Consider the following 121,896-nt stretch of genomic DNA (forward strand, 5'->3'; position numbering starts at 1 on the left):
TTTTTCACCAGTATGTTGTTAGCTGCGGGTTTTTCATATATAGCCCTTATTATGTTGAGGTATGTTCCTGCTAAACCCACTTTATTAAGAGTTTTTATCATGAATGGATGTTGTATTTTTTAAGTGCTTTCTCTGTCTATTCAGATGATTATTATTTTTTTTAAAGATTTTATTTATTTATTCGACAGAGATAGAGACAGCCAGCGAGACAGGGAACACAAGCAGGGGGAGTGGGAGAGGAAGAAGCAGGTTCATAGCAGAAGAGCCTGATGTGGGGCTCGATCCCATAACACCGGGATCACGCCCAGATGCTTAACCGCTGTGCCACCCAGGTGCCCCTATTCAAATGATTATTTTATCCTTCATTTTGCTAATGTTGTGTATCACATTTTTCTGCAAATATTGAATCATTGTTGCATCCAAAGAATAAAGCCCACTTGATAAGTGGTGAATAACCCTTTTAATATATTGTTGAATGTGGCTTGCTAATATTTTGTTGAGAATGTTTGCATCTATGTTCATAAGGGATATTGGCCTATAGTTCTTTTTTTGGTTGTGTCTTTGTCTGTTTTTGATTATCAGGGTAATGCTAGCCTCATGGAGTGTATTCAGAAGCTTTCTTCCTCTTCCTCTTCCTCCTCCTCCTCCTCTTTTTTTTTAGAATAGTTTAAGGAGATTAGGTATTAAATCGTCAAATATTTCATAGAATTCAGCTGTGACACCATCTGGTCCTGGACTTTTGTTTATTGTGAGTTTTCAGACTACTAATTCAATTTTGTTACTACTAATTGGCCTGTTCCAATTTTCTATTTCTTTCTGATTCAGTTTCGGAAGATTGTGTGTTTCTAGAAATTTATCTATTTCTTGTAGGTTGTTCAATTTGTTGGCATATCATTTTTCTTAGTAGTTCTTAAAACCCTTTGTATTTCTGTGGTATCTGCTGTCACCTCTCTTTTGTTTCAGATTTTATTATTTGGATTCTTTCCCCACTTTTGTTTTCTTGATGAGTCTGGCTAAAGGTGTATTGATTTTACCTTTTCAAAGAACCAGATCTTAGTTTCATTGATCTTTTGTGGGTTTTTAAAAATCTTTATTTCTGCCCTGATCTTTAATTCCTTCCTTCTACTAACCTTTGGGTTTGTTTTTTTTTCTAGCCTCTTTAGGTGTAAGGTTAGATTTTTTGACATTTTTCTTGTTTCTTGAGGTAGGCCTGTACCACTACAAATTTCCCTTTTATTTTTTTAGACTTATTTATTTAGAGAGACACAGAAAGAAAGAGAGAGCAAGGGAAGGAGCAGAGATAGAGAATTCTCAAGTAGACTCCCTGCTGAGCATGGAGCCTGACTTGGGGCTCAATCCCAGGACCCCAAGATCATGACCTGAACTGAAATCAAGAGCTGGACGCTCAACTGATTGAGCCACACAGATGCCCATAAATTTCCCCTTTAAAATTGCTTTTGTGGTGTCCCAAAGATTTTGGCCATTGTGTTTTCATTTTCATTTGTCTCCATGTATTTTTTAATTTCCCCTTTGATTTCTTCATTGACCAACTGGTTGTTTAGTAACATGTTTTTTAGACTCCACTGTTTATATTTTTTTGTTTTTTTCTCATGATTGATTTCTAGTTTCAATCCATTTTGGTCAGAAAAAATGAATATGATTTCAACCTTTTCAAATTTATTAAGACTTGTTTTGTGGCCTAACATGTGATCTATCCTAGAGAATGTTGCATATGCACTTGGAAAAAACATGTATTTTTGGTTTTGTAGGGAATGTTCTGTACATATCTGTTAAATGCATATGGTCTAATGTTTCATTCACAGATATTATTTCCTTTTGATTTTTGGGTTTTTTTTTTTAAGATTTTTATTTATTTATTTGACAGAGAGAGAGAGACAGCAAGAGAGGGAACACAAGCAGGGGGAGTGGGAGAAGGAGAAGCTGGCTTCCTGCTGAGCAGAGAGCGCGATGCGGGGCTCGATCCCAGGACCCTGGGATCATGACCTGAGCTGAAGGCAGATGCTTAAGGACTGATCCACCCAGGCGCCCCCCTTTTGATTTTCTGACTGGATGATCTATCCATTGATTTAAGTGAGGTGTTAAATTCTCAGTTTCTCCATTTATGTATTAATATTTGCTTTATTTATTTAGGTGCTCCAATGTTGGGTGCATAGATACTCACAATGGTTGTATCCTCTTGTTGGATTGATCCTTTATCATTATATAATGTCCGTCATGGTCCCTCATTACAGTCGTTGTTTTAAAGTTCATTTTTTTTTAATGTAAGACTTGCTACATTGGGTGTGGGGTTTTTTTTCTTACATTTGCATGGAATTTTTTTCAGCCCTTTACTTTCAGTCTGTATGTGTCTTTAGATCTGAAGTGAGTCTCTTAAAGGCAGCATATGGATGGGTCTTGTTTTATCAATCCATTCAACCACTCTATGTCTTTTATTTAATTAATTAATTAATTTATTTATTTATTTATTTATTATCTGTTAGTGACCATACAGTACATCATTAGGTTTTTTTTTTTAAAGATTTTATTTATTTATTTGACAGAGACAGAGACAGCCACAAAGAGAGGGAACACAAGCAGGGGGAGTGGGAGAGGAAGAAGTAGGCTCCCAGCAGAGCAAGGAGCCTGATGCAGGCTCAATCCCAGGACTTTGGGATCACACCCTGAGCCGAAGGTAGATGCTTAATGACTGAGCCACCCAGGCGCCTCGCATCATTAGTTTTTGATGTAGTGTTCCATGATTCATTGTTTTCATATAACACCCAGTGCTCCATGCAATACATGCCCTCCTTAATGCCCATCACCACGCTAGCCCATTCTCCCCAACCCCCTCCCCTCTAAAACCCTCAGATTGTTTCTCGGAGTCCACAGTCTCTCGTGGTTCATTTCCCACTCTGTTTACCCCCCTTCATTCTTCCCTTCCTTCTCCTACCGATCTCCTTGCTATTCCTTATGTTCCACAAATTAGTGAAACCAGATGATAATTGTCTTTCTCTGCTTGACTTATTTCACTTAGCATAATCTCCTCCAGTCCCATCCATGTTGATGCAAATATTGTGTAATCTTTCTCTCTGATGGCTGAGTAATGTTCCATTGTATATATGGACCACATCTTCTTTATCCATTCATCTGTTGAAGGGCATCTCAGCTTCTTCCACAATTTAGCTATTGTGGACAATGCTACTATGAACATTGGGGTGTATATGGCCCTTCTTTTCACTACATCTGTATCTTCGGGGTAAATACCCAGTAGTGCAATTGCTGGGTAATAGGGTAGCTCTATTTTTAACTTTTTGAGGGACTTCCACACTGTTTTCCAAGTGGCTGTACCAACTTGCATTCCCACCAACAGTGTAAGAGGGTTCCCCTTTCTCCACATCCTCTCCAACATTTGTTGTTTCTTGCCTTGTCAATTTTTGCCATTCTAACTGGTGTAAGGTGGTATCTCAAGGTGGTTTTGATTTGAATTTCCCTGATGGCTAATGATGTTGAACATTTTTTCATGTGTCTGTTAGCCATTTGTATGTCTTCATTGGAAAGGTGTTCATATCTTCTCATTTTTTGATTTGATTATTTCTTTCTTGGGTATTGAGCTTGAGAAGTTCTTTATAGATCTTGGATACCAGCCTTTTATCTGTAGTGTCATTTGCAAACATCTTCTCCCATTTCGTGGATTGCCTCTTTGTTGATTGTTTCCTTTGCTGTGCAGAAGATTTTTTATCTTGATGAAGTACCAAAAGTTCATTTTTGCTTTGGTTTCCCTTGCCTTTGGAGATGTGTTGTGAAATAAGTTGCTGTGCCAATGTCGAAGAGGTTACAGCCTATGTTCTCCTCTAGGATTTTGATGAATTCCTGTCTCACATCAAGGTCTTTCATCCATTTGGAGTTTATCTTTGTGTATGGTGTGAGAGAGTGGTCAAGTTTCATTCTTCTGTATATAGCTGTCCAATTTCCCCAGCACCATTTATTGAAGAGACTGTCTTTTTTCTACTGGATGTTTTTTCCTGCTTTGTCAAAGATTAGTTGCCCATAGAGTCGAGGGTCCATTTCTGGAATCTGTATTCTATTCCATTGGTCTATGTGTCTGTTGTTGTGCCAGTACCATGCTGCCTTGGTGATCACAGCATTGTAGTATAGCTTGAAATCTGGCAATGTGATGCCCCAGCTTTGTTTTTCTTTTTCAACATTTCCTTGGCAATTTGGGGTCTTTTCTGGTTCCACACAAATTTTAGGATTGTTTGTTCAAGCACTTTGAAAAATGTCATTGGTATTTTGAACAGGATGGCATTGAAAGTGTAGATTGCTCTGGGTAGCATAAGCATTTTAACTATGTTTATTCTTCTGACCCATGAGTATGGAATGTTTTTCCATCTTTTTCTGTCTTCTTCAATGTCTTTCATCAGTGTTCTGTAGTTTCTAGAGTATAGATCCTTTACCTCTCTGGTTAGGTTTATTCTGAGATATCTTATGGTTTTTGGTGCTATTGTAAAAGGAATTGATTCCCTAATTTCTCTTTCTTCAGTCTCACTGTTAGTGTATAGAAATGCAACTGATTTCTGAGCATTGATTTTTGTATCCTGCCACATTACTGAATTGTTGTATGAGTTCTAGTAGTTTGGGGTGGAGTCTTTTGGGTTGTCCATATAAATTATCATGTCATCTGCAAAGAGTTTGAATTCTTCTTTGCCAGTTTGAATACCTTTTATTCTTTTTTGTTGCCTGATTGCTGTTGCAAGGACTTCTAGTACTATGTTGAACAATAATGGCGAGAGTGGGCATCCTTGTGTTCCTGATCTTAAGGGAAAGGCTTCCAGCTTTTCCCCATTGAGAATGATATTTGCTGTAGGCTTTTCATAGATGGTTTTTATGAGATTGAGGAATGTACCCTTTATCCCTACACTCTGAAGGGTTTTAATCAGGAAAGGATGCTGTATTTTGTCAAATGCTTTTTTTGCATCAATTGAGAGGATCATATGGTTCTTGTCTCTTCTCTTATTAATGTGATCTATCACACTGATCAATTGGTGAATGTTGAGCCTCCCTTGCATCCCAGGGATGAATCACATTTGGTCATGATGAATAATCCTTTTAATGTACTGTTGGATCCTATTAGCTAGGATCTTGTTGAAAATTTTGGCATCCAAGTTCATCAGGAATATTGGTCTGTAATTCTCCTTTTTGATGGGGTCTTTGCCTGGTTTTGGGATCAAGGTAATACTGGTCTCATAGAATGAGTTTGGTAGTTTTCCTTCTGTTTCTATTTTTTGAAACAGCTTCAGGAGAATAGGTATTATTTCTTCTTTGAGTGTTTGGTAGAATTCCCCAGGGAATCCATCAGGCCCTGAACTTTGTTTTTTGGGAGATTTTTGATCACTACTTCAATCTCTTCATGGTTAATTGGTCTATTTAGATAATCAATTTCTTCCTGTTTTGGTCTTGGTAGTTTATAGGTTTCCAGGAAGGCATCCATTTCTTCCAGGTTGCTTAATTTATTGGCACAGAGTTGTTGATAATAGTTTCTAATGATTGTTTCTATTTCCTTGGTCTTAGTAGTGATCTCTCCCCTTTCATTCATAATTTTATTAATTTGGGTCCTTTCTCTATTCTTTTTAATAAGTCTGGCCAGTGGCTTATTGATCTTATTAATTCTTTCAAAGAACTGGCTTCTAGTTTTGTTGATCTGCTCTACTGTATTTCTGGTTTCTAATTCATTGATCTCTGCTCTATTCTTAAGCAGTTGTCTTTTCGTGCATGGCTTAGGCCAGTTCTTCTGTTCCATCTCCAGCTTTTTAAGGTGTGAGTATAAGGACTGCATCTAGATTTTTCTATTCTTCTGAGTGAGGCTTGGATGGCTATGTATTTCCCCCTTAGGACCGCCTTTGCAGTGTCCCATAGGTTTTGAACTGATGTGTTTTCGTTCTCATTGGTTTCCATAAATTGCTTAAGTTCTTCTTTAATTTCCTGGTTTACCCAATCATTCTTAAGCAGGATGGTTCTTAGTTTCCAAGTGTTTGAGTTTCTTCCAAATTTTTTCTTCTGATTGAGTTCCAGTTTCAAAGTGTTGTGGTCTGAGAATATACAGGGAATAATCCCAGTCTTTTGGTATCGGTTGAGACCTGTTTTGTGATGCAGTATATGCTCTATTCTGGAGAAAGTTCCATGTGCATTCAAAAAGAATGAGTATTCTGTTGTTTCAGGATATAGTGTTCTGTATATATCTATGAGGTCCATCTGGTCCAGTATGTCACTCAAAGCTCTTGTTTCTTTGTTGATTTTCTGCTTAGATGATCTGTCTATTGCTGAGAGTGGAGTGTTGAGGTTCCCTACTATTAACGTATTATTATCTATATGTCTCTTTATTCTGAATAAGAGTTGGCTTATGTAATTGCCTGCTCCCCTGTTTGGGGCATAAATATTTATAATTGTTAGATCCTCTTGTTGGATACAACCTCTAAGAATAATATAGTTCCTTCTGTATCTCGAACTATAGTCTTTAGCTTAAAATCTAATTTGTCTGATATGAGAATTGCTACCCCAGCTTTCTTTTGAGGTCGATTGACATGAAAAATGAGTCTCCATCCCTTCACTTTCAGTCTGGATGTATCTTTAGGTTCAAAATGAGTCTCTTGTAGACAGCATATGGATGGGTCATGTCTTTTTATCCAATCTGCAACCCTGTGGTGTTTTATGGGAGCATTTAGGCCATTCACATTGAGAGTGATTGTTGAGAGATATGATTTTAATGTTGTCATGTTGCCTGTGAAGTCCTTGTTTCTATAGATTGTCTCTGTAAATTTCTGTTCTGTATCACTCTTGGGGTCTTTTTACTTTTATAGAACCCCCCCTTAATATTTCTTGCAGGGCTGTCTTGGTGGTCACATATTCTTTCAGTTTCTGCCGGTCTTAGAAGCTCCTTGTCTCCCCATCCATCTGAATGACAGCCTTGCTGGATAAAGTATCCTTGGCTGCATGTTCTTCTCACTTAGTGCTCTGAATATGTCTTGCCAGCCTTTTCCGGCTTGCCAGGTCTCTGTAGACAGGTCTGATGTTATTTTGATGTTCCTCCCTCTGTACGTGAGGAATCTCTGCCCCCTTGCCACTTTCAAGATTGTTTCCCTGGATCTAAGATTTGCAAATTGTACTATTCTATGTCGTGGTGTTGGTCTGTTCTCATTGGTCTTGGGAGGGGTTCACTCTGCCTCTTGGACACAAATGCTTGTTTCCTTCACCAGATTAGGGAAGTTCTCAGCTACAACTTGTTCTAATATCTCTTCTAGACCTCTCTCTTTCTCCACCCCCTCGGGGATGCTGATGATTCTGACATTGGAACATTTCATTGAGTCAGTAATATCCTGTAGCTTTTTTTCATGAAGATGGAGGTTTTTTTCCCCACTTTTCACTCTTTCCTTCTTTTCTATTATCTCATCCTCTAACTCACTAATTCGTTTTTCTGCCTCATTTACGCTGGCAATCAGAGCATCCAGTGTAGACTGCATTTGATTCATAGAATTCTTAATTTCCACCAGATTCATTCTCATTTCAGCCCTTAGAGAATCTATATTTTCGTTAACATTTTTCTCAAGCCTATATGTCATCTTGACAATTGTTACTCTGAAATCCATTTCTGACAATTTGGTTATATCCGTATCCATTAGTTCCATGGCAGAGGCCACAGTCTCTGTTTCTTTCCTTTGTTGGGGGTTCCTCCTCCTGTCATTCTGATGAGGTGTGGTTGCGGGGATGTACAGAGTCCAAATTATTGACCAGGACCCAAGCAAGATGCACCTATTTTATAGGGACCTTAGGGACGTGGGCTGCTTGTTTTTTCAGCCTGCCTTCTGGGGGAGGGGCCGGCCACACTGATACTCAGGCAACCCTGTTTGGGTAGAGTTGCCCCATCCCCTGCGAGGGGAGATGGGGATTGGCACAATGTGAACCAGTATTTCCAGGCTTTTGTTCTCTGGCGGCTTTCCCTGGCAGTTTTCTGTGACTCTTCTGAGAGAGCAGCAGTGGCCGTATCCCAGCTTCTGTCTCAGAACAGAGAGATCGCAGTCTGCTCTCCACTGACCTCTCTTGGCCACTTTAACTCTGTTTCTGTTGGTGCTGCTAAAAACCCTGCAGTGTTCTGGGATGTGCGCCCCACAGCTGGTGTCCCAGCCTTCACTTCCAGGGCCAGCACGTCTCTGTCCTTTGTGCTTCTAACACCGCCAGCCACCCCGGTTCTCATGCCAGCGCTCCCGAGCTCCCTGTCTCAGTGTGGTTCGTGTGCGCTCCGGAGCGCTGGTTTTCAGTCTGGTTGCAGGCGGGCTCCCGAGCTCTCGGTTTCAGTCTAGTTCAGTCTAGTTCGAGTGTGCGCTCCGGAGGTCCAGTTGTCAGTCTGGATGTGCACAATCCCGAGCTCCCAGTTTCAGTCTAGTTCAAGTGTGCACTCCAGAGTTCTGGTTTTCAGTCTGGTTGCACGCGCACTCCCGAGCTCCCAGTTTTAGTGTGGTTCCAGTGAGCGCTCCGGAGCTCTGGTTTTCAGTCTGGTTGCATGCGCGTTCCCCAGCTCACAGTCTCAGTCTGCTCTCTCACGGGTGCTGGTCCACGAGTCTGGCCAGCTCCCTAGTGCAGGTGGCTACCACTTCCCGGTGCCTGAGTGCGTAGGCTCCCTCCCCCTTCTGTTTATCTTCCAATATCTGTGCGCGGATTCACGGCCCCCACTTCGTGCCTCAATACTCAGCGCTGGAGATGTTCATTTGTAGAGATCCAGATGTATCTTCCTGTGTCTCAGGTGGCTTCCGTGGGTGTTCAGGATGGTCTGGTAGATATCCAGCTCAACTCAGGAGACCAGCTGAAATAGGGTCCCCTCCGCCATCTTTCCCTGCCTCCCCCACTCTATGTCTTTTAAGTGGACCATTTAGACCACTTACAGTTCAAGTAGTTATTGATGGGTATGTACTTATTGCCATTTTGTTCATTGTTTTCTGGTCTTTTTTTTTTTTTTTTGTAGTTTTGCTATGTTTCTTTCTCCTCTTGCTCTCTTATGATTGGTGACTTTCTATAGTGTTACACGTTTACTTCTTTATTCTTTGTATGTACATGATGTTTTGGGTTTGTGGTTCACATGTAACATCCTAAGTATATAGCATTCTATATTAAGTTGATGGTAACTTAAGTTTGAATGCATTCTAAAAGAACATTTTTATTCCCTTTTCCACATTTTATGTATATGTTGTCCCACTTTACATCTTTTTATTTATAATTTTCTTCTAATTATGGCCTTTTATTTTCCACTTAAAGAAGTACCTTTAACATTTCTTGAGGGCAGTTTAGTGGTGACGAATGTTTTAAATTTTTGTTTGTATCAGAAATTCTCTCTCCTTTAATTTTGAAGGATAACCTTGCCAGGAAGAGTATTCTTGGTTGTAGGTTTTCTTTTGTCTCAGGCCTGGATTATTCTGGGGTGCTTTTTGCCTGTGCCACCTTGGTGAGAAGGCTAAAGCTGTAGTGAGTGCAGACCAAGGGTGTCCTGGCATATGCCATGCTGGGGCCATCTTAGTGGGATGCCTGGAGCTGGTGTGGGCTAGGTGCCTGGGTATCACTGAGGCAGTAGGCTGGCCAGCATGCCCAGAACCCTGCTCCTTCCCATGCTATCATGGTGGCAGAAGAATGTTAACCATGGTGCTCATAAGCCTTGTGACCTGAAGAGTTCCATCAGCTCCCCTGCCATTTGGCAGTATTCTAAGGCTACCTCCTTTCTATTCTAATCGATTCTTCAAGCCATGGCTTTTCCCTGTGCCCCAGAGCATCTGGGGCTGGTATGGACTAGGCGCCCAGGGCTCACTGAGGTGGCTGGCCAGGTATGGTGCCCAGAACCCTCTCTCCCTCTACACTCTCAAGGTGTATGGTAAACAAACTGTGGTGCACACAGCCCCTCCAACCTGAATAGAGCTCCAGCAGATCTGCTATTTGGAAGTGTTTTAGGGCTGGATCTCTTATAGCCTAGTTGCTCTTTTAAACCACTCTTTTTCTGTGCTGCAAGGCATTCAGGGCTGGTGTGGGCCTTGGGGCCCGGGGCTTTCTGAAGTGGCAGGTCAGCAATGGTGCCAGAACCCTGTTCCCATCTGTGCTGTCAAGAAGGAAGGAGAATGCAGACCATCGTACTCACCAGCCAAAGCAACCCTGAGAAAGTTCCAGAAGCTCCCCAGTCATTTGGCAGGGTGTAGGACCAGTTCCTTTATATCCTAGGTGGTCTTTTAAACCATTGCTTTTTTTTCCTTGCCCCATAGCAAAAAAATCTGCTTAAGGTCCCTTAATACCATTCCTCCCCACCATGGTTTGCAACACGGAGGAAGGGGGATTCTCTTCATTATCACGTCTCCATCTCTTTTGCTATTCTCTATGTGGTCTTATCTTTCACTGTACAGAAGCTATTCGGTCACCCCTCAGTTCTTCAGGGGGAATTGCTCTATAAATAGGTGTAGATTTGGTGTACCCATGGAGGAGGTGGGCTCAGGGCCTCCCTATGTCACCATCTTGAACCAGAATTCCAGAAGTTTTCAATTTACTTTGCCCAGATCCATCAGAAGAATCACTAACCACAATAGCTATACATTATGAAATGTATTACTTAATAAGACTTAAAAATCTGAATTACCCCCTTGATCCATAGGCTGCAGAATGGATGTTCTGTCCATAGGCATGAAGACAACATTCATCTCATTGTCCATCTCCACCTGAGCTCTTGGGTGACCAGGTACATTGTCAATGAGCAGTAACGTTTTGAAAGGAATCTTCTTTCCTGGGCAATAGGTCTCAACAGTGGGCTTAAATAGTCAGAAAACCATGTTGTAAACGTTTGCTTCATCAGGCTTCGTTGTTTTTCTAGAGCATAGGCAGGGTAGGTCTAGCATCATTCTTAAGGGCCCGAGAATTTTCCGAATCGTAAACGAGCCTTGGCTTCAACCTAGCAGCTGTGTTAGCCCCTAACAAGAGGTTCAGCCTATGCTTTGAAGCTTTGAAGCCAGGCACTGACTTCTCTGTAGCTATGAAAGTCCTCGATGGCATCTTCTTCCAATTGAAGGCTGTTTCATCTACATCGAAAATCTGTTATTTCCTGCAGCCACCTTCATGAACTCTCTCAGCTCAATCTTCTGAAGAACTCGCTGCAGCTTCTCCATCAGCCCTTGCTGCTTCACTTTGCACTTTTCTGTAATGGAGGAGGCTTCTTTCCTTAAAGCACATGAACCGACCTCTGCCAGCTTCAAACTTTCCTTCTGTAGCCTCCTCACCTCTCTCAGCCTTCATGGAATCGAAGAGAGTCAGAGCCTTGCTCTGGATGAGGCTTAAGGGAAAGTTATGGCTGGTTTGATTTCTCCAGACCATTAAAACTATCTCCATATCAGCAATAAGACTTCTGCTTTCTTATCATCCATGTGTTCACGAGAATAGCACTTTTCATTTCCTTCAAAAACTTGTCCTTTGCATTCACAAGTTGGCTGTTTGGTGCAAAAGGCCTACCTTTCAGCCTATCTTGGCTTTCAACATGCCTTCCTCACTGAGCTTAATCATTTCTAGCTTTTGATTTACAGTGATAGATGTGTAATTATTCCTTTCACTTGAACCCTTGGAGGCCATGGTCAGGTTATGAATGGGTCTAGTTTCAGTGCTGTTGTGTCTCAGGGAACAGGGAGGCCTGAGGAGAGGGAGAGAGATGGGGAACAGCTGGTTGGAGGAGCAGTCAGAACACACACATTTCTCAGCTAAGCTCCCTGTCTTCTGTGGGCGTGCTTCATGGCACCCTAAAACAGTTCTGATAGTAACATCACAGATCACCAGGACAAATGTAAATTAAAACGTTTGAAATATTGTGAGAATTACCAAAATGTGACAGATATAAGAAGTAAGCAATGGTGTTGGAAAAATGGTGCCAATGAACTTGCTTGACATCTGGTTGCCATGAACCTTCAATTTGTAAAAAATGCAGTATTGGCAAAGCACAAGGAAGTGAAATGCATAAAAGGAAATATGCCTGCACTGAATAAAGCCTCATGATAAGAAAAATGTGCCTAAGGGCCCAGCACTGTCTGATGTATAACATCTATCAGCCCAGATTCCAAAGGCTTAACTTTGATTCCATTCTGCAATGAACAGGTGATCCTTGGCAGACAGACACTAGAGGGACAAATGGTCCATCTTTGCCCAGGACTGAAGGGTCTGCAGAGTCACTAGCATGACAGGATGGTTGGTCACCCTACTCATCACCACTCCTCTTGTTACCAAAAGTCGTCTCTCAGAAATGATGTTTAAATACAGTGAAACCTGAATATAAATCATATTGCAAGTTCAAAGATCTCACTGTAACATGGATTACTCGATATACTTTGTGCCCCTGGTGATATATACTATTTTTATTAGTGTGCATTTTTCTTGGTCTTGAGCCTCAAAATGTCGTGTTGGAAGAAGACTCAGACAGATTTAAAGCACCTATGTCCTCTTCCCCATAGCATCCCTCATGGACCAGAGAGGTAGGATTGCCTCAAGGTTACCTGGTTAAATTGGGGTGAGCCTCAAACACTGGCCAAAATGTACTACTTTTCATTATCTCACACAAGGCCTAGAGTTCAGGTTCTGGGATTCTCCCCCAGCACCCTATAACTCTTCAACGGACAAGCACATCACTTCACATTTCATTGTCCTAAAGGAAGCAGCAGCAGGATACCTCTTGGAAATGCCAACTGCCAACAGCTCTCTTGGGACTGCTGTGAATTTTAATTTCTGCTCCTTCACTAACTTAGTGACGGGGGGGGGGGGGGGGGGCAATTAACAAATATCCCTCTGATTCTCCATTTCCTCATCTGTTAAAGGGGGTTTAAGCCTACCTGCAAAGTTGGGAATGAAGATAGGAAATCGAATCAAAACTGTCCAAGTGCCTGACACAGAGGACAAACTGAACATGTTAGAAATGCTCAAATTTGAAACAAGTAAAACCTTAAGTTTGTACATATTTGTTAAAACAAAGAAACATACAAATATACACGTGCTTCAGAATGCCGAGTCCGCCCACATGGAAACAAAAAACCTGTTCGGAAATATTTGCTTTATATAGAAACACAGTATTCATTCTGTATGAAACCAATTTTGACCATCTGATTTGAACAAATTCTCTCCTCCCAAGGCACTTATTTGAGGGCACACCATTGTAACATAGAACTATCAGCATCATTATTATTTTGCATATTTAATACCATGTTTCTTTCTCCCACATAGAATTATCACCCAATAGAAGTCCCTGAAAGGAACCACAGCACATTCATAACAAAGACAGAAAATGGTCTTCAATGTCTGCTTTCCAATATGATGATTCAACTAAAACAGTCGGATTTCATCAGCTGCAAAATCAGAAAAGTGAAAATCAGCCCCTGTGTGCATCATAGCCATGATCATTCACACCTCTACGAAAAAGGGGAGCAAAGAGAAAGATATCTGTTGCTTCTTACCAGGCTTCTATATAACTAACTTTAAGTTACTTTAAAAAAAAAAAAAATCACTTATTTAAAAGACATTCTGCTGCCTCTGATGATGCAAACATTTGGGTGTTTTCTCAGGGCCATCCCTGGGCAAGGCAGACGGCGCATGTGAAACGGAAAACAGTAGCCCTTCCTAGACTCCTGGGGTACGTGCACAGGAGACTTTCGGATTTCCAATCTTGGCTCAGTTCAAAGAAAAAAGGGAAGAGTCCTATCCCTGGGGGAAAGAAAAATGCAGCCTACTTCAGGGCATGCCTTTCAGTCCATTCAAGTGTTCACGGCAAGTCCTCCTGGCTCCTCCTTGCAGGATCCCTCTCCTCCATAGACTTCTGTGCAGTCCCTGTGGTCAAAGGGTCTGGGGCTTCCCAAGGAACAACTGTGTCTGCGTATGTTCTGGAAGACAAGCTCTGTCAGCAACCACCTTCGGCCTTCTGGAGCAGATGCCCGGGTTCCAGTGGCTGGAGATCGTGCCCGAAAAGCAAAGACCCAGCAGCCCAGCATGGACGGTCTCTGCAACACTGACGCCGTCTCCACGTAACTCCACACCACTCAAATGTCCTCAGAAATATTAAATCAACTGGACGTGGCTGACTTACTCATATAAAAGGCTTTATAAAATACTCCCTGCTCTTAAAAAAAAAATGCATGTAAACATCACTTCTAAGTCCCTGGCGAACCCTTGAGCCTTTGATCTCCTCTTTCTGACATCTTGCAGTTTTACTTGCTGGGCTTCCTTGGAGGTATCAGTCTTTTTGTTTCTTATTAACGGAGTTCAGAGTCTGAGGCTGCCTCTGAATATGAGCGTGTGGTTTGATTGGCAGAAAGAGTATTATCAGGAGACTTATGATGTGTAAATAAAAATACATGGACCTAGAATAAAACATACACAAAAATTAATTGCACACAAGGATACAAATGGGAAATGTCACACGGATGTGATTCCATCAGTTGCAGTCTGGCAAGTGACTTGCTTCAATCTACCCCATGGAAAACTCCAGTAGGTGAGCAGGCCAGGGATGGACCAAAACCACAGGACTGAGTAGCGCAAACCCATCAGCCCATCTGCTGATAGACCCATAGTGCTGTCCCACTGCCGTAAGCAGACTAAGAACATTAATCCCATGACAGCCAGAATCCCCTAATATTCAAAATACGAGGACACACGGGAAAATGCAAACCCTACATTCTGTTCCCCAGACACAAATGCAACTTCTACTTGAGCCGACGTACTCAAGTGTAAGGGGTTCTTCTCGTGTGTGTTAGGAGCCAGACGAATCCAGATTTTCAAAACCTACTCCATAACTCTGAAAATAGCTTTCATCCAGACTAATAAGAAACAAGTATTGCTTTTAAGTGTGTGGACTTTTATTGCACAAGCGTGGTGTTCAGCACGCCGAGCACAGTGTAGACAAATACCGGGCATATCTGTAAATGCAGGTAATTAGAAACAGCTCACATTTGTACAGTTCTAGAGCCTTTTGGAAAGGCTGAACTTAGACCTTCTCCAATGCTCTTTGATGATCAAAGGAAAAATAATGTTAAAAGGAGGGGGGAAACCCCACAATGGATTCATGTATCATACCTCAGCTTCTGGGATCACAAGTTCAGACACAAAAGAATCCGATAATTCACATAGCCCCTAAACTTGCCCCGAAAATGTCTACATAGTCAAGACTTCTAACAGAAGCTAACACATCTTCACTCACTTATTCTTTCAATAAGCATTTACTCTTTCAGATGTACAAAGCATTAAACTGGGATCTACAAGAAGGCACAGCCCCCATCTCTCTCTTCGGCGGAATGGGAAACAAGACAAGTAGAGGAGGGAAGGGTCAGTAGTCCTCTCCCCCCCGCCCACCCACCGAGCTGAAGGACACGTTCCAAAACCCCCAAGTGCATATCTCAAACTGTGGATAGTACTGAACCCTCTATATGTTTTTCCCTATAGGCACCTACCTATGGTACAGTTTCTGAATTAGGCACAGGGAGAGATTAACAATAATAATGAAATAGAACAATTATAACCATATACTGTAATAAGTTATGAGAATGTGGGCTCTTCTCTCTCAAAATCCAGGACAACAGTCCTGTACTCACCCTTCTCGTGATGATGGGAGATAATTAAATTAGTAGCGTGCGGCTACTCCTGACCTTCTGACCTATATACATCAAAAGGAGGGTCATCTGCTTCCAGAGAGCCACTGACTATGCATAACTGAAACCATGGAAGGTGAAACTGGGGATAAGGGGGCTCCTATAATTGAGCCAGCCCCAGGTAAGTGAGCAACTCAATTAGTGTCTAAACCAGAACACGGAGAATGAAAAAGTTCTACAGACAGACGCACTGGCTCAACAGGTGTAAGCTAGAGTTCTCCACAGGCACCCTAGCGCACCTATGTACTTTGTTCTTGCATCCTGCCACAACCCTTCCTATGCGGCCAGATCGATACTGGAACAATTAGATTAAAGCCAAGTATTTTGGGAGTCAAGGGAAAAATATTTCATTCCCTTTGCAAAGTTTAGAAACTTATTCTGACATGGCATATTTTTCTAAAATTTTAAGAAATATTTCATCTTTTTACTATGGCAAAACTCAACATTTATTGAGCACACTAGGGCTGAACTAGGTACCCCAGAGGCACGGATGAATAAGGCATAGCCCCCACTCTCAAGGACTTTGTTATCTGCAAAAATGTCTGTACGAATTCTAACATCCTCACACACTGAATTTAAGAAGGGGTCATCTACTTAACGTATATGGATTTGCTTTTCAAAATGAGTTCACAGAAAGGTTCTGCTATGAACTAAATATGATGGTATTTGGAGAAGTAGAGGTAATCTGGTCAGGGTGGGGTCCCCATGATGGGATTAGTGCCTTTATAAGAAGATAAACAGAAACCAGAGCCAGAGCTGTCCCTCTCTCTCTCTCTCTCTGCCAGGTGAGGGCACAGAGAGAAGGCCAGGAAGAGCGCTTTCAGCAGAAACCGAATCTGCAGGCACCTTGATCTTGGACTTCCCAGACTCCACAACTGTGAGAAAGGTGTGTTGTTGAACTCACTCAGTCTGTACTTAGTCCTAGCACCCCGAGCTAAGACAGGTTCTTTCATAACACATTTACGTGTTCCCTTGAGACTCATTTACAGCTTAAAGATTAGGTAGGAATTTAAAGCTATGAAGGCACGATAGATTGAAAACTGACTCACTTAAAAATCACGTCTGAAATGTAAATGTTGAGCAGTGAAGGACAGGCTGGGAAGGGGATTTGCATACACCTGCCATTCACTGTGGGTTTAGAATTAGTCCCAGGTGGGGAACAGATGTAGAAGGCAACCAGACCCTCCTCCACTAAAAGATAATTCAATTTTCATTTCTTTCATCAGGTTCAGTGATTCTCTTAGGAGAGGCTGAAAACACTTCTTGAGACGCCGAAAACACTTCTTGAGACGCCAACTAGGATCGCTGCTGGCCACATGTGGCTATTAAAAGGAGGTGAAATTGAAAATTCAGTTCCTCAGTCACACTAGCCCCATTTCCAATACTCCGTGGCCACATGCGCTGTGGCTGACACGTCAGCTGGCATTTCTGTCACTGCAGACACTTCGAGGGGACAGGGCTGATCTGGGTAGGGAATGACTGTGTGTGAGAAGAAACGGAAATCTACTTAGGTAACGATTTGATTCTTCCCCTGGAGCCCCTGCGTGTAGGAATCAGCATACTTTAGTCGGTTAAATGCGTGTCATCTCAAACAAATCCTTATTTAGCGTGACCCTCGGCCAGTTACATTCTTCCCAAGTAGCTTCTCCTGAAGAAATGTTCTTTCTACTGTTCTGGCTGTAAAGGGAACTTTGGGTCTGAAACTCTAGTCCAGCTGAGTTTTGTTCAATTCCCCTGAGCTTCCTCCAGGGATAAACAAGGATAGTGATACCTGCTTCTCTCTCTCTCAGCTCACTGCTGTGTACCAGAGTCGATGTTCTGCCAACACTCTTGGTACTTGGGGCTTCGGGACACAGCTCTCCTCTTAGCACAGGGAGCCTTTTCTATGCTGTTTCCTGTGTCTGGAGCATGGTGCAGAGTGCTCCACCCCACCCGCCTTCCTCCCCTCCTGTCTCACACTACGCCTGTTTCACGCCCTCTGCAGCCCCCAGGTCTTAGCTCAAATGCCACTTTCACCCAAAAGCCGCCCTGGATGTCCAGGCTGAGTCAGATCTTTGTACCATTCACTCAGAGAACGCTCTCAGTGTGTATTTACCAATTTGCCCATTAATGCCTATCTCCATCAGGCTAGCCCCTCCGTGGGACTGGGACTGATTCCTATATTTTTCTCGCCACTTTATCCCCAGCTTCTAGAACGGTGCCCAGCAAACAAAAGGTATTAAATGGTTTTGAGTTGAATGCAGCCATTTCTGCTATCACGTGAAAAAAAAAAAAAAAAATCTCCCATTCAGCAGTACCATGCACTTAAAATACTGGGTCAGACAACTCAAAACCCGTGAGACCCTGTAACCAGAGCACTAAGAAAAACAGCACCTAAGCCGGGCAGATCGCTCGATGTTAAAAATGTAGAAGACCAGAGAGGGCAAATATTGGCCAGAGGGCACAGAGACGAGGGGAAGGAAGATGGAGCTGTGTGCAAGGCACGGGAGGGGGGGGACTGCCTTCAAGGTGGGCATGGAGGAGGAAAACCGGCTGAGAGCCGGGGCAGAGCAGGTGTGTGGGGGGGAAGGGGGCAGGGTACCTCTCAGAACAGGGGGCTCAGTGAAGGGACCCGCAATGTCAATGTTCTTGCTCTAGGGCTGAAGGGGCTCGTGCCCCCCCCCTTCTGTAGCAGCTTCACTGAGAGCTCTTGTGCTGAAGATTAGAATTCTTTCCCACTATTCCAGCATCCCTTGTCTAGAAACATCTGTATATAAACCAGCTCAACTTCCACGTTATACGGACATAACTTCTAGGACCTAATTGGTGGTACAGAAACAGACTTCACTAGTATTATATATTTCCTTCACCTTCTTTTCCTATAACCTGGGGTGGGGGGGTGTCTCTCTACTTCCAGGCCTTGCTATCTGTATAGTGAGTAGTAAAAGCTGCTTTGATCATTGCTGACCAGTGCAACAACTACCAGGATCTCCCCACTGATGAACAGGGTATCCTTGCACTGTATGCACTGGAGCCTAGCTACGATTTCAGAATAACCTATAAAAGCCCGTGCAAGCATTCCATACTACAAGTCAGTGTTTTACCAAGTACAGACAATATGCCAGGCACTGGGCTCAGCTCTGCACATTTACATCATTTCAATCCTAAAACGGTGCTTTGTGATAGTTTAGTCTATTCTTAACCTCACGTAGAGGTGAGAAAAGCCAGGTAAGACAGGGTCATCCCTTGCCACAGGTCACACAACCCGTTGCCAACAGAAAAACACTACATCAACCTGAGTGAAACAATAAAAGTAAGCAATAGGTTTACAGTTCCACAGGACCACCGGGGGCTGAAGATAAAGGCCTGACGCCCTTTCCTTCAAGGCCTCTTGTGTCTGGTCTGAGCCATCTCATCCCTCCACCCCTGCAGCTCACACCATAAATCCTCCATGTGCCCATCAGCGCTGCCCACGTCTGTCCTGTTCTCAGGATGTCCCCCGAGACTCCAACATAGCCTGACCCTGGGAAAAAGAGGCAAGGGCAGCACATTCACCCTCTAGAGTTTATAATCAGATCTAGCCCTTCAAAATTCATGGTCCTAGCATCCCTTCAGTATGGTAGGAATATCTGAAAGGCTTCCCGCCAACTTCATTCGGATATCTTGCTATGTGTTTGCTGGGATCCCTGGGATAACCCTTTCCTCCCAGAGCTGTCTATGGACATTTTCATTTCGAAGCTGTATTTAGACATTCTTAATTCGGAGTGATCGAGTCACCCACTCCCAGGTCAAACACAGAGAAAACACGAGTGTACGAAACGGCAGTTGAGAACAATGGAAACTCACTTGTAGAGGCTGATGGTTGGCTCAACTGCCAACATAACAAAGGGTGCGACGGTGTAAGAGACGGACAGCTGAGTGACTGCCCAGGTGACCACATCGTACACAGCTTTGAGGGCTCTTGAGGAAAGGAAGTAACGCCTGCAGTTGCTCCGCACCTGCAAGCCAAGGAAGGCATCAGTTTGTGCAGGAAGGCCGTATACTTCAGCAACAGAGGCGATCAAAAGTACCCTTATGGTTTTCACTATCAAAATATATATTTACATCCACTGTAGACAATTGTTCAAAGAACTAAGCAAAAATATTTTTTTGACCTCTCCTTAGAGAAAAGCAGTTTATTAACTTGGCACGTATCCTTCCAAGCCTTTCTCTATTTGTACATATCTGTATTTGTATTTTCATTGATTGGTGGCACAGATTGATTTTCTAGCCTGTTTTTTCATTTAGTAACGTATCAAAAATCTTATTCCAGGTCAGTAAATAATAATCTGACATAATTATGGAAAAGTTAGTCTTGGGAGGTTTTTTTGGTAGGCCTTTTGACATATGGGACTAGATTTGCCTCCGGAAAGACACCTCATTCCCTGATCCAAGAACCAAAGGCCCAGCTAAAACAATGGCTGGCTTAGAGGTAGGTTAGCCCCAAAGCAGGAAAGGCTTCCTGAGGCTGCCTTGGTAGGTTAAAAACTCCTTCTTGGACAACACCACCAATGAAATTGGAAGGATTATTAGAAACTTTTATCAACAGCTTTATGCCAATAAATTAAGCAATCTGGAAGAGATGGAGGCCTTCCTGGAAACCTATAAACTACCAAGACTGAAACAGGAAGAAATTGATTTCTTAAACAGGCCAATTAATTATGAAGAGATTGAAACAGTGATAAAAAACCTTCCAAAAAACAAAACACCAGGACCGGATGGTTTTCCAGGGAATTCTACCAAACATTCAAAGAAAAAATAATACCTATTCTCCTAAAGCTATTTCAAAAAATAGAAACAGAAGGAAAGCTACCAAACTCATTCTATGAGGCCAATATTACCTTGATCCCCAAACCAAAGACCCCCATCAAAAAGGAGAATTACAGACCGATTTCCCTAATGAATGTGGACGCCAAAATCCTCAACAAGATCCTTGCTAATAGAATCCAGCAGTACATTAAAAGGATTATCCATCATGACCAAGTGGGATTCATCCCTGGGATGCAAGGGTGGTTCAACATTCGCAAATCTATCAGTGTCATAGATTTTATCCAGAAGGAAAAAGCCAAAAATCATATGATTCTCTTGATAGATACAGAAAAAGCATTTGACAAAATAAAGCATCCTTTCCTGATTAAAACCCTTCAGAGTGTAGGAATAAAGGGTACATTCCCCAATCTCATAAAAACCATCTATGAAAAGCCTACAGCAAATATTCTCAATGGGGAAAAGCTGGAAGCCTTTCCCTTAAGATCAGGAACACGACAAGGATGCCCACTCTCGCCATTATTATTCAACATAGTACTAGAAGTCTTGCAACAGCAATCAGACAAAAAAAAAGGGATAAAAGTTATCCAAATCGGCAAAGAAGAAGTCAAAACGTCTCTCTTCGCAGATGACATGATACTCTATATGGAAAACCCAAAAGAATCCACTCCCAAACTATTAGAAGTTATAGAGCAATTCAGTAATGTGGCGGGATACAAAATCAATGCTCAGAAATCAGTTGCATTTCTATACACGAACAATGAGACCGAAGAAAGAGAAATTAGGAAATCCATCCCATTTACAATAGCACCAAAAACCATACGTTACCTTGGAATTAACTTAACCAGAGACGTAAAGGATCTATATTCTAGAAACTATAAATCACTCTTGAAAGACACTGAAGAAGACACAAAAAGATGGAAAAATATTCCATGCTCATGGATCGGAAGAATTAACATAGTTAAAATGTCCATGCTACCCAGAGCAATCTACACTTTCAATGCCATCCGATCAAAATACCAATGACATTTTTCAAAGAACTGGAACAAATAGTCCTTAAATTTGTATGGAAACAGAAAAGGCCCCGAATCGCCAAGGAACTGTTGAAAAGGAAAAACAAAGCTGGGGGCATCACAATGCCAGATTTCGAGCTGTACTACAAAGCTGTGATCACAAAGACAGCATGGTACTGGCACAAAAACAGACACATAGACCAATGGAACAGAATAGAGAACCCAGAAATGGACCCTCGGCTCTTTGGGCAACTAATCTTTGATAAAGCAGGAAAAAACATCTGGTGGAAAAAAGACAGACAGTCTCTTCAATAAATGGCGTGGGGAAAATTGGACAGCTACATGCAAAAGAATGAAACTTGACCACTCTCTCACACCATACACAAAGATAAACTCCAAATGGATGAAAGACCTCGATGTGAGACAGGAATCCATCAAAATCCTAGAGGAGAACATAGGCAGCAACCTCTACGACATCAGCCACAGCAACCTTTTTCATGACACATCTCCAAAGGCAAGAGAAACAAAAGATAAAATGAACTTGTGGGACTTCATCAAGATAAAAAGCTTCTGCACAGTCAAAAAAACTAAGAGGCAGCCCACAGAATGGAAGAATATATTTGCAAATGATACTACAGATAAAAGACTGGTATCCAAGATCTACAAAGAACTTCTCAAACTCAATACGCGAGAAACAAACAAATCATAAAATGGGCAGAAGATATGAACACTTTTCCAATGATGACATACAAATGGCTAACAGACACATGAAAAAATGTTCAAAATCATTAGCCATCAGGGAAATTCAAATCAAAACCACACTAAGATACCACCTTACGCCAGTTAGAATGGCAAAAATGGACAAGGCAAGAAACAACAATTGCTGGAGAGGATGTGGAGAAAGGGGATCCCTCCTACATTGTTGGTGGGAATGCAAGTTGGTACAGCCACTCTGGAAAACAGTGTGGAGGTCCCTTAAAAAGTTAAAAATTGAGCTCCCCTATGACCCAGCCATTGCACTACTGGGTATTTACCCCAAAGATACAGATGTAGTGAAGAGAAGGGCCATATGCACCCCAATGTTCACAGCAGCATTGTCCACAATAGCTAAATTGTGGAAGGAGCCGAGATGCCCTTCAACAGATGACTGGATTAAGAACTTGTGGTCCATATATACAATGGAATATTACTCAGCTATCAGAAAGAACGAATTCTCAACATTTGCTGCAACATGGACGGCACTGGAGGAGATAATGCTAAGTGAAATAAGTCAAGCAGAGAAAGACAACTATCATATGATTTCTCTCATCTATGGAACATAAGAACTAGGAAGATCGGTAGGAGAAGAAAGGGATAAAGAAAGGGGGGGGTAATCAGAAGGGGGAATGAAGCATGAGAGACTATGGACTCTGAGAAACAAACTGAGAGCTTCAGAGGGGCGGGGGTGGGGGAATGGGATAGGCCGGTGATGGGTAGTAAGGAGGGCACGTATTGCACGGTGCACTGGGTGTTATACGCAACTAATGAATCATCGAGCCTTACATCGAAAACCGGGGATATACTGTATGGTGACTAACATAATATAAAAAGACATTAAAAAAAAAACAAAACCAACTCCTCCTTGGCCCCGCGTTCAAGATAGAGCCTGAGCTCCATCCCTTCGGGACGCATGAGCGGTATCAGCGCATAAGACACTTCATTACTGAGTTCATTCTCCTGGGAATCCTGTTCTATCAACCCTTTCTACCCCCTACCTACCTCATTTGTGAAAAATATTTCCAGGCCATCTGAAAAGGAAATCAGTGCTTTTATACCAACTGAGATCACAGAGCTAAAGACATCTTCAGGAAGAATACTCTGGATATATTAATAAACAAAATTCTGGTCCTTGTTTTAGTTTGTCCTGGCCATCTGCTCTTTACTTTTATAATCTAAGTAGGTAGATAAATGGGAGAAGAGAAAATGTGTTCTTTGCTACCCGTGTACAATATATACTTTATGACTCATGCTGATGAGTGTACTTTTAAAATAATCAATTATCATTCTTGTTCACACATCTATTCTAGCAAGCATTCACCTAAGTAAAACAGGAGTTCTGTGGGGAAGGGACTCCTGTTCACTGTCGTATCCCAGTGCCCAGAACCCAAACTGGCACATAGGTGGGCTCCTGAAATATTCATAGAGTACATGAATTCAAGAATGAGTGAACAGCTCTGTTGGAGCTCCTAAATTCACATCCAAACTTCGGTTTGACACATGTCATTAAAAATTCCTGGCACTAGGGGCGCCTGGGTGGCTCAGTCGTTAAGCATTTGCCTTGGGATCGAGCCCCACATTGGGCTCCTCCGCTGGGAGCCTGCTTCTTCCTCTCCCACTCCCCCTGCTTGTGTTCCCTCTCTCACTGGTTGTCAAAATAAAATCTTAAAAAAAAAAAAAAAAATTCCTGGCACCTGAATAAGGAAAGCCACAAAACACTATTTGACAATCAGCACACTGAGCTGCAATTAACATCAATGCTTGTCTCATTCTTTAAGGACAAGCATATTTTTTATGTCTTTATCACCCTGCTCTACAACCAGCAGATGATAGGAACACTCTAGGACAAATTGAAGCCTACCCCAAAAACCCAGAGAACTGAATTTATAAAATTCACGAAGAATTTCACGTAAAGTAATTTACTGGATCAGGCATGACAGCATGAAAAGTTAGAGCAATCTCTAACAACACAGTTCCTACTGGCTGCAGAGACTGATTTCTAAGCTTAGGATAATGAACTGAGAAGTGATGATGAGAATAAGGAAAATGAAGCCTACAGAGCCTCAATTACTAATCTTCATCTGTAATTGCTAGACTTTCTGTTTAATGATTAAAAATGTTTTCACCTCTATAAAGATGGGGCCCCTGGGTGGCTCAGTCAAGCATCCAACTCTTGGTTTCGGCTCCGGTCATGATCTCAGGGTTGTGGGATCAAGCCCCATGTGGGGCTCCGTGCTCAGCACAGAGTCTGTTTGTCCTTCTCCCTCTGCCCCTCCCCCTGACTCACACACTCGTGCTCTCTCCTCTAAATAAATCTTTAAAAATTTTTTTTTCATCTGTTAAGGTATTAAACATTCATTATTGCTAAAATTCCTTTTTGCAAACACCGTCTATAAATAACATGAAAATAGTTCATCATTTTATGGCCAAAAATTCCTATACATCGAAGTATTTCTCTAATGGCAAACATAGAGGCATCAGATTATTAAGGAAAAGCTCCTACAACCAAAAGAAGCTTACCGTTCTGGCTGCTACTGTGACGAGGATTCCAGTTAAGAAGGTAAAATAGTATCCAGGATAGACACCATGCCACAAGGCAGACAAGACGAAGGTTAGCACCGTGGGGTACCATGGAACCCGTTCATAGCATACTCTATGAAGACAGGAAGATACGAGTCGCAGGTCAGACATACTAGAAACGTTTACCTACACTTCCATCTTCAGACCACGCAAAAATCACCTGATCAGTCCACTGTCTGTCAGGGATTTCAGTGCCATCCCAGCTGCCTGAACTCCATGTCCTGAATGCTATCAGACAGGCAATTCACAGTCCAATCATTTGGGGAGTGGAATATGAAGTTTTAACCTCACGAACAAAATGATCTAGAAACATCATACTATGTCTACTAAAGTCCAAGTGGTCACTCTACGCAGTAAGAGCTCCTGCCTTGTGAAGCTTACTCCACCAATACCCTGATCTACTGGGAATACATACGGGTAAGTGCCACTAGCACGATGAATGTTAAAATCAGGAGAGCATCTTTAGACACAGATATCCTCATGTAGTCAAAGTTAATTCATCTTTCCAGCCTAGCCCCTATGCCACCTAGCTAGCTGCAGACCCTTTCATCTCTCTTGGCAATGACTCCAGCACAAAATCAGTGTGTCGGCTACATGACTTTTCAGCTCTTACAGTGTCCGTTGGATTATAATCCATGAATTTGCTTTAAAAAGTGATAGTGTGAGGATTTAGAACTTGTCTGCAAATACCTTGGAGATCTTTGACTCTTGGTTGTTTATTAAAACAAATTCAATCCACAAAGCACCAATGGCACTTATGTGGTTTACTAAACAAGAGGACCCAAATAAAAAAATAGGAATTCAAATAGTTAACACCTCTCCAGCTGTGTATGGGTTGTTAAAAGTAACCGATTTGAACCCAAACTAAGGATTATGGCTCCCTTTTCATATAAAGAAAGAGAATGCATTTGGAGAGAGAAACATAGGACTGGGACACCACTTGCAATGTTTCTTTGACATGGGGTAGTTTGCCCAGGTATTTGTTTCTTACCCTCTGTATCTTTTTGTACAAATAAGATATTTCATCTTTTAAATGATGCTTTAATATTTTTTTTCATTTATTATGTGCTCACATTGTTCAGTCATCTTAGAACATAAACTCCTACTGGAGACAGTAGGACTCTTGGTACATTGGGATTACCCAATTTACAGAAAGAGAGTTTTATGCTAAAATTATTGAAAAAATACGGGGCGCCTGGGTGGCTCAGTTGGTTAAGCATCTGCCTTCAGCTCAGGTCATGATCCCAGGGTCCTGGGATGGAGTCCCGCATTGGGCTCCCAGCTCAGCAGGGAGCCCGCTTCTCCCTCTCCCTCTTTACTACTCATCCTGTTTGTACTCTCTTGCTCTCTGTCAAATAAGTAAAATCTTTAAAAATAAAAAATAAAAATTGACAAAATTAATAGCAATAATAGGTGCAAATTTTCCAAAATTGCGTGTTCAGATCAACTTCCGGACAACAGTGCATGAGCTTACCTTGGACGTGTTACTATACATGGTCTCTTACCCCCATGTTGTGACCCGTGAAAAACACTGTGGATCAAAAACAGAATCTCCAGCCTGATAGTTTCAGACTCTCCCTGCACTCATATGATAGGAACAGTCACTAGCTAGAGTTTGTTGCTTCAAGGATAGCATATTGTTAGTTCCGTATTACGTCAACTTTCCAATTTTGGAATGTGTAGGGAAACAAAAGGACGGAGAAGCAGGAACAAAGAACACAAAGTTAAAAAGCATAAATATCTGGGGTACTAAAAAGCTTTTAATACGAGGGATAAATGGAGATCGTCAGCGATTCGATGCTGACATTGACCCTCCTTGACGTCTGAGCAAGGTACCCTCCTCTAGGGAAGCGGCAGCACAACACAGAGCCTGGCTGTTGGGGCTCTTCTCTAATCCTCATTAGCTGTGTGACTTCGGGCAAGCGACGTAACCTCTCTGTGTTTCACTTTCCTCATCTGTAAAATGGGGCTAACTACCAACCACTCATGGGATTGCTATGCAAACTGAAACGAGAGGCTGATGCCCAGGAACGGCACTATGAAGTGCTCCACTGTGACCTTCTCACATCACTACTTTCTACTTTTCCATTTCCAGGGCATAGATGTTACTACAAAACAAAAGTGTCGGGTGACAGCATGACGGGCAGCGCGGCCGCTCGTCTGGTGACTCCCATCTAAACATATCCCAGTGCCATGAGGAATGAGGTCATTTGTATTTTTCTTACCGCTTTAGCCAAGTAGCTGTCTGAATATTCCAGTTTTCTAAGTACATTTTGAAACTTGTGGCAGTCTAGAAGGAAGAAAATAACACCTATCATTAGCTTTAAAAATACCCCAAGTAATGGAAAGTCGTCCCCAGAATTTCCCTGGTGGCAGATGAAATGTGCTATTTCAATAGAGACTCCTCCATCGAGAGTAGATCAGCTGTTCCGTCCTACGCAGGAAAATTTTCTGGTATTTATAAGATTTACTTTGCACCAAAACTTGGCTTGCAAAGTCTTCATTTCCCTCAAAATTTATTTTCAAATTATAGGAAAGGAATGTCTTGTAGGTTTTTCTTCCACTCCGGTTAAAAAAAAAAATTTTTTTTTTCAGTCATCTGAGTTTTAAAACTAAATACTCTAAAAGGGGCTTTGCCACCGGAAAAGTTTAATCATGTCAATTTAGGGCCTTTCTGAGGACAGCCTAAATTTGTCCTCGTTCACTATGTGGCCGTCTATAAACTAGGTCAGTCTTGTGAAGTTATTCTACAAATAGCGGCTCAAGTTCAAATGCTTCCAGTTGTATTTAGAACAGTGAGAGATTTCATGCGTGAAGGGGTCTCAATACCAAAAAGAAAACAAACATCACCCAACTGGTAATGATACGGGTACCAAAGAAGAGAGATTCTAAAATAAGCCATCACTTGAATTTTCTCATTAAATAAAAAAAATTTAAAAATTTTTTTAAAAAAGATCTGATCAAAGGCCAGTAGTAGAAAGCATAAAGCAAATATTCAAGAACCAGAATTCCTAATTGTAGAGGGGCCACTTTTTTCTAGTTCAACGCTAAGAAAATCTTACACCACACACTGGCCTAACATAGTATGTTTGGAGGGAAGGAGAGAGATGGATGGATGGATGGATGGATGGATGGATGGATGGATGGACTGATGGGTAGATAGGGAGATGGAGAGATATCGTATGATGACTTTTTATTTCAAAACCCTGAGGGGTGTTATTTAGGTCTTCTCTGGCTCTTAAAATGTTATATGCACAGCTTCAATGTACCTTAACTAAATCAGACTTCCTTGGTTTTCTTTAGCTATTTGCTCTCAACTCTACTGAACATGCAAAATCCCTCCTTCTGGTTTTCTTTAATAATAAAGATATAACTTAATAGCCTAGCCCTTTACCCTGACCACATACCCACAGTGAAAGGACTGTGTCTTGTATCCTGGTGGGCTGTAAAGGACATGTATCCACAGCACTCCCAGGCAGCCAGCAGTGATCCGAGATTTTTGAGGAAGAGAAGAATTTTAGTGGGAAAAGGGAGCAAAGTCCTAACACATTTGGACTCTCTTGGATCGTCATCTGTATAGAAAGGAGAAGCTTGTAGATTATCTACACGGCTTTTCCAAAAATGAGAAAGGTCGTTCTGGAGGCTGCAACTTGGTTTAAGCCATTTAAGATGAAGAGAAGCCTCTGGCATCGGGAAGGTGGAGAAAGAATATTCATGTCTCCTCCTGGCCGAATGCCCACCTAACGGGAAGCAGGTGGTCAGTCTCCACCTCCCTGGTTTCTTGCTCTAAATGCATATCCCCTTCCACCCAGACTCTCCAATGGCACCCTGCCTGCCCTGTGGTGGGCAGGAAACCACAACCAACAGCACATCTGAGTCACCTGGCTACAGAATCGGCCCTTGTCTAAGTGAGAACCTTGCCCTCACTTCCTCCCAGCAGCAAGGAGGGAAGGGTCAAACACTGGGCCTTCCACTCCGCTCTGAGGGCTCACAATGCCAGGAAAACCAAGAATGATGGGTCCCAAAGAGCCCACCTCTGAAGATGAGGACATCTTGAGAGCCACGGTCCAAACACAAAGCCAGTGAAAGACAAAAACCACACGGATTCTAGTGGCCTAAAAGCTATGTGCCGTGACTGTTCTTCGTAAAAGCAAATGAATTAGAAATGTTTCAAAAGGAACAGCAGAGAATGCTTGCAATATTAAAAACCTAAATACAGGAGCTTCCCGTCTGTATTCTTGACTGAAGAAAGCAGAACATGAAACAGGAGAAAATGACATTTGTACTTTCTAGTTGAGAGAACAGGAATGTAAACAACAGAAAGATTTTCCTGGCTCTCTTTCAGATTTCTGCATGTCATTCCGTGAACCATTACAACTGTCAAGAAAGTAGGTATCTTTAAAAAAACAGGAAAAATCCTAAGACACAGAATGTCCCGGAGGCCGCTGGATCTGGCATTCCCCGATCGCTTTGCCTTGGACCCTCTGAGGAAGAGCTTCCGGGGATACCACACTCAAAGCAAACCACTTGCTTTATTCTCCGTGGGAGCTTGATTGAAAAGCATAATAGACTCACCTCAATTTTCCAGATGTTTAGGTTAGAAAGCAGATCCCAACAGAAATTTCCATTCTTATCCACTCCGCTGAAGCCAAAGCCAGCTGCGTTGTTCACTGCATCAGCTATGGTTTTTAAAACAACACATTAGGATGTGGAACAAAAGTCACATTGCTGCTTTAAAAGATATTAAACGTCTGTCTAGCTTTAAGATTGAGAGATAGGCAGTAGTTTCTCCGTGGAAAAGAAACCAAAACAATTGACCTGGTACCGTTATAAATCACAGAAATCTTTTGGGCTCTTTGGTGGCCTTCATTTTTATTCATTCATTTTTATTCGTTCGTTAGCATTTAGTGAGCAGCTGCTAAATAAAAGGGACCAGGTGCTCCTAAAATGCAAAATGAAAATAAAAGAAAAATGAACCAGCACCGAGCAATAGGATTTAGTGACCAACTTGATGGAAGACGGGAGAAAGGCAAGAAGGTAAACATAACATCTAAGCTCAGAAGCAGAGACCAGAAGAAACAGGGGAGCCAGGAGACTTGGACAGGTCCAAGAGCTGTCATTAAAGATGGCATGGCATGAACGGATAGCATTAAGTCAGGACAAGAACCAGCTCTGAAGCAGAAATTGGAGCTCATTCTGGACATATTAAGCATGACATGCCAGTAGGTATCAGCCAGGGCTGCCAAGATACGGTTAGAAAAGTCTAGAGCACAAGACAAAGAGCAGAGCTAGAGATGTGAATTTGGGGCCAGCCACCACGGAGACCACACATGGACCCAATTACCAAAGTATCCTACCCATGAAGTCAGTTTGGGATAGCTCCCGCTTCCAACTTTATTCCACTTCACGGAACGATAAGAAAATGTCCCCCTGCAGTGACTATAACATTTCTAATTCCTTAATTATGTGATGTTATAATCAAATAGAGACCTGATGAAATCAATATACTTTTATGATGACCAGAAGGCTGTCTCTTTTCACTTAGTTCAAGTTAATTCCGTTAGAATATTTTCTTTAAAAAAAAACAAAAACTTTAACATCCTAAAAAAACAAATAATCCAATTAAAAAATGGGCAGAAGACATGAACAGATAATTTCTCCAAAGAAGACACCCAGATGGCCAACAGACACATGAGAAGATGTTCAATATCAGTCATCATCAGGAAAATGCAAATCAAAACTGCAATGAAATATCACCTCACACCTGACAGAATGGCTAAAAACACACAAGAAAGAAGTGTTGGTGGGGATGTGGAGAAAAAGGAGGCCTCTTGCACTGTTGGTAGGAATACAAACTGGGGCAGCCACTGTGGAAAACAGTATGGAGGTTCCTCAAAAAATTAAAAATAAAACTACCCTGTGATCCAGTAATCACACTACTGGGTATTTGCCCCCAAAATACAAAAATACTAAAAGCTACATGCACCCCTATGTTTATAGCAGCATTACAATAGCCAAACTATGGAAACAGCCCAAGTGTCCACCGATAGATGAATGGATAAAGAAGATGTGGCATGCATATACACAATAGAAATTACCCAGCCATAAGAACAATGAAATCGTGCCATTTGCAATAACATGGATGGATCTAGAGGGTTATAATGCTAAGCAAAATAAGTCAGTCAGAAAGAAACACCATATGATCTCACTCCTATGTGGAATTTAAGAAGACAAAGGAAAAACGAGACAAACCAAGAAACAAACTCTGAACTGCAGAGAACAAACTGATGGTTCGCAGAAGGGAGGTGGGTGGGGGATGGGGAACTAGGTGATGGGGATTAAGGTGTGCACTTGTCATGAGCACCGGGTGACGTACGGACGTGTTGAATTACTGCATTGCATACCTAAACCAATAAAACTGTATGCTAACTATACTGGAATTAAGTAAAAAGTAAACCAAAGCACAGCACTTAGACTTAAGGTCTTAGATCTGGGGAGATCTTCAAGAAATCTTTCTTGAGGCTCTAGTCATTCTTCTCCATAGAAGTTCAGGTCCAGCTCCAGAGCGACTTCTGAAGGGTTACTCTCAAGAAAAACAACCTGTTCTGTGTTTGTCCCCTTTCCTTTTGGCATAGCTGGTGATTTAACACTGCTTATCTTATGCTTGGCCTCACTGGGACATGATCTGGCTTCTTTTTAGAAGGAAGGATGAGAAGTACTGAGAGCCGCTAAGTCATTCTCCCAAGCCGACTGGATGGAAACTCAGTGGAAAACGAAAGGAACAACTAAGCAGAGGTGTGCCCATTAAGAAATGAAGTTTTTTAAAAATATTTTTTATTATATTAAGTTAGTCACCATACAGTACATCCCTAGTTTTTGATGTAAAGTTCCATGATTCATTACTTGCATATAACACCCAGTGCACCATGCAATACGTGCCCTCCTTACTACCCATCACCGGCCTATCCCATTCCCCCCCACCCAAAGCCCTCAGTTTGTTTCCCAGAGTCCACAGTCTCTCGTGGTTCATTCCCCCTTCTGTTTACCCCCTCTTTCTTCTTCCCTTTCTTCTCCTACTGATCTTCCTACTTCTTATGTTCCATAAATGAGTGAAACCATACAGATAAAAGACTGGTATCCAAGATCTACAAAGAACTTCTCAAACTCAATATACAAGAAATAAATCATAAAATGGGCAGAAGATATGAACAGACACTTTTCTAAAGAAATGAAGTTTTAAATGTGTGGGAAGAAACTGTGAATGACAAGATAAGCTGAAGCAGGAGAAGAGGAGCTCTTTGGGGTCTGTGTTGGAAACGAAAACCAGGGCTGGCCAGACAGTATGGGACCAGCAGCCCTTCAACTCCTTCTCTTACCTCCAGCCTTGTCTAAAACCCAGAACAACTTCTCTTCTGGGTGCCTACGATCTTTCCAGGACTTTATAAAGCACTCTATAAGCATTCTCCTTCGGCGCGCCCAGCAGTGTGAAGATGCTGGGTGAGGGTGGGCTCTAGGGGCAGAGCCCCCTGCTTCTGGGTCTCCACTGAGCAACATACTGAACATATGGCCTCGAGAGAGTTGACTAACGTCTAGAAACCCATTCCCTTGAGAAGAAAATGGATATTAGAGTGGTACCTATCTTAAAGCCACGTTGAAAGAATTAAACAAGGCATGAGTGGAGCTCATAGTGCAGTGCCTAGCCCAAGTCAGCACTCAAGAAATGTCAGCTGCTGTTCCCCCCGACCCACTTGCCAAAGCTTAGTGAGGCTAACATTCGGATCACTCAGGTGGTAAACAGTGCCAGGCTCTGAATGCTAGAAAGGATTCTGATCCCACCACCTGAGGGGCTAGGAATCTCTGAAAGACCAAAGAAAGTCCAGAACAGTGGCTCTCAGGTGTTGGGCCGAGAGGCTAGGGAGTGTGCCTGCTTCCCCCTCGTTCATTCCACCACCACTTATCGGTGACGTGGTTTTGTCTCTGAGCAGTTAGGGGTTCTGAGTTCACCAGCCCCAAACTGGGTTCACTCGTAGGGTCTATTGTACTATGACAGATAAAGTAACTTGGACACCCATTATTTGGGAGGTTGTGATCCTTGGAACACAGCCTGGGCTGAAGTTGAGTCTCACTAATTAGTACTAATTAGTCAGGGAAAAACAACCAGAATTGTACACTAAGTCCAAGGAAAATTGCTTTAATTATCTCAATATAAACAGTAACGAGAGCGAGGCTAACACGGTGCAGCTCAGCCGAGATTCATGAAGAGGCCAGCTTTAAGGATTAAATTCATAATCACGTATAATTAGTGCATCAATTATATGTAAATGATGTTTAAGGAGCTGGATAAAACAATTATTCGGCTACGCAGTTTAAATATTCCCTGTTAGACTAGTCATTGCTTCTTTATTCATAAATAATACAAAGGTTAATTTCAGACCAGCCCGTGCAATCTAAACAGTAACAAAGTTCAAACTGAGGCCATACGAATTAATGAAGTAGTTCTCGGAAGCTACCCCCCCCCACCAAAAAAGAAAAAAAAAAAAAAAAAGGAAGGGGGGTATAGAAAAGAGCCAAGCCCACAGAGAAAGCTACCCACAGAAAAGGATACTCCCAGTATCTGGGGCACTCCCAAAAGCGCAGAATGATGCCAGACGCCCCCTGTTGCCTGGAACCCAGTCCCCACCACTCCCCCCACCCCCCAGCACAACCCACCTCTCATTAGACTTTCCCTAGGAGGCCACACAGGGCCTTGCCTTCCTCCTAATGCAGGAGCTGATTTAGTCCAGAAGCCAGCCCTTAAGCCCTAGGATACAGAATATGGGAGCGGGAAAGGTAGGGAGAGAGGAGAGAAAAGGAACGGTAAATGAAGACGTAGAAAGTAGCAAGGGGAGTGAGCTGTTATCTCTTCTTTCTCTCTCTCTCTCATTCTCTCATTCGCAAACACACACACTCAGGTTAGAGCAAAGTGGAAACATTAAGTATTTCACGTAGGAAAATAGGCCAGGTGCTCCAAGCAGGGTTCCAACCACAGTACGTGTCATGCCTACCTACTGAAGAAATTACCATTCTTAAGTCATAAAGCAAGTGCAGAAAGAGGAATAAGGCTTTTGAAGCCTTCCAAAACCACCGGTCTATATTCATCATCCCCTCTCGATTGCTGGCACTGGGACAGCTCTCCACGTTACTGCCTGGTCGGTATGCCCATCTCTGTGCCTGCAGACCGTTAACAATCCTGACGGCAGAGAAGACGGCTCACTCACCTTCGCTTTCCTCCTGGCACAGAACCTGGTACTCGACAGAAACTCCCTGAACTGAACCAAAGGGGACAAACAAAACTCCCCACACTACAAATGTTTTAAAAGCCCTCAGTTCGATCTTTCCGGCCAGGTGTCACGTAAATACCACACTGGACTGAACTTCTCCCCGAACATTTCCACCTTTAAAAATAATTTAGACCAGGACTTGGGGAGAGAGAGAAATGAGGAGTTATTATTATTTTTTAATGGGTACAGCATTCCTGTTTGGGGTGATGGGAAAATTCCCTGCTGGAGATGGAGAGTGGTGACGGCTGCCCAACGCCGTGAATGAGCTTCATGCCACTAAGTTGTACACTAGAAATGGTTAAAACAATAAATTCTATGTTCTATTTTACTACAATAAAAAATAAAAAAATAATTTAGTAGCTACCAGCTTTAATTTGGGGATAAAAACTTGGAGCATGAGATGAGAGAAAAGGAACTCAATTAAGGGCTACGTCTTCACTCGCGGAACACGGACTAAGCACTAGGCACTGAATTTAATCATCTGTTTGACTTAATAAACCAAATCAGGGCTCCCTGACATCAAGCCCCAGGTCACCTTCAGCTAAGCACTTAAATTTCCATTCCTGAGCTGCGTGCCTTATCAAAATCCCTTATCATTCCCGGTAAGTAAATAGGAGGGCTTACTGCTCACTCCAGCACGGCTTTAAACTTTTCCATTCTAAAAGTGTTTGCAAGGAAAGAGAAAAGCAAATCAAGTTGAACTTTCTACCTTAAAAAAAAAAAAGTCACTTGAAATCAGTTTCTAAGGCATCAAGCTTAACCGACAATTTTTTTTAAACCCACAATTTCTTAAAGAAAAAGCGTGACCTAAATCAGCATGTGTGTTGGTAAATTTCTTCAAGCACGCCCCCTGTTATGCACAACCCAGAAAAATGACAAGACAGCCAGATCATTCTGGAATTTTCCCCTAACTTTCCACTATACTACTGGGCAGCTCTGATTGGTGAAGGAAGCTTCCAAGTTTGGACATCTGTTAATATCATTGAGTTGAAGTGACGAAAGAAAAGGGTTGCTTTTCTCTTATCACGAATAATTGAGTTTATGGATGGCGGGACGTAGGAGTGCTTTGCTGGAGAGTACACAATGATACTCGTTCAGCTGCCTCCGTCATGCATGGAATTTTTTTGATTAGGTGATCCAAAATGCTGTTCTGGGTAGGCCATCCAAGGAGTCTCACTTTCCCTCATTCACTCAGGGCCCTTCCATCAAACATACCTAATGTCCAGGCAAAGTAATACTTGGGCTTCGAGGCTTGCATGACAACATACAAGTAGGAGAGTCGAGTCAGAAAGTTTGCTTTATGAACAAACCAGTCATCGACCAGGCAGGTGACGGGGAAGGACTTCGTGAGCGTCAAAAACAGGAGGAGAGACACCAAGGTCATGCACAACTTGTGTATCACAGCTCTCTGAAAATGTGGGGGGGGGAAAATCAGTGTAACCACGCAAGACTCCGGTATGAGGAAAACATTCCAGGGAATGTCATTCAACATCAACACAACTATAGTTCCCGACTTCATAAAAACAGGCCACGTTCGGGGGCGCCCAGGTGACTCAGTCGGTTAAGCATCCACCTCTCGATGTTGGCTCAGGTCGTGATCTCGTGGGTCGTGAGATCGAGCCAAGTTTCAGGCTCTGCATTCAGCACCAAGATGGCTTAAGATTCTCTCCCTCCCCCTCTGCCCCTCCCCCCACTCATGCTTGCTCTCTCTCGTACACACTCTCTCTCAGATAAATAAGTCTTTAAGAAAAAAAAGGGGGGCATTTTGTTTTTGTTAAGATGGGGATAGCAATAGCACCTCCTCACAGCGGCTTGAGGTTCAGGTGAATGTATTTGCAAGGTACCAAGAACAGCATCGGGCTCCCAGTCAAGTGCTCACCATGCCTGGCCGCGACTGTGACAACACACTGAGGAAGCACCAGCCTGGGAGTAGCAGCCGCCCCCCACCGATGTGTCTTTAGCCAAAATACCACCTGACCACTTCGCTTTCTCTGTGCACGAAAATGCAAGGGTCTCCCAGGAGAGTGAGATTAAGATGCTGTGATCATATTCTCTAAATAAGAGCATGTGAAACACAAAAGCACCCTGGCAGATTCTGCCAAGAGACACCTGTGATTCCTTCGATGTCTCATGGCCATGGTGACCTCACTCCCACACTGTTTCAACAACGCAGGAAGAGCTGAGACAGTTTGACACCATGACCTGTTGAAGACCCAACTGTGTCAAAACCATCTGAAAATTCACGCTTAGTAAGTCACTTAAATTTTCAAATAATTAACTTTGCTTAGATTTTAGCATTTATAAAATATCTCAATTAGCCTCATTTTCTCCTTTTTCCAATTTTCCCTATTCCTTCAACCAATTGCAAACTCCCCTGATATTGGACCTGAAGAAATTTAGCATATTTGTGTAAGTTTGATACATTATCCTAATATTGACTAATTTGAAATTCACAAAATTCAGGTTAAAATTAAAACGATTTCCAAAAAACCATCTTAAACTCTTGAAGTCGATAAAACCGATCTCTAAGCATGCCAACCTAAAACTGGTTTCCCGCACAAGAAGCAGGCTCCGCAATAAAAAACAATCACATTTATTCTGGTTTCCACTCCCTCCCCATCCCCCTTTCATGACATTATCCTTTGGCTGGATATGAATTTCTATTCATAAAGACAAAAAAAGCACTCATAAATCCGAATGTGTTAACTAGCACAGTGCTGAGTGCGCTGTAGGCATTAAATATTGGCTATTGGCTGCTTGACTATTGGATCGATGGCTTTAATATTTCCAGCCAGTGAGCTCCGCTGTGAGGCACACGGGGGTGAAGGGGAGTTACTGGCCAAGCTTTCTGGTAAACTGTTTGGCTTTTTAATTAGAACAATTACTAGTGAGAGTCAGCCCTGGCAACAGAGCTCTATTTTTCTGGAGCTCTGGGTAAATACTTGGCACTAAACACTTACAGTGGGAGAAGGCTCTGGCAGGCTGTGGAAACCTCTCTGTTTCCAGTTCACTTCCAGCAACTTCGTGGGTATGTGTCTCCCCTCAATGAAGGCTATATAATCCTTGAAATTGTTGCAAGGGCCAGCTATGACACTCATGAAGTTGAGAAGGTAGCTTAAGTATTCCAAAAAAGTGGGTTTTACTCTGTGAAAATAACATGAAAAAAAGGTGAAAAGCCTTCAGTCTTGGGATTTTTCTTTTAGATCCGCAGAGAAGCCAATCGTAAACACAGGCGTTGTCGTTGTAGATGATGAAGCACGACGTGATCTTTCTCTGTTCTGGTTCTCTCAACATCCACCTGAGCTAGAAACCTTGCGGAAAGGACAAGTTAAGAGAGGTGGGTTAATAGAGAAGCCGCGGCGCTCCGTCGCGCCCTCTGCTGGCCGACGGCGGCTATAGACACGGAGGGCGAGGAGGTTCAGAGTCATTCTGAGGCTGGGACATGTTCTTTCTCAGCAACCTTAGTTGCCTGCAAGAGAAAATGAAGGTAATAAACATGAGGCAGGGTGGGAACCTGACCTAATGTGAGTTGATTGAGATGCTGTGAAATGGGAAAACTCCCTCCCAACTGCCAAAATAAACACAAAACAAATGATGGGTGGAACCAGTTTCCACTGGAAGAGGACACACGAAACCAGCACTCTAGCAGTCTCCTGTCTGCTCTGGCATCCAGGCGTGAGGTCCCAACCACAGACAAAAGCAGTGGCAGGGAAAAATTCTATAGAGACCAGTTCTAGGTAGTGTTTGAATGGCATGTAAAGGGGCAGAATAGTATGGTGGGGAAAGGCTCCCTAAAATGCCACGGCTAACCAGTCACTGGAATTACGCCCTACATATACACCCCCATAGTACAGAGCAAAGAATCTGATTCGTTAGTCTTTTGCAGTGAGTCTCCATTGCTTCTGAGTCCTGATCCCTTAATGTGAAAACGAGGCACTCAATCTCCGTACCACTCAGGACCCTCTCTCTCTTCCTTACCCCGACTACCCCCTGAAAGTCCCCTATTGGAACCCTCCACTGTGGCTGCCCGTCCTTCTCCTATGTGCTACCGCACAAGGCACCTGCATTCCCTATCGGTGTTATTCTCCTCCCTTGCAGCCTCCCTTCCTCTCCAACACCCACACCAGCCACATTCTGCCTTCAGCCCGCTTCCTGCTTCCTGCCTCCTACTCCCCAGCCTACCGTCCTCTCTCTAGCCCTGCTTCCTACCCGTTTTCATAGCGGCATTTAATCATACTGATGTGCACTGATAATAGTTTCCTGAGGACCCTCAGACACATGCCCACTAAAAATAACTCTGTAATAGACATAACAAGGGCAGTGAAGGAGAATCTTGCAAAACTAACAAAATTCCAGACCCATGTACTCTCTGGCCCAGCAATCCCGCTCTGGGAATCCATCCCCCTGCTATACTCAAATGTATTTAAAATGACCTAGGAACAGGGTTTGTATAAGCCAAAGATTGGCAGACAACCCAAGTATCCATCAATAGATCTATTCATAAACAATAATACATCCATATAGTGGAAAAATGAGGAAAATGTCTAGACGCTGATATACAAAAGGCTGAGGATATATTGTTAAACTTACTTTACAGCAAGTCGATGTTGTTCAGCAGAGAGGTCTTCAGCTCTTCGACCTAATCCTATAAAAAAGAGAAAATGTACAAATAAGATGTTTGAAGTAAAGTAGAAAATTCTAAAAGAGGCTTACAAAAGTCATTTGGAAAAATATGATTTATTCCACATTTCATTTATTTCATAAATCATAAAATCATTTTTTTAAATGCTCTGGATTAAGGAGCTACCGACAAGTGCACATGTGAGAAGGAAGTTCTCTGCAGGTTCTCGTGAAGAGGGGAGAGAGCAGGGGTGACTCCTATTTAAACTGCACGGGTATGACATGGATCCCAGAGAACTTCCCACATCGCCGCTCCTACCAAAGTGCACGTGTCTTCATTGCTACACGAGAGAGAGAAGCCCACCTTTGCAGCCTGCACCTGCTCAAAGACCTCCCTCGTTACGCTGGCTGCAGGCACCTGCTACCAGCTGAGAGCATGCGTGTGGAATGGGGAAAGGAACAGGGGACTTTCCTCTTCCCAAAATAAACAGGAAATGTAATCCTGAACACAGGGAAAATACAAAAGACGTATCAGGTGATTCTTCTTCTTTTAAAATTCATCCATGCCAGGGAAAAAAAAGAAAACAAAAAAAAACCAACCCAACCAAATCGCCTTTGTACTTCTCATAAAATTTATTGTTAACTTATAGCCGAAGAAACTGAAGTGTCGTCTAATAAGCTATAGACATGGGACTACAAAGCTGGATACCCAGCTAAGACCCAGATGATGGTCACCAATCATAAAGGCAATTCAGAAATATGCATAAAGGAAGACAGTGTTTCTGGAATTTGTTCCTACTACACATGAGAAATAAAGAAATGGCAAATACACATCTGTCTGCACATAAGGGTTGTTCCAGAAAATCAGGTAAGCTGAGAATGCTTTACAAAGTAAATTCAGGCAAAACCCTGTTAAAAAAAAAAAAAAAAGGAAAAAAAAAGGCAGTGTTGTTTTTTGTTGTTGTCTTAAAATCACACTCACTTTTTCCTACAATGTCAACAATACATCTCTGGCAATCCTAGAAATTAAATTGATTTTAGCTATCGGTTTATGTGCTAATGTTAGTCTATTATCACCTCTACCAACTAGACTTTTAGGTACAAAAACATTTAGCAACTCCCCCCAGTTTGCCCTGGACTTTCTCAGTTAGGGCCCTAAAAGTCTCATGTCGTGGGAAACTACTCAGTTCTGGACAAACCAGGACAGTTGGTCACCCTAGAAAGACTCCATCCTTGGTGTAAAATTACCCAGTTCTCTACAGAATGACTAAATTGCCAACTATGAACCAGGAATACCCAAGGTCAAGATGAAATTAAATCAGTTCCCAAGCTTTAAAGAAAGTAAGACTAGCCAACAGAGACTGTAAATCGTCTTGACCTGTTTGCACATAAAGAAGCTTTCAACAGTCCAAATGCGTTTGCCAGACCGGTACAAATCTGCAGAGCATACTTTTACTAATTGCACATGACACCTCTTACGCCCATATTGAAATCTTCCACCCGGCTGAAAGCGCCGTCCTCCTTTCCCTGGAACCAGGTTTTAATCGTGTCAATCACACTTTCTGGTCATTTTCAGGAAGGGCATGAGTGAAGAAAATGTTCAGTTTTATACAAATACAAGATTCTTCCTTCTTCCAAGGAGAAGGGTCAGGCTAATCTCATTAGATAATTTTCCAAGCCAAACAAAACAAAAACACTAAACAAAACAAAGCTAGCATTAAAAATAAAATGGTTGACCAGCCAATACTATTTTTTTTTTTTACCGTGTGAGCATCTCAGCTTCTCAGATTAAATCAAAGAAAAAGGACGCCATTTCTTCTCAACAGATTTGGAAATGAAGGGCAGAGAGCGCCATAAATTTAAAACATTATAAAGGTAAACAGAAAACCAACTGTTCTCGGTGTGAATACTTCAGCAAATTTTGACTATGGATTCAGCAGGGAAGTAGTAAATAGTAGCTGGGAAAGTAAAGAGCTTTGATTAAAGAAGCTTGCAAATCTTTGACAAGTCATAGAAGATCTGCCCACACTTGGCTAAGCTCTGGACAATGGGTATAGTCTAAACGAAGAGCCCTGAACGTCAGGCTCACTCTCAGAACCAAAAGGAGAGTCGTTTTTCTCACTCTCAGAACCAAAAGGAGAGTTGTTTTTCTCACCATCATGAATTTGGAATGCCAAGGTCGTGATCTTCTGTGTGACAATCATCAGAGGCCTAAAAGGAAGATAGAAGAGAATCGATTGGCAGAAGGACAACTAGAAGAAACATTTATTCTAGTTCCCTGCAGTGGTGGTTCATCTCGAAGGCTATTCAATAAAATGCAAAAAAAAAAAAAAAAAACACCAAAAAAAAAATCCCCAAAACTCAAAATTCCCTTCCAAATCACTTTAAATAAGTAGATATAACAACACTGAATGAGATCACACCAGAAAGCCCCTCTTGCACTGTTACTCAAAGTTCCTGGGCCAGCACCATCAGCAACCTCAGGGGCTCGTTAAAAATGCAGACTCTCACACACTCCATTCCAGAACCAGAAAAGGAGGACCTGCATTTTAACAAGATCTCTAGGGAAACTCAGATACACATTCAAGTCTGAGCAGCCCCAGTTTGGGGGACACCTAATTCAGTGCCCCAGTTCCACCTGGATGAGACACATATTCTGGCTTCTTCATCCTAAAATGTTCTAACGCGTGTTGTTCTAGTGAAGGTTATTTTTCCATGCACACATAGGAAGAGATACTTTTGTAAAACGCAGCCACCTGTCCATAAACCACTTAGTGACAAAAAAATAAGACCAATCCTAATTTGAAAAAAGACATCAAATAAAAACTTGCCTAAGAGATGGCACCCATGCCGACAAGGATGGCAAGATAGTTTGACAGAGGCAAGAATGGCTTTTTTAAAATGGTGATGGCACAACTAGATAGCCACATAAAAAGAATACAAAAGTAATTAAAAATGCATCAAAGACCTAAATGTAAGAGCGAAAACTGAAAAACTCTTAGAAGAAAACACAGGCATAAATCTTCATGACCTTAGATTTGCTGATGGTTTCTTAAATGTAACACCAAAAGCACAGGTAACAAAAGAAAAATGTGGATTGAATGGATATCATTAAAACTTAAAATTCTGTGCTTCAAATGACACACACCATCAAGAAAGTGAAAAGACATTTCACAGAATGTGTGAATATATGTACAAATCATATATCTGATAAGGGACTTGGTACTAGAATATATAAAGAACTCTTACAATTCAATAAAAATAAGACAATAACCCAATTTAAAAATGGCCAAAGGATCTGAATGGAAGTTTTTGCTGAAAAAGATATACAAATGGTAAATAAGCAGATGAAAAGATACTCAACAATAATCAGCCATCAGAGAAATGCAAACCAAATCATATACCACTTCACAAGGATGACTAGAATCGAAAAAGGTAATAAGTGTTGGTCAGGAGGTGGAGAACTGGAACCCTCATACATTGCTGGTGGGAACATTAAAAGGTCCAGCCACTTTTAGAATGTCCGGCAGTTTCTTAAAAGGTTAAATACAGAGTGACTATATAACCAAGCAATTCTACTCCTAAGTATATACCCTTGAGAAATAAAAATATATCTACACAAAAATGTGTAGACAGCTGTTCAAAGCAGTATTATTCATAATAGCCCAAAAAGAAATAACCCAAATGCCCGCCAACTGATAAATGAATAAATGAAATGTGGTATGTCTATACAATAGAATATTATTCAGCAATAAACCCGTGATACAATATGGATGGACCTAGAAACCATTACGCTAAGTGAAAGAAGCCAGACACAAAAGTCCTATATTGTACAATTCCATTTATATGAAGTAGCAGAATAGACAAATCTATAGAGAAAGGAAGTAGATTACTGGCTGCCTAGGGCGGGCACAATTGGGAGGAAGTCAGGACTGATGGCTAATGCATACAGATTTCTTGGGGGCGGTGATGAAAATGTTGTATGATTAATTATGCTGATGGCAGCACCTGTAAATCCACTCTGTGAATATGCCCAAAACCACTACATTGTGTTCTCTAAACAGGTGAATTATATCTCAACAAAGCTGCAATTTTTATAAATGGCACCTATTTTCCAATCATCCACCCCCATTTAGTACCCTTAAGAGCTCCGTTCTTGCCCAACCAGACAAGATAAAACCCGACTGCTCTACCCTAACGTCCTTCAATCCTTAGTCTAGCCTGGTTTTCTGATCCACATTGTTGAGCTTTCCTACGATATTTGCTGTCTCTGACCCCCATGGATTGATGACTCATTTACACAGATGGCTAGGATAGCACCCCTGGGGTGATCCTGGGATGCCACACTCCCCATGAGCTCAGGCCAAGTGTGTGGGAGGATGGGATGGGACACAGACCATTTTAGGCCAAGTCTGATATGTGACAACTGCACTCTGCCTCTTGTGAGTCCCTTTTCCTCAATTCCTCCCCTTCTCGTTCCCATTTTCCATCTCTGTAAAATAATAAGCATGTGGGGCACCTCGGTGGCTCAGTCTATCAAGCGTCCCATTTTTGGTTTCAGCTCAGCTCATGATCTCAGGTTGTGGGATCAAGCCCAGGCAGGAGCTCCACACAAAGCGTGGAGTCTGCTTGAGTTTCTCTCCCTCCCACCTGCCCTTCCCCCTACTCATGCGCATACTCTCTTTCAAATAAACAAAATCTTAAAAAATAAAATAAATAACCATGTAACATTTTAAACTATCGATATAAACTAATAAACTATTTTAAAGTACCAATATATACCCTTAGAAATCTAAACACTTATGCCCAACTTTGTATCTTATTGGCAAAAGCCCAATGGCCACTTTTTGAAACAAGATTCCTAATATCACACAGGAGGCTAGCAGAAGAGAAAGGGGGTCTGACTGCAGATGCATGGGACTGCCATACTCCACCAGGACTGGGGAGAAGTAGGTGTAGCAAAATAGGGAGCCAGCCAGGTGGTCATTTGAGCACAGCCAGACATGATCATAGCTAATACTGATTATGACTATGCTCTTTTAAATTGGAAAAAAAAATAATAATAATAACCACTCTTCCAGAGCACTGAGGCTTGGGCCTTAGAATAAGAGCTACATTGAAGCTTTCTACAACAATGGGGTCCTACAGACCAACATAATTTTGCATCTCACCTTCCTGATAGTGAACAAGACTTTGGACCCAGAATGTAGAACAGATGCCAAGCGCCATTGTTTTTTTGTTTTGTAGTGTTTTGTTTTGTTTTTTTGAAAGGGGCTCACTCTAAGTGTCACATTCAAGGTAGTTTCCAAACATGACTTTCAAAGCGCAACAGTTTCTTTCCAAAGCCTTTTTATCTTTTTTTTTTTTCCTCTGCAAGATGCGAAGTCCTAGGAATCAGTAACAGGACTTACACCCCCAGCTTTCCTTACACAAAATCCAGTACAACATTTTTTAAAATTTGAGACACACATCCTGGTGTCTATGCAATTTGCAAAGCAAGTAAGTTCCTACTTTCCACTTAATTCATAGCTTCATTTTTTAAAGTGTCTAAAAAACAGATATATCAAAAAAGAAAAATGTTACAGAATTAGCCTACCTTTCTGTCTCTATAGAAATATAACACTTGTTTTCCTCTATCTGGCATTACATTTAATGTATTCCATAATAAGGTTCATGTTCAATAACGCATTAAGTAGTCTTATATATGCAATGGCCATGAGCAGAAGTCACTCCAACCTATGGGCTTTTGGGGGCATCAATGATTAGCCACAGCTGCTGCCGATTCTATCTCAAGCTGCTCCAGCCTATGACAGAGCGTGGCAGGTAACGAGGCGGGTCCCTGCAAAGGAGGCATGGTACTCCTCCCCAGGGCAAGTTTTGCTAGAGGACTTCTCACTGAATTTGTCAAAATTGTTTTGGACCTGCACTGCGGTCTTCCTTCCTTCCTTTCTTCCCTCTCTCATCTCAGGGGTCAGACATGCATTTGAATGTGATGGCTATTCCAGCCTCCCCAGTTCCCTTCACAGGCATTTCACATGACAAATCTCTTACTTCTGTTCCCATCTTAGCATCTGCTCCTCAGAGAACCTGGACTAACACAATACATAATATTGAATTTCTAGTCAATAGTTATTCAATATGAAGTCTGCACTATCGGGTCTACGTAAAAACTTATATTGTTGTCATTATTTTGGGAGGAAAATGTCCCTTCCGGAGAGGAAAAAAAGCTGTGGACCAAATATAATTACTTGTCATCTGGAATACATTCAACAATATATTGCTTCTGTTTTAAACATCTCAAGAAGTTTCAAGCAACTTAAACAACTCATACATGTGGTCGTGGGTTTATTAAACACAATGCACTAATAACTGGTGAAAAAGCAGATCTAAAATCTGCAAACTAGAACTAGAACCTGTTCCCCAGGAGGAAATGGAGTTAGCATCCTCCTACCTACTCACTTCTCTAGGGGTGTAAGAAGGGGTGCCAGATGCTCTTGCTCAGGAGACTTCCTCTCTCAACATTTTTTCATTGATCAATTGACTTACACGTAGGAGTAGATCAGACGCCAAATTTAGAATGCCCAAGTTGTGAGATTTGAGAGTCAAATCCAAAGAGCTACTGACTTAAAAGATGAAACTCAAATACCATCCATGTTGTATTTCAGTCAAAACCTAAAATCATCCAAGATGAGTCTGATGGTTTATGATTAGAATTCATGCTAACTTGTGCAAAGCTGCAAACCCCAGCACACACGAGCACATGCTACGAGTGCAGGAAGGACACAAAAAGGCTCCTTGGTGTAGCCAAAGAACTTCTTCAGAACAATGAGGCCTTAACACTTGAGTTGTCTCAGACTTTGCACCCCCGAGAAGCAGGCCTTGTCCATGCCTTGTGCACACTCACTAGTAGTAGGTGCTGCACTTGAATCGATGGGAACCATCTCATCAATCTGAAGTCAAGGTCTGAGCCCAGCATGGTTGAGGTAGGGCCATTTCTCTTGTCTTACAACATTTTCTCATGATTTAAAAAAAAAAAAAAAAAAAAAAAAAGATAATCAGGTCACCTTCTAGGGAAGATGGTGAAGGAGGATCCTAAGCTCACTTTGTCCCATAGATGCGGCAAGAAAATAACCACACACAAGTGAATAATCCAAAAAATGACATGGAGATCGGCAGAACAGACTTGCCACAGCTAAACACAGAGAAGAAGCCACATTGAAAAGAGTAGGAAGGGTGGAGACATGGTTGGGAACCAAACCGACTCATCAGACTGTCTGTAGGAGGGAGGGACACTACAAGCATGGACAGGAGCAGACCTCACACCAGGCACCCCAAGCACTGGGGACTCGCACTGGGAAAACGAACCCCCATCATATTTGGCTTTGAAAACCACAAGGGCTTAACTTTGCCAGTTCTTACAACCAGCAGGGCTTAACACCTAGAACCTTAAAAATCAGCAGGCTCAGCTCTCAGACAGGTGGAGGGTGATAGGAAACTGAGTCCCGGACCCTAAAGAGACAGCATAACAAACAGCCCTGCTGAGATACAGCATAGAAGTAGCAGTTTGAAAAAACCTGCAATATCCTGTGGCATACAGAAGGAGATTTATCTACAAATCTCAGAATGTGTGCTTGAGTGGCAGAGAATCTTTAGGAATCTTCTCCAAAAAGAAAAAGTGCCATTTCTCTCTCCTGCACCCCTGCCTAAAGAAGACACCTGAGGAAACAGCTCAAACACTCCCCCAACTAGCTTGCTAATACTGTACAACCCCCACTCTCCTGCCCCATCCAATCTGCCCTTCGCAGGAGTCCATTCAGAACAGCACCATAAGCTGGCATTGTGCAAGCAGCTGCAACAGAGACCAGCACCACTCCAGATGGCTCGGGCCTTGGGACTGCGGCCCCAGCAGTGGACTGGGGCAGACATCTGGTCTGACTAAAGGCCCCACCCACCAACTGTCAGGGAACAAAACAGGAAGAGTTCCCTTCAGCTCAATGTGACCACAGCTCTGGAAAATGCCTGGTCTGAACCAACTCAAGCCCAAGGCAGCCCAACTGGCCCATTAGCAACACAGAGACCAAATCCTGCCCACAACAGGCAGAGAGAGCCACTGCAGACAACTGGGCTGAAAGCAAACACAGCTCAGCCACAATGGCAGGGTACACTCAACACACATATGAAACAACCAGGAAGCACCAGGTCCGGGTGAACAGGGGACATTGCACTACAGGGCACTACAAGACCTCTTCTTGATAAGGCCACTACTATCAAGAGCAGAAGACATAGCTGACTTTCCTAACACAGAGAAACAGAGAGTTAGACAAAGTGAGAAGACAGAGGGCTATGTTCCAAATGAAAGAACAAGACAAAATCAGAGCAAGAGACCTACATGAAACAGAGATAAGTAATATGCCTGAGAGATCATTTGAAGTAATGGTCATAATGATAATCACTAGACTTAAGAGTGGAGGATCTCAGCGAGACATTCAAGAAAGAGACAGAAAACATAAAAATGAACCAATCAGAGATAAAGAACTCAATAACTAAAATTAAAAATATAGAGGAGGCAATAAATAGTAGACTAGAGGAAGCAGACGAATGGATCAGAAACTGGGAGGACAGAGGAAAGCAGTCAAGCTGAACAGGAGAAAGAAAAAAGAATAAAAAAATGAAAGATTAAGGGAACTCAGTGATACCATAAATGCAACAACATTTACATTACAGGAGTCCCAGAAGAAGAGAAAAGGGGGCAGAAAATTTATTTCAAGAAATAGTAAAACTTCCCTAATCTGGGAAAGGAAACAGAAATCCAAATCCAGGAGGCACAGAGGGCACCCCCTCCCCACACCAAATTCAACACAAGGAAGTCCACACCCAGACACAAGCAATTAAAATGGCAAAATGTAGTGATAAAGAGAAAATTTTTAAAACAGCAAGAAAAAAGAAAATGGTTACATACAAAGAAAACCCCATAAGGCTCTCAGCTGATTTTTCAGCAGAATCTTTGTAGGCCAAATGGGAAAAGTATGATATTTTCAAGTGCTGAAAGGAAAAAATCAGCAGCCAAAAATACTCTATCCAGCAAGGCTATCATTTAGAATAGAAGGAGAGATTAAGAATTTCCCAGATAAGATCGACAAAATTGATAAACCTTTATCCAGACTCCTCAAAAAAAAAAAACAAAAAAACTCAAAATCAGAAATGAAAGGGGAAAAAGAACCAACACCACAGAAATACAAAGGTCTGTAAGAGAATATATAAGGAAAATTATATGCCCACAAAATGGACAACTTAGAAGAAATGGATAAATTCCTGGAAGCATATAACCTCCCAAAAATGAATCAGAAGAAATAGAAAATTTGAACATACCAATGACCAGCAATGAAATTGAATCTAAAGTCCAGGACCAAACAGCTTCACAGATGAATTCTACCAAACATTTAAAAAAGTGTTAATACCTATTCTTCTCAAATAATCCAAAAAAACAGAGGAGAAAGGAAAACTTCTAAATTTATTCTATGAGACCTGCATTACCATGATACCAAAATCAGATAAAGACATTACAAAAAACAAACAAACAAAGCCCCAGAGAATTGTAGGCCAGTATCTGATGAACAGATGCAAAATCCTCAACAAAACATAAGCAAACCAAATCTAACAATATATTTAAAAAATCATTCACCACAATCAAATGGCATTTATTCCCAGAATGCAAGAATAGTTCAATATCCACAAATCCATCAGTGTGATACCTCATATCAGTAAGAGGTGATACCTCATATCAGTAAGAGAAAGGATAAAAACCATGTGATCATTTCATGATGCAGAAAAAATATTTCACAAATTACAATATCCATTCATGATAAAAACTCTCAACAAAATAGGTCAAGAGGGAATATACCCCAACATAATAAAGGCCATATATATATGTATGTATGTATGTGTGTATATATTTATGTATGTATATGTATACATACACACACATACAAAACCACAGCTAACATCATATTCCATGGTGAAAACAGAGCTCTTCCCCTAAGATCAGGAACAAGACAAAAATGTATACTCTCACCACTTTTATCCAACATATTACTAAAGATCCTAGCCACAGAAATCAGACAAGAAAAAGGCATAAATGGCAATCAAAGTGGTAATGAAGTAAAACTTTCACATTTGCAGATCACATGATACCATATATAGAAAACTTTTTGAACTGATAAGCGAATTCAGTAAGATCGCAGGACACAAAATCAATGTATAGAAGTTCATTGTATTTCTATACACTGATAATGAAGTAGCAAAAAGAGAAATTAAGAAAATAATCCCATTTACAATTGCATCGAAAAGAATAAAATACCTAGAAAGAAACCTAACCAAGGAGGTGAAAGACATGTGCTCTGTAAACTATAAAACACTGATGAAAGAAATTGAAAGTGACAGAAACAAATGGAAAAATATTCCATGCTCATGTATGGGAAAAACAAATATTGTTAAAATGTCTATACTATCCAATGTAATCTATAGGTCTAATGCAATCCCTATCGAAATACCAACAGTTTTCACAAAACTAGAACAAATAATCCTAAAATTTGTGTGGAACCACAAAAGACTTCAAATAGCCAAAGAAATCTTGAAAAAGAAAAACAAAGCTGAAGGTATCACAATTCCAGACTTCAAATTAAATTACAAAGCTGCAGTAATCAATACAGTATGGTACTGCCACAAAAATAGACACCTATTTCAATAGAACACAAAGTAGCCCAGAAGCAAACCCATGATTATGGTCAATTAATCTTTGACAAAAGAGGAAAGAATATGCAATGGGAAAAAAGACTCTTCAGCAAATGGTCTTGGGAAAACTGGAAAGCTACATCCAAAAGAATGAAACTGGACCACTTCCTCACATCAGATACAAAAATAAACTCAAAATAGATTAAAAACCTAAATGTGAGACCTGAAACCATCAAAATCCTAGAAGAGAACATGGAGAAAATGTCTCTTACATCAGCCATAGCAACATTTTCCTCGATAGGTCTCCTGAGGCAAGAGAAACAAAAGTAAAAATAAAACTATTGGGACTACATCAAAGTAAAAATCTTCTGCCCAGTGAAGGAAATAATCCACAAAACTGAAAGGCAACCTACAGAATGGGAGAAAATATTTGCAAATGACATATCTCATAAAGGGTTAGTATCCAAAATAAATAAAGAACTGATACAACTCAACACCCAAAAAACAAATAATGCAATTAAAAGATGGGCAAAAGACATGAACAGGCATTTCTCCAAAGAGGACATGCAGATGCCCAACAGACACATGAAAAGGGGCTCAACATCACTCATCATCAGGGAAATGCAAATCAAAACTATAATGATATCACCTGTCCGAATGGCTAAAATACAAAATACAAAAAACAAGTGTTGGCGACAATGTGGGAAAAAAGGAACCCTCTTGCGCTGTTGATGGGAATGCAAACAGGTGCAGCCACCCTGGAAAATGGTGTGGAGGTTCCTCAAATTGTTAGAAATAGAATTACCGTATGAACCAGTGATTCCACGACTGGGTATTCAGCAAAGAAATACAAAAATACAAATTTGAAGGGATACATGCACCTCTATGTTTACTGCAGAATTATTTACAATAGCCAAAATACGAAAGCAGCCCAAGTGGCCACTGATAGATAAACGGAAAAAGAAGATGTGGTATATTATTCAGCTATAAAAGAGAATGAAATCTTGACATTTGCAACAACATGGATGGATCTAGAGAGTATAATGCTAAGTGAAATAAGTCAGAGAAAGACACCATATAATTTCACACATTGTTTGGAATTTAAGAAACAAATGAACAAAAAAAAGAGAGACAAACAAAAAACAGACTCTTAAGTATAGAGAACAAACTGATGGTTACCAGAAGGAGGAAGGGGGAGGGGGAGGGACAAAATAGGTAATGGGGATGAAGGAGGGCACTTGCTGTGGCGAGCACCAGGTGATGTAGGGAAGTGTTGAATCACTATATTGTACACTTGAAACTAATATGACATTCTATGTTAATTATGCTTGAATTTTAAAAATAAGTCAATAAAAGAAAAAATTATACATTGTATATATTATATATCGTATATTACATATACAGTATATAACATACATATATATTATATATATTGTATATAGTTTATAATAGTTTATAATAGTTTAGATTCTATATAAGTTTATAGTTTATAATATGTTTATAAAAATGTTTATAATAACTTTTGTATATATACAATGTATATATGTGTATATATATAAAATTACATATACATATAAAATTATTTATATATACACACGCACACACACACACACACACAAAACCATTTTTTTTTCCTGAGCCTAATGCTAGTATTCGAATTTGAATAAAGAAATATAGGGGAAAATAAATAAGGAAAAATAGGCAAATGGAGATGTGATTAGGGTAGAAAGAAAGAAAAATGCCACACTGCCCAACACACACACACACACACACACACACAGAAAATCAATGCCTCTTGACAGACGCTGGGCAATTTACCAGAAGTAGTACCCATTCTATTTCTCATATCAACTCCTAACAAAAAATAGCCTGTCTTTAAAACAAAATTAAGCAAAAACTCAATTTTGAATATTCCAATACAACCTCCCTAGTTCACCTTACCCTCTGGACCTACAGTGGTTACACTCTCTGTCCTGGTAAAACTGGGATGGAGCAATGATATAATGCAGTCCTCAGAGGTTGAAGTGAGATCACACAGCTGGCTGGCCAGCATCCAGCCAGATCTGGCATTCAGGGATCTTCTTTTCCCCAACAGGTAATTTTAGATCCAAAAAGCTATATTTTGTATTTTTAATACTTCTTTATAACGAAAGTCCCCTTATAATGCTAATACATTAGGAAAATAAAGAGTCAGGCAATTATAAGTTTGACAGGGTGGGAGAACAGGACTATAACAAACTTGCAATCAGCAGCAACATCGGCTGGGACCGCCCTCTTGCACAACAACCGGGGGCACGAAATTCAACATGAACAGTGCAAGTAGTAGCCTCAGCCGGTACCTTCTCACCTCCCTATTGCTTCTGCCTTACTAGTACCCCTGCTCCCTAGATTACTGAAGAAGGAGGTGATGATATTACAACTTTAGTGGAATGCTCCCACTATCAACTGTGCCAGCATCAGGGAGGAAAATAGGACTCCAGGATTCACAGCAAACAAAATACATCCTCCCCCCATGAAGCTCCCTAGGACTACAACTGAAAGTAGAGGGAACTCCTCTCAACTCATTTCAAAGTTCACCTAGTATCTGCTGGGAACCATCCAGCGGTCAATCAGAGGAGAATTGCCTTTTACCCTTCCCACTAATCTTTTCAAAGCTGTCATGTCCATACTTTGGCATTCAACAATAACAACAAAATCACTAGTTCTCCATTTTAATACGAACCCATCAAATCTACTCAGTAGGACTTAAACTCATGTCCTCGGAATTATATTCCAAGTGACTGTGTTAGTTATCAAAAAGCTGGCGGAAGCCTGAAGAAGAAACATGAAATAAGCAAATCCTGAAATCTCCCTGCAAATATCACTTCTCTGCCCCTATTATCGAACCCAATGATTCACACCTACTGGGTTGGTCACGTGGAGGGTCAGGATGTCATAAACCAACAGAGGAAAACACATTTCCATGGACAGGCAAATGATCACCTCCCCCAGCAAGGGGTGCAGCCAATGATATTTCCATTATGCCCCAATAAGGTAACAGGGAACACAGAGGATTATTGTTCACCATAATATGCACTTGTAATATACTTGCAAATATATTTCAATAATATCTAGAATTTTTCATTATAATCATATAAAAAACCAATTATTAAAATCACCAATAAAGATCCCCCAACACTGTCTTAGCATTTTGATTAGCTCTTTCCAGCCTCTCCTACGCATGTCCACGTTCATAAAAAATGGGAGTCTTAAGTCGTGTATTAGCTTTGCAGTTTTGATTTTCCATTCTATTGTAAGCATTTTCCAGTGTCATTAAACATTCTTTGAAGACATCATTTTCAGTGGACACACATTAGTACCACAATTTAATCATTCACCTCTTTTGGACCATTTAGGATGCTTCCAGTTTTCCAGTACTCTTGACAACAGTTGAACACACGTATGAATAAATTTGATTTCCTTAAGGTAATTCAATTCCTAGGAATTTATCCTATCATAGAATAGGATTTTTTAAAGTTTTTTGAGAGAGAGTGTGAGTGCAAAGCAGGGGGAGGGACAAAGGGAGAGAGAATCTCAAGCAGACTCCCTGCCGAGCACAGAGTCCGAAGCAGGGCTTGATCCCATGACCCTGAGATTATGACCTGAGTTGAAATCGAGAATTGGATGCTTAACCAACTGAGCCACCCAGAAGCCCCTAGAATATGATTTATTTAAAAGAAAAAATTCTGGCTTGAAATTTTACAGCTAAGTTGCCTTCCAGAAGGGTCGTACCGATTTATACTCCCTCTATCAGCGTGGAAGAGTTTCTCACTTCAGACTGTTTTCGAAAACACACAAGCAACTCAAATTGCCAACATGATAGGGAGCAATTATCGGCCTGAATCTGGCCTAGCCTGCAATGAGGAAATAAATGTTCTTCTTGCTGCTTCCCTCAGAAAACTCCATTTGTACCCTTCTGTGAGAAAAAAAGAACCCATTCACCACCACAAACTTAAAAGGAATCAAGTACCAGCTTTATTACAAGCAATTGTTGAGTTTCCCCGAGGAGAACCGTAAATGTTCTGCTATTTTTAATAGCCCGCATTCACTGAGAAAACACAAAGGACATCCGCCACTGCATGTATTAATATAAACTGTATTAGCAGAAATAATAAAACTGTATCTTGTGTGTTACCCTCACTATTAATGCTGGTCTAGCCCATGAAAACTTGATTACTTTCAGAATGATAAATAAAATTTTAAGCCCTAGAATGATCTAAAGCACGAGTTTATGGGTTTCCCCAAATTAAAAACATATATATGTTGTTGGACACAAACAGCGATCCCATCTCATCCCATTCAATTCCTGTCTGGGCTCTTATTCCAAAAATGTAATAAAGTATGCTAAGCACTTAGCCTTGGATGCACGCTCCAGAGAGAACAGCTCTCTCCTCAGGCTGCTCTGAAACACCAGAATTCAGGGCGCTTGGGTGGCTCAGTCGGTGAAGTGTCTGCCTTCAGGTCATGATCCTGGAGTCCTGGGATCGGGTCCTGCGTCGGGCTCCCTGTTCAGCAGAGAGCCTGCTTCTCCCTCTGAAACATGACTTTATTCCTCCACAAAATAAGATTTTAAAACTGAAATGGCCGCGTGGAACGAATTCCATTCTGAAGGGGAACTGGTGGTTGCTTGCACGCTCATCGTTAAAATAGATGTTCGTCAAGAATCTCTAACTGACAATTTGAGATTTAAAGCATCTTGTCTATTTCAGGTTGGTATGGACCTCTCCATTTGTTTCTCCAAGAAGATGGATTTACGTCAGTGAGGCATTTATGCATGTATGATGGGAGGGAAAAAATAATGCTGCTTAAGAATGTTCTATAATTAAAAAAAAAAAAAGATATGCCTAAGAACCAAATAGTACGGGCACTGAGAACTAAGTCTCACATGACCTACAGGTAATAGACAAACCTTTTTTGTATCTTTTCCCACAGTGTATTTTCCAGTTCAAACATTCTATGTGGGTTTTCTTTTTTAAGGTTTATTTAGAGAGAGAAAGCTGTGAGCTTTCAAGCAGACTCCAAGCTGAGCAGAGAGCCCTATGCAGGGTTCAATCTCACGACCCTGAGATCATGACCTGAGTGGAGATCAAGAGCAAAACGCTTGGGTTAAGCGTCTGCCTTCGGCTCAGGGCGTGATCCTGGCGTTATGGGATCAAACCCCACATCAGGCTCCTCCGCTATGAGCCTGCCTCTTCCTCTCCCACTCCCCCTACTTGTGTTCCCTCTCTCACTAGCTGTCTCTATCTCTGTCGAATAAATAAATAAAATCTTAAAAAAAAAAAAAAAAAAAAAGCAAAACGCTTAACCAACTGAGCCACCCAGGTGCCCCCAAGCTTTCTATGGTTGTGTGTGTAAAGTCAGAAACTTCTTAATACAAGGAGATCTAAAAAACGCCCAAGCACAGACATCACTTGAGGAAATACGTCCGACCCTGTTGTTGGAAGTCAGGCTGGCAGTGATAGATGTCCATTGTCCCCTGCCATCCAAGTCACCAGATCCACATTTCACAGGCACACTGCTGTTTTCCAAGAATGCCCTTTATTTTTTTCTACTGGTAACTTCCACCAGTTCTGGTTATACTAAAAATGCATTAATGATCATTCAAGAGTTTACATGTTATGGAAAGAACTGACGGAGAAGGGGGTGTGACAAGAAGGGGCAGAACTGGGGACACTGGAGGCATTCTTACCCTGCGTGATCAGGAGCAGGGGACAGCTGTTAGCCCATCAAAAGGTATGCAGTCATAAAACACTATGTATTGCTGTCCCAGCACCGCCATAACTGAGTCCCACAAACTGGGTGGCTTAAAACCAGAAACTTATCATCTCACTGTTTTCTGGAGGCCAGAAGTCTGAAATCAAGGCATTGGCAGACTTGGTTGGCTCCTTCTGGAGCCTGGGAAATAACTTGCTCCGTGCTCCCCTCTAGCTTCTGGTGGCTTCTGGCAATCCTTGGAGTTCCCTGGCCTGTGGCTACTTCACCCTTACCTCTGCCTATGTCTTCACACGGCCTTCTTCCCTGTATGGGACCCCGGCATCTGTGACTCTCATGGCCTCCTCAGAAGGACGCCACCAGCCATAATGAATGCAGAGCCCACCCTAATCTAGTATGTCCTCATCTTAACCAGTTACCTTACGAAGATCCTATTTCCAAAGAAGAACATGTTCTGAGGTCGAGTTTGGGGGGACATGAATCAATCTGGTATACCGTGACACGCTCACAGGTGAACTTCCCATACAAACTTGGCAGTTGGTAACGGTAAGTGCATTCCACAGCCTTCGCTCACCCTTGCCTCCTGTAACCCGCCTGGCGGGTTCAGGGGGTTCTCAGCCAGCATCTGCTGACTGATGCATGAATGAACCTATTGATTCAGCACCAAAGCCCTTCTTTGCAGCAGGGATCTACTGAGTGATAGCCTCTCTCTTCCATAAGCCCTGCCTGCCACCTCCAGGGTCATTTTCTCTGACGTGGACTAAGGAGGTAAAAGAAAAGTCAAGATGCCCACACTGCAGAGCGACCCGAGTGCAGAACCCTGCCCGGCTCTAGTGCGCCCCCTACCTCTCCAGCCTCCCACCCACTTCACATTCATCACCCATTACCTGTAACACACTGAACTTGCTTTGGTCTCTTTCCAAAAAACTCGACTGAGATTTAGAGAAACCACGGTCTCTCCTTTCACGTCCATATAGAATCAGTTTCTATGCAAGTACAAACTGGGATAGGCACGTTTGGGAATAAAACGCACGGGACATTAGACAAGCACACAGGTCAGTTGGTGAGAGCAGAAGCACCTCTGTCCCCTGACTCCACACCCTGTGGCCCCCGGGATCCCGGGAATAGGATCTACAGGGGGTGGGGGATAGGCGGCACCAGCCAATGAGAGCCATCTGAGAGCCCTCCCCCTAGGCAGGGCCCAAAATGTGGTGATCAGCAGGAGGAAGGGGACAGGGGAGGGATAGGGTGGCAATCAGGGAAAACTCTGTAAAGCAGTGATTTTTGAGCCGGGTGGTAGAAAGGGAAGGAAGAGATTCCCACCCAGACAAGGGTAAAAAAGCAGACGAATGAGCAAGGCATAGGCACAGGGACGTGAGCTAACCCAGCATGTGCGCGGACCAGAAGCTTTTCTGCAAAGCTGCCATACTCAGTGCATGGTGGAAGTAGACTGCAGAAGAATCCAGTCCAGAGCATCACCTGCTTTGATATTTCAGAACCTCTTTCTGGGTGGTACAGACAGCACAGACCAGACAAGGGGCGGGGTGGAAGGACAGACAACCAAACACGTGGTGGTCCCAAGTGGTGGCAGTGGATGCGCAGAGCAGTGGATGGAGCCTAGTGACAATCAGGCTGCCGACCCCATTGGAGCTGATGACACAGGGACGTGGGAGGTAAGGCAGCGGGAGGCAGGTTTCTGGGAGCCCCACAAGCACCTGTCACAATCCCGTGCTCTTTCTTATAGAGCTGTTCCCTCTGCCTGGACACCCTTCCTCCTACCCCGCACCTGGCCCTGAGCCTAGCATACTGGGGCCCCAAAAACTCTTGCAGAAACCAATGAATGAATATGTGTTTTGTGCCCCAAAAAGGAAAAGATAATATAGATGAGAAACTGGTAGTTATCTACTTTGGGCTGAAGTCCAAACTCTTTGTTTCGTTTCCCAACCCAATAGGGCTGGAGGGGCTCTTTGACTGTGGCTGCTGGAAGCATTGAAAACAGAACTGACGAATTAACTATAGGATGTCACTCATTCATTTACTGAACACCTGATAAGTGCCAGGAACTCTAAGGGGGGGGGGGTACAGCTTTGGGGTGACACAAAAAGTGAAGTTTGTGGATTAAACCCCAGGGAGAGTTATGATCCCCACTGTTTAAAAATTACTTTTAATGCTCTAACTTCCTGGCTCTACTGTTATCTTTGTTGCTCCCGTATTTTCCCACATACATCATTAGGAAGGAAAACATTTTGTGAATTTATTTTAGAAAAGCTGAGCAACTGTGCTCCACAACTTATGGGGAGGAGAACGCAGAAAGGAGACGAGTCAATGAGAAACGTAAAACCCAAAAGCTTGAGGGTAGGAAGAACGGACGCATGAAGGAGCAAACCAGAGACACAGAAACTTGAGGACAACAGTCTTTGTGCCTCAAAGCAACACCTCTGCCTTCCTAAGCCTCTTCGTGGGGGGACCGTTGAGTCATGCACCTGGCAAAGGTCACAGAAATAAGCCGTGAGTTGCAACCCCTTTATTTCATTACCTGTTCTCCAGTAACTCACGGAATCGAGTGCAAGCCAACCCGAGGGGGGAAGGCGGGCTCTCCCTAACCTCAGACTCTTGCGGAGAACAGACCCAAGCTCCTAGAGAAGTAACAAGGCTACTCTACAACGTGTGAGGAGGAATCACTCTGCATTAGTGTCCATTCCTCAAGATTCATAAAAAGCTCTTCCCAAACAAACATCAACAGAGTACAAAATTGTCAGTGCTCTGCCCACAGTCTTGGCCAGGTGACCATCAGGAGACCAGTGGCCCACTAGGTTAAGGCCATGGTGACAGACAAAATTTTTACAACTAGTATGGAGACGCTTGCCATGATGGGTATTACCTACTAATTGCCAGAAGTCTAGGGAATCTGGGGGAGGGGCCGGGGCAGCCAGGGGCCACCCAAGGGGGTCTGCTTCTCCACTAATATGGTAGAATTTCTCTAGTATTAAAAATTATTATGAGATAAACACCAACTCTGTATTAAGAGCCTTAGAATAGGGGTTGGGAAGCTTTTTCTGCAAAGAGCAAGACAGTAAAGATTTAGGCTGTGAGGGTCCTACGTCGCAACCACACACCTTAGCACTGTAGTATAAGAGAAGCCAGAGATAAGACGTCAATGAGTCAGGGCACCTGGTCGTGACCCGGTGTAACTCTGCAAAAACAGGTGGCAGGACGGACATAGCGCACGCACCCTAGCCTGCAACCCCTACCTGACAACACGGCAGAGCTAATCCAACCTTCAGCCCCAACCGCAGGGTAGCGCGGTCTTCCCCACGGATTCAACCAACCACCAGGGAGCCTCCCGTGCAGACTGCAAGAGACTGAGTCAAAGTCTGCAGTCAAACACCCCCGCCCAAATGAAGGTACTCACCCAGAGAAATCTGTAGTGAGGATTCCATAGTGGAAGATGTATATTCGGCTGACGTGGCATATCGTAAGGTATCCCATTGCTACAAAGAAGGAGTATCTGAAACCAGAAACAGGATCAGAGGATTACGCGGGGCAGCAACACAGTCCATTTTCTCCTCTTCCTCTCCCTCACTCCCCACACGCAATCCATCCCAAAGTCCTCTCTGCTCCACCGCAAACCCAGTCCCTGTGCTCCCCTCCTCTGAGCATTCATTTTCTGGAACCCTTCATCTTTTGTCACCAGGACAGTACAACAGGGTCACCCCAGGAGCTTTACGAACTGCAGACACCTGGGCCTCACCCCGATATTTGGGCTTCGTTGGAACAGGGTACACCCAGCAGGTGGAATTCCAGCGCGCAGCTGGAGCCGGGAGCCCCTGACCTGGAAGGTCTTGCCCTCGGATTCTCCTCTTCACAAACCATCGCGCTTACACCAGATCTTTGTAAGATACGGACCAGCGTTACACTGCCGACCACTCCCTCCCTCGAACACTTTGTTCTCTTGGCTTCTGTTCTTCTTGTTTGCTTCCCGCCTCTCTGGTTAATTCTTCCACGGCTCTTACCCAGCTTCTCTTTCTCCGCTTACTCCTTAGGTGTTAGTGTTCCCAGCGCTCTGCTTGGAACCCTTCCTGCCCAAGCCTGAGGCTTCAGTTACCATACTCAGGATCATTCCATAGCTCCTTACGGAGACTGGCCCTGACCACATGGTATAAACCGGCAACACACACACACACACACGCACGCACACGCATGCCATTCAGAACACTCATCAATTTGTAATTACACATATGTGACATTAAAAAACAAAAATTCAACTGAGTAAATTTGGAAGATCTCATTATCTTCATTAAGTAATTGGCACTTAATTGGATGTGGCAGCAGCACACCATCTAGAAAGTAGAGGGGAGCTCCACGGAGTGGGACAAAATGGAAGGTTCTTACAGGCAGAAGGGTGGAATAAGGACGTGACTAGGAAAAGAGAAGGAGGGATGGTTTCCGGCAAGGCCACTTTCCCTTAGAGGGAAGCGTCTTAAAATGCAGATGACCTCATCTTCCCTTTGAGGGATGGAGAGGGCCCACGTGACAGATCCTCCTTGGTGCTGCCCAGAAAATTCCTGGGTGACTGGGGAAGACTTACATTTCTGGGGGAGGTTGAAAACTGCAGTGAGGTTAGGTATTAAGCCCCAGTCTGGTGAGTCCACGTGTTTCATTCACAAGAGCAGACGACCGCGTGCTACGTGAACCAACAACTAAATCAGTGTGACCTGGCTTAAAAGCTCCCAATGGGTCCCACTGTCCAGTCACATCACAACTCCCAAACGTGACATGCGATGTGCTTCACGCACTGAGCTCTACCTTTCCCTTCTGGACTCCTCTCCAGCCACACTCCATGTGCACCTTATGTTCAAACTACACCAGCTACTCACTCTCCACAAACAGTCTCCGTTTCAGGCCAAAGGTCTTCCACATGCCCCTTCCCTTGCCTGCAACCCCCTTCCCCATCCTCTAGGCTACCTGCGAACTGCCTAATTACCAGGTAAGGCTCAGCTCCCAGTCAGTCCCCGGCTCAGGCTCACCCCACCCATCCCATCCCTCCTCCAGCACAATTCATTGCTCCACTGCCAGTATTTCTCCAGCCCTGCATGCCGACATCCATAATCACAATGCTGAAAGTACACGCGTGTGTCTGTTACGCCAACTCCCTGTCACCTTGAGCGTCCCACCCTTGACCATAGAAGGGGTTCGTATACTGTTAGTTGAAATGAACTGAAAGGAGTACATCCAACATTTTAAATGGCTCAGGAGCCCCTCAAAACAGACACGAATGCAGAAGCTATAGCATTTAAACATGGGTCATAAAACAGGGAAGTATTTTCTCATATTAAATTATACTGAGCTTCACAAATGCACATTGAAATAACTCATGATGACTAGCACGACCTACGGAATGGTGAAGTAGAAATAATAAAAACTCATTTGGTAGCGAGGGAGAAGCAGACAGTGGGTGTGAAAGAGTTCTGTAAACTCGAAAGCACTACATGTTTTTATGTTCTCTTTACTGTTCTTTACAAACAAAGATGTTAGGACACAGCACACACTTTCCCAGCCTCAGGTTCATCCTTAACCCTTTCCAAAACAGGAAGATGGCAAACAAAGTGAGTGACTAAGAGAAAGGAGCTCTCTGAAGTGCAGAGCAGAAGCAGAATGGAGTCAGTGAGGCCCTTCTGCCTCCAGCCTCTCTTTCTTTCTCTAGCCAGCTCACGAGGGCCAAGGCAAAAGCACAGAGCAGATTCAAAAGACAAATTCTCCCAGGGCCCTTTTGAATGCAACCATGCCTGCTTCCTCTTTCTCCTCAACAGGAGTTAGATCCATACCTTCCCCTGCCCCTCCACCCAGAGAGAAAAGCAAGTTCAACTCACTTGTGATAGTAAGAGCTACTTATCAAGGATGGTGTCAAGTACTGTGTCCCAATGCAACAGGACAATGTATTCATGCTCTAGACAAACCTGAAAAATCTAAGGAACCCAGGAATGGCAGAGTACATATTCTGGAGAGAGACCAACATGATTTCAAATCCCAGCAAGGGCAAAACTCATGTGAGAAGTCCAGAGTAGTTATTTTAGGAAGGAGGGGTGTGAGAGAGATTGGGGCAGAGTGATGACAATACTCCCCTACTGATCTAGGCAGTGGTAACATGGATGTATTCAATTTGTGCAAATTCATTGATCTGTATACGTATTTACTTCTCTGAGCTTTCATTTCCTCACCTTGGTGGGGCAGGGGGTGGGGGGGATATCTGGATCCCATAGAATTGTCCTAGAAAGAATATATTTGCAATAATAATATGAAATATTAAATATATTAAATGATACACTCAATAAGACTTTATATGTTAAAAGCAATGAAAACTATTTAAAAGAGCTTGGCTTAGCACTGGGCACAAAGCAGGAATCCCCACAATTGGTCACTGCATTGTCCCATCCTGACACGAGGCTGTCAGTCTGAGGAGATAAAAACTGCATTCTGTTCCAGGTGGTTCAGACGTAATAAATGAACACCTACGATTTCTGTGCAATATAGTGGCTCGGGAAGGAAAGAGAGCACGTGCCCCAAGCATTCTCCAGACAAAGACAACGATGTGTCCAGAAACGGGTTAACTCCCCATTGCAGCAAAGACTGACCCTCCCCTCCGCTTCCCAGCCAAGTGACAGAACTCAAAACTGGCTCAGCCAGGGGAAGAAAACAATTCACAATGAATCATAAAATCCTGATGCTGAAGAAAACTTCAATCCCACCTTTTATGGGTGGGAAATCTGATGTCCAGAGAAGCTGTGTCAACTGTCTGCAGTCACACTGCTAGAAAGAGCCAGATTTCCAGTCTGATGTTCTTACTCTGCATCAATAGGAAGTAACTTCCCTCCATCAGGAACCACGAACCACTCCCTACTTCTGCAATCTTGGCAACCACACAAGCAAAGAAAGAGGGGAAGAACTTGTTCTGGCGTCCGTTCTGGTCTTATGACACGGCCCTCTGCTACCACAATATTATGGTGGAACAGTCATAGCCTGTCTGTAAACCGCTCAGCTTGGCCAAGCCTGGAGTGTTCCATTCCTGGCCAGAGACGAGCACTCGGCCCGGCATGGAACGAGCATGCATGGAGTTTCTTGACCTTCTGAAACATGGTCCACACCCCATCGGCATCACACAAGTGTGGCAAGAGCTGACAAGTCACAATTTGTAAGGTCGTTAAAAATGTGCTACAGAGACGTAACAACATCAATTGTTGAATTGCTTCGAAACTCAAGTTTGGGAAAAGCCAGACATTTTCACCTCTACACACACACACACACACACACACACACACACACACACACACACTAAAAACAGCATTCTGCTATAATATGAAGCATTCCCAAAACCCGTTCTTAGAAATATGGATTTCCTCTTTCCCTTATGAAGGAGTGACACAATCCCTCTCAAGGAAGGCATTCAGAAGAGAGAGGATCACAAGTCAATTTTTCAAAGTTCATCTGGACACAGAGTTGGGTGAAAATAAAATTTAGAATCATGCAAAAATATTTTCCCTTGAAAACCAGACATTTATTGCAAGTAATTTACAAGATTATACACCAGAAAGTTAAATTTCAATGATTTTCAGAAGGAAAACTATGTGCTACTCGTCTTATTAATCAAAGAGCCTTCTGAAATTGAAAGAAGGCCATCTGCTTTTTCAGAAAAGCCATCACAAAAGAAGTCATCACAGAGCACATGTCTTTTCAAAGGTGTTCAGTCATTCATTCCATAAATATTTACTGACCCTTTACTTGTGCCCGGTATTGTTCTAGGCTCTGAGGACACAACAGTGAACTTTGTTTTCATAGAGCTTACATTCCAGCACTACCGAACGGCAGAATTATTACTGAGGTTTCACACAGACTCCGGGAAACACAGACGATGCTAAACAGATAACCCAGGTGTCCCAATCGATGATCCCAGCATGCTGCCTTCAAGGCAGAATTAAGTGACTTCTGTAACTCTTAAATCAAAATATCACAGTAAGAATACTTCCTCTGTTAACCTTTGATAATACATATTTGAAGTGCATGAAGTTTCGACATAGGTACACACCCAGAAAACCACAGCCAAAATCAAGGAAACAGACACATCCATCACCCTCTCTGCCCCCTCCCCCCAGGCTTCTTCCTGCCTCTCTGATCCCTTCCCCATCTCTGGGGACTGTCCCAGCCCACGTAACCTCCGATCTGATCTCTGCAACTACAGATTAGTTTGCATTGCCCAGAACACAATTTCTGTGGGGTCCTCCATCCCGCCTATTTATTCAGAGGATATATCCACGTGCCTGTGTGTTATCAGTCAGTCCCTCCTTTCTATTGTGGAGTAGTATCCGGCTGTGGTTTCCAGTTTGGAGGCTACCAAAGCTGCTTCTACTCCGACACCTTTGCAAAGCGTCCTCTGAATACTCCCAGCATTTAGGGGCCCCCGCCTCTCCTTCTGATACCCCAGAGGACTTAGGATATGCTACCTGTGGCCGGCCAAATGGGGAAGGTACCCCTTTACCCTGAACACATTTCAGAGGTCACGAAAAACCTCACGTGGCCTGGTTTGCTCCCAGAACCTTACCTGTGAATACTGGATACGCTTGCGGTGACCATGATTCCGTAGCTAATAAACACCAGCACAAAAAGGTGTACGGAGTACCTTTAAGACATCACGGAGAGAAGGAGGAGCACTGAATGCATTTCAAATTAACAGGCCAACTGGACGCCCATGCTGCTGCTCCACCCCCGCCCCCGCCCCCGCCGACAAGCAGGTGAGCTGTGAAATCGTGTTTCTAGAAGAGAAAATAAATCAAGTGTTTTTGCTCTGTGTAATTAAGGTACTGGATCTTGAAATGGCAGCAGGAAGTCGTTCCATAAATGGAATACTTATGCTTTCGCATACATACAACCAAGAGTCCAGAAACCTTCTTTCTTTAGAACTTTTTGTTTTTGTTTTTAATTTTAAAGCACCAGGACCCAAACTGACCTTCCCCAGACACCACGACTTTCACCTGGGAGCTGATTCAAAATACTCATCATCCTTTCTCACGTTTTTATTGGAGGAGGAAGAGCAGTATTCTAGTATCCCGAATAAATTCACAAATTTCCTTAGGCTGTACTTCTAGAAAGGATGGTTCCTAAAACTGCCCCCCTCCCCCAGAGAAGAGCCACTCCCAGGGTCACTGGCCAGCTTACCAAGTAGAGGAGAGTGCCATCTATAGACTCTCCCTGTTGAGGAATGATTCGCATTTCCTCAAACCAGCACTAAAGCTATTGTTCTACTCCAGGCACAGGACTAACACCAGTTACCTCTAGCAGTAATGCAAGAAAGACACCAATATCTACAACAGGGAGGAAAGGTTCCTTACTGAAACCTTACAGCACTCTATTTACAGCACCCAGAAGCACCATTTGTAGAAAAATTCAGCAACTGAGTTCTAACGGGTAGTTGATTGGTTCTAGGTTCTTTCAGCAAATGGACATTCCTGGAACATTCCCATTATTCTACGATAGGAGTAAATACATTTCTTTCCTCGGTGCCTGGGAAATGCCAAGAATACGGCCACAAGACACCCGAATTACAAAAGATTAGAATTTCTGAGGCTCATACTCACCAGCCAAAACAAAAGATGACGAAATAGATGCCGAAAATGGTGACAAACGCATGCCGGACATCGGGACTGGTTTTACCAGGACTCATATAGATGCGGAACCAGAACGCAGCAAACAGAGCAAAGAGCTGGCACGCCACGAAATTCACCTGTGCGGGGGGAGAAGCGAGAGAGAGACTCAAAACCTTTACCCTTTTACCCGTGTGCAAATTCTCTCTACTCTCTCCAGATTTCCACACCAAGGTGCCTCTGAGACGTGGACTTGGATTGTTTCCTCAGCAGAGTGTTCGTGTGGAAAAAGGTTCGGGAGACTGAAAATTTACCATGCCCTCGGCTGGTGGAAGAAGCGAGGAAAGTCTCCCATCCTTTAATGCTAGCCAAGGTGGCGTTCCCACCCACCCACGGAGGGCTTTTTAATGTACAAGGGCCTCAGTGACTGTGGGGTCAGTTTGCCGGGTTTCTTTTGTCCACGCCCACGCGCCGCCCCCTCCACGCCCAACGTTATCCTAAGATAAAGCACCTGTTCCCAGAGTCACAAATGCACCAAATCCATGAAGCTTCCTTCACTGAACACGTAAGAAACTAAGTGCTTCTCTCCAAAGTCATCATCAGCTGTTTTGACTCTAATTTTGCTCATTTTAAATTAACACCAAATTAACACGAGCGTTGCTCGAGCTCAAGGGGTGGCGGTAAAAATCCACACGTGAAAAGAAACAGCCCCGCCTTCAACTTGCAAGCCTACCCTGCCCTCTTATGCAAAACGGGCAACAAATTGCCTTAGAAAAATCTCATTTGTCTCTCAAAAATATTGGACCTGAAAGAAAATATAAAAGATTTCCCTGATGCCCATGGGAAAGATCAGGAGATTTAACCCCAAACCAAAATATATCAAGTGAGGTAACCATTAACGACAACTGGGAAAGCGATTCAAACTTCGCAGAGTATTTGGAGTGAAAACTTCACTTTTAGAAGACACTTAATGGAAGAGGGGTGGAGGATATAAATATCTGAATAGAGCCTCAAATTCAGCCTCCACAGTTTTTCACACTACAGAAAACCGTAGCTGTTACTGACATTCGTTAGGGCTGCCTCTGAGGTGGGGCTGGAGGCGGCAGCCTCCGCCCACCTGAGCTCACTTTGTTTTCCCAGTAAAAACCAAGACGACTTCGGACCCGGATGATTCACAGAAATACTTTCAGAGAATTTTTTGTTTCATTTTTTATTTATTTTATTATTATTATTATTATTATTATTATTATTATTATTATTATTATTATTACTACTACTACTACTACTACTATCATTATTTTGAGTAGGCTCCATGCAGGGCCAGAACTCACGACCCTGAGTTTAAGACCTGAGCCGAAATCAAGCGTTGGCTGCTTAACCGACTGAGCCACTCAGGCTCCCTTTTTGTTTTGTTTTTAAAAGTTGGCCGTGCTGAGTTTCCCCCTCTATTAGATTATTCGTGTTCCCCGGTCTCTCCAAAAACTTAGTCCCACTACTGCCCACCATCATTTCCTACCCTGAAAGACAGAGAGGAGGGGAATTGTAATCCTAGACTACATCATGGGGGTCATACCTTTATTTTTTAATTTAAATTCAATTAGCCAACATATAGCTCATTATTAGTTTCAGATGTAGAGTTCAATAATTCATCAGGTGCATATAACACCCAGTGCTCATCAGATCATATGCCCTCCTTAATGCTGTCACCCAGTTACCCCATCTCCCCACCCACCTCCCCACGGTCATACCTTTTTATGTAGCCTAAATACACCATCACCAACTCTCTCTCTCTCTCTCTCTCTCTCACACACACACACACACACACAAGGGAGAGAAAAATAACCATTTTAGCACGGTTCAAAACATTAAGGAACTGGCAAGTAGAAAGTCAAAGTTATGGGAGTGCCTGGGTGGCTCAGATGGTGAAGTGTCTCCCTTCGGCTCAGGTCATTATCTCTGGGTCCTGGGATCGAGTCCCGTGTCAGACTCCCTGCTCAGCTTGGTGGCTGTCACTCAGCTGCCCAGACTTCCTCAGCTGAGCTTCTCTTAAAGAAGGTGGGTCCCAGGACACCTGGGTGGCTCAGTTAGTTAAATGCCTGCCTTCAGCTCGGGTCATGATCCCAGGGTCCCAGGATCGAGTCACATCGGGGCTCCTTGCTCAGCAGGGAGCCTGCTTCTCCCTCTGCCCTTCTCTCTGCTTGTGCTGTCTCTCTGATAAATAAATAAATAAAATCTTAAAAAAAAAAAAAAAAAAAAAAGAAGGTGGGTCCTTGCAACCCTCCAAGAAAGAATAAGGCTCACCATACAAACACTCCATCTGATCTTGTCACCCCAGTGATCAATAAAGAGGAAAGAAAGGCTCACTAGGTCACTGACAGAATCTGCCATTTTTCTGCCATCATAATCTGAATGCCCTCCTTCTGACCCTCAGGGGTCAGCTGGGTGACCTTAGGCAATTCATTGATTAATTTTGCAAACATTTACTGGTTAACATTGTATGCCAGATACTGGGGACAGCAGGCAAGACACTGTCGCTACAAGCAAGTCAAGAATAGAAGACTTACGTGCTCCAGGTTTCAATATTTTGGGGGGAGGGAGGGACCAAATGTGTGATTTGGGAGACTTGATCTCCTGATGTCTCTTCTGGCTCTAATGGCCTCTGATTCTAACCTAATCCAAATCCTTTCCCTTAACTGTTAGTAGTTAAAGCCTAAATGCAAGACTTTGATAGGGACTGAAAGCTTCCTCCCACACACAGACACAACCCACTCCCCTGTCCTCTTGCCGGGAGTGAGTCATGGATGGCTATCTGTTCCCTGGCAAACTGTTCCAAGGCAAAAGTGGAAACACAGCAGCGCCGCTTAGTTCTACAGGAGGCTTCTAACAGAATTGCTTTCAACTACCAGATGTACATCTTAAAAGGCACAAGCTGAACCACTGTGAGACACCACTTCGCACCCATGAGAATGGCTATTACTTAAAAAAAACAAAATAATAAGCGTTGGCAAGGATGAGGAGAAATTAGAACCCTTGTGCATTGCTGGTAGGAGTGTAGGATGGCGCAGCCACTGTGGAAAACAATATGGCGGTTCTTCCAAAAATGAAAAATACAATTATATATGATCCAGCAATCCCATTTCTGAGTATTTGCCCAAAAGAACTGAAAGCCAGGTCTGTCTGGAAGGAATATTTCTTCATCCCTGTTTGTAGCAGCACTATTCACAACAGCCAGAAGGTGGAATCAACCCAAGTATCTTATCAACAGATGAATGGGTAAACAAAATGTGGTCTACGTACACAATGGAATATTAGCCTTAAAATGGGGGAAATTCTGACCTGTGTTACAACATGGATGAACTTTAAGGGCATTATGCTAAGTGAGTAAGTCAGTCACAAAAGGACAAACATTGTATGATTCCACTTAAAGGAGGTACCTAGGATACAGTAAATTCATTGAGACTGAGAGCAGAATGGTGATTCATAGTAGACTGAGGGATGGAGGGAATGGGGTTATTATTAACAGATACAGAGTTTCAGTTTTGCAAGATTAAAAGAGTTCTGGAGGTGGGTGGTAGTGGTGATTGTGTAACAATGTGAATGTCCTTAATGCCACTGAACTGTACTATAGGCTTAAAAATGGTTAAAATGGAAAATTTTGCATTTAACTATTTTACCACAATTTTTTTAAAAATACGGGCTGAAGCAGACACCAATTTCTTTGCATTTGCTACGTCATATCAACTCTAGTAGCTGGTATGAACTATGACCATCTCTGTGGCCAACAGTGGCAGGCTGCCATGACAATTCATGTAGGAACAGAACGAGATCTTTGCTTCTTTCCTCTATATAGGACCAATAAAATGGAAGACACTGTTTCTCAGAAATATAAGTCACAATGGGTTTGATTTGATGTACAGGATCTGTTTCCAAATAATGCTGAAAGGATGGGGAGAGTGGAGTGAGTATAAATCAGTGGTTCTTGACGAGGGATGACTTGCCCTCCCAGGCAATGTTTTTGGTGGTTAGAATCAGGAGAGGTGGTAGGGGAAGGCTCCTGGCATCTAGTGGGTAGCGGCTGGGACTACCTCTAAACATTCTAAAAGACACAGGACAGCCCCCACAACAAAGAATTTTCCGGCCCAACATGTCAGGGGAGCCGGAGTTAACAAATCATGGATCACGGTATAGATGAAACAAGATTGGCAATGAGCTGAAACCCGAGTGCTGAGCACACGAACATTCATCCTACTAATCTCTCCACTTCTGTGTATGTTTGAGCCTTTCCAAAATAAACAGGTTTTAAAAATTACACAACTCTGGAAAGCAAATCACTGGCCTGAGATGATACAGATACTAAACTCTGGGGACTCCTAGCAGTTGAAACTAGGAAGGTCTCTTTATCCAAATTGGAGAAACACCTAAGTGAGTGAGGATACACACACACACACACACACACACACACACACACACACACACACAGAAACAAACCAAAACAATAAAGGGATCATGTCATCTTACATAGTAAAAAAAAAAAAAAAAAAAACACCTTTTATGAAATGATCCAACTTCCATAAGAGTGTCAAATGATAACAATTACGAGAGAAGATCTACCTTCAATAATCATCACATGAAGAAGAGCACTGGGTGTTATATACAACTGACAAATTACTGAACACCGCATCTGAAATTACTGATGTACTATTTCTTGGCTAACTGAATTCAAATTAAATCATCATCATCATCATCATCATCATCATCATCACATGAAGTACTTGTGACCGCCCATCCTAGACCAGCAACAGATCCAGTGGTTACAAGAGTCAACTCAGAGCCAAATACCTGGCAAGACCAGGATCTACCACTCACTGGCTGAAAAGCTACGAGAATTTGCTGCATTTTGACTCTTAGTCCATGTGACGGGGGTAATAACAGGGGTGCCACTTCACAGGGTTGTTGGAACTAAAGACTATATTAAGATTACTTAAAACAGTGCCTGCAAGGATAAGCACCTGCTATTAATATTATTCTATACCCACTACATTAACACACAAATTATGCATACAATAACTCAATACACAGTCACTTCTGTTGAGCTATTATGAACTGGCTTCCTCAGTCTCTTCCCTGCTGCCCTTTCCCACCCAACGTTCAGGCAGCTGCCAGAATTTTCCACGTGTCCTTTCTTCTGCAGGCAGAGACAATGCAGCTCATGACAAAGAGTCAATGTCAGGGTTTTCCAGCTCCCAAGTAGGGTTTCATAAACCTAAAGTAGAGAGAAATCTGAAAAAGTCAAAGCAGCCTCTACGAGTTTAGGAAAGGAGTCTGGAGGAAAGATGCGGGTATCTCTGTAGGAGATTGGTCGCCTGGCTTCTCGGAATGCAGCCCTGGGAGATGGCCAGCACTGTTTCCAAGAGGCTCAGAGTGTGATGAAGTACATGGACCAGAGGCATCACTCCGGCCCCTCTGCCAGGCTCTGAGGATAGCAGAGAGGCCAGCAGGGAGCTGGAAGGCCGGGGGCGTTCTTGCAGTTGCACGGAGGAGAACAGTAGCATGAACCTGCTATCGGGAGCTGCAGGGTAGAGCCAACAAGCAGCGCAAGAAGCCAACGCCCAAAACCAAAAGGAGAGGCTCCGCTTGAGCAGGGACCAGCAGGGCATCAAGGCACAGGGACCCGAGGCCCTCACCAAGGCTACAAATGTCTGTAGACCCCTCAGGGCTTAGCTTATTCCTAGCGGGAGAGGTAGACAAACCTTGAACATAACCCGCCTTAAACAGCAAGGGAGCTGCCTATAACTGGCAAACTTAGCTTGACGGCTAAATTAAGTTTAGCCGGGAAGAAGTGAACCGTTACATTTCTTGCATCTCTATCCGTGGCTATAAATTTTCAACCCACTGTCATCACCCCAATCAGAAATGTGCACAAAATTTTACACACAAAAAAAATTTACCTCAGTATTATCTCTACTAGCAAGAAGAAGGGACCTAAAAGTTCAACAACTGGTAAAGACATTGGTTAACACATGAAACAACTCAAGGATGCGCCTCGCGTTATAATCGTTTTTGAAAGTACTGTGGTAGAATTTGTTAGGAGCTGTACTTTCAACCAGTTCCTGGAAATCGATTCATTGGATGACAAGAAGCAAAATGCTAAGAAGTTGTGAAGGTTATTATTTATAAGACAAAATGAACTAAGATCTACCTTTCAAACACAGGACAAGAAGGATGGTAATTAATGGTAAAGCCATGCAGTATAACAGTATCAGACACGGGCATTATAAAGCACCTGTAATAAAATGAAAAGCGTTTGTTGTAACTAATTAAAAAACACAGAATATAAAATTGTATGTATGCTTACAGCTGGGTTTAAAAAAAAACAATAGTGGCATTAGGAAAAAGGCAAACATAACATGCAAAATGGAATCGAGGGCTGTTTTGCAGGGTGACAGGAATCCAAGACACTTTTTTGTAAAATTTCTTTTTTACAATTTATAGTTGTCAACTCCATGTGGAATTTCTCACACACACACAATCAAGGCAATCTAAGAAACTCAGAAATTTCCATTTAATTCTACGTACTCTAGCTTCAAGGTTGCACTTATAAGCACCTACTGCAGATAAAGTTGAGGGGGGAATTAGGCATTAAAAGTAAAAAACCAACCTGTCACAAGCTTCCTCTTAAAGAAAAACATGTTTTATAGGGGGCAAAATGTCAAGGGTAACTGTGGGGATGGCCAGAGAGAATAAAAATATGTACCACAGTGCTCTTGCATAAACCCTTCCCGTGTAAAAGGAACATGGGCGATGCCTTTACTTTTGTGCCGATGCACCCCCTCCCGAGCTGAAAAGAAAGCTGCACTTTCATTTGTGATATCCAACAATATGCCCCACACAATTACAGCATTGTGTGGGTCCTTATGCATGAGGGAACAGTAGAGCACAGCTGTTTTGATCAGACTCTCATCACACGCAAGCCTGACATACCTCGGATTCAACAAGCCCTGGGAGATGGCTTGCATCTCTACGGCTCTTGCAAGATTTCAAAGTCACTGCAAGAAAACCAAACACACGCCCAAGGGTTTGACTCCCTATTCCACCAAAGCACAACCAAACTGTGCTGCAATTTTCAAATATACATCTTAAATCCCTCTGCTGAAATGGGCCGTGAGAAAAGCGTTATTTGGGGATGTCTGTTCCATGGCCTTCCTATTCTTCCAAGAAACAAACTTTGCCAGGAGCAAAAAACGTTGCCTTCGTCCTAATGAAGAGATGTGAGCTGTCTATTTTTAACTAAGAGCAAATATTAAGAGTCCAAAATTATTTCCTCTACGACCCGGGCTCACCAAGGAGGCGCAGGCGGCCGTCCAGGCCTGGAATGTTTCTCTCAGCAACACTGCCTTATATGCTCCCGGACAAAAGCAATCTAATTAAACAATTCCTTCTTCAAAGGCAAGCCATTCCTCCTCCACAAACAGTACTCTTTTGCATGGCCTCCTACAAATAAATGTGGCTGGAGAAGACTGCAAGAAATGCTATTCCCTTCTGAACCACAGAACAAAACGTGTTTGTACCATACTCTTGGCTTCTTTGTGCTTTTCAAAGAGATCCCTGTTACGCTTTCATTGCTAAGCAGTTTGGAACCTCAGCAAGAAATGCTTTAAAATTTGTAATGAGCTGGTTTTTTTTTCGAAGCCTATAGATAAGCAAATACAAATGTCATTCATTGCGTGCTCACCACGTGTGGGGCACGATCCTAAGCCTTACATAAATGATGTCACTGAAACTTTGTAACAACTTCCTGGGAATACATATGAGGAGAAGGAAAAACAAAACGGTTACGCCCGGTGGCTGGATTCACAAAGCTAGCGAGTGCCAGAGCTGGGGCTGAAAACCTGACCTTAGTTCTCACTCAGTACACCGTACCTCTTCCCCTCACCTCAAAGGACCACGAACCGGGGAGGCTTAAACAAAAGAACGTTATTGTTGGGGCGCCCAGGGTGGCTCAGTCAATTAAGCGGCCGACTCTTGGTTTCGGCTCAGGTCATGATCTCAGGGTCATGAGATCAAGCCCCAGGTCCGGCTCTAAGCTCAGCATGGAGTCTGCTTGAGATTCTCTTTCTCCCTCTGCCCCTCAACCCCCCATCGTCTGTGCTCTTTCTCTCTAAAATAAATAAATAAATCAAAGTGTCAGCTTGGTTTCTGCTGAGGCTTCTCTCCTTTTCTTGGAGATGGGCCACCTTCTCCCTGTGTCTTCCTGTGCTCTCCTCTCGTGGTGTCTGTGTCCAAATGTCCTCTAAAAATAAAAATAAGGCTTATCAAAATAAGGCTATCAGTCGCTGGATTAGGGCCCATCAAATGACCTCACTGTAACTCTGTCTCTTTAAAGCCCCTCCCTCCACATACAGTCCCATTCCGAGGTACTAACGTTAGGACTTCAACATTTGGATTTGGTGGGGGACCACAATTCAACCCATCACACCGCTCAGTAAAAATCGTCTATACTCAAACACCTGGAACGAAACAGACTTCATTTTCCTTGCTCCCACGTGTGGAAAGTGCGCAAGCCCTACAGGCAAGGCGGTGAGGAAGCTGTGAGTCTTGGCATAACTGGGAGCCTCCTACTCCCTGGAGGGGTCTCTCAGCCCACCACACAGGAGAGGGGCTTCCCAGCTGCCGGCCCCGCCTCCCCTGTGTCCCCTCCCCCCCACAGCTGTCAAAAGCTCATTGGCAGGACCACCTGGGTGGCCCTGGCGGTTAAGAGGCTGCCTTTGGGGGAGGGAAAAATGAATGTGAAGAAGTCAGAGAGGGAGATAAAGCAGGAGAGACTCTTGACTCTGGGAAACAAACTGAGCGTTGCAGAAGGGGAGGTGGGTGGGGGATGGGGTAACTGGGAGGGCATTAAGGAGGGACGTGATGTGATGATGAGCGTTGGGTGTTACATGCAACCGATAAATCATTGGACACTACATCAGAAACTAAGGATGTACTATATGTTGGCTAATTTAATTTAAATAAATAAAAAATAAAAGATAAAATGTTATGTAATAAAACAAGAAAAGTCTGCCTTCAGCTCAGGTCCTGATCCCAGGGTCCTGAGATCAAGTACCACCCCACCCACTGATCGCGCTCAGCGGGAGTCTGCCTCTCCCTCTCCCTCTGCCCCTCCCCCTGCCCCTCCCCCTCCACGCCTGCTCTCAGAGGCTCTGGCTCTCTCCCAAATAAATAAATAAAATCCCCTCCCCCCCCAAAAAGCTCATAGGCCTACAGTGGATTTACACAATGTGAGACAGTTCATTATCCCTTAGGCTTTGTTTCAAATGCACAAGTTTTAAGTAATAATAGGCATGGATAGAGCGTGTACATTTTCTGAGGTCAACAACTGTTGGCTGTTACTCTAAATGTTTCACACGCATTACCTCACTTAATGTTCTCAGCAAGCCTCAGTGTCCTACTGAGTGAAGGGCCCCAAAGCCTCTCAGGCACAGAGCAGCACCGAGACTTAAACTTGGCCATTGCCTGAGATCGCTTCTCAAGATCTCAGTCTTGTAGGGTGGGGAGCAGGGACCTGGATCAAGCGGCTGGGCTCCAAACCCTTTCCAACAACAGTTCTCTGAGGCTTACACAGACTTTCTCTCCGGAGTCTGTGTACTCCCATCAGAAGCCTCCTTCCCCCAGTTCAGAGTGCGTCATCCAGTCCCTCTGGAATGAGATAATCCCTCTCTTAATTTGCAGGAAAAAAAAAAAAACCATCCTGTGTACTTGGTTCGTTTAGATAGCACAGGAAGACTTGTGGCTTACCCTAGTCTGTAAATATCATGTCATATATTAGTTATAACTTAGAATTAAAACCCTTTAAAAATGAACTCCGGTGGATACAAGGGCAAAAAATGTTTATGCTGTCTGTTTAGCCATGGCAGAGTCAAACCTGCAAATATGTGGGTGACATGGTATTTAAGGATCTGCCCCCAGCTGGCCTCCCACCCCATAAATCATATCCTTTTAATCCTGGGCCAAGGAGGCAGGGAAGACTGAAAAGAATTTGGGACCATTTGAGGAATCCTGCAAACCCTGTCCACAAACACCCACCCGTATCCTCTGGAGATATGATCGCCCCACTAGAATTAATTCCACTGATAGCCAGGTGAAAGTGACAACAGCAGCAACACATGACTAGCAGCAGGGTGTGTACAAGCTCCTGGGCACTGCTTTAAGTCCTTCTGTGTTACTCCTTCAACATTCACAACCCCTTGAGGCTCTTTGAGGCATTCATTTTATAAAAGAGTAAATTAAGTCATGGAGAAGTTCAGACATTTTCCCAAACATCACATACCTAGTGTGTAGCAACACTAGAATTTAAACTCAGGGAATCTGGCTCTGGAATCCGCCTGCTGAGCCACCACGAAGGATTCCCTTAGTTAAACCTCCACCTGTAATCCCAGCATCTCCTTTTCCAGGTGAGGGACGTGGAGCCCAGAGACTGTCAGTGACTTGGCCTGGGTCACACAGCCACCAAGTGTCAGAGCTGGACAAGAACTAAGGTGTCCTGACTCTAGCCTAGTGCACCTGCTTTCTTTACCAGCCTTGGACGTGCGAGGGGAGTAAGATGGAATGCAGGAGGTCAGAGAGGACCATCTCAGAATAAGGTCTGAGTGAGGAGCCTTAGACGGCCAGCGGGAAGAAGGGACACACCCTGCAGAAGGAAACACCACTGACCTAGGAGGCGCAATGTGTGGGGCAACTTTATAATCTTTTCTTATTAAGATATCATTGACATATACCAATTTCAGGTGTATAGAAAGAGATCTGATATCTCTCTATATTTTTTTAAGTTTTTATGTATTCACTTATTTACATAATCCCTACATCCAACATGGGGCTCGAACTCATGACCCTAAGAACAAGAGTCACATGCTCTTCTGACTGAGCCAGCCAGGCGCCCTTGATATCTGTATATATCATGAAATGATCACCACAATAAGTCCAGTAAACATCCATTATCACACATTGTTACACATTTTTTTTCTGGTGATAAGAATTTTTAAGATCTCTCAGCAACGTGCAAGCACACAATCCCGTATTGTTAACTACAGTCACTGTGCTGTGTATTATGTCGCCATGACTTGTTTTATAACTGGAAGTTTGTGCCTTTGGACGCCCTACACCCATTATGCCCGCCCCACAGCCTCCGCCTCTAGCAACTATCAATCTGTTCTCTGTATCTGTGAGTTCTGGGGGTTTTTTAGATTCCACATGTAAGTGATATTTGTCTTTATCTTGTTTCACTAGGAAAATGCCCTCAAAGTCCATTCATATTGTCACAAATGGCCATTTTCCTTTTTTATGGCTGAATAATATTAAATATTCCGTCACACACACACGCGCACGCACGCACGCACACACTTCCTTTATCCATTCAACCATGAATGGACGCTGAGATTGCTTCTATGCATTGGCCAGTGCAATAGCACCACAGTGAATATCAGAGTGCAGGTATCTTTTCAAGTTATGAGTTTCCATTTCTTTTGGATAAACACTCAGAAGTGGAATTGCTAGATCATATGGTAGTTCTATTTCTAATTTTTTGAGGAACCTGCATGCTGTTTCCCAAAGAGTTTGCACCAATTTACATTCCCACAAATTCCACATCCTTGCCAACACTTACTATTCCTTGTCCTGTTATAGCCAATCTGACAGGTGTTAGGAGATGGCTCACTGTGCTTCTGATTTGCATTTCCCTGACGATGAGTGCTGTCGAACACCTTTTTTCATGTGTCTGTTGGCCATCTGTATGTCTTCTTTGGAAAAATATTTATTCAGTTCCTCTGCCCAATTTTCAATCAGATTATTTTTTGCTATTGAGTTGTATGAGTTCTTTATATATTTCGGCTACTAACCCCTTATCAGATATGTGATTTGCAAAATAGCTTCTATTCCATAGGCTGCCTTTTCACGTTGATGATTTGCTTCGATGTGCAGCTCTTTAGTTTGATGTATTCCCACTTGTTTATTTTTGCTTTTGTTGCCTTTGCTTTTGGCCTCAAATCCAAAAGATCATCGCCAAGACTTATGTCAAGGAGTTTACTGCCTGTGTTTTCTTCTAGGAGTTTTTTGGTTTCAGGTCTTACAGTCAAGTCTCATCCATTTTCAGATAATTTTTGTGTAAGGTGAAAGACAATGTTCGAGTTTCATTCTTTTGCATGTGGCTGTCCAGTTTTCCCATCATCACCTATTGAAGACTGTTCTTTCCCCATTACACATTCTTGGCTCCTTTGTTATCAGGTAATTGACCATATATGCAAGTGTTTATTTCTGGCCTCTCTAGTCTGTTTCATTGATCTGTTTTATGCCAATGCCATAGTGTTTTGCTACAGTTTTGTAATATACTTTGAAATCAGCAAGAATGATGCCTCCAGCTTTGTTCTTCTTTCTCGAAATTGCTTTAGCTATTCAGGGTCTTTTGTGGCTCCACACACATTTTCAGATTGTTTGTTCCATTGCTGTGGAAAATGCCATTGGAATTCTGATAAGGACTGCATTAAATCTGTACAGTACTTTGGGTAGTATGGACATTTTAACAATATTCATTCTTCCAATCCATGAGCATGGAATATCTTTCTAATTATTTCTGTCCTCTTCAATCTTTTTCATCATGTCTTATAGTTTTTAATGTACAGGTCTTTCACCTTTTTGGTTAAATTTATTCCAAAGTATTTTATTCTTTCTTATGTAATTGTAAATGAACTATTTTATCTTTCTGATAGCTCATTATTAGTGTATAGTAATACAACAGATTTCTGTACATTGATCTCATATCTTGCAACTTCCTGAATTCTTCTACCAGTTTGAACAGGTTTTTGGTGCAGTCTGTAGGGTTTTCTATATAACATCATGTCATTTGTGATTAGAAACAGTTTTATTTCTTTCTTTCTAATTCTGATGCCTTTTATTTATTTTTCTTGCCTAATAGCTCTGGCTAGGCAAGTACTATGTTGAATAAAAGTAGTGAGAGCAGGCACCCTTGCCTTATTCCTGATTTAAGAAGAAAAGCTTTTACCTTTTCACCATCGAATATGATATTAGCTGTGGTTTTGTTATATGTGGCCTTTCTTATTGTAAGAATTGTTCCCGCTATACTCGCTTTGTCAATTTTATCATAAATGGATGCTGAATTTTGTCAAATGCTTCTGCATCTACTGAGATGGCCATATGATTTTATCCTTCATTTTGTTAACATGGTGAATCATGTTGACTGGTTTGCAGATGTTGAACCATCCCTGCATCCCTGGATGAATCCCGCTTGATCACAGTGTCTGACTTCTGTCATATTGTTGAATTTGGTTTTCTAGTATTTGTTGAAGATTTTTGCACCTCTGTTCACCAGGGATATTGGCCCATAATTTTCTTTTCTTTTGGTGTCCTTGTCTGGTTTTGGTTTCAGGGTAATGCTGGCCTCATGACATGAGTTTGGAAGTGTTCTCTCCTCTTCTATTTTTTGAATGTGTTAAGGACTGTTATTAATCCTCCTCTTTAATGTTCAGTAGAATTCACCAATGAAACCATATGGTCCAGGACTTTTGTTTGTGGGGAGGTTTGTGTGTGTATGTGTTTTAAAGATTTATGTATTTGAGAGAGAAAGAGAGAGAGAGAGGAGGGGCAGAGGGAGAGAATCCTCAAGCCAACCCCATGCTGAGTATGGAGGGCTCAATCTCACGACTCATGAGATCATGACCTGAGCTGAAGCCAAGAGTTGGACGCTTAACCAACTGAGCCACCCAGGTACCCCTGTGGGGAGGTTTTTGATTACTGATTTGATTATGGCTTTATAATCTTGACCAGGGCCGGGGTATGTCAAGTTTTATACACAGATAGAGATCACCACCAGAAGCAGGTGAGGGGGGCTGGTGGCGATGTATGTGTGCGTGTGTACGTATGTGTGTGTGTATGTGTATAATTTTTCACATGACCCAAATCCACTCAGCTGGCCTACAGTTGCCTTCTGTCAATTGGGTTCCACAGTGAAAAGTAACCTCCACTAGGAGCCTCCCACCACTTAGAAGGTTATATGGGATAATAACAACATACACTTCACAAGATTGTAATGGGCACTAAATAAGAGGTGAAAGTACTTTGTGTTATTAGGTTAGCTGCAAACTGTCAAGTCAGCTAATGAGCTGCTGCATGGACTACTTGATGCTATTTTGCCCACTAGTCAGCTACTACCAAGACCTAAGGCAATGACTCTTGACACGAAACACTGGAATCAACGAGGGAGCTATTTAAAAAAAATGAAAAATAAAAAGGACTGATTCTAGGGCCCCGCTCTGAATTTGGGGGGATGGGAGCTGGTGGAAGGCTACTCATCTTTTTTTTTTTTTTAAGGTACCTGGATGATTCTAATGTGTAGCCCAGGTCTGAGAACCACAGCTTATATTGCTAAGTGGGAGGTAACGGGCAGTTTAATAAGTCTATTTTGGAGTAATTAAAGATTTTAAATCAGGCATAAACTAGACAAGAGAATCTTAGACTATTAGCAATTACCTGGTGCAAGCCCCTCATTTTGTAGGTAAGGAAACTGGTCCACAGAGGGCAGACACAGGGGAACTATGGCTGAAGGCCCCTAACTCTACAGACAGATCTGCTTCTGCCTTATAAACGGATTCAGAGCTCCATGCCCAGTGTGTCCTATGATGTCTTTATTAATAATTTGTTGACCTACCTGCTAGCTGACTAACTGGCTACATTTGGCTCCAACACTCCCCACCCCATCACAGAAGAACTTGGTCAACTAGCAGAAGAGCTATTAGAAAGGTCCAGCCCACAGTACACCTTACCTTTCATAGAAGATTTAAAAACGAATAGGAAAACCAATGGATTCATACAGAACAGACAGAAGTCATCCAAACTAATCAGACTATTATCCTATCTTGTGAGGACTAAATGAAATATGTCAAAGGAACTTCAGATTCTTCTTCCAAGCATCCCACAAAACTACACATAAATGAAGTCAGTTGAAGATGTGGCGGTTCTTTTTCATCTCATTTTATGTTCTTACAAAAAATAAATGGTTATTTTAACAACTGAAAGGTACAGAGATATATGGTTTTTGAAAAAAGCTCATGGTCCCCCTATCCTCAGCCTTCTACACACACCATCCACCATACTTCTTCGCAAACTGGAGTCAATTTTTTACTACTTTTTTCTATGTTTATAAAGACATTCCCATTCACATCAGTTTCTCCTTTAATAGAATCATGGTATAAAAAGTACCCTGTAATTCAGTGTTTTACTTAACAAAATATCAGACATCTTTCCACATCTATTCATACCGAGCTAGTATGTACTTTTTAAAGCTGGACAATATTCTATAATAGGTGTTGGAGTGGGGAATGTTTTCTATTTTCCATAGAATGATTTCCATAGAAATAAGATAATTTCCACTCCATTCCCCAGAAGGGAAGATATGAGAGGTCTCCACCCCGACCCCCTCTGTCCCTCCTCCCATAGGAAGGAGGAATGACTCAGCCAACTGGTAAATTTGAGAGGGGACACTGAGCATGCCTAGTTCGGACCTTCTGGGCCTTCTCTCTTTGGGGGCAGGTCTGCATTTAGAAAAGGCCTTCTCTGCTCTACGCTCCGTGCTTTGGCCTTTCCAGGGGGTCTTGTGTGGTTGCCCAGCTACCAGTGGTGAGGTGGGTAAGTCAGTCTCATTCAAGGGTAAAGAGACAGGGAACCAACCTGCTGTGGTCAATCAGCTTTATCATTAATAAAGGTAATATTTTGATCTTCCTCTGTCTCTTGGGTCTTATTTCCCAGTTGGTCCACATCCAGGAGGGAAGAAAAGGGTCTTATTAGCTTTCCAAAATTTCAATATTGTGTATGTGACAAAAGTTACTCAAGCCATTTCCAACTTCCAAGTGGTTTCCAGGGGTTTTTTTGGCCATTACAAATAGCACCATAAAAAAAATCCTCGTACATATATATCCTTATGCACTGGAGATTCTATGTCTCTAAAATAAAGTCTTAGGAGTTTAGTCAAATGGTATATTTATTTAAAATTTGAATAAATATGACCAGATACTTTCTCTAACAGTTGAAGCCATGTTTTACTCCCACCATCATATATGCCTAGGTCTCCTTTATCCCTCACCCTCGCCGGCACTGGATGCTGAGAATCTGTTTAATTTTTTCAACCAGATGGTAAAACACTGGTATTGTAGTAATTCAACCGACATTTTCCTGACTGCTACTTGAGCACCTTTCCATTTATTATTGACCTTTGGCCAATGACTTTCTTGGCCACTACATTGACATTTTTAAGTATTTACTATAAAAAGGGAGAGTTATGCGGAAGAATTAAGCACATAGATTTAATCAACAGTGATGAGAGCTAGTACGGAGTGAAGAACACAAACTGTGATGTCAACCTGCTGAAGACAGGTCCCCTAACTCAACCCCTGCCTGGACCACCTTAGCCAAGTTACCTAACTTGTGTCTCAAATTCTCCCATAACGTGAGCATGATAATACAGCTACCCTCATAGAATTAAATGAGTTAATACATGTCAACGTGATTAGCACACTGCCTGTTCAGGGCATGCTAGAGATTATCTCTTTTTTTTTATTTCCATCAAGCTGTTTTCCCAACACAGTAGCAAGGAGAAAAGCTTAAGTACTAATATAGTTGACCAATGTCTCTACACATCCTTTAATAGAAAGCATATAAATGATGAAACACCCCCCCCCCCAAAAAAGCACTAATGGCCACCAAATGCATACTGCACTCCTGTATAGTCAAAGACCTGTCCTAGGGCACCTGGGAGGCTCAGTTGGTTAAGTGACTGCCTTCGGCTCAGGTCACGATTCTGGAGTCCCAGGATCAAGTCCTGCATCAGGCTCCCTGCTCAGCAGGGAGTCGGCTTCTCCCTCTGACCCTCTCCCCACTCAGGCTCTCTCTCTCAAACAAATAAAATCTTAAAAAAAAAGACCTGTCCTAGATGAAAAACACAATTAACCCATCTTCTTTCCCAAATGAGAGGTGAGTTTATGACTGCGCTTTAAAAAGCCCACATTCATTTTTTTCCTAACATTTTTTTTTCAAATCTCAGTATTTATTTTAACATTCTAAGGCATACACATTGGAAATAGAATTAATGAAGAAAGAGAAGCCCAACCAGCATGGAACATGAATTAATTATATGATACCTCAGTGTCATCTTTCTTATTAAAAAGTAACTATACACACACATGCACTCTCACACACACATACACACTCACACACACACTGCATTTGGTTATTTCACATCACTAAGGAGGCTGTGAGTACAAATAGCATCAGTGTTTTCCCAGTGGGTAAAATGAAGAGGTTAAATAAGGTTATTTAACGAGAGGGAAGGAAAGGGACTCACAACTCACTTCACTCCCCCACAACCTATATTGCTTCCTAAACAAAAAAATTTGATTTGAACAACTTCTTTCCCGGTGGACTTAAGTAAACACTTCACCACTCCAAAGAAGATGCCCCCATTGAAATATACACTTTCCTATCAGCCATAATACTTCTCGCTACTGAAGATGCTACCCTGGGTGTGATCTTTGGGGACAACGGAAAATGCAGAACCAGGACTATATTTTCTTATGCAATTCCCTAGGGTGTGACCAATTATCTGAGCATGTTATGAAATTCTCCAAAGTCTCACAGCAGAATAATTTCAATTTAGTTTATACTGAAAAAGAAAAAAACAAAACACATCGCCATTTAGCTTTTATAAAACAGAGACCTTGTGGGGCCAGATGGGATACAACACAGACATCACAGCTCCAAGGGTAGAGAGACCCAAGGGCTGGTGACCTTGTACCATGGGGGACCATTATAACAGGAAAATCTTGTGATTTTGCCTGGTCCCTAGGAACGAAGCTATTTTCAGTTCCTGTTATGTAATCACCTTCTCTAGAATATGTGCTTATGACAAAAGGGAAACTGCAATGTGGACCATGAGTCAAAGAAACTGCATCCTGTTTTAGAAAAACAAAAAAACAAAGAAACACCTTAGCCTACTCAACAGCAAACTATACACAGTTCTCAAAGGTAGGAAATAAATTCCCAACTATAGGTTAATTTTTTTTTCAAGTAGTAAGCATGCTTTTCTTCAGTGCCTATTAATTCTTCCACCTATGCAGTCATAGGAGAAAAGGGAGGGGTTGGGATTTGATTTATTTATTTATTTTTATAATAATTTTTTATTATGTTATGTTAGTCACCCATACAGTATATCCTTAGTTTTTGATGTAATGTTCCATGATTCATTATTTGCGTGTAACACCCAGTGCTCCATGCAATACGTGCCCTCCTTAATACCCATCACCAGCCTATCCCAATCCCCCACCCCCTCTGAAGCCCTCAGTTTGTTTCCCAGAGTCCATAGTGTCTCATGGTTCATTCCCCCTTCTGTTTACCCCCCTTCATTCTTTCCTTCCTTCTCCTACCGATCTTCCTATTTCTTATGTTCCATAAATGAGTGAAACCATATGATAATTGTCTTTCTCTGCTTGACTTATTTCACTTAGCATAATCTCCTCCAGTCCCGTCATGTTGCTGCAAATGTTGGGTAATCATTCTTTCTGATGGCTGAGTAATATTCCATTGTATATATGGAGCACATCTTCTTAATCCAGTCATCCATTGAAGGGCATCTCGGCTCCTTCCACAATTTAGCTATTGTGGACAATGCTGCTATGAACATTGGCGTGCATAAGGCCCTTCTCTTCACTACATCTTTATTTTTGGGGTAAATACCCAGTGGTGCAATTGCTAGATCATAGGGTAGCTCAATTTTTAACTTTTTAAGGGACCTCCACACTGGTTTCCAAAGTGGCTGTACCAACTTGCATTCCCACCAACAGTGTAAGAGGGATCCCCTTTCTCCACATCCTCTCCAACATTTGTTGTTTCCTGCCTTGTCAATTTTTGCCATTCTAATTGGCGTAAGGTGGTAATTGAATCCCTGAAGTCATCCTCCATTTCATAACCTCCCCTTCATGCCATAAACCATGGCACATCCCTTATACTCCACAGCCACTCAGCCCAAGTCACCACCATGTCCTGGTTTGCCAAAGCCAAGGAACCATAGCCAGTCTTTGCCTACCAGGAACGCATTTGACGCTGCGCTTTACACCATGCTCTTTCTTCTTGACTCCCTGACACCACATTCTCTTGGTTGTCTTTACCTTTCTGATCACTCCTTACCTCTTTACTTTGAGAGCTGCTCCCCTGTCGTCCATTCCTGCTAAAGCAGTGCCTTTCTGGGGGCCATCCCAGGCCAGCTCCTCTTCTCATGCCACATTATATGCCAAATGACCTCTCTTACTCCTGTGCCTCAGATACCAGCTGGTGACTTCCAAATCTTTTTCTCTAGCCCAGATGTCACCTCTGAATTCCCATCCATATGCCCCATGCCTACTGGAATCCTTGCTTGGATAAACCACAGACACCTAAACGTCAGTATGTGCCTAACCTAACTCATCCTCTTTCCCCTCCATCTATTCCTCCTGCCAGGTCTGTGCAGGTGTCTGCTCTAAGGGTGAGACCCTTCAATTACCAGACTGTTCAGGCCAGAAAACAGATAACTATACTTCTGTCTTCCATGTCCCCCAAATAGAATCAATCTCCTCACTCTATTAATTCTACCTCCTAAATCTATCTTAAATCCATGTGCTCTGCTCTCCACATCTACCTACCATTCATTTCACCTGGACAATGTCAACAGCCATCTACTAATCTCCCTGCCTCTGACCATGCCCCACTCTCCCTCCCCTCCTCCTCGGTCCTTTTGATCTCAGCTTAGAGTTCACCTCCTCTGGGAAGCCTTCCCTCCTGCTGCTCCCACTACACCTTCGGCTTCCACAATCACATCACTTCTTGTGCTCTGTTCTAATGACCTCATTACCTGGACCAACAGCTTCAAGAAAGCAGAGGCCACATCTATCCTTTTGATCAATGTATGCACAGTGCCTGCTATATATTCAGTTCTCAATAGTGCAATGAATGAATGAAAAAGCGAATGAATGGGATGCTCAGGACCAAGGGGGTGAGTGGTCAGCATATTAGGAGAATAAGAAAAGGTAGATAATGAAAGGCAGGGCAGAGAAGGCTCTGAAGACTACGTTTACTCTTTACTCTGTAACAAACATAGTGTCAGACCTCTGCTAGGCATTCAGAAAATGTTTACTGGAAGGCATTTTGAGACGCAAGAATGGACTGTTTTGGAGCCATGGATGACTTCAAGAAGTGGTGTCCCTCCAGTTACAGGTGTTACTTCTTTAAATTATCAAACACATTGGGGCACCTGGGTGGCTCAGTAGGTTAAGCATCCAACCCTTGATTTTGGCTCAGGTCATGATCTCAGGGTTGTGAGACTGAATGGATCTGGCTTCACGCTGGGTGTGGAGCCTAATTAAGTTTCTCTCTCCCTCTGCCCCTACCGCCCCCACCCTGAGCATGTGCACACTTTAAATAAATAAATAAATAATCACACAAATTAATGATCTCATGTACAACTGTTTAGATGTAATTAATACAGTCCAAACCTGATGGTCTCTCCCATCTAATCTTCACCCCCAATTACAACGGGAAACAAATTAAGCCCTTTAATCTGACCCCAGCAGCATCACTGACAGCAAGAAACTCTTTTACATTCTCTAACAGAAGGAAAACAAAAGAGAAGATAATAAATATGTTGTGGTACCCACTGCCATGAAAAGCTGATTCCGCAGCATGGCTACGCGAACTACAAAAATCAAAGAAGGCTCTACTGCTTTGCTTTCTCAACTTCTGCCGTAAGACCAAACAAAATGTGAAGTCAGCCTTTTTGTCTTTCCAAATCTGAGTTAGCAAGTGCCCTGTGTGCCTAAGTTTCTGTTCCAAGAAAAGTCCAAGGAGGACAAAAGTCCTGCAAACACGTAAGTATAAAATATGCATCTGCATGTATAAGCTACAGTAGTGTATTAAATAAACACTTCAACATGAAAAGATACATAAAAACATAGAGGGAAAAAGGCAAAGCAGGCAGAAATATATGAACATGGTGTAGCTTCCTCAGAGGGACTCTGAAAAAAAGGTACGTTCTTACCCTGTGTCGCACAAAATTGGAACTTTGTGGCCTCTGAGTAATAGAAACTGGTATTTTCTAGACCTTGGCTCCCACAGAAGAAAAATAGTTCAGAAAGTTAATCTAAAATTTAAATCTTAAAATTCCAAAAAAATAATCATAGAGATTGAAACAGGTTTTTAAAAGATACCACAACTTGGGGCACTGGGGTGGCACAGTCAGTTAAGCAACCAACTTCTGATTTCAGCTCAGGTCATGGTTTCAGGGTCATGAGATGGAGCCCTACGACCGGCGAGGATGTGCTGGGCGTGGAGTCTGCTTAAGATTCTCTCTCTCCTTCTCCCTCTGCCCCTCCCCCCTCTGCCCTTCCCCCACCCCTCCCTCGGGTGCGAAGGTGCATGCTCTCCCACACACTCTCTCCTTCTCTCTAGAAAAAAAAACAAAAAAACAAAAAACCCCACAACTTAATGGAAGCATGTCATCAGAAATGATTAATGACTAATTTTGGAAAATATCTGAAATAGAATCAAATACAGTTTGCTGTTCACAAATGGAGGACACAAAGATTTAAAATTCTGTTTGACTTAGGAAGAGATGGACCAAAAATCGGACAACTGTTTAAGTCTGAGTACCACACACAGAGCTAGGTGGTGCTGGTAAATATTTAAGAATCTTGGGCTTAAAATACAGAGAAATGATAGAGACAAAAATTGGGGAAGTGCAAATAAATAAGAATGGAAAAGACAAAAGGATATGATTAAAGTCACTTCTTACCACACCACTGTAGAACTCAGATATCAGAACTGACAGCACAAACAATTAAGATTCTTGACAAAATCCAATTGTTTTCCAATAGAATGTGAGGATCTCAGGGACAGAAACCTATTGACCTGTTTCTCTTTGGATCCCTGCACCTAGCACGTGCCTGGCACATACTAAGCACTTAATCCTCTGTAGAATGAATGAATGTACAAGCATTTAGATGTAATTAATATAATCCAAATCTAATGGTAAAGAAGCACAGAAGACATAAAGAAGAACACCGAAATTTACTTAGACAGTCAAGAAAGAAAGTTCCAGCAAAGCCACTGTCTATGAAGTTCTGAAATGCAAAATGAAGACTTCTGTAGGCAAGTGGGGGAAACACAGAGAAGCATCAAAATGCCATTCCCTCCCCTAGCAGCTGGTCCCCTTTAAGGGCCCACAACAAGTGTTTCTTTAATTAATAAAAATAATAAAGCAAGAAAGGCCCAAGGCAGGAAACTATCTTCAGCACAGTCACTGCTTCCTCTTAAGGGGAGAATTTTAAGCTTTGGCTCTTACGTGAAATTTTTATGTTCCCCTTCAAGACAAATTCAAGAAAAAAAAAAATTACCTGTCAAAAAACATATATACAATTGCAACACATATCGAGGAGCCAAATAGCATCGTAAGGGTTGTTGCAAGAGGTAATTCTGGAGCTTGAGTGTGAGGGGTGCATTTTGGTTTGTTTTAGGATTAATATGGTGCAACGTTGTGGTTGGAAGCACAGCCTGGGGCCGGTTCAGATCCAAATTTTGTATCCACCCACTACTTATTAATGTCTTTATCTACACCACAGACGTAAGCCCTTCCACTTAGGGTGGTTGTGGGGTTTTAGTGAATTAAGAGATGTAAAACATTAATATTTAGAATGGTGCAGGCAAATCTAAGGACTCATTATTATCTTTATTATAAATTTGTTTTACTTCAGAAATATAAGGCAGAAGTTACTGCCTGTTGCTACTAGTTCCCAGGGATATAAATTCTATGGGGAAGGGGAGGCTGAAGGGCACCTGCATGTAATGAAACAGGAAAGTTCCTAAAATTTGTACATAATGTGCACACCGTCACGGCTTGCTTATTCAATGAATACACTTCTAGGCCCCCCAAATGAGACTGTTTCCCTCCAGAGTGAACGCTGAGCTTGCTATGGCTACCTATTACTAGCCTCAGGGAGCAGGCAGAGTGGCATCTGCCAGCTAATGATTAACTGATTGACTTCGCATAGTCACTGGTAACCATACAGACAGCATGGGAAATAAATAGATGGCCATCAACATAATGGGTGAAGGAAGGCTATCCTACCAGCCACTCCTCCCCTAAGTTCAGCCCAAGAGACAGACACTGGACGTCTCATTGGTAACAGGGTCTTGCCAACAGTTGGACTAAAAATAAATTTAAAAAAATAAAATAAAATAAACAGGGGCATATGGGTGGCTCAGTAGTTAAGCGTCCAACTCTTGATCTCAGTTCAGGTCTTGATCTCAGGGTCTTGAGTTCAAGCCCCGCCCACCATGTTTTGTTAAAAAACAAAACAAAACAATTCTTTCCCTCAAAGAATTGGGGAGGGGCAAACACTGAATCTCCCCCTCCTCTGGCAACCATTGCAATTGGCTCATGTGGGCCAGCTGCACCCATCACGTCATGTCTTGTACCTGAAGTATCAGGTCACCTCCACTAGTAGCCTGTGTCCTCCTTGAAGAGAGGAGCCTCACCTGGTTGACCTTAGCACTGCCCAGAAAACAGACACTCCTTGGGCTCTTTCAACAAACCTGTGAGGTAGCTTGACATCTTCCAACCTGCTTCAGTTCCTGCATTCCTCTCCCAATCACGTGCCCATCATTCCCCACACAGCCCTGTAATTTTCCATTCTTTGTTCACTCCTATCACCTCCCTGAGACAACCCAGTGCAGACTCTCAGATAGACCTCTGGGGCACTCACTAACCACTTCTTGTTCCAATAAACACCACTGGCCACGGACTATCTATACCCTACTCTCCTCACAGAATCAGCTGCTCTGATCTTTTTGTTAACTCAAGAGTTGTCTGCACTTGGTGAATAGTCCAACAAAATTCCACTGTGAGCTGCCCTAACCATTATGTGAATTTCTGGCCTTTAAATAGATTTTCTGGCTTTTAAATATGGCACCCACTCTCCCTTCTACCACTTAACAAATACCAATGACTTGTTACTTTTTTAAAATTTGAAAACATACAATGTATCCATGGACAAGTGAATAAAATGAAAACTTCATTTAATAAGTGGCATCCCTTATGTAAACTTGTAAAATGTTTTTCAAATTAGAGGCACCAAAAGGCTTAATTAGAACTTACCTTTTTTTTTTTTTTGGCAGTGAAGAAAGGCAATTTTTATTTATTTATTTATTGATCTGTTTGTTTGTTTATTATGTATTTTTATGTATTTTTAATTTTTTTATTGATTGACTGATTGATTGGTGTGGCATCACCCAGGAGAATGGGGAGCCAATGCTCAAAATCCTGAACTCCCTGTTGGTTTGCAAGTGAGGGTTTTGTTTTGTTTTGTGTTTTGTTTTTTTTTTTGTTTTTATTTTGTGGTGGTGGTGGTGGTGGCTGTTTTTCATCATGATAGGTGTTCTCTTTAATCCCCATCACCTACTTCAGCCATAGCGTCCGTCACCCAGCTCCCCTCTGGTAACCATCACTTTGTTCTCTATAGTGAGGAGTCTGTTTCTTGGTTTGTCTTTCTTTTTTTCCCGATTGCTCGTTTGTTCTGCTTCTTAAATTCCACATATGAGTGAAATAATGTAGTACTTGTCTTCTCTGATTTGGTTTGCTTAGCATAATACTCTCTAGTTCTAGCCATGTTATTGCAAATGGCAAGATTTCACTCTTTTTATGGCTGAGTAATATTCCACTGTGTGTCTATACATGCCACATCTTTACTCATTCATCAATCGATGGACACTTGGGCTGCTTCCATAGCTTGGCTATTGTAAATAAGCTGCAATAAATATATCCCTTTGAATTAGTGTTTTTATATTTTTGGGGTAAATGCCTAGTAGTATGGTTACTGGATCACGGGCTAGTTCTATTTTTAATTTTTTGAGGAACTCCAATACTGTTTTCCACAGTGGCTTTACCAGTTTGCATTCCCACCAACAGTGCATGAGGATTCCTTTTTCCCCTCATCCTTATCAACGCTTACTGTTTCTTGTGTTTTTGATTTTAGCCATTCTGACTGGTATGAAGAAAGATCTCATTGTAGTTTTTATTTGCATTCCCTGATGATGAATGATGTTGAGTCATCTGCATGTTTTCTTTGGATAAATGTCTGTTTATGCCTTTTCCCCATCTTTTAATTGGATTATTTGGGTTTTGGGTGTTGAGTTGTATCAGTTCTTTATGAATTTTGGATACTAACCCTTTAAAAGATATGTCATTTATAAATCTCTTCTGCCATTCTGTAGGTTGCCTTTCAGTTTTGTTGACTGTTTCCTTCATTGGGCAGAAGCTTTTTATTCTGATGTAGTCCCAATAGGTTTTCTTTCTTTTTCTTTTTCTTTTTCTTTTGGCTGTTATTTCCCTTGCCTCAGGAGACATATCTAGAAAAATATTGCTATGGCCTGCATCAGAGAAATTACTGCCTGTGCTCTCTTCAAGGATTTTTATGGTTTCAGGTCTCACATTTAGGTCTTTAATCTATTTTGAATTTATTTTTGTGTAACAAAATGGTCCAGTTTCATTCTTTTGCATGTTGCTGTCCAATTTTCCCAACACATTTGTTGAAGAGACTGTCCTTTTCCCACTGGATATTCATTCCTACTTTGTCAAAGATTAATTGACCATATAATTGTGGGTTGATTTCTGGGTTTTCTTCTTCTAGTCCATTAATCTATGTGTCCATTTTTATGACAGTACCATACTGTTTTAAAACTTGAAACCTGGAACTGTGATCGTTTGCAAGATTGCTTTGGCTATTCAAGGTCTTTTGTAGTTCCATACAAATTTTAGGATTGTTTGTTCTCGTTCTGTGAAGAATGCTGCTGGTATTTTCATAGGGTTGCATTAAGTGTGTAGATTCCTTTGGAATCTAGTATAGACATTTTAACAGTATTTGTTCTTCTGACCCATGAGCATGGAATGTCTTTCCATTTCTTTGCATTGTCTTCAGTTTCTTTCAGTAGTGTTTTATAGTTTTCAGAGTAGAAGTTTCACCTCTTTGGTTTATTCCTATGCATCTTTTGTGACCACAATGCTATGTAACTAAAAATCAACCATAAGAAAAAAATCTGGAAAGAGTATACATACATGGAGGTTAAATAACATGCTACTAGACAATGAATTGGTCAACCAAGAAATCAAAGAAGAAATAAAAAATTACGTGGATACAAATGAAAATGAAAACACAATGGTCCAGGGGCGCCTGGGTGGCTCATTCAGTTAAGTGTCTGCCTTTGGCTCAGGTCATGATCCCGGATCCCTGGGATCGAGCCCCATGTTGGGCGCCCCCTCACCAGAGAGCCTGCTTCCCCCTCTCCCTCTGCCTCTCCCTTCCACTTGTTCTCTCTCAAATAAATAAATAAAAACTTAAAAAAAAAAACCCACAATGGTCCAAAATCTTTGGGATGCAGCAAAAGTAATTCTAAGAGGGAAGTTTAGAGCAATAGAGGCTGCCCTCAAGAAGCAACAAAAATCTCAATTAAATAAAGCAAACCTGACACATAAAGGAGCTAGAAAAAGAAGAACAAATAGAACCCAAACTCAGCAAAAGTAAGGAAAAAATAAAGATTAGAGCAGAAATAAATGATACAGAAACTAAAAAAAGCCAATCAATGAAAGCAGGAGCTGGTTGTTTGACTAGATCAACAAAATTGATAAATCTCTAGATACTCATAAAAAAAAGAGAGAGACAGAGGACCCAAGTAAACAAAATCACTAATGAAAGAGAAGAGGTAACAGTCAACACCACAGAAATACAAACAATTGTAACAGAATATTATGAAAACCTATATGCCAACAAACTGGATATCTTAGAAGAAACAGATAAATTCCTAGAAACATAGAACGTACTAAAGCATGAAGAAATAGAATACTTGAACAGGCCAATCACCAGCAGTAAAACTGAATCAGCAGTCAAAACACTCCCAACAGACAAAAGTCCAGGAGCATCTAGATGGCTTCACAGACAAATTCTATCAAACATTTAAAGAAGAGTTAATATCGATTCTTCTCAAACTATCCCAGAAAATAGAAGAGGAAGGAAAATTTCCAAATTCATTCTATGAGGCCAGCATCACCTTGATACCAAAACTAGATAAAGAGCCTACCAAAAAAGAGAACTATAGGCCAATTTCTCTCATGAGTATAGATGCAAAAATCATCATCAAAATATTAGCAAACAGAATCCAACAGTACATTAAGAAAATCATTCACCAGAATCAAGTGGGATTTATTCCTGGGATGTGAGGGTTCTTCAATATTTGCAAAACAATCAACATAATATGTCACATCAATAAGAGAAAGGATAAAAACCATATGCTCATTTCAATAGATGCAGAAACAACATTGACAATATACAACATCCATTCGTGATAAAAACCCTCAACAAAGTAGGTTGAGAGGGAACATAGTCAACATAATAAAGGCCTTATATGAAAAACCCACACTAAACATCATCTTCCATGGGGAAAAACTGAGAGCTTTTCCCCTAAGGTCAGGAGCAAGCCAAGGATGTCCACTGTCACCACATTTTTAAAAAAGATTTTATTTATTCATTTTAGAGAGAGAGAGAGCACATATGAACAGGGAGGGGGAGAAGAAGAGAGAGAGGGAATCTGAAGTAGACTGGACTGAGCATGGAGCCTGACGCGGGGCTCGATCCCAGAACCATGAGATCATGACCTGAGCCGGAACCAAGAGTAGGGAACTCCACACACTGAGCCACCAGGTGTCCCTACTCTTTTATTCAACATAGTACTGGAAGTCCTTGCAACACCATCAGACCACAAAAAGAAATAAAGCCATCCAAATTGGTAAGGAAGAAGTAAAATTTCACTCTTTACAGACGATATGATCCTACAGACAGAAGACCCTAAAGACTCCACTAAAAAAATGACCAGAACTGCTCAATGAATTCAGTAAAATCACAGGATACGAAGTCAATGTATGGAAATCTGCTGCATTCCTATACACTAATAATGAAGCAGCAGAAAGTGAAATTAGGAAAACAATCCCACTTATGGGTGCACCAAATACAATGAAATATCTAGAACTTGAAAATCAAGAATTAAAGGGAAATGACCAGAAACCAGTGTGATGCAGCCGAAACTGAGTTTCATGAGACATATAATTAAAATAGAATAAAGCAGCAAATGATTACCTTGGACCAGTCAGCTTTAGGCAGTGCTAAAAGCAAGCTAAAAATAGAAATCAGGTGATTGAACTTGGGCTACTTGTCAGCCACCAAAGCACCTGCCTGTTGAGGGCATTTCCAATCTGGGTGGTGGCTTCTGATGAATTATGAATGACACTCTGGCAACAGAAGAGGCCACACCGGTCCCTCCTCAATGACCGCCAGAGACAAGGGCGGCCAGAGCCCCCCAAAAGGGGCAGGACTGTCTCAGGGGGAGGAGGATGCACAAGATCCTGGCCCAAGTCAAATGTCTGCAGTGCGACCTCTCCTATCCTCTTTCCCTCTTTAATATTTAATTTCTTTCTACCTGCTACTATTTGTGCAAAACCCGCCTTCTAGAGAAAGGGGTGAAGCAAGCACCACAGACCACTCAGGCACGAGGCATCGTTGATCCCCACACACGTGAGACAGGGGTCCCGTGAGCATCAGAGGGAGCTCACCTCTGCACGAGAACCAGATGTGGAAGAAGGGGTCCTGCAAAGTGCACACTGTGAGTGTAGGACACGATTAAAGGGCACAGGTACACATACGTACCACCAGTGCCCCAGAGTATGGAGAGATGATTTTACACTCGCGGTGAATTTAAGGAAGGGAGAGCAGCACACACATCTCCTAGGCAACCTGGAGTGATAGCATGGCTTGGCATGCTATCCCCAACTTGGCGTCGGGGACCTGGGTGTAAGTCCCTGCTTTCCCACATCGACCTGGGGGTCCATGAACAAATGACTCACATCCCTCAGTCATAAAATGGGAGTATCAGCCTACTTTCAGAGCTGCTAAGAGAATCTGAATATTTACTCAAGCCACAGTTTACTCAAACTTTTACAAGCCGATAACCTTTCCTCCTGGGCCCACATGTAATCAAAGACTTCTTTCCAGAACACTGGGCTGAAACCCAATCCTTTTTCCCCTCTTCTCACTCAGTCTGCCCAAGGGAGGGTATGGCTGACAGTAGGGGGACCCTTCCTTCCTCGAGGGGAGGGAGCAATAGCTTGAGAATCCAGACTCTCTCCTGAGATGCCTCCTAAAGGCTGCTCAGTCTCCCCCACTTCTTCCCACCATCAGGCAAGCCCCCCTAGGCAGCCACTCCACCCGCCATTGAGATTTAGCTCCACGCCCATTGGGATAAATCCGTTCCATCCAGATTTGCAAGCGCTCCTCCTTAGCCGGGAGCCATACTGACATCTCCATGTTAGCTTTCGCAGTTATTCAAGCTGATACCCAGCATCCAACTGAGACCTGTGGATATTTCTCAGTTGATTCCTTTCACCCAGGCAGGGGTGAAAATGGACACCCTCACACCCCAACAGTTGTTATAACTTTGGAACATAATGGAGAAGTTATCACTGATGGAAAAAAATTTGGAGAACACAATGGGAAGGGCTGGTATTACATTTATCGAAACAAGGTGACACAAAGCACTCTTCAAATACTAAAAGTCCCCAGGCCTTATCGCTCACTCTTGTCCAGAGAGGCGAGGCTAGGACCACAGCCACAGAGAACTCCCTGTCCTCTGTTCCCCGTTGTTACTCTCTCACTCAAGGTAGCTGGCAGGCTGCCCCGTCCTTGAGGCTGGAATGTAACTAAAGCAAAGCATAATCTAATCCACGGTACTATGATCTACCTGGAAAAGATGATGTATTTACAGAAAGGGGAGGTCTGCAAGGATTCTATTAAACAAGCAAAGAAAAAGAAAAACAAGTTGAGCACGTGAGCACGCTATGGGTGAGCAAGTATCACAACCAGCCGACCCAGGTACGGCCATATGACCCACCTGGGTCCATCCGACCAGCACAGCTCAGTCACCGCCACCATGACGCCCACCCAGCTGACTCCCTTTGCTTATGATTATACTTTGAATTTGCAGGGAAAGTGTCCTGTATGGGATATAAATAGAATGACTGTCCAACATCGGTATTTCCATCCTGCCTATCAGTTGCATGAGTCACGGCGAATGGATAAAAAGGTATTCCGTGTGGTTGGAGTCCATCAAGGAGCCCCACCAAGTGTAAGTTCCCAAACCAAAATCAAGACTCTGGGCTCATTAGCAAAGCTCAGGACAAGGCCCTGAAGAGCTGTGACCCCTGAGTTATTGCTGCCAGCAAGGCGCTCTCCAAAAGGCCTGCCACCCAGCTCCAAAATCTTTGACATCACTTCCCCTAAAATTGAAATGTATCTTAGGAACCCCAGGGGGTCTCTAGCCAGGGACTCACAGCAAGATGGGCAGGAAGAGCCCCCACCTAACATCAGGGAAGCCTCTGGGGGTCTGTACAGGTGTGGTGCTGATGGGAAGTCCAGCCTGGCTGGCAAAGGCAGGTCTGATGACCACAGCATCCCTGGTCATCTTGCAGATGGGGGGATGGGAGGACAGGCGGAGGATGGGACACTGTCTACAGTGACGTCATTCACAAGTAGACAGAGAATAGTTGATGGCAACCCAGGGCTGGAAGCCCATGCTGGCAGGAAGGCAGACAAGGAAGGAGCAACCATGCTCGGAAAGCAGGACCCTCAGTCACTTAGCCAAGGCTGATGGCTAACTCAATCCCTAGATGGATCCCTAGCCCCTGCGTGTCCACGAGACTCCCCACATTCGGGCCACCCCTCAATATTGCACAGATGGTGCCATTACCTCCCCATTTTAGATTCCAGAGATGGACCGAGGTGTGCTGGATCTTCTCTTACTCCACCGGACCCCCAGGGAAGAAAGTAAGAGCAGCATTTAGCAATGACTCTTGCTTTCCTTTAATGACCGAGACTGAGAAATACCCAGGAAAAGTAAAATTCCAGAGTGATATCTGGGGCTGGTTCTAGCTTAAAGTTTCCCAACTTTGCCAATAGGGATCCCCTGGGTTGCTTATTAAATATACGGATTCTTGGGGCTGGGAATCCGGGGGGTTTTTGACAAGCATTCCAGGCCATTCCTATCTTCAGGCAGGTTTGGGAAACAGTTTATCTACTGCACCAAAAATAGCCTGTGCTATTTTATAGAGTGCTTTTTTTAAAGTTTAGTTTTGCATATAATATATCAGTAATTTTTCCTTGGTTGAAAATGCGTTAACATTACGGACACGTCCCCTTTGATTTCCTCTAACCACCCAATCCCAGTCTTTCCCCTCCTCCCAGAGGAGGGATCAGTTTGAAGTGTTTGTCTCCCCAGACCTTTTCTTTACATTAAGTGGATAGAGCCTTCTGTTTTATTTTTCATAAGGAGGTACCACATTGTAGCTATCATTCTACAACCTGCTTTCTTCCCATTCACAGCTATGCCGTGGAGAGCTACGTTAGCCCATATACAGCAACTGCTTTTTTAACCTGATGCATAATATTTCATGGTATGGCACGAGCATGGATGGAGAGCAGGGGCTCGCAGCTTCTCATCATAGCTTGCTCCAGTGAGCATCGTCACCCATGTCCGCCTGTGCACGTTTGCGAATAAATACTGAGAAGTGAACTTGCTGTGTCAATCCACGTGCATTTTTTAATTCTCATGGATTTTGCCAAAAGCCGTCCTTCAAAGTGGCTCTACCAATTCACCTCTCCACCATAAGCACGTGGAGGACGTGGCTGTCCACACAGATACAGCCGCCTCGCAAAAGCATACGGACATGTGTGGCCGAGTGGTGGGACCCACTTTCCTCTAGTACTTCCCTTTGGGCATGAGCAGGAAGATACTTCCGATCACAAAGCTAAATCCCCTCCACCAGAAAACAAAAATAAAAACAAAACGAAAAGCTTCCCAAATTTTGTGGTGAGCAATTCGTCTGTACCCGTGCCTACTCAAACCATCTTATACTACATGAACCGCTTAGAACAATCCAGCCATGTCTCTCCCAAGCCCTTCAGGCACACCCCCACCCCTACCATCACCTGACCCCCACTCCACCCTCCTACTCCCACCCCTGGATACACACGATGGGCTAGGCGTCTGCCTCTATGCTAGCTCTGCACTATCTGTATGTATCTAATATTTTAATGATCACACGTAATTGCAATTATTTGTTTGTGTGCCCATATTCTAGCTAAGCTTGAGTTCCTATAGGCAAGGAACAAGTTTTACTCATCTTTGCAAACCTAGCACCTAGGACAGTGCCCAACACAGAGCGTTAGTAACTTGCCCAAGGCCTCCCAGGCAATTAATACAAACTGTGTCTGACTCCCTACCTTTGTCTACTGCCTCACATCAATCAGGTATTAGGAGGAAGGAAATGGGGGGTAAGACAGCTGGAATTTGCTGAAAGTTTCAGCACTTGCAGGGATGCCATTCATGCTGCACGTGCTCCATCTTCACCCCACCCCTCTCTGCCTCCAGAACAAGAATCTATAGATTTTCAATGTGATTACAGACATCTAGTTTTTCTACATTTACACATAAGTGTAACCATACAGTATTTGTCTCTGTCTGACTCATCTCACCTAGCATGGTATCCTCAAGGCTCCTCCATGTTGTCACAATGGCAGGATTTCCTTCCCTTTTTCGGCTGAATAATATTCCACTGTGTGTGTATACACACACACATATATATCACATTTTCTTTATCCATTCATCCATCAAGGGACATGTAGTTTGTTTCCATGTCTTGGCTATCATGAATAACACTGTAATGAAGATGGTAGTGTGAAGATAACTTTTCAAGATAGTGACTTCATTTCCTCTGAGTATATAGTCAGAAGAGGGATTGCTGGATCATAGGGTAGTTCTATTTTTAGTTTTTTAAGGACTCTCTATGCTGTTATCCACAGTGGCTGTACCAGCAGGGAGTCTATCTTCAATGGTGCTTCTGGTATACCATTCCCACTGTCCTCACTCTCCAATCCTAAGCACTTAAAAACCCATGGGCCCTGGTTTTCATCACCCCTCCTAAAACCCAGGGTGAGGGAGTGAGAAGCAGAAAGAGAGGCTATAAGGGAGAGAGAGAAAAAAAAAAAAGGAAGGAAGGAAGGAAGGAAGGAAGGAAGGAAGGAAGGAAGGAAGGAAAGAAGGAAGGAAGGAAGGAAGGAAGGAAGGAAGGAAGGAAGGAAGGAAGGAAGGAAGGAAGGAAGGAAGGGGTGGGAAGGAAAGGAGAAAACGGATACGAACTTGCAGTCTGAAGTAAGTTTACTGCACAAACTCTTCCCTGGCTGGCCGCTGGTCTGAAACTGGAGTCAAAGACACCAGCCTGAACTGCCAAGGCTTTGAGGCAGTGCCCTGGGGTAGTCTTTGAAGAAGTAGCACAAATAGGAATAGTCTATCAAAGATACATCTCAGACAATGTAATGGGGTTTAAACTCTAACTGGGTCTAGGACTTAAGAAAACCACATGAGAAAAAAGCCATCTACTTCTGAAAGTAAATAAACTAACCAGAAATTCAGAAGAAAAACCACAGAGCTTTGAGTTATTCCCAATGATTAATTTCTAGTTAACTGAACAAGTTCCACACTCTGACATGTGGAAAGCAAAGGAGAAGCCATTCAGCTTTAAGCAAAACCTGCAGCCTGTAAACATGGTCAGAAAACTATTTACCAAGTTGTTTGGAAACATTTACTTCAAACTTAAACATCTTCGGGATAAAAATAACCTCTGTTTATTCCTCTGAAACATCTCTGACCATCACAATTTGCTTATTTCAGATATTAACATAAAGTCCTCCTAAGGACATAAGAGGATTCCTAAACTGTCTGGAATGTTTAAAAGCCCACAACTCCATTTGCAAGAACCATTTCATTCAAAGGTCTAGTCTTCTTACCATGGGCACATCTTATTATTTCTGAAGACTCGAACAAAGTAGTAAGCATGCCATATGTGGACATCGGTATGAGACAACCAGTTCTGCTACCAGTTCGTTGGGTGTCCTTGGGCAAGTAATCTAATCTCAGTGAGCCTGGATCTTGTCTGTCAAATGAGGAAGGGAAGAAGATTATTGTAAGGATAATCCAGAAAATTCCATAACAAAATATATGCAACATATTTAGCACAAGTATCTAAATGGCTCTTCCACACACATTTACTGGGGAATGCTCTCCAGGGCAAGTGTCTGCTGTGGTCCTGCAGAGGACCCTTTCTTCTTCCCTCTTTCCCTGTGAAAACAGTTCCAAATTCTTATTTTTACAAATTTAAAATAATTTACCAAACCAGAAGAGCAATCTCTATCTCCAACAAAGAAGAGAAGAAAGAAAAGAGTCACACCCCTAAGAGTGAGACTCCTGGATGAATTCAGACGAAAGAGTAAGCAGAAGAAGGATCATTTCCATGGGTCAGGTCAAAAATGGAAGAAATTTAACAGAACACTGGTTTTCTCCCTACGTTTAAAAGTAAAATGGGAACACCACAGGAAGTGTAAGAGGCAACCCTGTGAATGGGAAGACCACCCCGAGAAAAGGTCTGAGGGGTAGTCAGAGATGCCATGGAGTCATGGCGGAACGAGACATGGTAGGCTAAGAACAACCACGTATCCACACATACAGAGGCTGGCTCAGCCTGAGAAATGGCAAGTTTCCTGATCACCGTGGGAGACTTGAAGTCCCCAAGCGAGCAAAAATTTAGAACAAGTCCCTCAAGGAGTCAACGCTCAGACAAGCAACCCTTCACACAATACTCAGAGTGAGTATTCATGCTCTGGAATGTCATGTTTTCTCTTAAAGGCCGCCAGCGTATCCCAGGCAGCTCCTGAAGGGTACACTGATTCTTTAAATTCCTGAGAGTCTTAGACTGGGACTTCTTAGGAAATTCGGACTCCGAAAGATCAGGGTGGGTCCCAGGCATCCCTGTGTTTAAAAAGCCACCCAGGTGATTCCGATGGTGACCACTGTTTGGGAATGAGTGCTGTCAACCACAGATACTTTGAACTGCCTTAGAATGCCCTAGGCCCTTAATGATGCCTTATGTCTTTTGGACACTTTGAGCACCATTCCACCCTTTCGATGGCTCCTGTCCACTTCAGAACAATAAATACTGATAAATCAGGGGTTTTTTTTAAAGATGTATTTATTTTAGAGAGAAAGAGAGTGAGTGTGAGGGGCAGAAGGAGAGGGAGAGAGCGAATCCTCCGGCAAACTCCCCGCTGAGCGTGGAGCCCGATCCAGGGCTTGACCCCAGGACCCTGAGATCATGACCTGAGCTGAAATCAAGAATCAGATGCTTAACCAACTGAGCCACCCAGGCGCCCCTGGTAAATTAGTTTTCATATATTCACCCAAAAACCAAAGCCAAGGCTATTTAGCAGGAGTACCCCACCTTCTTCCTGTCTCCACCTTGAAGTAAGTCAAACCCATCCCCATCCCCATCCTGGGCAGAGAAGGGGCCTCTGTCGGTGTCCTCAGCTGACCTGGCGGGCTTACATTTAATCCCCTGGGTGCTATCACGTCTATCAGCTTCTTCTCCCCAGGTTTCAACTTCACCACTGTCTTCAAACACGAACAACTCCCATCTTAAAAAAAAATCACCAAACTCCCCCTGACTGTTTCTGCCATTATTTCTTGTCTCTCTTCCGAAGGCACCAGATTGCTCTCATGGCTGGTCTACACATGTGTCCATTTCCTCCCACCTGACCCCCTGTAACACCCCTCCCATCCTCACCCATTTCCAAACTACTAGTCTAAATTATCTTTCCTAAACTGCCCCTCTTGGCTCCTCCATGCGTGCTCAGCGGGAGCGCTGGCCAGAGCAAGTCTCTGTGGTCTCATCTCAACCTCCTCCCTCCCTCATCTGCCCTCAGATACCAGTAACCTCCAAACCTCCATCTTCCCAGCTCTGATAGCTCACAGCTCACTTTCCCTTCAGGACATTTCATTTTTGAAATCCTACTCTCATCTTAATATGGCCCAAGCAGAAGTCACATTGTTTCACCTTGTTAGTCAGCCTCCATTTCTACTTTCCTCATTCCTGTCATAGTCCCATTTGCCAAGATGCTTGGGACTCCAAGTGTGTAACAACCCCACCTTCTTCCTCTCCTGACACCTTTCTCTGCAACCCTGTGGGCTTCGTGACCAGGAGAGCCCCAAAGCAACCACCATACCACACTATTATTTTGCACAACTATTTCACTCCTTTGGGTCTTGAAGCTCTTTCCTGTTAAGGTTTTTAAATGGCAAAATACTATGTTTAAAAAAAAATAGAAAGATGTAAACATTTTAAAGTTTCCTTGGCCCTCCCCAATAATCTGGATGAGTACTGAGAGGGTCAAGGTCACTGTGACCACTAGCTACCTTTTGGTAACTGGAAAGAGAGAGAAAGAGCATTTTGATTTTTTGTTTAATTTAAATGAGACATGGGATCATAATATACATGTCGTTCAGCAACGTGCTTTTATTCAATGTGACGGACATCCTTCAAATCTGCCTTCATTCTAATACTGGCATATGGTTCCATAGCTTGAAAATACCATGATTTACCCTAACTACTCCTCTACTGCTTAACATTTACAGATCTTGTGATCTTTAAATGCCCACCGAGCAAGGTTGCTCCTTAAACCACTGACTTGTCAACTAATACTAAACCGAGAATCACGTGGCGTGGCAACTGGACAAGAAACAGGACGCAGGCACGCAGGTAGGGACATCAGGAAGGAAGGGCATAGCTCCTGATGAGAGGAATCGTCATCATACAGACTCTGCTTGAATACTGCCAGGGATGGGCGTCTCATGAACTCCAGTAGTCATCAATTCTTTTATCTACACAACTCTCAGGAATAAGGAACTTTGTGATGAATGGAAACCTACCTCCCTAAAGTTTCTGTCCCTTGAGTTTAATTCTGCTGAGGACACAGCATAATTACATCCTTTAAATATCTGAAAACTGCTATCATATCATATGAAAGGCTTTTCTTTAAGTTAAACACCCTTCTTCCTTCAACGATTCTCATATGAACTAGGTACAAGGCTGCTTAGCTTCCTTTATCTATACCTCAGTTTTCCAAAGCTGACACCTTGGTGGTGGGAGTTGTGACTGCCCCAGCACAGAGTGGACTGAGGCCACCTGCCCTTGCACAGTATCACCTGCTATGGACAGGAGAGCAAAACATGTCCCCCGGGTCATGGTACCCCACTGCACAAGCCAAACAGGGACAGTTGCAAAACTGCTTTGTATTCTAGTTTATTCCCAGATTTCCCAAATATTTTCCTAACCACACTTGCTTTGAGGCTGCACTTCATACCTTTAGGCATAAAATATAAGAGTAGATAAGAGTCCAGGGTGGAACCCAAAATTCTTGAGTCGAAATCCCAGCAGTACTGCTGACCAGCCATGGGATCTCACACAAGTCACATACGTCTTCCCAGTTTTTCAGGGTGGGGATATGATTTGCCACATAGGGGTGTTGCGTGGCTTACGTGAGATAATTCGTGCAGAGTGTTTATTGAACAGAGTATATAGGAAGCACTCATTGTAAAAAGTTTTATTTATAGCTAGATTAGCACTATGCCCGGAAGCTGAAAGTAGAAATATTGCCAGACGACAGAGTAAGCATATATCTAGGACCCATCCCTCCCCAGGGTTTAAGCTCTATTTTCCTTCTCATCGGACGAGATAGAAAGAAGTTGTATCTTTTATATACCCACCTCTCTGAATAATAAAAAAAAAACTGCCTCAGGGTCTGCTTTAGAAGACAGGTGATTTTCCTAATATTCCCACATGCAAAACCACTCGGTGGCTAAGAACACACCCAAACTAACAACCCCAGCATTTCAGTTGATAAGTAATGTTTACCTGATAAAAAGGTTCTTTCACACTTCCTAGGTACAAAGAAACCTACTCATGTATCAGCTTAGATCGTCGCCCTCCCATTTCACAACGGTCCAAAAAACTAAAGCTTTCCTTCCACCTGTCACCCGTACCTTTACTTCCTGACTCTGTCTGCCCCATCTTTTCCGCCTTGCAGAATCCCAATTCCTTCCTCCCCTAGCATCTGCAAAGTCAAGTGTCTTTTTCCTGTGCATCGAATACTAGCAGAACACCACCCACACCCACCTCACTGAAGCTCAGCTCTGTGACACGAGCGTTCTTCCCCATTAGATTCAAAAGTGGCACAGAGCTGGCAATGGGGAAACGAGAGCAAACAACACCTCCGTGTTTACCGAACAGTCTGCTAACACCTTCCCCGGGGATCCCCTACCTCGTCTGATATTCACAACAACCCCTTACTGTAGGCACTATTAGCTTATTTTACAAACCAGGAATCAAGCCCAGGACGTCTAAACAGCTTGTCCAATACATGTCTAAGAAATACTAGCTCTCAGCCTAGAATGCAGCCCCCCACCGTCCATTCCAGCATTCTTCCCACTGCACTAGAGCCGGGTGAGTTCTCAGGGCAGATCTCAGAGGGAAACCAAATGTCAATTGCACAGCAGGGTCTAAACTTCGGTCCACTTTTATACAGCTAGTATCCCATCATTCCTTATAAGCAGATTTTTGCACAGATTCTTGTGCTGGTGAATGGAGAAGTGACAAGCAGAGCAGCATTTCCAAGGTCAAAACTTTTTTTTTTTTTTTTAAGATTTTATTTATTTATTCGACAGAGATAGAGACAGCCAGCGAGAGAGGGAACACAAGCAGGGGGAGTGGGAGAGGAAGAAGCAGGCTCATAGCAGAAGAGCCTGATGTGGGGCTCGATCCCATAACGCCGGGATCACGCCCTGAGCCGAAGGCAGACGCTTAACCGCTGTGCCACCCAGGCGCCTCCCAAGGTCAAAACTTAATGAGGAACTGTCTCAGTGAGCAATGGTGAACACATCGAGAGCTTTGCCCGGGAGTGGTTCTGTTGTTTGGTGTTAGGGGGAGAGAAATATTTATCTCACGGAACAACCATTCATTCATTAAAATTACCTGATGAGGAGCCTGAGGGTTCAGGATGAACCAAAAGTCCTTCACATCTTTACTGAAAGTGACTTAGGTGCATGCGAAGATTTTCATAAAGCCAACCCTAAGGCAAAAAGTAATTCTAAAGCACGAACACATACCAGTGTAACAGCATGTTTTCTTTCCTTGTTTCTGACTAGAAAATTCTCTTAAAGCATACTGGTCCCAGCTTCCATTTCTGACAATATGGGGAGTTCCATATTTACAGTTACGGCAAAACAAATAATCCTAGTTTCAGTACAAAAAGCATCAGGGTGGGGGGATGGGTGAAACAGGGGAGGGGAGGTAAGAGTACACACCGTGACAAGCACCGGGTGACGTACAGAATTACTGAATCATTCTATTGTACACCTGAAACTAACGTAACACTGTATGTTAACTCTCCTGGGATTAAAAACAAGTAAATCAATAAAAATAAAAAGCGTCAGTTTTTAAATAAACTTTATTTTTTTAGAACAGTTTTAGATTAAGAAAAAAATTGCAAAGACAGTACAGACTCCATATACCCCACGGTTTCCCATGTTACCAGCACCTTACATCTTATGGCACATTCATCACAGTTAATGAACCAATGTTAATACACTAGTATTAACAAAGTACATACTTTATTCAGATTTCTTCAGTTTTTATGTAATGCCCTTTCTCTGTCCCAGAATCCCATGCAGGAAACCACATTACATCTAGTCGTCATATCCCCTTAGGCTCCGCTTGTTTATAACAGTTTCTCAGACTTTTCTGGCGTTTGATGACCTTGACAGTTTGAGGAGTTCTCATCTAGTACTTTGTAGACTCCCTCGACTGGGATTTGTCTGATGTTTTTCTCATAATTAGACAAGGGTATTGGGTTTTGGAAAGAAAGATGACAGAAGTGTCCCTTTCCCTACACCATATTAAGGGTAACATACTACCAATATAATGACCACTGCTGATGTTGACCTTTGCCACAAGGCTGAGGCTTATTAAGTTCCTGCACTGTCCAACTACTCTCCCCCGCCTTCCCTTTCCACACTATCCTCTTTAGAAGGAAGTCACACTCATGGAGTGGAAAGTTCTACTACCCCCTCCCTGAGGGAAGAGTATTATTTGGAATTCTTCTGCAAGGAGATGTGTCTATTTCCCCCCAATTACTTACTTATTCTCTTATTTATTTATATCAGCATGAACTCACCGATGTTTGTTTTATACTTTGCCTTATAGTCTATAGATTATGGATCAATAATTTATACTTCTATAATCTAAGGCTTCTTCACTTTCTTGCTCAAATGTTTCCGGCTCTCGCCATTCCAAGCTCTCTTAGGGGGCTCCTATGTCCATTTGACACATTCTCATCACTAGGAGCTTTTGTTTTTTATTTTGTTTTGGAGAAAGGTATTAGAAACCAAGATCTGGGTATAGGTGTTCTCACTGCTAATGGATTGTCACTCCCTGCAGACCCTTCCAGCCGACAGCGAAAGGAAATACGTGAATACAGTGACTCTTGAATAGACACACATCCGAAAATATTCCTACATGCAAATCATCTATATTTATTAAGGGACACATGAGCTCTTGTTAACATGTTTGATCATTTTCATGCACGGCTGAACTGGTGGGAAAGGAAGAAAATTCCTCAGAAGCCAGAAATGCAAGAAAGCAGAAATGCAAAAAAGCAGAAATCAGACATTACACTGGCATGTGCTCCAGAGAGTCCAGAGTTTCGGCACCAGAGACAAAGCAAGCTGAAAAAGCAGAGGTGGGAGGAAGAACTGGAGACTCTGTGTGAAGTGAAGACATGCTGGGAAGCCAGGACTGCTCTTAAACTCCTGAAAGGCAACCCCTCACTAGGGAAAATCGCTCTTCCCAGCCAAGACAGTGGGATGTGTGTTTATATGGGCTGTGACTCTCGGTGGAGAGACAAAATGTACAAAGACTCCCCTGAGAATGAGTTTGGAGGCCTAAATTTACATGCCCTGTATGGCAAAAAAAAAAAATCCAAAGCAGAAAACGCAATTTAAGTGAGCCCGGATTGGGAGTGCTCCCAGGTGCCCTGGCAGAAGGAAACCCAAATTTGCTTAAAAGGATTGTGCTTTAAATCTAGGTCTCAAAATATCCCCACAGTTAAAATACAACAGAGAATGAGCACCCAATCAAAACTCTTGATTCTGCAAGGAGATTTCAAGACCCTTGAAAATTAAAGAAACCAATCACAAAAAAAACCACATATTGTATGACTCCATTTATAGGAAACAGCCAGAATAGGTCAATTTACAGAGAAAGAATGTAGGTTAGTGGTTGCCAGGGACTGTGCAGGAGGAGACAAGAAGAGGTAGGATTTGGGAAGAAGTGGGAACTGCTAATGACACGGGGATTTCTCTGGGGCAGGCGGGACAAAAATGTTCCAAAATTAGATTGTGACAATGGGTACACAACTATGTGACGACACTATAAAAAAGATTTTGAACTCTACACTTTAAATGGGTGAATTGCAAGGTACAGGATCCTGGAATCAAAAGAGCACATTAGTGGAAAAACTGGTGAAATCTGAAAAGTCTGAAATGTATTCAATAGTTACATATCCATGTTGATTTTTTTAGTTTTGACAAAGGTACTATGGTAATGTAAGATGCTGACACTGGGGAAAAGTGGCTGAGGCATATATAAAAACTCCTTGGACTATCATTACAATTTTTCTATAAATCTAAAATTACTCCAAAACAAAAAGTTTAAAAAAAAAAAAAAGGTTACCAAAGAATGTGACCCAACTACTACGAAGCGAAGGGCAATCTTTAAAAGACGTGCAAGTCATTTCCTAAAATCCTGCTGACACCCCTGGTAGTTCCACTTGAGCTTCTGAAGGCTAATTACAAAATAACACAACAAAGGAGCTCTCTGGGGCAACCATGTTCAAGGCTTTCTTGGGGAAATGAGATGCATGACTGGTGCACCCCACCTACAGTTGCCTAACCAGCATTTTAAGGTCTTCGCTGATGGCCCTGCCATGCCCTGGCTTTTGCTACCCTTAGTCACTTTTCTTACTCAATTTCCAAAGTTTAGCAATCTTCATGTAATTGTGAAGTTAAGTTGTTCCTATGACCATTTCATCACTCTTTTCTAACATTCCAATTCTTCTGGAAACTTTCCAACAGAGGACCAAAGCTAGACACGTATTACTCTAATAAGGTTTGAAGGTTGCCAAGTATACAAGATATGGTTTTCCAGCTCTCAAAAAAACTCGTAAGTGGGGGGCTCCTGGGTGTCTCAGTCAGTTGGGTGTCTGCCTTTGGCTCAGGTCGTGATCTCAGGGTCCAGGGATCGAGCCCCACAGAGGGCTTCCTGCCCAGCAGGGAGCGTGCTTCTCCCTCTCCCTGCCCCACACTCATGCTCTCTCTCTCTCAAATAAATAAAACCTTAAAAAAAAAAAAACTAGTAAGTGGTCAATTTCTAAATTGTTTTATAGCTCACTGCCTGCCTTCAAATTCTCTCTACAATTCCATCGCGCTAAGATGCACACTCATAATTCATTGTTCATTGGTATGAAGAAATTGAGTCCCACCCTAAATCTTGATGAAAGGATTATTTTTAGTTTACAACCACATTTTGCTCTTCTTTTAAACTAAGATAACAGAAATGGCAATCAGATAAAGACAGGTCTAAAAACGCTCGAATACTTCAGTAGAAAGATAAAAACCACATAAATCAACTTAAGTTTTGCAACTTAGTAAAGCTAACTATAAAACTGAGGTAAATGTTAACTCAATGAGGCTGAGATTACGAAAATAAATGTGAGATAGTCTACTACTATACCCTTTTGTAAACTCCACCTCCAGGTGATATGGAAATGGAGTCCAGCGCAAACGGTCAAGAAAGAATTCTTGAGACATCTTCAGTGCAAAAAGGTAGTTTCATTAAAGCACGGGGACAGGACCCCTGGGCAGAAAGAGCTGCACTGTGGTTGTGACAGGTGACTCACTATATACTTTCAAGTTGGGTGGGGGTTAGGGACAGCACAAACCTCCAAGGTATTTTGGAAACAAGGTTCCCAGGACCTTGAAGGGGCTAGCTATTGTAAGGAAAAGGTCATTTATTACTGTCTAGTGAACCTTAGTCATGAGACCCCTCAGATTAATATCAGTGGGCCATATGCTAGCAGGATGATTGCTAACATATATCTGGGGAGGGGGCTGTTGGTAAGAGATAAAGGAAGTTTCCAAAGGAATGTTGAAATGTTAAAGTAGACTTACAGGATCCTGGGGAATCAGGCTAAGATTGCCTTTTGCCCTTAGCAAAGTGTCAACATCAAGGCAGCTGAGCTCCCGGAGGAAGGTCACTCTGCCTGTTTCAAGGACTTGTCAATGGGTTATATGTAGTAAGGAAATTTAATATTTTTTTTTTTGCCCTTATTTCCCACATCACAGGCACTTTACATTTAAAAAGATTAAAAAATCATTTTGTCCTTTGCTCCACATTTGTATAAGATGGCTCTCTGAATATAATTTCATATAAATGTTTGTTTGCTTCCCTTTTGTTAAATAATCTACAGACAAGTGAACATGTATTGTTTGGAGAAGAATGGATACAGGAGTAAAAACAGCTCAGCAGCCCTAGTGGACAAGAGATAGCAGTTCTCTTTTACATGATCTCTTTTCTAGGATAAAGCACACAAATTCCTAAATTCTGATCTTGTTCTAACAAGGGGGTGTGGTCGTCAAGGGCGGGCTGTTCCAAGACAGGCCACTTTGGCATGAAGATTATTTTGAGTTAGAAGCAATCAAAATCCAGCAGGTTTAGGAAAATCTCTTTACCTCCCCCTCCACTGCCTAAATTTACATTGGAAAGGACAGCTGGTACCAGGAAGAGAGCTATTAACAGAGATTCCTCTTTACCTAGAAATTCATTTGCATTCCAGGGCAACCCTTCCTGCTAATGGTCTTCCTCCCCTTTGAATCTCCAGACCCTACCCCTCTACTTAGCTCAGGATGTCATATAGCTCAGCCCCTCTTCATACGGCCTGTCTTTGGAATTTCCATGTTCGTATGGATTCCTTGTACATACCCTATTAAATTTGATTTTCTCCTGTTAATCTGTCTCATGTCAATTTGATTCCTAGTCCAGCTAGAAGGTCTGTGAAGGGCAAAGAAAATTTCTTCCACCCCAACAGAGGTGAGAGAAGAGAGACGATTCCAGAACCCCAAAGGTTAACTCACTTCAGCCAACGTGCACCAAAATGCACACATTTCATTTGCAGAAATAAGAAAGTAAATTATATATGTACAATCCTTGTAGCTACATCCACTAAAAGGTGGAAAATAAAGACCATGGTTTGTGGGCTTTACCCTCAAAAAGTGTTTCTTTGTGATGTAAAACCAAGCCTTCCTTGCTACTATTGAAGATTCTGCAATCACAGACTTTGAGACCTTAAATAGGTTTCTGGCAGATGGGCATACCAAGAGGTCTGGGCAAGTGCAGCCCATGCCAGGCTGGTTAGAGGCAGAGCCATTTTCATCCCTGGGACTCGAGGATTGCAGGGATCTTTCATATTCTCATCCTCACTCCAGAGTGTACTTCTCTCCATCTGAGGGGAAACCGGCAACAGGCCCCAATCTCTCCCCACCACATGCAGCTATTGGAAGGGGTCCTTGGCGCTTTCTGTCATTATAAAGGAGAAAGCAGGCCTAAATTGGAGTCACCTGTGCTAAGTCCCAATCAGCAAAGACTTAATACCGAACCTAAGGGCAGTTTCAACTCCCTAGGAATGTAAACTTTAATCAATCAACTTGGAATTATCTGGTCAGCGCTAGTGAGATAATCCCTCCCAAGAGACCCTTCTGATCCCCTTAGGAAGGGGACCTTGCCTGAAACAATGCATTCTTTGATAATAATTTCTTTCTCCTGTCCTCCCCAACTTTCTGCATTTAAAAATCTTCCCTTTTCCACAGCTTGGTGGAGCTCCTTTCTGTTGCTAGAAGAGATGCTGCCCGATTCATGAAAGGCTGAATAAAACCAATTTGATCTTTAAATTCACTCGGTTGAATTTTTGCTGTTTAGTACCATTGTCCTTGGGAATGAGACCAGAGGAGGCGGTGCCAACGTGGGAAGACCCCTCCCCAACCTCCTCGCCCACCACCCCCACCAACACTGTCAGCCTTGGCTAAGGGACAACGCTCTTCCTGGAAGCACAGAAACAGAACTCTCAGTAAAAGGCAGAAAGGAAGTCAAATGTCACAAGAGCTCTGTATATACAGATACGAATCGCTCCCTACGAGACCACTATTAAGTTAAAAAAAAAAAAAAAAAGCAAGGAGTGGAAGAGCCGTACACTATCAGAAAAACAGACAAAAAGATTCTGTGCATGAGTGTGCACAGCCTGCTTCTGAAAGGATGCCACTGGCAGGGAGGGGATCCAGGCAGCTGCAAAGGAAGGGAAGCGGGGGGGGGGGGGGGGGACACCCCTCATTATATCCTCTTTTCTGTGATTTTGATACTAAGCATATAAGCTACCACATCAGAAAACTAATTTTTTTTACTGTACTTATACAAAATAAAAAGCACAAAATTAGTTAAAAATAATTGTTAAGATTTTAATTAATTAATTAATTAAAAACAAAGAGTAAAATATAATGCCGAGGGGGAAAAAAAGAATAGGCTTTAACTTAGTGACATTCACAGTTAAACCACTTCATGGAATTTCACAAAATGACTTTTGAATTTAGCAACTTCCTCCAGGCCTTAGCAACCTCCTGCTGACTACCTCTGCTCACTGGGGGTGCTGGGGGGAGACAAACCACTGTCTTTTTCATTTTCATTCCTTGTTTGAAGTAAGAAGTTAGAACCACCGGAACAAAAACTGTTCAAGCGCACCCCCCTCCTTCGCTCTTTTGCAAATGAGACTAGAACCTGAGCTCTGAGTTGTTGTTTGGTAAATACACCTGAGAATGGAATATTTGTAATAAGAAGGTTGGGAAATCCCCAACACTATCAGCGCAGAAATCTGCATTCAACATTTAAAATTGCTTTAATGCTGCTACGGACTTTCCAAACCCTGCTTCTAATCAGATTGATATTACTAACACATAAAAGATTAACCACTCAGAACCGTAGAAGTTGTCCCACTATTACATGGGGGTCGACACCTGATTCACCAAGGGCACATCTTCTGGATAACTACAAAACGCATTACAGACGGGTCCATGAGTCCATCCTGTTGGTAGGTGGTCACATTTCGTAAGCCCAAAGGGATGGTGGTCTTTCGATAAAGCACATTTTTAACCAGTATAAACTACATGAAGTTACTTTCCCCACTGATTACACTGATCCTTGGCGAAACTGCAAGAAATTGCCATTAATAAGACTGCAGCAAGTTTCCCCTTTATCTTGTTTACTGAAAGGGTTGACTTACTTAAAATAGAAAGCTTCTGGAAAGCACATCACCAAGTACTGTTATTAAGTTACACATTCTGAATTCCTTTTACAAGTTGCTGCTACAAAACATATTTCCAGATTATATCTCCTGAGACAGAATCTTTTTCAGAAATCTTTCTTGACAAATGTAATTCAGAGGCCGTGCTGCAAGACTCCTAGACGTTCTTGGGTATGTGGCACCTTTGACACATGGGACTTGACCATGGGCTGCTATAGGAGACTTCCCCGGGTTGTTCACACAAATCTGAGAACACTGGCCCCGAACTGACATTACTATCTGCATTTATAACTCCAAGCAATGCATACATCAAGAGACTCCACGTGATGAAAATGAAAATGGAGAATTTTACGTTTCAACAAGCCAGGCATGACCTCCAACTATCCGCAACCGGGCCTTCCATTAACTTCTCCATCAGAGACAGGCCTATCAACCGAAATGCAGGTTCCAAATAACAAGATACAGACCTAACCAGTTGGTAAAATGAACTGGCTCCCAAGTCTAACTTAATTTACTCCTTCATTCCAATGCAAGAATGTAAATAAAATTCCACTTCGATAAACGTTTATTAAATTCCTGCACTGTACTAAGCACACCGAGACGACGAAGATTCATCTTCAGTCACCGCCCACAAAGAATGTGCACCTTTTCTCCAGTCAAGTCCCAGTCAGTACCTTTGCTCAAACAGCGTCCTCTTCCTGGAATATTCTGCCCGTCCCACCTGGCCCCAGCCCAGCACATTCCCCTTCTCCTCCTAAGGCAGCGGTTCCCAGGAGTCCCCACTACCCCACGCCTGGCTAGACCCCGGGCACAGACCCTCACTAATCTCTGTATCCCCACTCTCACCCAGTATTTGGCATATGGTGCTTACTAAGGACCTATTGAAAGAAGCCTCCCAAGCCAGGCAGGGCAGAAAGACCAATACATATCAAAGACATAAGGTAAGACCCGTGATGTGGTATGCAGAGTGCTGTGGGGAGACAGGAAAAAAAAGAAGGGACCCATCTGGCCCGGGAGCACAGGGAGACAGCAAGGCCAGGGTGACAGAGAGCAGGAGGAGGTGAGCTAGGAAATGAGAACCGGGAAGGACGAGGCTCGGAGAGAGGGAAGGGTGCGGGCAGGAAGCCGGCAGGTGCGAAAGGCACACTGCACTGAGGTGCAAGACATCAACAGTCCCCTGCGGTGACAGCACGGTGCACAGGGCAGTAAGTGGTGGGTGGCCTGCAGTGCAGTGCCTAGGAGCACAGCCGTCAGACAGCCCTGGGTTCAAATCCCACCTCTGCCTAGGCCCACTGCTTCAGTGGAAACGTTTGGCATAGCTTTCAGTGTGGTCATACCAGTTAAATGAGATAATGTGCGCAGAGCAGCCGACTGGATGGCTGGATGGCTGATAGCACAAGCATTCAATATACAGAGTTGCTGGTGTCATTAAGCCAGACAGGTAAACTGAGGCCAGGTTGTGAAGAACCACCTCTTGTTCCTCTTGTATGCTCCGGGCCGCACTAGGCTTCTGCTTAAAATGCCGGGAAGTTTATGGTCACTCCTGCACTCTCCCCGTTCTCCCTTCAATTATTGTCAAGTTAAGCCACCAGATTGAGACAGCGGTCAGCACTTTCCAGTGGGGCCACCCAACTCCCGGACTCCCCCAGAGTCCCCTCGAATGGAGACTGCTCATTCTCCTGCAGGGCCGGACTGAGGGACAGTCCCCAACTCCACCAGCCCTGTCCTCTCGATTCTATGGAATTTGGAGTTTCTTCCTCAAGAGTCTTGCCCTCAACACATCTTATCGCTTGATATTCTCAGACCGTGTCTGCAAGATGCCCTCTACCTCCTCTGAACCACCACGGAACTTTCTACCACATTCATGCACAGACCCAGGAAAGACCGCAGTGTTCAGGATCGGTCCAGGATCCCTGAGGGGCCAGCCCGACCTGCCCAGAAAGAAGCCTGCCATTCATCCCAACCCTAGTGCCCAGCCACCAAGCTCCCCTTGTCAACTTGCAACCACTTGCCACTCCTGACTTCCTCCTCCTCCATGACTCATCATCCCACCGCAGACCTCCCTCCCTCTGCTGACCTCCGCAAAGCCCTCCCTCTGCTCTACCCAAAACCCTCAGTGCCTTCCCAGCTCTCTTCCTTCCCTCCTAGCCTTGGTGGTGCGAGCAGGGCAGGTGTTCGAGCACCTGAGAGCAGGCACTGCCCTCTCCAGCCTGGCCTCACACTCTCAGAATCTACCAACCTAGAGCGCTTCGCTACCGCTCGGCCTTTTCCTCCAGCTCACATCCCCCAGTTCACCTGCTTCAATCTTTGGGAGGAAGTCTGCCAAATCCCCCGGTTCCCAGGGCTGGCTGAGCCCCACTGTCAGCCCTCCTCCCACGTCCACACCCAGACTTTCGTCATTGCCCGGAAAAGCTTCCCTAGAATCTTCCACTCCACCAGCCCCCAGCTGCCTCCCTTCCTCTCCACCTGCCCCTCAGCGTCCCTCCAAACTCCAATGAGAAGGGGCTGTTTCCCTTCTCATTCCCATCCCTTCCAAGTACTTGTCAGCATCTTTCAACACCTTTCCTTCTTAACTTTCCAGCAACCTTCTCTGCAAACGTCCAACGGTTTTACTTTTGCTCCTGGGAGGAGCTGCGGAAAGAGAAAAATCACATGTTGGCACAAACTCGTGCCTCTAAAAACGTGTGATTTTCAGTGGGTTGGTTACACTCAGCAGCGCATTAAATTGACCTGGGGCGCCTCTTTCTCCACTGCCCCAAAAAGACGGCCCTACACCTTCACTCACCCTCGGACCCCGCCCCGCCTCCTTTCCTGCAGCCTTCGGCCAGGAGTCCCACACCACTTCACAAAATGTCACAAAGTGAAAATCTTTGCAGGACTTAAGCCCTTTGGGGCCCTCCCTTTGATGGTAGCGGTGGCCCTAAACTTCAGTTGGCCTGAGAATCACCTGGGGAGCCCCTCCACCCTGACATTTGCATTCCCCAGTCTGGGCCAGATCCCAGAAACATGCACCAAAATCTAAGGACAATGAGTCTCTAGAAAGGGTCTGCAAAATCCAGTCCTCGGGCCAAATCCTGCCCACTGCCTGTTTTTGTGTGGACTGCCTGCTTAAAAAAAAAAAAAAAAAAAAAAAAGTGTTTTTTATTTTTTAAGGGTTGAAAATGATCGAGAAGAAAATTTCCTGATGCATTAAAAATCAGATGAAACTCTGATGTAATGAGCACTGACTGTTATAGGTAATTGACGGATCATTAAATTCTATCCCTGAAACTAATAATACAGTATATGCCAACTAATTTGAATTTAAGTAAAAAAAATTTTTTTAAAGACATACATGGATGCCTGGGTGGCTCAGTCAGTTAAGTGTCTGCCTTCGGCTCAGGTCATGATCCCAGGGTCCTGGGATCAAGCCCCATGGTAGGATTCCCTGCTCAGCGGAGAGTCTGTTTGTCCCTCTCCCTGACGCTCCCCCTGCTTGTGTGCGTGCTCTCTCTCTGTGTCAAATGGGTGGGTAAAATCTTTAAAAAAAAAAAAAAAAATGACATATAATTTTCTAGAGCCGTAAAAAAAAAAAATATGAAACTCAAATTTCAGAAGTGTCCATTAATGAAGTTTCGTGAGAATACAGCCATGGCCAATTATTTACTTATTACCTATGGCTGCTTTCATGCAATGACAGAGTTGAGTAGTTGTTAACAGGCTGCGGGGCCTGTGAAGCCAAAATATCTACTGTCTGGCCCTTTACAGAAAAAGGTTACAGACCCTTGGTCTGCAGGATGAAGTGCAAACACCTCACCAGAGTCCTTCAGCTTCCTGGTGGCGTGACCACCCCCCCTTCCCCAACCCAGATCCCTCAGTCCGCACCCAGCAGCCCACCACCCACTTCAGTGGGCTCTCAGGTCCTAGAACAAAGCACAGTTTCACTGGTCCACACCTCTGTATGTGCTGTTCTTTCTGCCCACTGTGCCTGATAAACTCTCCACCCTGCAAGACCCGACTTGTGCCTTCCTCACCTGTGAGATTCTCCCTGACAACCACACCTCATCCCCTCCCCACAACAAAGCAGAGTAGATCTTTCCCTCCATTCTGCCTCCACTATGCTTGATTAATTTGTATCCCAGTGAGCTGAGTGCAGCACTGGTTCTCAGACTGTGGGGTGGCTCACTAAACCACCCAGGGCAGTGCCTGCCCCCAGAGCAGCAGATGGGGGCACTAGGCAGAGAATGCACATTTTTAACCAGTGTCCAGGCTGATGCTGGTCCAGGTACAGCACGTGAGTTACACCAGTTGACGCATCTGTCCCTGCCTCACCCAGCGAGATTTTTGAGGATGAGCCCCACTGTATTCCCGTTCGAATCATCACAGCCCAAAGCACCCAAAGGAATTCTGGGGGAACACAGCTCACTATGTGTTTGCAGTCCCACCAACGTATTTTTCTCCTGCTAGCCAATCATTTTCAATATCAGGCAATGAAGAGGTATTAAGGGGAGAGCAGACCTGACTTTGCAGGAACTACTGAGGCCAAAAAAGAAAACTAAAGTAGCTTTCTGCCGGGCTGAGCCCGCACCCAACCTGAGCTGGGATGAACTGGAAAGCCCCAAGGGGCAGAGCAGACTGTTCAAGTCAGAAACCCAAGGGAACAGCCTGGAGGCAGCATCAATGGAGGGGGTGGGTTAGGCAAAGGACCCTTCCCCCTACAAAGGCCGATCCGCTGTCGGCTTTAAAAACAAGCTTCTGTATGCTGACGTTTGATAATGCATATCATTATCATTGGCGCATTTGTTACTAATGATACATATTTGTTGAGTACCCACTATTTCCTTGGAACACAAGGAGGAATACAATCTCTACCTCGAGGAGGCTTTAAATTAGTTGGAAATTCAGCATATAAACGCAGCAAGCTAATTCAAAATAGGAGAGAATGCTTCCTAAGTGTCAAATGTAAAGCGTGTCAAAGGTAAATAGTAAATTCTACAGGAATCCCACATGTCCTGTGCCTTTCTTTTCTCGGTTCCACCAGGGTGCCATCTACAAACCTCTGTTAGCATCTGCACGAGCTGGTGAGTATACAGCACTTGTGACTTACACGGGTCCTTTGTCTCCTCTACTGGTACAGAAACTCTTCCGGGACAGGGACCTGGATTTTTTTCATCCTTGTATTTCTACTGCCTGGCCAGGGACCGGGCACTGAGAGCATTAGATAAATATTTAATTGACTGAATAATGAGTGTGGAATGTGAGCTGAGCTTTGCACCAAGGGCAAGATTGAGGTAAGAAGAGATGTGAAGGTTGGGCTTTCCAAGAATGGACAAGGGAACCAACCAGTGACGAAAAGCTCCAGGCAAGGAAAGAAACTTTGTGGTCAGAGGCCCCAGCAGAATAATGGAAACTCACTACTGGTCTCACCACTGGTCAAGAATGCCAGGTCTTTAGAGCAGGTCTTTGTTCCCCCAGCCTTTTAAACTATAACGCAAGCTTACGTTCATTGTCCTAAACCTTTGCTGCTTTCATCTCAAGACCATTTCCTGAGTTCTTCTGTCCTGGGCTATTTTTCCCTTTCCCCTTTATCTGATTGGGGGGGTGGGGGGATGAAACCCAGACAAGGAATCCTAATTCAACAACGAATTGATACTTCATGGAAACACGCAAAAGTTTGGGGTGATGGTGGGTAAAAACAGCCTTGGCACCCAGAGCTCCTCGCCACTCCCCCCCTTTTCAATTGTAAATTCCTTAAAGCCAGCAAACTTTCTTTCTCAGCTTTCACAACTCCTAGGATATGATCACACACCACGCGAATGAATAACGTCAACACTCTCCATCCATCACGGGGGCTAAACCAGTCTTGCAAACTTTGAAAGCTATGGTTAGTTTAAAGGCAGATCATGACACACTCCACAACCAAAACCAAGTCGAGAGGGCATGAGCAGATGACTTAAAAAATAAGGCAAAACCCTTATCCTTTGCTCCCTGATTCACTCTAAATGGGAAAGGAAATGCTCTTGCCGAATTTATCCTGGGTAAGTGAAGCTTTCTAGCTGAATAATCTTACTAGTTGCCGAGCACCATACTTGCTAGACAGGCAGAGATGGGCTGTTTTAGACATGCCACTTCCAACAAACTCATCTGTGAAGCACGTGGGGAGGTTCCTACGCCATAATTCATGTCCTGCCCTCGGCATCTGAATTCTGTGTTCTGCTCAGTTTCTAATTAAAGAAGATGATTTTACATTTAACGTCTTTAGGAGGATGTCAGCCTAGTAAAGTCCTTGGAAATGAAAACCATAGACTTTTCCACACGATCCCAAGCTTCCCCCAGGAGTTCACAGAACAGACAAACGAAAGGAGCAAATGAAAAATAAGAAAAGAGTCCTTCACTCACATAGTAGGATGCTCAACGGACATTTCAGTTTTTGCAAATAATAAGCTACTCCACATGGAAACACCCAGAAGCCAAAGACATTCTCGGAAGGGCCTTCAATTCAGAAATTATTAATATAAGCATGAAATGTGAAGATGGGGAAAAAGACACAACGTCTTCCAGGGGCATACAAAGAGCTAGCTGAGTAACCAGAAATACAGTTTATCATTTTCAGCATATTGTAGGCCAGTAACTAGTCACTCCTAAATGGGACAGAAGCAAACATTTATTAAGGACTGTGCTGTTGTCCTTGGCCTGCCCTCCAGATATGGCTCTACCTTTCTCTTCCAAGTTCTATGCCGGGGGTGGAGACCCTGCAGACCGCACCCCCACCCTGGGGCACCCCAGGCCAGCCACCCATGGGCAGGGTCTGACCACTTTGAGACAGAAGGGATGTGGGGTGGAGAGAAGGGCTGAGGTTCTCTTTCTGCTTCCCACCGGCATCCCAGCAGGCGCTGGATCCAACTCTCTCTGGGCAATGGTCACAGGACATCTTCCCCTTTCCCCTTCCGCGGCCACCTGAACACCATCCCCTGAATGCTGCCCACATCCCTCTAGGTAGTTCATTAAAATTCCTTCATTACAACCCGTTGAGTTAAATTCTGTTTCCCGCTGGGACCCTGTCTGAATGAAGGACCTTTCGGATGTAGGGCATTTTATATCTACATAAAATTTCTCAACTCCAAAATGTGGCTCTGATTTTACCCATGAGGACACTGGGGCTCTTAGAGGTTGAATACCAGCCAGCGGTCACAAAAGAAGTTTGCTGGCAGAGCGGGTCCAGTCTGACATCTAAGACCTTAAAAAGGCCTTGAAAGTGTGAGGGAGAAAAACACATCAAGCTTCCAAATTCCCAAGCCACAGTTTAGCCTCAAACCACATTATTTATGGTTTGGGATTTTCCCCAAACCGGGCCTTAAATGAGAGCGAGCTGGGGCATTGCCCTATACGTGCTTCTCAAGAGTCACTCAGATGTGAGCCTTCCAGAGAGTGCTAGAGCCATCGGAAGGTCTAAGAGATCACAAGGGCTCCTTCATCCACATTTCTCCTGCAGTTTATCCCAGAAATCCCTTTCTCCCAGCCTTAAACATCCTTAAGGCTCTTCTATTCTTTTTTTTTTTTTTAATTAAAAACAGAAATCCAGGAGATTAGGGCTGGGGGTGGATACAGTCAAAAAGCACTTAATAACATCATACTAGCACCTCCCGGTTGTAACTGGTCAGGGTCCCCTAACTATCCCTTTCCATACAAAATGCCTCCCTGGATTCCTCTCTCTCTAGCAATGCCTAATAACTTAAAACAGAAAATGTAGGGGGCGCCTGGGTGGCACAGCGGTTAAGCATCTGCCTTCAGCTCAGGGCGTGATCCCGGTGTTATGGGATCGAGCCCCACATCAGGCTCCTCCGCTATGAGCCTGCTTCTTCCTCTCCCACTCCCCCTGCTTGTGTTCCCTCTCTCGCTGGCTGTCTCTATCTCTGTCGAATAAATAAATAAAATCTTGAAAAAAAAAACAGAAAATGTAATTAAAATAAATTCTGATGGGGGTGGGGCTGGGCCTGAAGGGGTATTACTAAACACACTCCCCTTAAGGAAATTCAGCTGGGAGTTTCAGGTAGTTTCAGAGCAAAAGGATTTGCTAGTATTTCTCTGCCTTTACCCAGGTCCCTGGGTCTCTCCCATTCTCACTACAAATTGAAGAGTAATGTGCAGAAGCAGCAGGGGGCATCTGATACCTCTCCCGATTTGTTAACTTTCTGGATTTTGCAGCTGAGGAGCAGGCAACTGGCGGGGCGAGGTGGAGTTCTGCATCAGATCTTTGGAGGGAGCCAGGTAGAAGGGTGGTTCAACAAACAATATCTGAATAAGGCAAATAGCCAGCTCTCACTTCCTCCTTGCAGAAGGAATGTGAGTGGAGAGGGCTGCGGGTATACTCCCGTTTGGGAAAAAAAAAAAAAAAAAGAAAAAAGAAAAGAAAGAAAAAAAAGATCACTAGTAACGAGAATGCAATGAGCCAGCCTCTGGCACTCCCCATTCCATTAAAATCCACATGTATTTATTGACTATGAAATACATAGCAGATCTAGCCTGCAGCACCTAAAGAGACGAAAATGAGTAAGACAGCCTCAACCCTTAGGCAGATTTCTTACCAGGAATTACTGCATTTTTTTTTTAATAGCAGCAGACAATTCCTGAACAGTCCAACTAACTTCCATGTGCCTCTCTTCTCCCACAAACCGAACTCACTCAGGAGTCTGGGACCTCAAGGATAAGTCCACTGAATAAAGCAAAGCCCCTCGGAAAACCACAGTGTCCTTGTGTTAACTCCTCCCTTTCCCATGCACATCGCACATGGTACAAAATAACTGTCACCCCTGATTTAACAAGTTTCACCGCCAAAGTCTAAAACCCAGGTCTCTGTTCCAAAGCTATAGGCTACAGCCTACAGACTAATCAAGCTTATCTTTTAAGTAGAGATATCTAAATTAAAAATAATAAAGACTCGACGACACTGATGGAAAAAACACTCGATTCATTTATCAGAATACTTTAGAACTTGGTTACAGGAAACGAGGCAACCCAAAACCTCAAAAAGACAAAGTTCATTTGAACCTGTCTTGCAGGATATACCAATTTTTTTTTTCACACTTACAGGACAAAAACATCAAGTCAGAAAAAAAGCCCACCTGTCGAGTGTATGTAGCTATAAAATCTGCTGGGGGGGGGGGGCGTTGTGGCTAAGATGTTCCCCCAGCCCGCACGCCCGCAGTGGCTCGGGAGGAGGGTCCCTGCGCCCACGCCCCAGCCCCGGCCAGGCCGCCCGCGGTTACCTGGTCCAGCGGGATGCCCAGGAACTCGCTGAGCGGGTGCAGGCAGGTGGAGCCCGTGGTGCGGTAGGAGAGGCTGGACGGCGGCTCTGCTGCCATCCTGCATCTTCGGGAGGCGGCTGCCCCGGCCCCAGCCCGCGTCAGCCCGCTCGCCGTCCTCCAGCCCGGGTGCTCACAGGCGGCTGCCCCAGGCACGCGCGGCCGCCTCCCTCGCGGGGACCGAGCGACCAGGCCGGGGGCCGCGACGCGCGCAAACTCCAGGGGCGCAAACTTGGCGTTGGCGCGGCGGCCCCGGGCGCGGTAGGAGGGCCGCGGCCCGGCGCGCTCTGCTTCCCGCTGCCCTCCTCTCGGCGCTCATTGGCTCGGCCGCCCGGGACGGCCCCGGGAGGAGGGAGGGAGGGAGGAAAAGTGGGGAAGCGGAGCCCGGCCCCGAGCGCCACCCGGCCCGCCCAGCCCGGCCTGAACCCCGGCCGACCGGGAGAGGGAAAGCGACGCCAGTGGGCGCCGTCGCCTCGTCGTGCGGCTGCTGGCGGGCAGCCCCGGGGGCGGGAGGCGCCCGTCCTCTTCCTCCCGAGCTCGCCGGCCTTCCCTCCCTCCCCTCCCCGCCCCACGAAGCCACCTCCACCCAGGCCACCCAGGCGGGCGCCTTTCCCCAGGGAAGCCCCTCCCCCCGGGGCCGCACCCTGTTTTGGTCTCGCTGCAGTCTCGGCTCCCCCCTTCCCTGTCCTCACGCCCGCTAGCATTCCCTGCGCTTTCCTTTCGAGGCTTCTCCCTCGCAGTCCTTGCTGCAGAGGGTTAATCTGCCAGAGGCTGGAAGCCCAAGGAGCCACCCCGCCCCCCCCCCCCGGGCTGCTAGCCAGCGCCCTGGCACCCAGACTCCCTCTCTTCACGTTCTTCTGAGCAAGACATAGTTTCCTCCACCCTGATCTGTGTCACACCAGCAAATGCAGAGGACTGCTAGCCTCTGATCATTCCCTCCCATCCCTTTGGATTGAGAATTATTTTACTTCTGTAAGAAACGGTGCTTCTATTATATTGGGTGCATTCTGATACATGTTCTTCGTGCACAGGTTCTCAAAAGGGAGACACTTCCTCTCTGTCCCCAGATGGAGACAAAGTTATCACTGGCACTTGGGAAAACTGTTCCAGTTGATTAATGGGTTTCCAGAAACATGAAAGTCTTGAAGATTCTTCCCAGGAATTGCTGTGTGCCCGCTGATGAAGCAAGCTTTCAGGAAGGCAGGGCGCTGAGCTGCTGGGTAC

General features: G+C 43.2%; 1 protein-coding gene across 4 annotated transcripts; it reads right to left on the reverse strand.

Annotated features, from left to right (window-relative positions):
* Positions 1-13,084: 13,084 nt before the first annotated feature.
* MBOAT1 (membrane bound glycerophospholipid O-acyltransferase 1) lies at positions 13,085-120,978 on the reverse strand. Of its 4 annotated transcripts, XM_087858094.1 has the most exons (14): positions 120,637-120,971; positions 98,891-99,036; positions 64,866-65,011; positions 63,833-63,910; positions 58,652-58,747; positions 40,913-40,968; positions 38,728-38,782; positions 37,098-37,281; positions 35,353-35,545; positions 29,393-29,496; positions 27,043-27,107; positions 24,758-24,890; positions 19,509-19,660; positions 13,085-14,399 (listed from the first exon to the last, which is right to left on the reverse strand). In XM_087858094.1, exons 2-14 carry the CDS (start codon positions 98,891-98,893, stop codon positions 14,273-14,275), a joined length of 1,392 nt encoding a protein of 463 aa, XP_087714220.1. In that variant the 5' UTR covers positions 98,894-99,036; positions 120,637-120,971; the 3' UTR covers positions 13,085-14,272. The 4 variants fall into 4 exon arrangements, with proteins under 4 accessions (XP_087714220.1, XP_045651680.1, XP_087714221.1 ...); XM_045795724.2 differs by lacking the exon at positions 98,891-99,036 and having other exon boundaries at positions 120,637-120,978; XM_087858095.1 differs by lacking the exons at positions 98,891-99,036; positions 120,637-120,971 and adding an exon at positions 71,071-71,089.
* Between the last annotated feature and the right edge of the window lie 918 nt (positions 120,979-121,896).

Source organism: Ursus americanus, chromosome 32, assembly GCF_024610735.1.
Source record: "Ursus americanus isolate L20-20 chromosome 32, mUrsAme1.1.p, whole genome shotgun sequence".
Lineage (NCBI taxonomy): Eukaryota > Metazoa > Chordata > Mammalia > Carnivora > Ursidae > Ursus > Ursus americanus.

What these genes read in the sequence shown, in the direction of transcription:
- MBOAT1 (XM_045795724.2), bottom strand. Translation starts at nt 120,732, where the DNA reads ATGGCAGCAGAGCCGCCGTCCAGCCTCTCCTACCGCACCACGGGCTCC. An exon ending in CTCACTACAGATTTCTCTGG is followed by an intron (nt 40,969 to 58,651) that starts GTGAGTACCTTC and finishes TCTTCCTTTTAG; the next exon opens with GCCTCTGATGATTGTCACAC. An exon ending in TTACTTTGCCTGGACATTAG is followed by an intron (nt 29,497 to 35,352) that starts GTATGTTTGATG and finishes TAAAAACCATAG; the next exon opens with CTGATGCAGTGAACAACGCA.